The 123,572-nt window shown below is 38.1% G+C and overlaps 2 protein-coding genes and 1 long non-coding RNA gene across 4 annotated transcripts; 2 read left to right on the top strand and 1 right to left on the bottom strand.

The window, feature by feature from the left end:
- Positions 1-3,629: 3,629 nt before the first annotated feature.
- Positions 3,630-48,599, bottom strand: KIF5B (kinesin family member 5B). 2 transcript variants are annotated; one of them, XM_025464037.3, is made up of 26 exons: positions 47,986-48,599; positions 41,056-41,143; positions 32,531-32,604; positions 31,520-31,624; positions 30,985-31,033; positions 30,385-30,440; positions 30,202-30,289; positions 29,918-30,042; positions 28,710-28,814; positions 28,158-28,303; positions 27,147-27,295; positions 26,526-26,719; positions 25,424-25,492; positions 23,540-23,746; positions 20,844-20,987; positions 16,233-16,421; positions 15,542-15,659; positions 14,960-15,021; positions 14,755-14,864; positions 13,930-14,031; positions 12,421-12,481; positions 12,238-12,309; positions 11,956-12,060; positions 10,844-11,060; positions 10,165-10,315; positions 3,630-6,461 (listed from the first exon to the last, which is right to left on the bottom strand). In XM_025464037.3, the coding sequence occupies exons 1-25, from the start codon at positions 48,109-48,111 to the stop codon at positions 10,185-10,187; spliced, it is 2,892 nt and encodes a 963-aa protein (XP_025319822.1). In that variant the 5' UTR covers positions 48,112-48,599; the 3' UTR covers positions 3,630-6,461; positions 10,165-10,184. The 2 variants fall into 2 exon arrangements, with proteins under 2 accessions (XP_025319822.1, XP_048953069.1); XM_049097112.1 differs by lacking the exon at positions 3,630-6,461 and having other exon boundaries at positions 10,164-10,315; positions 47,986-48,587.
- LOC112670405 (phosphate carrier protein, mitochondrial-like) lies at positions 48,564-84,101 on the top strand. The gene is made up of 6 exons (XM_025464107.3): positions 48,564-48,734; positions 48,868-48,964; positions 59,584-59,708; positions 79,861-79,944; positions 82,838-82,848; positions 83,247-84,101. Exons 1-6 carry the CDS (start codon positions 48,564-48,566, stop codon positions 83,899-83,901), a joined length of 1,143 nt encoding a protein of 380 aa, XP_025319892.1. The 3' UTR covers positions 83,902-84,101.
- Positions 84,102-104,344: 20,243 nt separating this feature from the next.
- LOC118353898 (uncharacterized) lies at positions 104,345-109,001 on the top strand. Its single transcript, XR_004813448.1, has 3 exons — positions 104,345-104,671; positions 105,629-105,782; positions 108,763-109,001. It is a non-coding gene; the product is annotated as an uncharacterized LOC118353898 (long non-coding RNA).
- Positions 109,002-123,572: the final 14,571 nt, after the last annotated feature.

Here is a 123,572-nt window from a genome sequence, read left to right as displayed (position 1 = left end):
CAGAGAACTTATGGATAGGACTAATGGAACACAGTATGTCTAGGGGCAACATATCTGGGCAGCCAATAAAAATAGTATTCAGTTTTTTTTTTACCATCAGAATATTAATGATGGAAGACAACAAAGAAGCTGAGGCCAGTTGCCCTAATAACGTCACAATCCCTTCCCCAGTTAGCCAAGCCAGTTTTCCAACTCAAAACACACAATGAAGAGGTTGAGTATCCAGAAGGAAGAACCTGGCAACAACACATCATGCACAGACTAAAACAATTGCCTATCTGGCCCCCAAAGGAATTAAGGCCATCTACTTAGCACTGTATAATGTAGAAAGAGGGATACCCAAATGTTTTGAGGGAGGGCTGTTGGACAGAGGTTGGGCCTGACACTGACACCCAGAAATCTGAAGCATCACGATGGGAGGGAAGAGTGCAGGGGAGGAGAGCATATATAGGTACAGTAATACAGAAGTGCTGGCCAAGTTATAAATGTATATGTAAGTGCACATATTACAACTGCATATGCTCATGGATTGGAAGAATATTGTTAAAACATCTGCTACCCAAAGCAATGTACAAATGTATTGGAATCCCTATCAAAATACCAAAAGCATTATTCACAGAGCTAGAACAATCCTGAAATTTGTATGGAACCACAAAAGACCTTGAATAGCCAAAGCAATCTCGAAAAAGAAAAACAAAACTGGAGATATTACAATTCCAGACTTCAAATTATATTACAAAGCTATAGTAATCAAACAGTATGGTACTGGTACAAAAATAGACACACAGATCAATGGAACAGAAAACCCAGAAGGAGGAAAGAATATGCAATGGGAAAAAGTCTCTTCAACAAATAGTGTTGGGAAAACTGGACAGCTACATGCAAAAAATGAAAGTGGACACTTTCTTTCACCATACACAAAAAAGAAACTCATAATGGATTAAGGACCTAAATGTGAGACATGAAACCATAAAAACTGTGGAAGAGAGCAGCCAGTTTTTCTTTTGACATTGGCAGTAACATCTTTCTAATTAAGTGCTTTAAGGCAAGGGAAATAAAAGAAAAAAATAAACTTTTGGCAGTACATCAAAATAAAAAACTTCTGCACAGGAAACAGTTAACAAAACTAAAAGACAGCACAATGAATGGGAGACAAGTGACATCTAAAAGGGTTAGCATCCAAAATATAAAGAAAAAAAAAAAAAAGAACTGATATGGGGCACCTGGGTGCCTCAGTTGAGTGCTTGACTCTTATTTTAGCTCAGATGATGATCTCAGGATCGTTGAGAACACTGCATCAGACTCTGCACTCATTGGGGAATCTGCTTGAGATTCTTTCCCTCTGCCCCTCCCCTAACTTGCCCATTTTCTTTCTAAAAATAAGTCTTAAAAAAAAGAGACAACCCAACACTTAAAAAATAATCCAATTTAAAAATATGCAGAAGACAATTCTCCAAAGAAGACATACAGATGGCCAACAGACACATAAAAAGATGCTCAACATCACTCATTGTCAGGGAAATAAAAATCAAAACCACAATGAAGGATCACCTCACACCTATCAGAATGGCTAAATTCAACACAAGAAAACAGGTATTGGTCAGGATGTGGAGAAAAGGAACCCTCTTGAACTACAGGTAGGGATGCAAACTGGTGCAGTCACTATAGAAGAAAGTACGGAGGTTCCTCAAAAAATTAAAAATTGAACTATCCTATGACCTAGTAACTGTACTAACAAATGAGTATTTACCCACAAAATACAAACACATTAATTGAAAGGGACACATGCACCCCTGTTTACTGCAGCACTATTTACAATGGCCAAACTATGAAAACATCCCACGTCCAATGATAGATGAATGGGTAAAGATGTAGTGTGTGTGTACATATGCATATGTATATATATAATAGAATATTACTTATCCATAGAAAAGAATGAAATGTTGCCATATGCAACATGGATGGAGCTAGGGAGTGTAATGTTAAGCAAAGTCAGAAAAAGACAAATACCATAGGATTTCACTTATCTGTGTTACTTAAGAAAATGAACCAAGGAAATATGAGTGAGACCAACTAAGAAATACTCAACTATAGAGAACTGATGGTTACCAGAGGGGAGGTGGGTGAAAAGGGGTGATGGGGATTTAAGAGTACACTTATCATGATGAGCAATGTATAAAATAGTTTTTAAAAAATTGCATATGTTCTGCAGACTCACGAGTCATTTCCCTGTCCCTGCATGTGTAACTAGAATTGACATACTTAGTGGCAGGACTCCCTCCATGCTACTTTGGCCTGTGGGATACAGGCTATGCCAGTGGCCAAACAGAAGCCTCTGAAACTACTGTGCCCTCCCTTCGCACAACTTCCAGCCAAATCAATATATAATGTGTTCCTTTCAGATTCCAAGAGGACCAAGAACAGCGTACATTTACATGTAGCAGACAACATGCATGTACAACTTTGCTCCGGGGCCATGTAAACTCTCTTACCCTTGGTCCTAAGTCTGAAGAGCTCTGAATGTCTGCTCACTCCACAGAACATCACATCGACTGTTAAGCTTATTGAGTTAGATGAGACAGAAGTGGCTAGCACACTGGAGGCCTGGATAAGAGAGACTGCACCAGGGTCCAGTGTCTGTTTCCACTTAAATCTCTCCAAAAAGGGTGGTAGTGGGGGAAGCAGAAACGACTTGGAGGCTCATGGAGCACACTTAAGGATAATAACCAAATAACATACAAAAACAAGGAAAAAATGCACAACTGGTCACCATTGGAAGAGGACAATGAAATGAACATTTTGAAACTTGTAAGTAAAGGAAAAGAATCATTTATTCTGATTTTCCTACACAAACTATACCACTGGGTAACCAAATAGTAGATGAGGGCCAAGTTCTCTATCCCAACTAGCAAATGAAGGAATTATCAAATTAGAATATTGCTATTCTGTAACCCCTAATAAATTGATGGATAAAGGGACTGATCATCAATGGCAGCTAATAATCCAGTAAGAGACTCAACATTATGTGCCACCAGATGGAAGAATACCACCACCTATGAATTAATGCTGCCCCCTCCCAACAAAGCAAAAACTCTGAATCTGATGAAGTATTTGGATTCAGAACAAATTGACAGGAAATACAAGAGACAGAGGAGTTAATATCAAAGGAATGCAATCAGAAAAAATTGGGATTCTACAGGTTGAATAACTTGTTTTCCTCATTTGAAAAAAATGAGAAAGAAATGGAGGGGACACTACTGTAATACATGGATTTTAACTGGATCTTGATTCAGTTTATAAACGTTGAAATTTTTTTGGTGCGATAATGGTATGGTTTTTTTTTTATAATGGTATGTTTTAAGGAGCATGTATTTTAATATATATGCTGAAATACTTATGAATAAAATGCAAATGGTATCTAGGATTGCTTTAAAATAATGGGGAAGGGGACACATAAGTGGGGTTATAGATCAAATCAGCCACGAGCTGATTAATTGTTGAAATGGAGTGGTAGGTACTTGAATCTTCATTTATCACATACTTTTATATATGATTAAACATTTCTATAATTAAGAATTTAAGATTACCCTCCCGCCCTGCCCCAACAAAAAGCCAAATCACCACTAGAATTCATGAACAATCTTTCTTTAGTTTTCTCCAGCTAGGCCTGAATGACCATTCAGGACCACTGAGTAAGTATTGAAAAACAAACACTTCTTATAAAGGTGAATAACAATCAAGCTCAGGTGAACAGAATCGTGTAGCAGGGAGGCTACACTAAAATAATGTAGGTGAGACAGAGGATTCATTTCTGGCTCTTAATTTTCAGCCTACATATTTAATACCCACTGTCCAAAGAATAAGCAATACATCAGGAAACAAAATACACATGAATATAACAACTTATTAAATCACTATCTGCAAGACAAGAGGCCATTTAGTCATATAAAATCAACCTAATACTTCATCAAATAAGTTTTAAGAAAGTTATTACATTTCAAAAAATTTTTCCACTTTATTTAAACATGAAACACATTTACAGCATGCAGGTTAACTTAAAAATTATATGGCGTCTTCCCAAACCAATTAGCTTTGAGTGTATCTTCAAGCACTGGAAATAAACCAACATATTCCACAGGTATACTCAGATTCTTTTCTGTCACATCATGTCAAATGGAAAAGTTATGAACAGTAGCTTGCTTAAGTTAGGCAAATAATTTAATTGATCACCATGAATAAATATTACTTTTATTTCACTGAGTTTCTCTTCTGAACCATTTATCAATACCATTCAGAGGAACGTTAATAGTAAAAAAAAAAAAATGACTGCAAATTGAAATAAGCGTCAATGTTCTAGAGGATCAGAAATTTTCATTTCTAAGAGTAAATGCTGTGTTTAATGACCTACCATAGCAAAAAGAGCAGTTCACTGAAAAGTAATTTATGAAATTCTCTGTACACTTGTGAAAGTTTGAAATTATAAATAGAAAAGAACCATTTCGATATTTAAAAAACCCTAACAATGTGTATTCGGAACCACATGCTAATTACATTTGTTTGTTACACAGCACCAATACCCGTGATACATCTTACAATGAAACTACCATATTCAGATAAAAGAGAAAAAAAATTCTGCTTCATTTAAGAATACTGCCAAAGGAGCAAGCTTTCTTTTGAAAACAAAATATAAATGTCTATGTGAATGCAGCCCAGTATTTCTCCATTTAGAAAACTATCCCCATAAATAGGCTATAGCACTTTTTTTATTTTTTTAAGTTAACTGTATTACTTCAATCTTGCTGCATACCAAGGTTTCATCTCAATTTCTGGAGTGTTTCTTTTTGACCAATCCTAAAAGCAACACAATCATTTTAAAGGTCGCAGACTGCAACAGCAAGGATTTTTGACTGTTAAAAAAATAAATAAATAAATTTATCTTTTAAATCAAAACTATTATAAAAGTGGAAATTACAATAGTTAAATAGAAAAATAAGCCAATTATGATCTGAGTCTTCTGACTATGGCTCCAAATTTAATACAAATATCTGTGTATAAAACTTTTTCAAAAAGTTAATTCTGCCAGCCAGATCCTAACACAGAACTTTCCAACTTTCTCTACTGAATCACCTTAAATCATCATTCTCTGCAAATTTCTGCTCATATAGGTGCAGTCACCCCACACACAGATAAAGCAAATATTGAAATCTATCTCCCTATTACGTTTAGAGCTTTCGAAAATAAAGTTTTGACGTCATTTAATCAGCTGAGGAAGTAGTGGCAAAAACAGGTACACCTAGTACGAATTACAAAATTATGGGTATAGCCAACAAAATTTCTTTGAAGATAATTAATCAGTGACTTGCAATTTGCTATTTCTAGACTAAACAAGCATAAATTATAGTGTATGACTTAGTGTAGCAGGTTAAAAACACCTCAGGGATTTCAGACCAAAATTCACCTATAGATTCTTAAGTTCACTGTTAAGTTCTTCCACACTTTTCTCAATTTCCATAGGCTATCAATTTAAATCAACCAATACAGTACTAACAATATAAATGCTGTTTAATGCTGTAGTATCTTAATTCATTTCACCATATTAAGATGACAAATAAACATCTGTCCAACTCTTATATTAATTAACAGGATCACCAGGATGAAGCAGAGTATTTTCATTCCATCACACCATTTTGATTACAGAATTGGGAAGAGAAATGGAAGTCCTTCTCCAAACCCTTTCTTAGACAGATTTGCTTGTGACATTATAAAATATTTCTATTCAAGATAATTCGGCAACAGGCATTTCATGAAGAAAATTAAGTAGCCGTGCTCAGTCTCAAACGCCTCGTTATGCAGTTTTAAGGTTTCAGTGCTCAAACAGTAGTTTTCAGAAGCAAACTTTAGACACAATACAAATAATTTTAACTCTGAAATCATTTCAAGGGATTTTTAAAGTACAGTACTGACCTGATATATTTGTGGGCATGTAGTGTTGTAAGTGGTGAAATTTAAGAGATTTAATCTAAATGTTCCATTTTCCCTAAAGTAAGGAAGACATTTTACTAAGAAAAGAAAAACATGCAGTAGCAGCTAGGTAACTTAAACTGAGATTAAAAAATAAACACAGACAAAAAGTACAAAAAGCACAATCCTATATGGTACAGTTAGCTTGGCACAGTGAAGACTAAATTTAAGACACGAAAGACAAACTGTGTAATAAATAGGACCACAGTTGTAAACTGTCATTTTCCCCCCTCCTAAGACGCCAAAATTGCACTCTAGTTGTGTTTGGAAGCAGCAGAGTTTACAAGAAGAGTGGGTAGGAAACGGCTGTACAGGCCAGGTATAATTTATACATTTAAAAAAAGTTATAATTCTACAATTCTCAAGGGGGTAGAGGTTATAGTCACTGAATGACTCTGCTTGATATTACATCCTCTTCATACTTCAATTATTTTCAATGCCTGAAAATAGGTGAAACAGAGAAAATATTTTTATACAAAACTGGTTTGAAATAATGAGAATGAAACAAATATACCAATATATTTAGAGACACTTTAGCCAACAGCTTAAGCCACTTCTCTCAAATTAAAAAGATGCCAATATTAAATGATTTGATCCCTTTTCCTTATATTTAGCTTCTGAGTAGAGTTATGAACAGTATAATGCTTAAAACGTCAGTCCTTTGTTTTTATTCTCCCCAAGAGAGTTATGAGTGAGCCTATGTAGGAATTACATTTTTCTTTTTAAGATTTTATTCATTTATGAGACCCAGAGAGAGAGAGAGAGAGAGAGAGAGAGGCAGAGACACAGGCAGAGGGAGAAGCAGGCTCCCTGAAGGGAGCCCGACATGGGACTCGATCCCGAGTCTCCAGGATCACGGCCTGAGCCAAAGGCAGATGCTCAACTGCTCAGCCACCCAGGCATCCCTACATTTTGTTTAAAAAAAAAAAAAAAAAGGACGGTTAATAAAATGAAAGTCAACAGTCAGTGACATTCTTAAGCCAAAGACCATGATCTAGCAATGTTATATTCCTGATAGCTGTAAAAAACAAAAGTCGGGGTGGGGGAGGGGGAGAGGGATAGTATAAATAAGAGGTACACGTAGTAAGAAAAGTAACAGTGAAATAAGCAATTCCAGCTCTTGTTACCCAGGGGCAACCTTGTATTAAACTATTTACCTATGTGTTTAGGAAAACTCAACTTGTCAAGGTATTATGCAAGCCAGAAGACCAGCCATATAAAACTGGGTTCTAAAAGAATCAATATTATTCATACATTTTTATCTTCCCAGAAACAAACCCAGTGTTTTTGAAATGTTTTGCTTGATAATTAAAAAATAATTTAAAAGTTTCTCTACATATTATTTAATTTTCCAACAACTTATAACTAATGAGGCTTATATACTCCTCAATCATGGTTTAAGACTGACTGATGTAAGGCTTTAAAAACTAAAAACCACAATCCTTTGGATCAGCAATGAAACAAACCTGTAATTAATTATACTTTTATAGTTAATTACTTCAAGTCTTAAAAACCTAGTCTGGCTAGGTTAGCTATCTCCCTCATGTGCTGAACAGCTGTCACTACACTGGGATCAGTGAAATGCTACAACTTAGTTATATTTAACAAAAGGCCCTGGTCTATCCTCTCTGCAAATGAGATAGGAGTTCAAAGGTTACACATGAATCCCCACCTCCCTTTTTTTAGATTTTGAGAGAGAGAGAGAGAAAGAGCGAGCGCACACACAAGTAAAGTGGAGGGAGTAGGAGAGGGAGAGAAAGAATTTCAATCTGACTCTGTACTGAGCATGAAGCCTAATGTGGGGCTTGATCTCATGACCCTGAGATCATGACAATGAGCTGAAATCAAGAATTGGATGCTTAGCCAAATGAGCCATCCAGGTGCCCCCACACATGAATTCTAATGTGAGGTGAGGACAATACCCCAAAAGAATAAACTTTTATCTGTACCTATATTTACGCTTTAAAAATCCCTTTGCTCACTTACACTTCCAGAAAAGACAGCTTGCCTCTACTGAACACCTGCTCTGTCCTAGGTAACAACATTTTAGCTTGTATAATTCTCAAGAGTAACTTTTATTTCACAAAGGGGCTCAACAAGCCATTACTTCAAATGGGGAAAAACAGAGGCCATCTCTAATTGGCAGGAAAACTATCTACTATATGTAACACAAGATTAAACACCTATTACTTTGACAGTCTTGTTAAAAATGATATGCTCCATCTAATAAATGCTTTCCTTATATGGGAAACAGAGGAACAAGGCTACCACACAACATACATCCAGAGGAAGCACATGCTCAAGATAACTGGCCTAGTCTCTTCAGTAAGTCAATGTCATTAAAAAGGGGAATTTTTCTAAATTAAAAGAGAACTAGGAGATCTAACAGAATGTAAACAGTGGTTGCGGATTATACGCTGGTTTTAGGTAAACCAGCTGTTAAGGACTGGGAGGGAAAAATTAGAGAAATCTGAGTATGTATTAAGATAATACTAATTATCTAATTAGATAAAATATTATTATAATATCAGGTACAATACTGTTATTGTGGTTATGGAAAAAAAGTTGTTTTATAGAAATTATTAGTTTTAGACCATAAATACATAATTTGTTTTCATGCTTAATTTAAAAGGAGTCAAAACAAGAAAGAAATTAAATATTAAAAAAGTAACTTGCTGGAGGTAGAAAAGTTAGGATTCAAACTTAGATGGAACTCCAGTGTCTATATTCTTTTCACAATGTCACTCTCTTAAAATCCTATGCTGTGTGGACAAAAAATTTCATTAGATTGTTGGGAAATGTGATTCCTTCAGAATATTGCTTAATTCTCTACTCAAACTTAGAGCCAATCTTACTCAATATGTCAAAGTAAAAAAAGTCAGTTTATTTGCATCTTGCTTTAGTATTTGTCTGAAACAGTTAACCATCATAATTATTTTAGTATTTTTAGTATCCAAAGCACAGTATCTGGGACTTTTCTAAACCACAAAAACCAGAGTTTCTGCTCTATGATGAAATACTAGGCAGCTTATTAATTAACTAGTTGTGCTGCTTAAGAAAATGTTCAGAACACACAAGCAGGCTAGGGACGTCTGGGTGGCTCAGTGGTTGAGTGTCTGCCTTTTTGGTTTAAAGACTGATCCTGGAAAAAAAAAAAAAAAAAAAAGACTGATCCTGGGATCTGAGATCAAGTTCTGCATTGGGCTCCTTGTGAGGAGCCTGTTTCTCCCTCTGCCTATGTCTCTGCCTCTTTCTCTGTCTCTCATGAATAAATAAATCTTTAAGAAAATAAATAAAAATTAAAAAGCAGGCTACAAAGAAACATATGTACTAAAATAGTATATTATTAGAGTATTCAATAATTTAAGATTAATTTAAAAATCATAATATGCAAAGAAAGCACCTGAAAGATATACATAATATATTGGGTGGTATTTCTGGATGATATATATCTCATACTTTGTGGTAAGTTTTTTGAAAAAAAATTCAAGTTCTTATTAATAAATCAAAGAGATACTTATTTTGGACCATTAAAACAGAAGCTTAAGAACTATCAATCAATATTAATTGCTGGCAATGATACAATAAAAATGGACAGTATCCTTGTCTAAGAGGCAATCTGTCCTAATCTTGCTGAAGAGCAGTGTATTAACATGTATCAAGAGCCTTAGAAATGTTCTGCTTTCTTGTAATTTCACTTCTGGGAATCTAAAAATAACCTAAAAGGTGAGGGGACACAAAGATATTTCACACTTGAAATTTTCCAAACTGAAATTTCCATATATGAAATTTGAAATGTGAGACATTTTATATTAAGTAGAGAAAAAATTGACATAAATTAATCCTATGTCTAATAAAAGGGAATAATTATCCATGGTGTATATCTATTAGATTAACTATAAGAGCTCTGAAAAATAATCCAGTAGGTTAGTTTACAAATGTTAACACAAATTTGAAAATAGAGTATGATCTGAACTATGAAAAAAGACCAAAAGAAATCATGCCAAGTTATTTTTATAATCACATACATTAAAAAAGAACCCAGTTAATATGAGAATCCAAAAAAAAAGTAGTATTTAACAACCAATGGCTGAACATTTCCATGTAGAACTATGATTCAAAAGCCAGATATAAACTACGAACCTGTGGGTAACGTGTAAAGATTATACTTGTTTGCCTCCTCCACCTCGAACTGCTACTGGCTGGCTATTCTGGACAAATGCGCCTCCTCCACGAATTGCACTTGGATGAGTTGGAGAAGCTGCTGGATGTTGCCCGGGACGAATAGGTTTAGCTAACATGAAGAACAAAAAGTGACTTTAGGATAAATCTTAACACATGATTGTAGTGATGTTTTAGGAGACGTCTCTTCTCGATTCACAAGAATTCCCAAATGTGGTTTTCCTTTTGCCTTTCTGTTACTAAGTCTTCTCTTTTCTGTTGTATCTTTTTCTCCAGGACCTATATAATCCCTATTCTCTTAAAAACCTTATTCCTGTATGAATGATTTATTCTGAAGCATGTCATATTACTCCTGGCAACTTATTTTCTTGCAAGTCAGTCTTTAAGAATACTCATCTCTATAGTTTCACCTCTTCTGATCACTCTTGCATGCTTGTCTAGTTCTTACTTATCTTCTTGTCCTGTAAATGTGGCTATTCCTCATTTTGCTTGTTATTCGCAACAATGCCACTCTTTGGTAAGTTAGAAATAAAGACAAATACCAACTTGACAACACATAATCACCAATTAGATTGTTTTCAAGTAAGTAAAAACATTCAAACCAAGCAAAGTTTAAATGGTTTTAAGGTATTCTACTAACCAATTTGTGCAGAATGTCCTCTTCTGGCCATATTCTTTGACCTGACTGCTTCCTTTATACGATCTACTTCTTGCTGATAGCGTTTGCGATCACGAGATGCATTTTCTTTGGCTTCCTTCAGTGCTGACTCCAAAGCTTTCACTCTTTCAGCAGTAGCTCTAAGTCGCTTTTCCAACTTAGGAAGTTCACAGCGAAGATCTGCATTATCACGTACCAACTAAAGGTACATTAAGACAATAAGGATTTTAGCTTTAACAGGATGATTTGAAAAAATATCAACATTTCATAATTTCTCTTTAGTAAAAAAGTAAAACTACATTTAATATTAACATTTACCATTTAGCGAATTTAACTTAGGCAGCAACATGCAAAGAGTACATACATCCATATATGTTTCTCACAAAGATATAATTTCCCTCAATTTTTGGGGGGTCTAGGCGAAGATTATTTGGTCTCTCCATTAGGCAATGACAATAAGCTATAACACAGTGTTAGATCTCTTCAGTAAGGTACTAACTGGTAAGTATCATTTTAAGTGTTAAAATAAGTCTAGAAAGCAAAAAGGCCTAAAATTCCCTTTACTCTAGTGCAAACATCGTATTTACAATTACAAAAGATGTACAACTGAATATGCTGAGAAACATTAAAAATAATCAAATCATGTATCAAGCCACAAAAAAGCAAAACAACAAAAACAAAGATCCACACAGTAAGCACAATTTTTTAAAAAAACAAACTGCCTCGTTATTTTATACATTTCATACAAATACACATTCTGGGGCAATGAATGACAAAAGAAAAAAGATTGTACTTTAACTGCAAAGTCCTATCTACTGAAGATTTAAAAATCACCATGAATAAAAAAATGAGAAAAACTGACAAACCGGAAATCCTAGGAGAAATAAATAATAACACCCATTTTCATTGACTTCTTGATAAAAGGGTTGTTAAAATATTAACTGTCCTAAAAACTGCTAGTGATTTATTTATATAATTAATACAACGGCTCAGGTATGAAAAATCCTTAGGCCTCTGAAATCTTCAAACACTTGCTATTCCTCAATTTTTTGTCTTACAATGTTGCAGCTACCATAAAATAGACTCTTTATTACCTGTTTGTGCACTTTTGTGAGTTGTTCAAGGTTATTTTCAAGAAAAGAGATCTTCTGCTTTTGAGCAGCACTGCCTCCAGTGTCATCAGAATCAATCTCGGCACTCTAAGAAAAGAAAGTCAATAAATACTAAGAAAACATTTAAAGATTAAAAAAAAAAATCTAACCTTAACTACACAAAAATCATTGTGACAACGTAAAATTACTTCTACTACAGATATAAGCAATTAAACATAGTAAGCACCATTTATGTAACTAACCTCTTCAGTATTATTTTATTACCTTCTTAACTCTGGTGGCCAGGTCCTGAACAAAGAGCTTCCGCAGGTTGTGTAAAGTTTGAAGTTCTTTGGCCTTAAATAAGAACAGCAATGTTTTTGAAATGTAGTCTTTAAGTATTTAATGTAACCAAGGGGAAACCCATTCAACATCCCACTATCTTATTTATTTTTAAGTTTTTCTTACCACCGTCTCTTCCAAACCCTTCAAGTCTTGTCTTGCTTGTTCTCGTCTATCTTGCATGACCCTAAACAGAATATACATCTATTTTGAATTCTAATAATCTTATTCTAGATCTATAGTTTATTAGGGAAAAAAAACTCCTATTATAGCAGTGGATGAGATGGAATAAAATGTAGCAAAATTCAAACAAGAAGAAGTGGTTCTTAGAATATGCCATATAGCAGGACACATTACTGTTTATCCAAAATAATTCTGATTAACTGAGAATTATAAATTATTGAAGACTAAAACACTTTACGTATTTTAATTAAAATTATTCTAAATAGAACTTTGGTATTCAGCAGATTCAGCAGAGTTTGTATAAAATCAACTATAAGCTGATCCTGACATGTGACCATCCTAATAGTAACAGTTTAATTTATAAATCCTATCTCATGGGACGCCCTGGGTGGCTCAGTGTTTGAGCATCTGTCTTCTGGTCAGGGCATGATCCCATGGTCCTAGGACTGAGTCCCGCATCAGGTTCCCCATGGGGAGCCTGCTTCTCCCTCTGCCTGTGTCTCTCATGAATAAACTAAAAATCTTTAAAAAAAATTTTTTTAAATCATAACTCATAAATTCACGATGTGAAAACTTATAATCATGAGTTTTCTACCTGCTCAGATTCTAGAAAACTGAGTACTGACTAAACTGTCAGCACGTTAGGAAAAGTAAATGGTTGAAAGTTTCTGTTCAAAAGACAAGGCTGGAACAATAATGTTCTTTTATCCAAGATTAAAGGTGACAAAAAAGTCAGTCTGTATGGCAGATCCCAAAACCTTCTAAATAACTTAGTGTCATTTAAAGTATATTTTTATAGTGAATCTTGAAATATTATGGTGGCACAGAAATAGCAAGCAGGTTAATACACAGAAATCTGAATCTCAACCATCAGTAAAAAATACAGGATCCTGCTTTTGTTAAAGTACAATATATTGCAAATTTTAAGGTATATATTAAATCAACTCAGAAGGCTTAAGAAAAATACACTTCAGCCTATACAAACTTAAAAATACGTCTACTGAATACAACCAAGAGCAATGCCTGTAATCCTCTAGTTTTTATTTTAATTTATTTATTCATGAGAGAGAGAGAGAGAGAGGCAGAGACACAGGCAGAGGGAGAAGCAGGCTCCATGCGGGGAGCCAGACGTGGGATTCGATCCCAGGTCTCCAGGATCACACCCTGAGCCAAAGGCAGACGCTAAACCGCTGAGCCACCCAGGCGTCCCAGTTTTTACTTTTATTTTAGATTTTATTTGAGAGAGACAGTGCGCACACATGCACGCACAAGCAGCAGCATGAGACAGAGAGAGGGAGAAGCAGGCTCCCTGCTGAGTAAGAAGCCTAATGTGGGGCTCAATCCCAGGACCCTGGAATCATGACCTCAGCTGAAGGCAGATATTCAACTAACTGAAGCCACCCAGGCACCTTTAATTTTTATTTTTAAACTTGAATTAAAACATTTACTCACGTAAGTTCATGTAGTTTTCTGCTCTTTTCCTGATCTGTAGCTTTCAACTTCTCATGCTCTACTCTCAGACGTTCCTGCTCTAACATCATTTTCTGGTTTTGGCTGACAAAAGAAAAAAACATAATATCAATGTCATTTTCTGAATGGCACCATTAAAATTTTTTCAGATCCTTAAATTCTGTAATTTCACTACTGAAATACTGAGGATGACTTGTTATCCTATCCCCATAAGGGGATAAAAGAAAGGAAGAAGATCTGGCTACTTCTGGTTATATATAGTGTTTTTCATATTTTGGTTTGAAACCATGAATCTCATTCTGTATCATTAAGGTATTAAGACCCATATACCACAATTTGTCATCATTTTTTGTTACTCTCCTCTGGTTCCTACTCAAATCATGATTAGTTATAGACCTCCAATTTCTATAAATTCTAGGCTATGTATGCATATGGCTATGGAAATTGCGAAAGTCTTTCAGAAAAACTAAGACAAATATTAAAGAAATAAAAAATTATCGAATTAAAATAAAAGCTTTAAAAAAATCTCAACCTTTTAAACTCCATTAATTTCTAGTAATGTTTTTCTCTGTTAAGAAATTTCTAAAAAGGAAATTAACTTTAAAAATTTCATCTGGAACTTAGAGGTTTTGCTAATAAATGAAAAGATTCTTTACATTCAAGTCAAAATAGTAATTTCAATGAAAAAATGCATGTTTCTAGTAAGAATATATTACCTGTCAGTAATCTATTATTTCTTCTTATTAAATAGTCAATCTTTCTGAATTAGCTTCTAATAACTTAAGAGTGAAGAAAAAGTATACTTACTCTTGAAGATCAGTGATAAGTTTTTCTTTTGCCTCAACTTCATCTCTCAAACTACTTATTTGTTTTTGATGTGTTTCTCTGTGGCTTTGGATCTGCTGTTCAACCGCTTGCTAAAGTTATTGGGGGGAAAAGGATTTAAGTCAAGTAACCAAGATTAAGAATAATGGGCTTAAGTCATTAGTAGCCAATGTTACATGAAACTTGCCTTAACTTCATTTGCAGTCTGAACCTTATTTAAGTGCTCCTTTTCCATTTCATGCACTTTCTCTGTTTGGGTAGAGAGAAAAAAACAGAAGAAATAAGCCTTAACGTTCTTCCAATAAACCAAGGAGCAAATAGGTTTTATGAGGGATCTGTTTCTTAATAGTACTTGACTTTAAATTATCTAAATGCTACATAGTAAATCTTGCTCTCAGCTCATGTTGACTAATAATATAGCTATATCCTTTGTATTGCTATTATGGTTGCCTTTATTTTCTTTGCCTAATCCTGGAACAGATGGGTTAGGGCATGGTAGGGACTAAAATAGCTTTCTACATCCCCTATGTTAAGATTTATACACACATGCACACACCCCCTGATAACTTTGTGGGAAATTCCTAGATTGGCCACTTCAATATTCAAACACAATTTGAAAAGTGGGTTTCAAAGCCAACGTTAAAATGTATTATTTGTTTACATTCTAAGTTATCCATATTCTTATTCTCTATCAGTGTGAATGTAAGTTTACTACAATTATACTAAAAGAATTAATATAGGTAGAACTCAAAAATTCAAAAGCTAATACCTTGTGCTCGAAGCTGGACTAACTCTTCACTGAGGGAATCGACAGATTCCTCTAGCTGTCTTTTCTTTTGTTCCACATTTTGAAGGTATTCAGTCAATGATTTGATTTTGGCTTCATGCTTTTGGGAAAAACATATTAATATGAAGTACAAAAATAACTCATGCACAAATTTTATTGTTAAGGATAACTTGAAAGTAACCAAGTTTTCTCTATATATTTAAATATATAATAATACAATGATAAAGTATTTGATTAATGAAACAATCCACTGTATAGCTTGTAACACTTGCAAAACTAAGGTAATGAAGGCTGAAGTATGATGTATTCTTACTATTCTAATGTTTCTTTCTTTCTCTACTACAACTCCTACCTTGGTGAATGGCCTCATCCATTCAGTTGCCAAAGCCAGAAAACTGGTCCTGCACTTGTCTACCCTAGAATTCATCTAGATTTTTAATAGCCAAATCAGTCATCTTTCTAAGTAAATTTCTACATGTAACATTTTAAGTAAATATAACCCAGTTAAATTCATTCATCTCATTGCACAAAGTAGGAAAATTAACTTTTTTAGATCAACTAACCTTTTTATTGTTACCCAAAATAACATATAGAAAAGTCATTTCTCTTAAAATTTTTACAATTTACACATGGCTATTCAAACAACAAAGGAACTTTGTTCTGTAACACATACTTGAGAGATACGAAGCTGGCATGCTGCTAACTCCTTTTCATTTTCTTCCATTTTTTTGTTGCTCTCAGTTTGTGTGCTTTCTAACTGTTTGCAGCGTTTTACCATTGTTTTTACTTCTGACTTCATTTTGCTAATGTAGAGCCTTGCAACAGTGAACTCTTCGTCTATCATGCCAGTTCCCTCAGGTTGCTATAAGAAAAAAGTAAAATAAAAAGTTAAAAACAAAAATGCCCAGTTTTTGGTTACTGGCATCTTTTAAACAAATAAATATTACTTGATATTCATAAAAAGTATGGAAAAAAAAATAAAAAGTATGGAGTATTCTTTCATTAAACATTATTTTTAATAAAACTTAATTTTTGCTTTTCTTATTTTCTAAAACTTGAATACATGTTTACAAGGGAAACAAATGCAGCCTAAACAAAAGCAAAACTGATGGCATCTGCCTCTTTCAATTTCTGGATTTTCTCTTCATATGCAAGCTAATCATATGCAAGCTCAGTTTAAACTTAAATAATGTTTAGGGAGAGGGAAAGGACAACTTTCAAGCTTGACAAGGAAAAATATCATGGTGACTGTACATTCCGTAAGTTTCATGGATTTCATTACAAAATTCCAGTACAATATTCAGTGTCAAAATTAAGGGGAGCTTGAGAAGAAATAAGACTGTCTTTGTTTGCAGAAGATACGATTGTTTAAGCAAACAAACTCCTAGAATAAGCCATCAAAGTTAACACTGCAGAATTTAAGATTAACATAAAAAAGTAACTGTCCTATATCCCAGCAACAAACAAGGGAAAGTGAAATTTAAAACCCAATGGTACGGACATTAGAATGAAAAGAAAAAAGAAATACTTAGTCATAAATGTAATAAAATAGGTATAAAATCAATATGACAAACCAATGAAGAACTAAATAAACGGGAGATATTCTACATGCATGAATAGAAAGACTCCATATTAAGATCTCAGTTCTTCCCAACGTGATCTACAAATTTAAATATAATCTTAATTAAAATCCCTGCAAATTTATTTTATGGATATCAACAAAACTGACTCTAAAGTTTAAATGGAGAGGCAAAAGACTTTAAATAGCCAAACACTACTAAGCAACAACAAAGTCAGAGACTTCAAGACTTTCTCTAAAGCTACAGTAATCAAGATGGTGTGATACTGGCAAAAGAACAGACAGGTAACTGGAACAGAACAGAGAGCCCAGGTACAGACACATACACAGACAACTGACCTCTGACAAGAGGGCAAAGGCAATTCAATGGATAAAGATAGTTTTTTCAATAAGCTGTAATAGAAAAACTATCTATCCACAAGTAAAATAATGAAGCTTGACAGACCTTCTACCTTGCAGAAAAATGAACTTCAAATGAATCATAGATCTAAATGTAAATATAAAACCAACAACCTCCAAAATAAAGGAGAAAATCTAGGTGACCTTGTGTTTGATCATGAGTTTTTAGATACAATGCCAAAAACACAATGCTGAGAGAAAAAATCTGTAAGTTGAACTTCATTAAAATTTAAAGACCTCTGCTCTGTACAAGTACAATGTTGAGAATGATAAGATAGGCCACAAATTGGAATATTTGTAAAACATGTATCTGATAAAGGATGCTACCTAAAACAGACAAAGAATTCTTTAAAACTCTAGATAAGAAAAACCCACTGCAAATTAAAATGAGACAATGCTATACAACTCAAACCAAAAAAAAACAAAAAAAAACAAAAAAAACAAAAACAAAACTGATGACATCAAATACTTGTGAGGATGTGGAGTAACATTGTTAGATTGTTGGAATACAAAGTGCTATAGCCACCTTGGGGGGTTTCTTACAAAGCTAACTCTTAACATATGACCTAGCAATCATGCTCCTAAGTATTTTTCCACTAACTGAATTGAAAAGTTATGTCCACAAGAAAATTCGCCCATGAATGTTTACAGTGGCTTTATGTATAATTGCCAAAGATTGTAAGGAACCAAGATGGTCCTTGATAGATGAACAGATAAACAAACTGGTACATCTATACAGTAGAGTATTTGGTGGGGAAAAAAAAAAAAAAAAGAGCAATCAAGTCACAAAATGACTTAAATGTTGCTAAGAAAAAGAAGCCAGTTTGAAAAGGACATACACTATATGATTCCAACTATATGATATTTTGGAAAAGGCAAAACTATACAAATATTCAAAAGACCATGGCTGCTGTTCAGGGGAGAGGGATGAACAGAACAAAAAGCAAGAAGGATTTTTTAGGGATTCTGGGTGGCTCAGCAGTTTGGTGCCTTCCTTCAGCCCAGAGTGTGATCCTAGAGTCCCAGGATCAAGTCCTGCATCGGGCTCTCTTTGCCTGTGATTCTGCCTCTCTCTCTCTCTCTGTCTCTCATGAATAAATAAAATCTTATTTTATTTATTTAAACAGAGATGAAACTGTTTTAGATATGTAACTATACTGTAAGGGTGGATCTATATAAATGCAATTGTCAAAATGCATGAAATCATACAATACAGAGTGAACCATAATGTAAAAAAAAAAAAACAAAGTTAATAAAACTCAAGCAGTGCTTAATGATGATGTTAAGAGGAAAGAATTACATACAAATGAAAAAATATCGAGAATCCAGTTTTGGTGTTTTGTTTTGTTTTGTTTTTAAACCTATTTGTAAGGCCGATTTGTTCTCAAAATGCTCTAACGGTAAAGTGAAAAAAGCAGTAATAAGAGTCAAGGAACCTGCATTCTATCACTGGTTCTTGCCACTGAACATAAGCATAAGCCATTTCTACTCTTTTCTCTATCTTTACCACTTTTTCACTTAAATTAAGGCTAGTTGAACATAAAATGGAAAAGATTTTTCTAAAAAGAAAGTGCAAATCTACAGAGTAAATTTTGAACACCTCTTTAGTGTTTAATGCTATGAAGTAAATTTACTTTTCCATCCCCCAAAGAAAACCCCACACAGATCTATCATATTAGTTTACTCTCAACAGAATAGGGCAGAATGTACAGATGGAACATTCTGAAGAGAGAAGAGACTGAAGAGAGAACAGGTCGAGTCACCCAGTATTTAACATTTTTCCTTTGTCTCAATGGCATGAGCCAACATTAAGAAATGATGTATGAGGAAAATGAATCCTTGCTGCCATCAACACACAGCAGCTTTGAATAAGTGACAGAAGGAATGCATGCTCTGTATTGAAAACTTTGATTTCATATCTTGTTAAACTGGGCTTCTCATTCTTTGTAGACTGTCAACTATAAATCCTAGTATAGGGGCAACCTGGGTGGCTCAGTGGTTGAGCATTTGCCTTTGGCTCAGGTCGTAATCCCGGGGTCCTGGGATCGAGTCCCCCATCAGGGTTCCTGCAGGGAGCCTGCTTCTCCCTCTGCCTATGTCTCTGCCTCTGTGTATGTGTGTCTCTGATGAATAAATAAAATCTTAAAAAAAAAAAAAAAAAAAGCCAAGTATAAGTTTGTTCTCATTATTACCTAACTAAGCTTTAATAAAGAAGATAGATAGGGGGATCCCTGGGTGGCGCAGCGGTTTGGCGCCTGCCTTTGGCCTAAGGCGCGATCCTGGAGAACCAGGATCGATTCCCACGTCGGGCTCCCGGTGCATGGAGCCTGCTTCTCTCTGCCTGGGTCTCTGCCTCTCTTTCTCTCTCTGTGACTATCAAAAATAAATAAAAAAAATTAAAAAGAAGATAGATAGGGCAGCCCCGGTGGCTCAGCGGTTTAGGGTCGCCTTCAGTCCGGGTGTGATCTTGGAGACCTGGGATTGAGTCCCATGTCAGGCTCCTTGCTTAGAGCCTGCTTCTCCCTCTGCCTGTGTCTCTGCCTCTCTCTCTCTCTGTGTCATGAATAAATAAATAAAATCTTTAAAAAAAAAAAAATAAAGAAGATAAAGTCCACACAAATACCTACTCTGACATTCAATCTTTCATGTTACGTACATATGCTTGCAATTGAGAGTCTTAGTTTGCTTTTTTTGGTCTAAGTTTTCATTTAATTTACCAGGTCACTATCTTTCCTTTTTATCACATGCCCAATGTTAAAATAACCAATGCTAGTATTCTAAAAAAGACTGAGAAGAAAAACAGGCACAGTTAAAATAGGTATAGCAAAATATTGACTACTAACTCTTTCATGCTATTATTCTACTGTTTTATGTCTGAAATTTTTCATAATAAAACTTTAAAAACATTAACAAGCAGTGCTCATCTTTCATCTTTTCAAACATTTAAAGGCAACCAGACTCATTCATTCATGATTTTACTCCCTGAGCTAATCTCTGCTGTTGTCCCAGTTATACACTTTCATGTACAGTAATTTATTAACATAACCTCTAAATGTAAAATCTTTACATGATGGAGAAAAGAACCAAACATGGGATCCAGATAAATGATATTTATTGATTATGCCTTTTGAGTGCCTCTTTTCTTCTTTCCTCCCTGATTTAAAATGAAGTTAAATACCATTTATAACACATTGCTGTTGTGAATGAGATAATGGATGTGAAAAGAACTTTGTAAAAAGTAAGCAGTAAACAGAAGTATGAGTTGTCTACTGATACTTATACGTAGCATTTGGCTATTTTATTTACCTTTACATCATTATTTCCCACAGCAATTCCTATTTCTGCAAGGTCTTTTAGTAAAGATGCCATCATCTCAGCTGCTCGTTTTTTCTGGTGGTTGGTCATTTCCTTAAGTTTCTGAAGTTCAGCATCTATACTTGCTAAAGTTGCCTAACAGAATCCAAAACAAAAGATACAGTTAAACCTATTAAATGAAAGATTACTTTGAATATTGACAGGTATTTCAGTTTACCTAGGACTCAAAAAAATGCATTATTTTCTACTTTCAGTTTCTGAACTATCTCATCTACAGAGTTCCGGGATAGCTCCTAGCTCAAACTTAGAAAATATTTTAGATCTAAGAGAGTCTGTAAAGTAGCCATATTATGCTCTATGAAGAGCACGTCATTTGTACCATTTCCCTAATATTTGAGACTGGGTAATGTTTCCTGCCTAGAAGGGAGAAACTTCTAAGGTAATTAGCCTGAATTTTCTTTCATTACCATAGTATGGCTTATCTTTTGAAACGGAGTCCAAACAAAATAATGTTAGAATAGTAATGAACTTTCTAGATGGTTTGTATGTTTTATCTCCTTTCTATATACATAGTCATTGAAAATAGTCTACCTGATAATTACTACTACTTTGATACTATGATATAAAAGCAATTATTTAGGAGATAGTGATGAAGTAGTGTTATTGAGTGTTAACTACTCTAAGTTTATAATAATAGCTAATTGACCAGCAACAAAGTCACCACAATTTTGAGAAGTCCAACCCAATTTGGCCACATTAAAACTTACCATTAGGGCAGCCTGGGTGGCTCAGCAGTTTGGCACCTGCCTTCAGCCCAGGACGTGATCCTGCAGACCCAAGATCAAGTCCCATGTTGGGCTCCCTGCATGGAGCCTGCTTCTCCCTCTGCCGGAGTCTCTGCCTCTCTCTCTCTCTGTGTGTGTGTGTGTGTGTGTGTGTCTCATGAATAAATAAATAAAATCTTAAAAAAAAAAAAAAACTTAAAAAAATAAATAAAATAAATCTTACCATTATAACACAGTCAGATATTAAAAGTCAGGAAGTTGTATTAAGAATACAGTAGCTTTTTGTAAAGATATCATTTCAGTTTATTGTTTCTTCTGGTCATTTCCCTAAGTTTCTGAATATTAGTTGTATGCTTATCCAGTTTAATCTAAAATACCAGATATCTTTCAAGTCCCAGAAGATAGCATGCTTTAAGGTCTAAATCATTATGTATCTTCTCTAACAAGTGAGTAACAATATTGTACACATATAAAAAGATGCAGAGGGCAGCCCTGGTGGCGCAGCGGTTTAGCACTGCCTGCAGCCCAGGGCGTGATCCTGGAGACCCTGGATCGAGTCCCGCGTCGGGCTCTCTGCATGGGGCCTGCTTCTCCCTCTGCCTGTATCTCTGCCTCTCATTCTCTCTGTTTCTATGAATAAATAAATAAAATCTTTAAAAAAATATAAATAAAAATAAAAAAATAAAAAGATGCGGAATGCTGTAAGGTTTTCCCAACTTCTATTACCAACATAGCGTTGACAGACTCAGCTTCATAACTGGGACACACCCACAACTGTCTTAAAGACTAAAATCGGTGACTGAAGACCAACTTACAGCTTGTGGAGTTTTAAAAAACTCCTATTGTTCTCCAAATAGCAATTAGGTTTGCTAATACAACTCAATAATTCTTAATAGTAAGAATTATAAAGGCACTTTGATCTCCATGCTATTAAACTGTACCTTTGGAGATTAAAAGGGGAAAATGAATTTTGCATCAGGGGCATGAAACCTTTAAAAATAGTTCTTGACTGCTTTCCTTTAGATAGGTGAACATGGATAGGTAAATAGTAGTGAACACGGATCCTGAGTCCAACTCTAGATGCAATTTCTGGACAAGAAGTTGGTACTGACAATAATAAAACATTAATAATAAGACAGCTCATCTGTGGTGATGCTGCAAGTATAGCAATCACAATCCCACAGTTAGATACTACCTTTAGCATCATTCTAGGAAGGTGGCAAATCCTGCTTTATAGCAATAACAAATAAAGACCCTTATCTATGGCAGAATTACAAGAAGAGCCTTCTATATTGTGCTAGGTAGGCTTTACTCCAGGAGCTAGGAATGTAACAGAAAACAAAAACCAAATTATAGGGCAGCCCGGGTGGCTCAACGGTTTAACACCACCTTCAGCTCAGGCCATGATTCTGGAGACCCAGGATCAAGTCCCACATCGGGCTCCCTGCATGGAGCCTGCTTCTCCCTCTGCCTGTGTCTCTGCCTCTCTCTCTCTTTTTCTGTGTCTCTCATGAATAAGTAAAATATTTAAAAAAATTATATGAGCTTATATATCCTCTTATTTTTATGTGCACATTTCTTAATTTACAGTTTGAACAATCATCTAATAATTTTATTGAGTAACTAGGAGCTAACTTATTTTCTCTTTAACTTTAGAATATTAAGAATAGCCAACAAGTCTTCAAATGGCATTTTAATTACCTTTTAACAGACCGTCAGGACCTAAAAGGATAACCTTCTTCCTTCACCTCTAAGGATTTATATAAAGGAGAAACTGAATTTGAGGCTTGGAAATGCTTAAGAATGGATACTATCAGCACTGAGCTTAGATAAAAAGAAGTTACTTAATTTCAATGAAGAATATTTGTACTAAAGTATTAAGAAAACAGAATTATATCCTACCGATTTCTGATTTAGTTCATCACTAAGCAATTCATACTCCTTAGTTTTATCTTCCACTTCCTGAGACTTCTGATCATAATTGACAGCAAGTTCCTCTAAGGCTTGTAAAACTTCTTTTACTTCTTCTTTAGAGGCATCGTTTTCTGCTTGCAGGCGATTCAGTTCAGCTTGCATATTATCTTGATCCCTTCTGGTAGATGCCAAAAGCTACATACAAGAATAGAAGTATACAGAGGTTTTAAAAAGGTATAAAGGCTTAAAAAATCTATTTGCTTCACCATGTGCTAAACAAAAAGGGAATAAAATGTGGATGCTATTAACTGTGTGAACGTTTATTCATTCAATAGACTATCTACTATGTGCGGGCACTGTGGATGACAGCAAAAAAATAAAAAATAAAAAAATAAAGACTTTGCTTTGAGGACTCTAATAGAAGAAACAAAGACACATAAATAAATGTAATACAGGATGGAATGTTAACTAAGAGCCAAAAAGGAGGGACAGGACATGACAAAGTGCTTGGTAATATTTAAAACAAGAGAGTTATTCATGAAGAAGGCTAGAATTGGCAGATTTTTAGTTATGTGCAAATTCATGTATTAGAAAACAAAATGCATACTAGGTTCATGAACAGTGAGTACAGAACAAAAAAATTAGTAGCTGTCTAGAAGACATGCTTAAAAGTTCAGATCTTCTTTGGTCAACAAGGGTGGCACCTGACCTATGCCTCAGGAAAACTTAGTATCAACATATATAATTTGACTGCAGAGAAGCCAACAGACTAGTTAGGAGAAGAGGGTCAGTGGCTGTCAAGTAGGAGCATCTAGAAATTTGTAGGAGTATTTCTAATGGGGCAGAATGCTAAGGACACCTAGAAGCAGGGGCCATGGATGCTAAAGGTCCTGTATGTAACACACAGCACAGAATAATATAATGAAGAATTGTGTAAATGTTACTAGTGCCCTCTTTGAGAAAACATGCTATAATTGAAGTACAAAGGTGATGTGACCAGGATCATGTTGACTGATGGTGGCTATCTCTTCCTTATTGAAGCTGTGTAACCTTTGCCTCCATATCCAAACCAAATCTTAAATGAAGTATCATTTTTAAATTACCCCTCTGTTCTGCCAGGTAAGATAAATTGAGGGTCCTAAACCAGGTGACAAACTAGAGAACTTGAAAGAACTAAGATGAAAGTAAAGAAGGCAAAAATCAGCTGGTTCGATGAGGGCAGACATGGTAAAAGAGGAGTAAAAAAAGATTTCATTCACTGACATCCTTATTCCCACAGTAGGTCATACCTCAAATTATATAATTATTAAAGATAGGTCAAAGCAATTCAGTTATTTTTTCTTCAATCATCCCTTGAAACCTGTTTCTGAGTGTTTAAGTGAACAAGTAACAATAAAACACTGTTTTTTACATTTCTTCATTTCCATGTGGAAATACTCTTCATAAAGGAACTGACAGTTTAAAAGTATAGTTAAGTCCATCTCAAGGATTAGTAAGACAGGTTTTGGGGAGAATAAGGAGATAAAACAGCACTATATATAAAACAAGGAGAGTAGAAGACAGTTAAAAAGTACAGTAGAACTATATTAAAGAATAGTACTGAAAAGTTATCCTCTCCTCTCCAGTTAGATAGAACTCAAACTTAAAAAAAAACCTTAAGAGGAAGTCAATCTTTGCTTCACTCATGATGTATCATATCCACAGTGAAGCATGGGCATATTAAAGGTACTCCCATATTGCAAATGTACTCCAGGATATTCTGAGCTCTCTGTTGGTTCATCTTTTATGTTTATTTTTTCCATCTCTTATGTTTAAATAGTCATGACAAACTGTAAGCTTTTCTGACAGCAATATGTACAATATTCACCTTACCTCTTCTTGATCCAACATTTGTGTCTTCAGTTTCTCTACCAATTGGCTCTGTTGATTAATTTCTTCATCCTAGAATTTTAAAGTAACAAGTCATTGTAAGATTATTATTTCCCTGACCAAAATACTTCAAAACTGTTTCTCCAAATTAAACATAGCTTATTTCAATCTCCTAAAAAAATGCTGAAGGCTAGTCATTTGTTTAAATGCTAAGAAATAATAAACATGTTTAAATTTATTATTGAAATAATGGCAATGCAGTTACTTCAAACCTGCCATATTTGCTTAAAATACACATAAAACACCACCTAAAAATAAAAACAAAACAAGAACTATTTACTTCTAGTCTCTTTACTGCTCTCGTTTTTCCCTTTCTTGATTCATAATTTGTTATTTTTCACAATAAAGCTGAGATAATTAAAGCAGGAAAACATTATTTCCACTTTATTTTGTTCCCTAATCTCCTGCATCACCTTTATTATTGAGTCTAAGATCCCTGATTCTTAGAGAAATCATTTCATTAAGATTCTCCAATGACCCAAGGTCTAATTCTCTTTCGAAAATTCTTTTAAAGAAGAGAAGAAAACACAAGTATGTCTCATACACAGTTCCTGCACAGAAACAGAAACTGTGATTTTGTATTTTTTATCAATACCATGACCCTTAAAACAATGTGAGAGTTAGGGGTGCTAACCGCCCCCACCATGGAGTTGAAGATCCACATATATATAACCTCTGACTTCCCAAAAACTTAACTGTTGCTAGCTGTTGAATGAATGGAAGGCTTACCAATAAAGATAATTAACACATATTAGCACACATTTTTACGTTACTGGGTTACATAAGGCATTTTTACAAGTACAGTAAGCTAGAGAAAAAATGTTATTAAAATCCTAAGGAAAGTTTGTTTATATTATTGTACTATATTTGTTTTAAAAATTCACCCATGCAGTTCAAACCAATGTATCTGAGGGTCAACCTAACAATCATTTTCAAAAGAAACTAAGGTAGATATATATAGGTTCCCTGGATCCATAACATTAAAATTAAAAATAAAAATACCTATGTCATAACATTCCAAAACAAAACATGAACAACAAGCTACCTTGTCATCAAGCTGTTTGTACAATTTCGCAATTTCTTCTTCACACTTTCTTCTTTCAGCATCAGTAAAGTTTCCAGTAACTCCAATTGTGGCTGCTGGTTTATCATTGGTAATAGTAACATCCTTATCTACTGCAAAAGCTTCCAAGTTGGCTTTCTCTTTGTCAAACTGTTCATCAACAGGCACTGTCTCTCCTAAAATAAGGCAATAACATGGTTAATAAACATCTACCTGTCTAAAACAAATTATAATTTTATTCAATTTCAGGAGCTCTCGCCAACTTTATCTGCTCAGTCCAAGATTTGAGAAGCTACAATTACTTTTGACTCATCCCTATCTTCTAAATCCAGTCACCAAATCTTGTAAATTTTATTGCTTCTACCCCACTGTGGAACCTTTCCATCTTGACTTTTATAGCTTCTAAGATGGCCTCTGTGCCTCTATTTATTATGTCAGGTAAAATCAGAATTTAAAAGATTTTCATCATTTTTAATTGATGATCCTTAATGCTTAAAAAGTAAAAACGGATATAGTTTATATTCATAACAGAGTCTCAAGTTTGTAAAATAGCTTTATATTCATACTCAACAAACTCAAAATGACACATTCATAAATTATTACCATTACGCCACCGGTTGAGTTCATTTTCAAGCCACTGAATGGTGTTCCGCAGGGTCTTATTTTTTTCCTTTTCTCTTTCATATTTCTTTTTCCACTGTTCTGCAGTTAATTCTACATTTACACAAACTGTGTTCTTAATTGTTTTAGCCCTAAGAGAAGTAATTGCAGAAAAAAATTTTTGACTAAAATTAATTATTTTCAATTGATACCTACAGATCTCTGTTATATATACACACATATGGCATTTTTGGCTAAGTAATTTAACTTGACAATTCTTGTTAAATTATCTCTATGACTAAATACAAAGAACCATAATTACTATAGTGCTTATTCACAAGCTTAATAAATTTGGGTCAGTCACAAATTGGTGATTATCTTAAAATTTAAAAATCAACCTGATAAGGATAAAGAACAAGGGCCCATATTTCCCCAATTCATTTGGAAGGCTAAATTAATATAAAAACAATTACTGTTGAAGGTCAAAAATAAAATCATCTTTGACTCTCCTAGGTTAACCAATTCATAAATGGTTATCTCATTATATGAACCTGTCACATATGTCTACAGACTAATACAGAATTATATTTGTCAAGTTTTTATTATCTGATGCAAATACTTATTTTCTTTAATGCTAAATTAAAGCTTCTCAAATAAATTTGAGTAAAGTTAACATCTGACTTTCATAATTCAAATCTAAGCACCTTTAAAAATGGACCTTGTTTGTATTATCTCTCAATTAAAAAGTTGTGTCTGGCATACTAACAATATGCACTGATTTGAATATCTACCTACTTTTCCTAGACTTAATAAACAAAAGACCTATCTATCATTTAGACTGGTTTTTTTTTTTTTTTTTTTTTTTAAAGATTTTATTTGAGAAAGAGAGAAGCACAGAGAGAGAAGGAAACTCCCCGCTGAGCAGGAAGCCTGACTTGGGGCTCAATCTCAGGATCCAGAGATCATGACCTGAGCCACTCTGGTGCCCCTAGACTTTGTATTCTCTTAACAAACCTTTGACCAAACAGGAGTGTAGATTTTGTTTCAGATTCATTGTATGACGATGGAGAACAGCAAATTACAATAGTGGTTCTACAGTTTCCACCTAATGAGTCTTGAAGGATTCTCGTCATCTTACTATCTCGATATGGAACATATGTCTATGAAAAAAAAAAAAAAGACCAATGGGTTTCTATGCAATAAAATTTGTTATATATGGGTGACGGGCCCTGAGGGGGGCACTTGATGGGATGAGCACTGGGTGTTATTCTATATGTTGGCAAATTGAACACCAATAAAAAAATAAATTTATATATAAAAATTTGTTATATAAATATGTTGGACTTTAAGTTACAAAGGAATTTTGGTTATTTTAACTGATTAATATTAAAATGGGAACTAAAATCTACATACAAATACTATAAATTCCCAAAAGACAACTAATTCACATATACTGATTGAAACACACCAAATCTTTCACTCAAACATCCATGCATACACATATATTGATATTTGAATAATCCCCCATAAGATAACAATAGGGAAAGAGAAGACATGTATACTTACACTTCCCTCAGCCAAAGCAGAAATGACATTGCCAAGAGCAGAAAGTGACTTGTTGATGTTCTTAGCTTCATCTAGTACAGCACCTTCAGCTCCAGTTTTACTAACCTACATACACATTAAGATTCCAAAAGAATGAAACAGAATTTTAAGTTTAAATGATTTTCTAAAAAAGTTCAGAGGTCACCAATAACCAGCAAACAATAAAATGAAAAGCTTCATGATTTTATTCACCAATTATTTACTCTAAGCTATCACTATTTCTTAAGTATTAATCGTCTGAGAACTTGGTCAAGTAACTAGGTGCATGAGAAGAATGTGATTAAGGAGATACCAAATTTTATTTTTAGTTTATGTTCCTGAAAATAATAAGTTTACGGATACATTTACAATATACTATTTGTTAACCTCCTCTGCTTCATTAAGAGAGGAACCTTTTAAAATTTGCTAAAGCTTATTCTTGATATTTTAACTGTTACTGATTTTAAATACATAAGCAAATTCACTTCTTTTAAAAATGTGAAATATATGTATTAAAAATAGGATAAAAGTAATATTTTAGCATTGTTGACTGAAGAAACAGCCTCTCAGAATTCACAAAATTAAAGACAGGCTTTGAAGGATGTGTTTAAGACTTAAGTAAAAGGGAATTGATATGTTACTTCAATCAGAAGAAACAAAATTAGCAAAACAGCAAAAATAGTTACAGAGATCAACATTAAAACATTTGAACTTATTTTGATTTTCACATAAACTAGAATCAGATTAGTTTACTGTATAGTCTATGATAGTTAAATAATCACTGAAAGGAAAAGAAGTAGGTACATCCAAACCAGAAGACTAATGGATAGTTACCAGTTTTCACAGGGAGCCCCACTGTCAGTATGGTAAAATAGATATCAAAAATTGGAAGATGGTACCTAATAAAATTTATAACTACATATACTGAACAAAAGTCTCAATAAAAACACACTTGAAGTCAAAGGTAACACCTATTGGGGTTGAACTGGACTATGGCACAAATAACAGTAATTTGGAACCAGTTTTTCAGTTTAAGTAATCGTAAGCACTGGCATCAAAGCTTTTCTTTTTTTTTAATCTCTCAAATCTGATTTAATAGTTTTTAACATGTTAACAACAATGCTGAAGTCCAAATTCAAACTAAAGTTTATAAAAATGCTTAAGTATCTACTAGAATATAAAGATTTTACCTTTTCACTACCAGCTAAATCAACCAGATAAAGTTTTCCACTCAGCTTTTGTTCCGTTTGCGTGTTCTCTTGTTTTACATTAATAAGAAATATACTGTGACTCCTAGAGCTATGTTCATTCATATCTGCAATGAAATTACACAAACAACTATAAACAAACACGGCTTTCCCTACTAATAATTTCTAAAGCGTTATTTACATAAAAATCCAATATAATTAATCAAGTTGATAAAGGTATTTTAAGGCAGTTTTGTGCCTAACTAGTGTTAAGACATTTTACTTACTTGTAACTGCTACATGTCTGTTGGATTTTCCTTCGTCAATGGTATCCATAACTTCATCTGGACTACATACAAAACGTTCTGTGCACCCCTATAAAATAATTTTTTAAAGTATGTCAATAGCCATATTGACAATTGACAATTTATTACTTTTTAAACAAGCATTCTGTATTATTTTATAAATACCTTTACATAAGGAACTCGATTTTTATCTTCATGAACTGAAAGGTTGGTCTTTGAAACTGAAAAAAAAAAAAGTATCAGTAACATTCTCCTAAACTCTAAAACTAGTTATGAAAGAGCTAATTGTTGATTATTTCTCTTCCCAAGTGGCCTAATAACAATAGGTAAATTTTTAAAATGACACATCACTATTAAAGAAAAGACTCTGTAGAAACAGTAGGAGATTTAAACAGAAACTAATGCAGCAATATAAAATTTGAGGTCCAGGGTAACCTCTATTACCTACATTTTGAAAATAACATTATACCAGAGTAGTTTAATAGTTTCCCAGGGCAATGAATCTAACTGACAGCTGCTGAGAGAAGACGAGGACTCAGGACTTCTAATTATAATCTAATTTTCTACTTACTACTTAAACATAAGCAACCATAAATATGTGCTTTTTAAAGAAGTTATTCAGCGTGTCAAAGGCATTCAACTAACTTTAAAATACACCTGTTTCTTATAATTTAAGTCCAGTTCATTTGGTTACTTAAAAATGGCCTTATATCTGTTATTAAAAAAGTAATGTGCTTTTTAAAATGATAAAAGAATTTAACTTACCATCTAACAGGTCCCTTATCTTATCCAAATAAATTTCAAAATATGAAACCTGAAGGGCAAAGAAATAAAGGGAAAAAAAATCAATTAAAATTTTAAATTCATTCATTTGTTCATTAAATTTATTGGGGTCTGAGGGCTAAACACGATCTAGACAAGAAGGCAGAGTTATCAACAACTCAGTCACAGCTTATGTTCTAATGGCATAATCTGAATTATCTAAACTGCTCATGTAACTAAAAGCAATTTCCATTACATATCCTCATCTAAAATGAGTTAGACTCATGAGAAGAGTAAGAACCTTTGAGTTCAGTAATAAACTCCTTCATTTTATAGAGAAGGAGGCTAAGACAAAAGAGAGTTTGTGATCTTGTTTAAGGTCATCTAAAGGCAGAAGAACCCCAGTTTACTAATTCTAATGATTTTTCTACTATAATTTCCATAAAATAGTTTTTAAAAAGGAAGAGCATTTATTATTTCTTGGAATAAAATTATTCTAGCTATAAAACAAAATACAATCTTTCCCCAAGGATTCTACCTTAATATGAAATTCCAAATTTTCATCCATGGAGTAAATGTAATTAAAAATATCTTGCACTATTCTTGGAATAATCCCCATGCCTTCTGGATCATGAAGTTTACCCTAAACAGAAAACAAAATGAGACTTTAAGAAGTATGAATTAAAAGTAAAAACTTTCAACCTATAATTTGTAGTCAATAGAGAATAGTAATTGTAATTGTTGCCATTTTTTGGTGAAAACAACTCTACAAGGTATCTAAAAAAATCCAATTCAACTATTATGTATTAGTAAGTTACACATAAATACTGCAGGTCAACAAGGGTTATCAACTGATCTTAGCCTTTTATTTAATCACTAGATTTAGATTATCCATGCTTGTGCAACGAACATATTTTTGAAAGGTTTGTTTCTACTTATGTAAGTCTTTATTGTTCCTTCAGGTCAAATCCACGTAAATACAAGAAATGTTTTTGTTCTCTGTAACTTTATGGAAATGAGTAATATGAATTTATTACAATAAAATAAGCATTTATACAGAATGCTCAGATAAATGATAAAAGATGTAGCAACAGCATAAGATAACACACTGTTTTCTAGATGCAAAGTTTGGACAGGTTCACATCTTATTAATAGCAGCACTGATAACTGTGGAGACATTCATATTAAAGAAGAGTAGTAGGTATTTGAAGAGAATTAATTGCTCTGAACAGAAATGAAAACATTAAAACATTCAAAATTTCAAATTCCTCATTATTATAAGGTAGTAGAAAATTCCCTAATTCTAAAATGCTATATATTGTGGTTATGCTGATAAAACAAAGCTAAATATGATTTCAAGTATATAACTTCATTATTCAAACTCCAGAACTGATTAAATTCCAATAGTGATGTTACCTGTATATTATTTGTACTGGAGAAAGTAATAAAGAGTAAATAAAGATGTTTAAGCATGGTAAAATCATTTACCAAATAATAACTGAATATACTATTTTGCAAACCACATGCAAGTATAGTTATGAAATGTTACCTCCATTGTGTGTGTCTTCCCAGAGGATGTTTGTCCATATGCAAATATTGTTCCATTGTATCCCTCAAGTACATCTATGACAGAATAAGAAATTTTATACCTCAGGGGATTTTTTTTCCTTAAGCGAGATATTTAAGAAATTACTTAAGAATGTTAGAAAACATTCTGAAAAAATTAATATAGATATTAACCCTGTTCCTCAGCATAATCAAATCTGCAAAACAAAATATTTGTGGGAAGAATGGTGAGGAAGATGGACTTTTTTTACACTAACATGAAAGATTCCGTCAAAGTCGAAGTTCAATTCATGAAAGATTTATTATAAAGATACTGAAGAAAAAAATAAGAATACATCAGTAGTATTTTCTTAGTGATGATCCACCTGAGCAATTATTTTCTCTCCAGCCCAGATTACTTTCTGTGGTCAATAAAACACAAATTTTAAATTCCATTGTTTATAACCTTTTATGGAAGTGTAGATCTCAAATGCCTTTACACCTGTATTCCAAACCTTTATGTGACCTGAAAGAAAAAATTGTTCTGCAAATTTACATACAGATATGAATTCACTTTTATAAACAGGACTAGTGATTAGCGGTTAAGTGGTGGTTAAAGCTTACAAATCCAAAGAACAGTCTTCCCTATACAAGCATAACAAGCCCAGTTGTACCTCAAAAATAAATTCTCTGTGAAATTAAAAATAAATCTTTTTTCTAGCTTTGTGTATACTCCAAGATTTATCTTTTTTCTACAATTTATTCTAGAAGGAAGCCAAAGTAAAAAGAGAAGCCTCTATTGGAAATAGTAGAAGCTAAGTAAATGAGAAAGCAGGACAATCCTGGTTCTTTTTCTTAAATTGATTATTTAAAAAAGAATAAGAACAATCCCAACATTGGGTACTAGATATTAACAGATTTCCTACAGAAACATTTATTAATGGGAAAAAGAAGGTACTTAAATTTTAAGAGCTCTCAAATCACATTTAAAACAGATGACACTGGAGGCACCTGGGTGGCTCTGATGGTTAAGCATTCAACCTCTTGATTTAGGCTCAGGATCATGATTTTGGGTCGTGAGATCAAGCCCCACATTGGCTTTAGATTCTATCTTTCCTGCTGTCCCCTTCACCACCTTCAAAAATATAGATGGCATTGCAGTATTTCTGAACAAGAAATCATCTTGAGAAAAAAAGTACTGGATCTTTTCCAATTTACTTCTTTTACATATAATTGTTCTGAGTATACCTATATCATACCTTCTGCTTAAGATCTTTTAATCAGTCAAGTAAAACCTAAGGATAAAATCCAAGGTTTGCTATAGCTATAAATATTGGTAAGTGAATTAACACATGACTTTCTCAAGATCACATTAAGTAGCATATGTCCATAGGGAATTACAGAATATTTGTGGTTATGTGAAACTGTATTCTAACATGAGGGGACCCAGGATAATAAACATATGCAATACATTTGTTTTGGAGACTTCAAGCGTAACTTTAAAAATTTCATATGATTACAGATATTACGGAATATACAACATTCAAATATTTACTGAGCACCTGCTATGATCTATCCTCTGCACTTGGTGCAAGGGATATTAACAATGACTGATGAGGTGTTTTCTAGACATGCCACATTATCACTGAAGTAGTTTAATAAACGTTTTTATCAATTAGGAAAGTATTTTTGCCTACCTTCAAATCCAGCCCTGCCTCTGCTTTCTATAGTGACTTATCCCCAACAAATCTAAACATACAAATAAAGATAATATATTTTACAGTGAACACCCTATAACCATCACCAAGATTCTATCTTAACATTTTGTAATTTTAATGTTTAATCATGTATATAACCATACATCTGTTTTAATGCATTGCAAAGTAGACTGCAGACTTCAACACACTTTCACCTAAATACTTTACCATATATGTATCGTTAATTAGGATTCATTTTTTAGTTTTATTCCTGAGTTAAAATTTATATACAATGAAATGTCTTTATCTTAAGCATGGATATTTAAAAAAACAAAAGCAGGGCAGCCCGAGTGGCTCAGTGGTTTAGTGCAGCCTTTGGCCCGGGGCGTGATCCTGGAGAGCAGGGATTGAGTCCCACATTGGGCTCCATGCATGGAGCCTGCTTCTCCCTCTGCCTGTGTCTCTCCCTCTCTCTCTCTCTCTTTCTGTGTGCCTCTCATGAATAAATAAATAAAATCTTTAAAATAAAATAAAATAAAAAATAAAAAAACAAAAGCAACACTCATCTATTTGAAAATCCTAGAAAGCATACATCTGTAATGAGAAAAAATTAGGCATTTTTCGACCTGGCTCTTGTTTGCTTTTCTCAGCTCTACCTTCCACCACCCTTCCTCTCATACTGCTGTTCTGTGTCAGTCAAAATGATCAAATCTGACAATTTCAGATGGTTCAATTTCAGTCACACCATAATGTATGTTGTTCCCCACACATTGTGACACTCTTCTCATGTGGGTATGTCTTGGCACATGTACCATCTCTGCCTGAAAGGGATCCCTCCTCCTTCCTACTCTTTGTGCATCCTTTAAGACTAGCTTAGGCTTTACTTTTTTTCTCAAACCTAACTATACAACTACTCCCAAATAAATTTGGAGGAGTCTCATCCTATGTGTTCTTGTAACATCTACATTTAAACATTATACATATCACTGCATAGTGCAACTGCCAATAGATTTATATGCCGTCTTTAGCAACTTTTAAACTCCTTGAGGCCAGGACTGTGCTCAACTCCTTACAGTGCCTGGCACTTAGTAATAACTCAAATGCTTACTGAATGATTATTACCATTACTAACACACAGCATTTTTCTAAAGCCTCCCTCCTTCTATAAAACATACATTTGCGGGATCCCTGGGTGGCACAGCAGTTTAGCGCCTGCCTTTGGCCCAGGGCGCGATCCTGGAGACCGGGGATCGAATCCCACGTCGGGCTCCCGGTGCATGGAGCCTGCTTCTCCCTCTGCCTATGTCTCTGCCTCTCTCTCTCTCTCTGTGACTATCATAAATAAAAAAAAAAATTTAAAAAAAATTAAAAAAAACATACATTTGCTGTTCTTGTGAGAAACAGAGAAGAACAACTATGGACAAGTATCACTTCTCTCATACTTTGTAAAAAAGAAAAACATTATTTAGTAAGCAAGACAATAGCATAACACTGTCTAAAAGTCACTTATCTCTTTGAACTTCAGTTCCTCACTGGCAAAGGGGAAGGCTTAGAAGGCTACAAGAATTGAAAGTCCTCATATGGAATTATTATTGCTAACATTTGAGAGTATACATTGTGCCAGGCTATAATAATTTTTCATATACTAATATATAATCCTCACAAAAACCCTGTGAAAGGTACTATTTTTAGTCCCACTACACTGAAACTAAGAACAAAGAGATTAATTTGCCTCTACTTCCACAGTTGGCAAGATGGAGCTGGGATGCAAACCCAGACAGTCTTGGTTCTAAAGACATACTCTTAACCACTGCACTGTATTATATAAAACACAGAAACTAAAATAAATACATGGCAAGCCACATCTGCAAAAATTGTAAGTTAATATAGTGGCAGACAGTTCAGGTCAGGAAGCTATGGTAGGAAATCTATGAATGCCTGTTATGATGCATAGCATATAGCAAGTATTGAATAAATGCCAACTACTTCATACAGGGAAGTGAAAAGACATCACTCAGATTTGGAATTCACTAGAGAATACAAGTGGGTAAGCCTCGTTCAAAATAAAGAAAACCTAAAAAAAAATTAAAAAAAAAATAAAGAAAACCTATCTAATGAATCTACAGAAAGGGGAAATAGCTTTGTACAAAATCAAGTTTTATATATATATATATAAACTTGTATAGAAATTTATGAAACAGGGATGCCTGCCTAGGTGGCTCAGCAGTTGAGCATCTGCCTTTGGCTCAGGGCGTGGTCCCGGAGTCCCAGGATTGAGTCCTACCTTGGGCTCCCTGCAGGGAATCTGCTTCTCCCTCTGCCTATGTCTTTGCCTCTTTCTGTGTCTCTCATGAATCAATCAATCAATCAATCAAAATGAATGAATGAATGAATGAATGAATGAATGAATGAATGAATGAAAGAAAGAAAGAAACAGTACTTTAGCCAACTGTCAGGAGGAGCCCAGAGAATACTAGCTGCTTCAGGTCATCCTTGGCAGCCTGCTCTTCAAATCTGTTTCAGAAGAAATACCAACTCACCCATCATTTTGCTAATTGCTGCCTACCAGAAGTTTCTAACTATGGCCTTTCACTGGATGTGTTTGCCAGTGACTGTCCCAAGTATACCCTGTGATGTATTTAATTGGTTTTCTGTCCTATCTCACCAAGCACCCACGACCTATCCCCACCTCATCTCTTTCCTTAAATCTATGTATTTAATGGTAACTTCTCCACATTCATAATCTTCTCCAGGACGACTCTCATTACCTACTATATCTAGTCTCCTCAAAAGGGGTAGAGAGCATTTGGGTAAAGATAAAAGGAGTAAGTCATAGCCAGGTGATACTTTTCTTACATAAATTATAAATCTAGCAAAGAAGCTGGAAAGACACATTGATAGAACTTCCCATTGTAATAGTTGCTTGAAGCCTAATTTTGTAGTGAAAATACTATAGGCTATGAATTATCCCAAGCACAACATGGTTGATTAAATCAAGAGAAAAATTAATTTTCTTAGAAGAGAGGAAACAAACAGCAATTGATAACTGTTGTGTGCTTGCTTCTCTATACCAGGCCCTGGATGAAAGTTCTTTTTCATGCATCACCTTTTAAAATCTTCATAGCACCTTTATTTTGCAAAACAAGAAACAGATGTAGAAAGGTTAGGTAATTTGCTAAAAGTCACACAGCTAAAAGTAGCAGGGTCTAAGTTTCAATCTAGGTTTGTCTGACTCAAAGCCCACGTTCTTATCCACACTGAAGATAAAAGAACTGCTATTCAGAATTCAGTTCCAAACAGTAAAGCAGGAATTTGCTGTGAAATCTAAGGGACCTAAGTTTTGAGAAGAGAAGGGAAATTTCACTAAAAGAATGATGTCATCGGGATCCCTGGGTGGCGCAGCGGTTTGGCGCCTGCCTTTGGCCCAGGGCGTGATCCTGGAGACCCAGGATCGAATCTCACGTCGGGCTCCCAGTGCATGGAGCCTGCTTCTTCCTCTGCCTGTGTCTCTGCCTCTCTCTCTCTCTCTCTCTCTCTCTCTCTGTGACTATCATAAATAAATAAAAATAAAAAACTTAAAAAAAAAAAGAATGATGTCATCTTAAAACTGTAAACAGTAATGAAACAGAACAGAAGGTAATAGAAACATGTACCTTAACACTTCAGGACAATAGATTTCAAAGAGTTCTGAGAAAGACAGGTGTGAGACTATTATTAAGAGCCAATGGGGCACCTGGGAAGTTCAGTGAATTAAGCAACCAACTCCTGTTTTTGGCTCAGGATGATTTCATGGTTGTGGGATCAGGTCCCACATCAGGCTCTATACTCAGCACACACAGTCTGCTTCAGATTCCCTCCCTCCCTCCCTCCCTCCCTCCCACTTATGCATTCTCTCTCAAATAAATAAATAAATAAATAAATAAATAAATAAATAAATAAAATCTTAAAAAAAAAAAAAAAGAAAAAGAAAACCCACTATATGGCCAAGGATGTGTGAGATAAAAATCCCTAGAATAGTATGAGAAAAACGAAAGCCCAGATTAAGTAAGTCTAACCAAAACAAAACAAAAACTAAGCTCCTAAAAAGAGCTTTTAAAATATTCAGAAAAAGACTAATGTCTGACTAGACTTGCACTGCCCAGAGAATAAAATGTTAATAAACAATATAAGACAAAGCAATGATCATTTTATTACCACCTTCTACAATATTATCTTCAAAATGGAACATAATAACCACTGTAAAGACAGACTTTAAGACTGAGGTGGGTAAGAGCAAAAGAACGATTTTAAATGAGCTCAAGTTTGTAGTCACAAGAGAATCACATTCCATGGATAAAAATTTCAGCTACCACAGCTGATTTTTAAAAGCCATGGAGAACAAAAACAATAGAAAATGACTAACTTGGTAAATGTTATACTCATTTTCAAAAAGGAAAAATGGTAAGGTAATTTTTGGTCACCAAAATTTCACTAAAAAAAAAAGCTATGGTTGAACTAACCTCATTTCCTGCTTGGATAGGGTCACCCAACTAATACTTAGGGGAAACACCAGCCTGGTGTATCATGACTTCATAAAGAGATCCAAGTTTTCCATCATATCCTTGTTCATATGTTGACAAACTAAAAACTAGGTAACTGCATAAGAGAATGTGAAGTCAGCTGAATACCTCGTGTGACTTAATTAACAGCCAAAAACCTTATTCAGTTTTTAGAAGACCAGGCTAAGGACCATCCCATTAAGCATTTTATAAATGATGTGAAGTAATAGTTTTCAAATAACAACGTCTATAAATAAAGAGTTTAACATAATTTCAAAGTCCTTGACACCATATTAGGTGTATCAAATACACTGATAGCCAACATACATATCTAATAAGATAACTGTAAAAACAAAATTCAAAATATAATCAAGAGCTAAAATGAATAAGATGGAACCCAGCTTAAAAGCTTATATTCAAATTAAAAAACTCCAATATTTAAGTGTGGAATGGGGTTTAATGCTGGCTACAGCAGATGAGAAAAATACCTACCTGTACACTTAAATTGCCGATGAGTTCATGAATCAATACCTTAATATTATTTAAAAAACTAATGTAAAATCTTAGGTTGAACTGATGAAAAAAGTATGTCAAAATCAAAGAATATAATTACGTTCTAGAACAGATCTACCTGGAAAACTATTTGATGCCTACAAACAAAAGATGACACTCCCTGTTCCTCTTTGTTACAATCATTTATAGAATCAAGTTAATTTTCCATCACCTTCCATGACTATTTCAGTATCCAGTCCATGGTCTCTCACTAATACCACTCATGTTGTAATTCTTGGTGGTTGCAAAGTCCATGTAGTAGACAATCCTACTAAAATACCCTGGTCTCTCAGTTCCTGGATCCAGCTATCTCCATGATCTTGTCCTTTACTCTTTCAGATGCCAACTCCATAATCATACTCTAGACCTTTTCATTACTACTGACACTGCCTCCCTAATGTCAATTATGTACTACCTCCTATTATTCCTTCTAGTACCCAGAATCCAACAAACCTTTGACCCCACTCAGACTGTAACACACTAATCTTACTTCTTTTTACTGTCCCTCAAACCCATTCCCCCCACCTATATTCTCCTTCCCCTCATTCACCTTAGATTCTATAGTTCACTTGTACCATCATTCTCTTGACCCCATCCTCAATTGTCTTGCCCTTCTCTCCCTCTTTTGTAACTGCCTAGCAAAACCGCAACTAGGTCAATTTGACTCTTCTGGCAGCTAACCTCAAAATGGATCCTTGGCAATGCTGCCAGGCAATACTGCCACATTTCCCTAATTCACTCACTTCTACTGCCAGACAACTTCGTTCCTTTTCCTAGAACCCCCTATCCCATCCTCATGCTGGAGTAACTTTGCACCCTGTATCAGAGACAAAACAAAATTAGTATGAAGAGAACACCTACATTTTCTTCCATCACACTTAGAGATTTAGTGCATTCAAAATCTCTACCTTTTCTCCACTTACTGGATGAACTGTTTATGCTCCTACTTAACCCTAACCTGTCCACCTTTATACTGAATCCCATCCCCTCTACCCTAGTGAATGCTCTAAGAAGACAGGCTTTTGCCTCAATCTAAGAAGTACTTTTTAACAATTAGAGCTGACCAGAGATAGAGTAAATTATATCACAAAGTAAATGCTATTTAACTATAAGATCCTTTTGACAAAAGGGATTTCTGTAGTAACTCGAAGTCCAGAAAATCACTCATACCCTCTCAGCTCTAGGGTTCTACGGGTTTGGAAAATATAAACCCAGAAAAATGTTAATATAAATTAATAGTATTAACTGGAATGTACACACTTTTCTCACCCTTGGTAACCTCTAGTAAATTCCTCAAGTGTTTTACTGTTGAACACAAGAGGAGTCTTTGGAGAAGAACAATGGAAATGGAAGAATGATAGACTTCTATTATTTTCTACTACTTTTTAGAAACCCGCCTAACCGTTTTGTATTCATTCTCATGCTGGTGTATTGCCAGAACTGCTAACTTTAGAAACTCTCCTGGGAATATCTAATAAAACTGCATCTTCCAAGAACAAATATGTAACACTAACACTCTTATAATAGCCTTCACTAGGTACTGTATATAAATTAGATCATGGAATCTGAGCAATAATGTATTTACTAATTGGATTTGATCTTTGTATTACTTAAACTGTCTTCTACAATTAACTAAAAAGAGGGGGCATTAAAATGAAAAGAAAAAAAAAAAGTGCAAATGGCAAAGATCCCAAACAAAACTTCATTTATTGTTGAGACTACAACAGGTTAAGTATCCTTACCTTTAACAATCTTCTTTGCACAGTCATTATACACTTGCTCTTGAGAGGTGTTTGACTGGAATACTCGGTCAAATGCATAAGGCTTGGACTGAAAAACAGAAAGAAAGGGTTTCAACTACAGAAATTAAAGGTGAATGGACACTTCTTGAAAGTCCCTTTAAAGATGTCATCATATATTTAACTTTCTAAATAGGGTACCTTCTATGCATTACTTCATGTCATAGAATCTTGCGGAAAGGACCCTAGGGATCACCAAATATAAATCCACTAGAATAAACTCCACAAAATCAAAAATGTCTATTTTAGTCTTTGTTATATTTCCAGGGCCTAGGTCTATTACAACAGGCACTCAAATATTGCTGAATGAATTTTTATTTAATGAGTGTCTACTCTGGCAAGTACTTAGACTCTAATTTCAATAATATCATCTTGCAGGTAAGAAAACCAGAATCCTGAAAGGTAGAAAAGGTGTTAATGACAAAATTTAAATTTAAATTCAAATCTCCTGTCAGTTCAGAGCTCCTTCTACTATTCTCATTAAGCTTTCCATCTTACACCAAATTTTTCAATCATTTCATTCATTTAACAAATATTTATGGAATGTATGATATACTAGATATACATCTTGCTAGAATGATGACCAAGACAGACATACCCCCTGCTTTAGTGGAAGGTAATAGTGGGGCAAACATCAAATAATTAAACGACTAGAATTCTGACTCATGCAACAGAGTGCCATGGGAGCATATAAGAGAAGAACCTGCATCTGGGAGAGGGCAGAAGAATGCCAGGGAACTACTCTGGAGAAGGGATGTTTAAGAAGTGAAAAAGAGTAGCACCTAACTCACTGCCTGTCTCTTCAATACTAGTCATGGGAGGGTGAGTGCAGGAAGTAGCTTAGGTATTGGACACCTAAAGATCCTAAGACAGAAAGGAACCTGCAGGATGCAAGAAAGCAAAATAATTTGAAAGTAAAAGGAGCAAAGATTCAACGCAAATGACAACATAGTGAAAAGATAAATAATATCTTAGTGTTATTTTGAAAAGTTTTGACCTTGTGGGTCCCCTTTTCAGGGGGATCCTGAGGATTCATTTAGAAAAATAACATAGTCTGAAGAATGAACCAGAGGAATGGAATGAAAAAAAAAAAAATCAGTGTACAGTGTCCATGCAAGTCAAGGAAAAATTATCAAGAAGGGAGTGATTGTGTCACATTGAGCTGTGAGGTCAAGGCAAAACTGAAAGACAACCAATGACAAAGTAGAGCAGAAATGTGGCTGTGGGTCTAAAGAGTTTTTTTTTGTTGTTGTTTATTTATTTAAACCACTATTGTCTACCCTCTGCAGCTGAAAGCATTCCTAAAGAATATGCTATAACTTTACTTTAGTATCAATTAAAAGGAGGCATCTTTTTTTTTTTTTTAAGATTTTATTTATTTACTCATGAGAGAGACACACATACAGAGAGAGAGAGAGGGGGGGGGGGGGGCAGAGACACAGGCAGAGGGAGAAGCATGCTCCATGCAAGGAGCCAGACGTGGGACTCAATCCTGGGTCTCCAGGATTATACACTGGGCCGAAGGCAGCACTAAACCACTGGGCCACCGGGGCTGCCCGAAAGGAGGCATCTTAATGTCTGATTATTCTTTGACTATGGGATACATAAAAGTGTCCTTTTGCTAAGATTCTACAAAGACATTAACATTCAATTTTACAGGTACAACTAAAAAAGAGACAATCTTTTACTGATTGTACAAGATGTATTTGTGACAATTTTGAAAACACAAGTACAATCAAATAACAATCACCAGCCAAAGATAAACCACACTATTTTTTTTCTACATGCAAAGTAAATTTTCCTCTTCATGTATCCAGCAAACATGTATTATCTGTAAGGTATCAGATATTATAAATGAGTAAAAGAATTTTAAAAATGGAAAAAAAAAGAATTTTAAAAATGTTATTTAATTTATACAGACTGTAGGGTTCAAAGAACAGAGAATAAGGCTGGGTAGAATCTTGAAACAAAACTAAGAAACTGTATGCTAGGATCTAATATAAATGGTCAAGTAATATTCACTGAATTGAAATGGAGACAATCTCTAGCATTAAGGAACTCGTAAGTTGGTAAAGGAGTCAAGAACAGACTGAAAGTAGCTAAAATATACATTTAATAAAAAATGTAAAAAAATAAATAAATAAATAAAAATAAAAATAAAAAATGTATAAAAGTACTATGAAAACAAAAATTAAATAATGATTAATGCAAATTTTGCTTGCATGAAACAAAGTAACCAATAGAAGATAGGTAATATTATGAAGACCACTGCATCCCTCCAAAAGAATAAAATTTTGTTAAAAAAAAAAGAATAAAATTTTGTTAAAATAAACATTTAAAAATATAAAGAACAAACAATACTGAGCTTTATAGAAGTCACTGCCATTTTTAAGTCATCAATAAAAAGTTTGTTATAAACCATTTAGAAATAGATATACCAAAACCAGTGGATAATAGTAAAACCTGCCTAAAAAGTGCTTTATGCAGCTGTTTACTATAGCATTCCTTATGGCAAATATGCAAACTAAAAAATAAGCTGGATTCAGAGATTTTTTTTTAGATGTTACATCATTGCTAAATCAAAAATTAACTTAAGTGCTAAGCATTAAGTTGACAAAAATCTTACTTTAATTCCAAAACTAAACTTTAATTCTGTTAAGTAAGGTAAATGTTTTAATTAGAGATCTAACCATGAAGTTACTAACTGATCATGACTCCCTGGAATGAAAAACAAGACTCGTGAAACGTAACTACTACTTGTAATGGTCTACAATGAAGGGCCATCTCTTAACTTAAAAATCTTCCAAATAAAATAAGCCAAGGAAAATTCATGATCTGGATGTCCATATCTTAAAAACCTGGTTCTTGGCCTTGAAATGTACATTATGTAGTCTTATTTTTATGAGACTTCAAAGATACTCCAAGTCATAAGATGCATTCACATCTGACTCAGGCTTCAAGGAGACAAAACCAAATACAAATAAGCTTATATCTGAACTGCAACTATAACTTAAATTTTTCTTTAAGATTTAATTCATTCATTCATTTATTTATTTATTTATTTATTTATTTATTTATTTATTTATTTATTTTTTTATGATAGTCACAGAGAGAGAGAGAGAGAGAGAGAGAGAGAGGCAGAGACACAGGCAGAGGGAGAAGCAGGCTCCATGCACCGGGTCTCCATGATCATGCCCTGGGCCAAAGGCAGGCGCCAAACCGCTGCGCCATCCAGGGATCCCCTAAGATTTTATTTTTAATAATCTCTGTACCCAATGTAGGGCTGGAATTCACAACCCTAAGTTCACAAGTCCCAGGATCCATTCCATTGACTGAGCCAGCCAGGCAATTCATCCATTAGATTTCTTAAGTGAAATGGTTCCTGTTTATATCTGCAGAGACTGGACCAAACACCAAATCTGGTTATAAAGGACACTCTCTTAGCAGGAATATACCTTTCTCTGGAATACTGAATACAATGATCATCAGATCACATCAGATTTTCCTTAGTTTGACTACGATTGTTAGCTAACATTCCACAATTGTACAGATAGGAGAGCTGCTTCTTCTCTCTTTTTAAAATATTTATTTGAGAAAGAGAGAGAGAGAGAGCACCCACGTGCTTGTATGCAAGGTGCTCACCTGGGCGGGCAAGGGTCATAGGGAGAGAATCTTCAAGCAGACTTCCCACTGAGCCTGAGGCAGGGCTCACTCTCCGGACCCATGAGATCATGACCTGAGCCAAAAACAACCACCCAGGCACCCTCGCTTCTTCTTTTAATTTTCACTCTTAAGGTAATCAGGATCAAACACTGTATCATAATTCATTTGAAAAGAGAAATTGTATTGAGCTGTAGGCAAGGAACTGGACAAGATGATTTAATTAGATTTTACTTTCCTCCAATTTCAATTAACTACAACAGCCTGTTTTGGGTTCTGACAGCTTCTACAGTATACCATATAAGGAAGGATGATTAGTTAAGACACTTAGCAATACAAAAAGGCATGTTTCACTTTTACGATGCAAAAAAGTAATTTTTTTCCATTGATTTTTTTCTGGAGTTTTCAGCAGGCTTATTTCAACTACATAAGGTGTTTCTCTTGTCCTGCTGTGGATAAATTATCTTATTTAAAGCAAATTCTATCTTTATCAAGTCAAGGTTTTCCTTTAATAATCTATTTATTTCATTCAATATATGATATTTATACCTCTTCAACAAGCACTTTATTACCCAAAAAATCTTTATAAAAGGCTGTACACACAGAGAAACACTATAGGATTACAAGATTTGCCTGCCACGGGATCATATTTTATTAAAACCACTGACATAACAGGAAAAAAAGCTTGGAAAAAATACTGGAAACTGAACTTAGATGAAAATAAGAATCCTTAAAAATTATTTTCTATAGGAGCACAGATTATATCTCTCATTCAGTAACATTATAAGCTAAAATAGCTGTCCTTTAATTTAACCAGAAGATCGTGTACAAGTGTTTTAAAAACATGTTTAAAATAATTTAGTTTTAAATGCCGCATTGCAGCAATTCCTTCTTAAAACTGTTGATTTTGAATCAGGATTTAGTAAAATGAACAAAACAAACCAAGACATGACTTTACCTAAAGATTTTCAAATTTCACTCTCCCAGCTATCCCTTATAAATTTTCAAACAGCCTTAAAAAATTCATTAAAAAAATTGAGACCTCAGAGTAATCAATGACTTTGTATATCAAAAGACCAGTTCTTGAAAATATGAACTAAACATGGCCCCTTTAGGGCCATGTGACTTCGTTGTATTTCTGCTTAAACTTAAAAAAGAAAAAAGACTAAAAATGGTTACCAGTTTACCTAAAGGCCAAGTGTGTATTACTGATTCACAATTCAATCACCTATCCTTTATTTCTATTATCATTTAAATTTATTTACATTGTTAAGAAACTTAAATAAGGAACTTTTAAGAACTTTATCCAAAGGAAATAACCTAGTATACAAGTGTGCTTCCTGTGGTAATTAATTTTTTTCTTTTAACTCCTCATATGTCGTATTTGGGCAGAAAGTTGCTTTCTCAACATAGTTTGTGAATCCTAAATCTTATCATTCCTACAAATGAATCTTGATAATACTTATAGATTTGTTTGAACACCGACGCAAATCTGCAAAAAATAATACATTCTTAATACAAGTCTAAAAGGAAAATTGTTTTGTGTCAATTACTGCCATAGTTCAATAATCACAAAAATTCTATGAGAAACTAGTATCCAGTTTGCCAACTAACCCAGCCCTTGCAAGCTTCCTGATTCCACGTCAGAGAGCATTCTAAAGGAAAAGGTGACTACTTCTGTGCTTCTTAGTGTTAACACGTCATTTATAGTTTCTCCCAAGAACTTGTTAACAAAAAACCAGCCCCCCCAGTCTTCACACAGTAGCTGGCAGTTATTCGTATGCAATTTAATGACTTGTTGCCAAAAGCCTACCCAGCAACAAAGAGCTATAACATTCATTTTTCTAAAGCTGAACTTTGCAAACTGTCACACAAAAACTTTTAAAGAACTTCAGTCTTGTTTTATAGATCAATGCTTTTAATTATCAAAGTCCCTTCTCCTGTGACCTTCTTTGTCCTATTTCCAAACTAAACTGTGCAAACAATATGCTAAATATGGAATGCCATGGGAGAAAAAAAAATTAACATTTAGATTTTGTACCAGGATAGCCATGTAGAAAAAAGTTCTGCCACAATGGCATTACCAAGAAATATAAATTTAATTTTTAGTCACAATTCAGTATTCTGTAGGCAGTGTCCTACAACCCATTTTAATCTTGAATTACGAATGCAAAATATTTTCAGAGACCTTTCAATACCAGATATCAAACCTCAAAAAAAAAAAACCAATAAAAATAAAAAATAAACCTTACATCTAGGTTTCCCTGACAACAATCAGCCAACTCTGGCTATGTTTTATACTCCAAACGACACTATTTCTCCATCCTCGAGATTATCAAAATCAATTTCTCTTCAAGATAGAACTAGGGATCGAATACTAAACAAGAAATCCAGTTTACTGATTAAATTTTATTTTTTTAAAAGCCTGGTTTATGATACTTTGATACACACACAATAAGTTAACACTCTTCGCTATACTGTTACCCCATAAAACCCACTAAGAGATTATATAATTCTGGGCACTTACTTGACCCAATCTGAGTTGGCTAGATGTGCTAGAAACCTGAACAAAACTGCTCACTCCCATTTCACAAGAAAACTCAGGTCTTTTAACAGTCCTCGATTCGCCGCTTGTAGTACTTCATAGAACGTTCATTCATCACTCAAAGGGCAGGTGGGTGAACTCAGGAAATACATGCATATTTGTAGTTGTTTGATAATTTTCTTCCTCCCGAGAGGCAAATATAGTCCATAAGTAGCTAATCTTTCATTTCCATACAACTAAGTATCTTTACTATTTAAGGTACAGGAAAGCCGATCATTAAAGCTCAGCATTCCTAGCTGAACTTCCATCTTGCACGTGTTACAAATAGTAAACTTGGAGGTAGTCCAAAGCAACAGTAACCGCGCACACGCGCAAACACAGGCAGACGTGCACCCCACTCACTCCCCGGACGGTTCCTGCAGCGCCCCAGGTGGGGGAGTGTCCAGACCCGGACCGGGAGCCTCCCTTCTCCCGGCACTTGGGGCCGGGGTGGGGGCGATCCAGGAGCATCCCTCCCCACCGCCCTCTGAACCTGCAAATGCTGCCGGGGGGCGGGCTGCGGATACCCCTGTCCGCTCTCCATGTTACACCCCGCCACCCACTCTTTGAACCCCGCGTCCAGCCTGGCCCAGAGGAGCTGGACGGAGGGGCGGGCCGGGGGCACTCACCGCGATCATGACCGTGTCTTCTCCCTGAAACTTGGCGATGTACTTATCGCCGCGGTTGACCTCAGACTCGTTGAGCGGTCTGAAGCGACACATCACTTTGATGTTGCACTCGGCCGGGTCCGCCATCTTCCTCACTGCCGGGGCGGGAGGCCGGGAGCCACTCCCCGCCGCTCAGTCTGGAAGCGAGCGGGCCCGCGCTGACGGGAAGGGTCGCGGAGGCCGAGAGAGACCGGGGTCTCCGCGTCGTGCTTCGCCCGGCGGCAGCTGCCGGGGAGCCCGGACTGGGAGCGCCGGCGCCGGTAGCCGTCGCCCGGAGGCTCACTTCCGATCCATCATGGCAGCTATGGCGGCGGCGGCGGCGGCGCGGCGGGGAGAGGCGGCGGCTCCTCAGCTTCTCCCTCTCGGCTCGGGCCCGCTGCTGTGGCTCGAAGGGGGTCTAGAGCACGGGGAAATCGCTCCCTCCTTCCTCGGAGAAGGCAGGCCGGGCACGCCGTTCGCCCGCCCGGCAGTGCGCTCGCCGGCTCGCCGGCAGCTGCCCGACCACTCCTGAGGCCGTAGACCGGCGACCGGGCGGCGGGATGGGCGGCGCGCGAGGAGCAGGGCGCACGCGCGACGGTCCCGGCCGGTGCCGACCAATCCGCGCCCGCCTGCCGCGCAGCCGCCTTGCCGCCGCTCTCCGCCCGGAGCCGCCGAGCCGAGTTTTACCCGCGGCTCCTTACGGACCTAACTTGGGCTCCGCCGGCTGCGAGGTGTCTCGGAGCCAGGGCACACGCGCTTGGCTTTCCTTTCTACAGGGGTCACGGGGTTTGTGAAAACTACCTTATGTTGTAGTCAACTTAAATGCAGTGCTGTATTCCTAATAAGGAAGTGTTTGGTCTGCAGATAAAATTGGTTCCTAGTTCTCAGGGCGCTTTGCCAGAGAAGGGAAGATTTGAACCTAGGGCGAGGCCCGGCTCTGCGGTTGAAGCTGTCGTTCGAAGTGCGTGGGAAGGGGATCAAGAAAGATAAAGGAAGTTTCTGTTAAGGAATGAAGAAGATTGAGCGCCCGGGTGGCTCAGTGGTTGAGCGTCTGCCTTTGTTTTGTATATATGTATTTTTTATTGGAGTTCAATTTGCCAACATATAGTATAACACCCAGTGCTCATCCCGCCAAGTGCCCCCCTCAGTGCTGGTCACCCCCCCCCCCCCACCTCCCCTTCCACCACCCCTTGTTTGTTTGCCAGAGTTAGGAGTCTCATGTTTTGTCATCCTCTCGAATTTTTCCCAATCATTTTCTCTCGTTTCCCCTTTAATCCCTTTCACTATATTTTATATTCCCCATATTAGTGAAACCATATAATGATTCTCCTCCAATTGACTTACTTCACTCAGCATAATACCCTCCAGTTCCATCCACGTTGAAGCAAATGGTGGGTATTCATCGTTTCTAATGGCTGAGCAATATTCCATTGTGTATATATATATGATATATATATATATATATATATATATATATATCATATATATCACAGATTCTTTATCCATTCATTTTTCGGTGGACACCGAGGCTCCTTCCACAGCTTGGCTATTGTGGACGTTGCTGCTACAAACATCGGGGTGCAGGTGTCCTGCCATTTCACTGCATCTGTATCTTTGGGGTAAACCCCCAGCAGTGCAATTGCCGGGTAGTAGGGTAGCTCTATTTTTAACTCTTTGGGGAACCTCCACACAGTTTTCCAGAGTGGACTCACTCCCCGGACGGTTCCTGCAGCGCCCCAGTTCACATTCCCACCAACAGTGCAAAAGGGTTCCCCCTTTTTAAAGATTTTATTTATTTATTCATGAGAGTCATATATATAGAGAGACGCAGAGGGAGAAGCAGGCTTCATGCAGGGAGCCCCACGCGGACCGATCCAGGGTCTCCAGGATCACACACTGGGCTGAAGGCCGCACTAAACCTCTGAGCCGTCCGGACTGCTGCAGGGCTCCCCTTTTTGAACTTGGCGACAACAGCTTTTTGCAAGACATCTATGAAGGCAAGTGAAACAAAAGCAAAAATGAACTATTGGGACTTAAGATAAAAAGCTTCTGCACAGCAAAAGAAACAGTCAACAAAACTAAAAGACAACCTATAGAATGGGAGAAGATATTTGCAAATGACGTATCAGATAAAGGGCTAGTATCCAAGATCTATAAGGAGCTTATTAAACTCAACAGCAAAGAAACAAACAATCCAATCATGAAATGGGCAAAAGACATGAACAGAAATCTCAGGGAGGAAGACACACACATGGCCAACAAGCACATGAGAAAATGCTTTGCGTCATTTACCATCAGGGAAATACAAATCAAAACCACAATGAGATACCACCTCACACCCGTGAGAATGGTGAAAATTAACAAGACAGGAAAGAACAAATGTTGAAGGGGATGCGGAGAAAAGAGTGTCTGCCTTTGGCTCAGGTTGTGATCCCAGGGTCCCTGGATCGAGTCCCACTTCAGGCTCCCTGCTTCTCCCTCTGCCTGTGCCTTTGCCTGTGTGTGTCTCTCATGAATAAATAAATAAAATATTTAAAAAAAGGAATGAAGATTACTGAACAAATATGGAAAAATACGGTGAGCTGGGGTAAGACCCCCGTCAGTGGGAGGTCCCACTTGCCTGGTAATAAATGTGTGGGATTCATCCATCTCAACCCCAAAGGAACGACTGATCTGAGTTTAAGATGGTCTTAAAAGGCAGATCGATTTGTGGATGACATGTCTCAGGAAAACCACTCCACAGTTGAAGTGGTTTTTTAGGAAGGTGGATACCATAATGACTCTCAACTGGAGGTCACTCTGAAGTGCTGGGAAAGGAGAACTGCAGGGACAATCAGGAACCCTTTGTCTGGTTCTCAATTTTAGTTTGCAAAATGAATGTATTCTAAAAACAAACAGTGCTCTCTGTCTTCACCCAGTTATCCACATACCTCCAGAAATTAATCCATACTCCACCAGTTACAGATTTGTTGATCCATTGCAACCAACAGCTCACAACTGAGGAACTGTGGGGCATCTCACCAAACAAAGGAGAAGATGGAGTTACACAGCTCTGGGGGGGGGGGGGGGGCTGTGGAGTTGGGGTAAAGTTTTTTTTTTAATAATAAATATATTTTTCATTGGTGTTCAATTTGCCAACATACAGAATAACACCCACTGCTCATCCCGTCAAGTGCCCCCCTCAGTGCCCGCCACCCAGTCACCCCTACCCCCGCCCTCCTCCCCTTCCACCACCCCTAGAACATTTCCCAGAGTTAGGAGTCTTCCATGTTCTGTCTCCCTTTCTGATATTTCCTACCCATTTCTTCTCCCTTCTCCTCTATTTCCTTTTACTATTATTTATATTCCCCAAATGAATGAGACCATATAATGTTTGTCCTTCTCCGATTGACTTATTTCACTCAGCATAACACCCTCCACTTCCATCCACGTCGAAGCGAATGGTGGGTATTTGTCGTTTCTAATGGCTGAGTAATATTCCATTGGATACATAAACCACATCTTCTTTATCCATTCATCTTTCGATGGACACCGAGGCTCCTTCCACAGTTTGGCTATTGTGGACATTGCTGCTAGAAACATCGGGGTGCAGGTGTCCTGGCATTTCACTCCATCTGTATCTTTGGGGTAAATCCCCAGCAGTGCAATTGCTGGGTCGTAGGGCAGGTCTATTTTTAATTCTTTGAGGAACCACACAGTTTTCCAGAGTGGCTGCCCCAGTTCACATTCCCACCAACAGTGCAAGAGGGTTCCCTTTTCTCCGCATTCTCTCCAACATTTGTGGTTTCCTGCCTTGTTAATTTTCCCCATTCTCACTGGTGTGAGGTGGTATCTCATTGTGGTTTTGATTTGTATTTCCCTGATGGCAAGTGATGCAGAGCATTTTCTCCTGTGCGTGTTGGCCATGTCTATGTCTTCCTCTGTGAGATTTCTCTTCATGTCTTTCGCCCATTTCATGATTGGATTGTTTGTTTCTTTGGTGTTAAGTTTAAGAAGTTCTTTATAGATCTCAGAAACTAGCCCTTTATCTGATACGTCATTTGCAAATATCTTCTCCCATTCTGTAGGTTGTCTTTGAGTTTTGTTGACTGTATTCTTTGCTGTGCAAAAGCTTCTTTATCTTGATGAAGTCCCAATAATTCATTTTTGCTTTTGTTTCTTTTGCCTTCGTGGATGGATCTTGCAAGAAGTTACTGTGGCCGAGTTCATAAAAGGTGTTGCCTGTGTTCTCCTCTAGGATTTTGATGGACTCTTGTCTCACATTTAGATCTTTCATCCATCCATTTTATCTTTGTGTAAGGTGCAATAGAGTGGTCTAGTTTCATTCTTCTGCATGTGGATGTCCAATTTTCCCAGCACCATTTATTGAAGAGACTGTCTTTCTTCCAATGGATAGTCTTTCCTCCTTTATCGAATATTAGTTGACCATAAAGTTGAGGGTCCACTTCTGGATTCTCTATTCTGTTCCATTGATCTATGTGTCTGTTTTTGTGCCAGTACCACACTGTCTTGATGACCACAGCTTTGTAGTACAACCTGAAATCTGGCATTGTGATGCCCCCAGATATGGTTTTCTTTTTTAAAATTCCCCTGGCTATTTGGGGTCTTTTCTGATTCCACACAAATCTTAAAATAATTTGTTCTCTCTGAAGAAAGTCCATGGTATTTTGATAGGGATTGCATTAAACATGTAAATTGCCCTGGGTAACATTGACATTTTCACAATATTAATTCTTCCAATCCATGAGCATGGAATATTTTTCCATCTCTTTGTGTCTTCCTCAATTTCTTTCAGAAGTGTTCTGTAGTTTTTAGGGTATAGATCCTTTACCTCTTTGGTTAGGTTTATTCCTAGGTATCTTATACTTTTGGGTGCAATTGTAAATGGGATTGACTCCTTAATTTCTCTTTCTTCAGTCTCATTGTTAGTGTATAGAAATGCCACTGACTTCTGGGCATTGATTTTGTATCCTGCCACACTGCCGAATTGCTGTATGAGTTCTAGCAATCTTGGGGTGGAGGCTTTTGGGTTTTCTATGTAGAGTATCATGTCATCGGCGAAGAGGGAGAGTTTGACTTCTTTGCCAATTTGAATGCCTTTAATGTCTTTTTGTTGTCTGATTGCTGAGGCTAGGACTTCTAGTACTATGTTGAATAGCAGTGGTGAGAGTGGACATCCCTGTCTTGTTCCTGATCTTAGAGGAAAGGCTCCCAGTGCTTCCCCATTGAGAATGATATTTGCTGTGGGCTTTTCGTAGATGGCTTTTAAGATGTTGAGGAATGTTCCCTCTATCCCTACACTCTGAAGAGTTTTGATCAGGAATGGATGCTGTATTTTGTCCAATGCTTTCTCTGCATCTATTGAGAGGATCATATGATTCTTGGTTTTTCTCTTGCTGATATGATGAATCACACTGATTGTTTTACGAGTGTTGAACGCCTTGTGTCCCGGGAATAAATCCTACTTGGTCATGGTGAATAATTTTCTTAATGTACTCTTGGATCCTATTGGGTAGTATCTTGTTGAGAATTTTTGCATCTGCATACATCAGGGATATTGGTCTATAATTCTCCGTTTTGGTGGGGTCTTTGTCTGGTTTTGGAATTAAGGTGATGCTGGCCTCATAGAACGAATTTGGAAGTACTCCATCTCTTTCTATCTTTCCAAACAGCTGTAGTAGAATAGGTATGGTTTCTTCTTTAAACGTTTGATAGAATCCCCAGGGAAGCCATCTGGCCCTGGACTTTTGTGTCTTGGGATGTTTCTGATGACTGCTTCAATTTCCTCCCTGGTTATTGGCCTGTTCAGGTTTTCTATTTCTTCCTGTTCCAGTTTTGGTAGTTTGTGGCTTTCCAGAAATGCATCCATTTCTTCTAGATTGACTAATGTATTGGCGTATAGCTGTTCATAATATGTTTTTAAAATCATTTGTATTTCCTTGGTGTTGGTAGTGATCTCTCCTTTCTCATTCATGATTTTATTAATTTGAGTCTTCTCTCTGTTCTTTTGAATAAGGCTGGCTAATGGTTTATCTATCTTATTAATTCTTTTAAAGAACCAACTCCTGGTTTTGTTGATCTGTTCCGCAGTTCTTCTGGTCTCAATTTCGTTGAGTTATGCTCAAATCTTTATTAACTCTCTTCTTCTGCTGCTGTTTTTTCTCTAGCTCCTTTAGGTGTAAGGTTAGCTTTTGTATTTGAGTTCTTTTCAGTTTTTGGATGGCTGCTTGTATTGTGATGTATTTCGAGTTGGGGTAAAGTTTTAATGAAGTTGTGCTTCAATAGGCTCCAAACAAAGCAGATCTTTGACATCAGGTCTAGATTACAAGTGGACCCAAGGTCCTGTTTCCTTGGGAACTACAAAGTTAAGATAGATGTGGAATGGTGTCTTCAGAAACCCCCTGTCCCAAAACTCTGCACCTGTCTTGGAAGTCAATCAAGGCTGCTTCTCTATGTCTTAGATCTGCCAGGCAAGAGTAGGATGTTTTATTTCTACTTATATAGTTTCAAACAGTGATTCTTACAGTCTATAATTTTAGAGAACAAAGTTTTCAGTGAAAATAGAATAACTGTCACTCAAAGAAGGAGGTTGTGGCAGGTGGGCCACCCGGTCCGCAGCCCTCCAATCTTAGCCCTCTGCTGATTACCAGTATCAGCATTCTTCCATACTCCCAGATTTAAAAAGTCCCAATCACCTATAACTCCACCCTTTATCCTCTATATATGAAGAAGAAAAATATGGTAGTCTGTATCTGGCATTCCTCAACTTCCACTCCACCGTTCCCGTGTGTTTTTACCTCAGAAGATCTGGGGAATGATTGGTCTGGGCAGGGATTTTCAAATTCTTCTCCATGGAGTAGACATTCCAAAAAGGTGACTCAGGAGATTTCATGGGTATGGTGACGGAAAGGAGGTTGATGGAAGGGCCAAGGAATTAAGTTCTGGAAACATCTGCTATTCAAGGCACTTCAGTTGCAACTCTTGCCTCTTCCTTCCTTCTGCACAGCGGATTCTGGAAACTCAGACTTTATGAAAACAAAATCCAGAAAAGGAAGTGTCTGCAAGAACCTTCTGCTTTCAGATCTGACATATATACTTTTTTTTCTGGGCAAGGGAAGGTAAAGAGTCTGACCCTGTACAGGACCAGGAAGGAGAAAAATGCTATGTGAAAAACAAAGTATTTCTAAAAATTCTCCTGTCACATTAGGAATAGTGATATCAAGCAGGCTTTAAGAATTATTTTCAAAAAAAAAGAATTATTTTCATAGTGAAACAAAAGATTGATTACCAAAAAAAAAATGTTTAATCCCAGTTTTTCTTCCAAATATAGGAAAGATTGCCATTATTCAACATTAGCAATGAAGCAGGTTTCCTTGAGTGTATAGTTTGAGACTCATTAGTCCAACTTCTTTTTTATGAAAATGTCAGTGGTACTTGTACTGATACAGATTATTTATTGAGATTTAATTTTTTTTTGTTTACTAATGCTTAAGTTTTAAAAAAAGAAAAACCCCAATGTTGGCACAATGGAGACAGAGATATTCTTTTTTTAAAAATCATATTAAATGTACTCTTTAATCCTCATCCCCTAATTCCCTATTCCCCCACCCTCTATCCCCTCCTCTGATAGCCATCAGTTTGTTGGCTATAATTAAGAGTCTTTTTCTTGGTTTGTCTCTCTCATTTTTTTCTCCCTTTGCTCTTTTGTTTCTTAAATTCCACATATGAATGAGATCATATGGTACTTGTCTTTGTCTGAATTATTTCATTTAGCATAATAGTCTCTAACTCTGTCCATGTTGTTAAAAATAGCAAGATTTTATTCTTTTTTATGGCTGAATAATATTCCATACATATCTCACATCTTCCTTATCCAGTCGTCTATCTGTGGACACTGGGCTTCCATAGTTTGGCTATAGTAAATAATGCTGGAGTAAACATAGGGGATATCCCTTTGAATTAGTGTTTTTGGGGCACCTGGGCGGCATCCACCTCTTGGTTTCAGCTCAGATCATGATCTCAGGATCATGAGATCACCCTAGGTCAGGCTCCAAGCTCAGGGTGGAATCTGCTTAAGACTCTCTCTCTTCTCCTTCTGCCCTCCCATAATCCCCCACTACTGATGTGGACATGAGCATATGTGCCCTTACACTCTTTCTCTAAAATAAATGAATAAATCTTTTTTTAAAAAAGGATTAGTGTTTCCATATTTTGGAGGTAAATACTCAGTAGTACAATTACTGGGTCACAGGATACTTCTACTTTTAACTTTTTGACAAACCTCCTGTTTTCCACAGTGGCTACACCAGTTTGCATTCCCACCAACAGAGCATGAGGGTTCCTTTTTCTCCAGATCCTCCCCAACACTTGTTATTTTTTACATATTTGTTTTAGCCATTCTGACAGGTATGAGGTGACATCTCATTGTAGTTTTGATTGGCATTTCCCTGATGATGAGTGATGTTGAACATCTTTTCATGTGTCTGTTGGCCATCTATATGTCTTCTTTGAAGAAATGTCTGTTCTTGTTTTTTGCCCATTTTTAATTTAAAAACATTATTTATTTATTTATTCATGAGAGACACATAGAGAGAGGCAGAGACACAGGCAGAAGGGGGAGCAGGTTCCCTGCGGGGAACCCAAGGCAGGACTCGATCCCAGGACCCTGGGATCACAACCTGAGCCAAAGGCAGATGCTCAACCACTCAGCCACCTCAGCGTCCCTTGACCCATTTTTAAATTCGATTGTTTGCTTTTTGGGTGTTGAGTTGTATAAGTTCTTTAAATATTTTGGATACTGGGGGAGGTGGGTGGCTCAGTTGGTTAAGCATCTACATTCACCTCAGGTCATGATTTCAGGGTCCTGAGATGGAGCCCCACATTGGGCTCTCTGCTCATCAGGGAGTCTACTTCTCCCTCTCCCTGCTCATGCTTGCTCTCTCTCTTTCTCTCTCTCTCCATCAAATAAATAAATAAAATCTTTAAAAAACATATTTTGGGGCAGCCCAGGTGGCTCAGCGGTTTGGCGCCGCCTTCAGCCCAGGGTGTGACCCTGGAGACCGGGATCGAGTCCCATGTCAGGCTCCCTTCATGGAGCCTGCTTATCCCTCTGCCTGTGTCTCTGCCTCTCTCTCTCTCTCTCTCTCTCTCTCTCTCTCTCTCTCTCTCTATATATATATATATATATATATATATATATATATAATGAATAAATAAATAAAATCTAAAAAATATTTTGGATACTAACCCTATATCAGCTATGCCATTTACGAATATCTTCTTCAATTCAGTAAGTTCCCTTTTAGTTTTGTTTATTGATTCCTTCACTGTGCAGAAACTTTTTATTTTGATTTAATGCCAAAAAGATTTTTTTTGAAGATTTTATTTTCAAGTAATCTCTACACCCAGCATGGGGCTTTAACAACCCCAAGACCAAGAGTCACGTGCTCTTCCAACTGACCAGGCAGGTGCCCAGGAATGCAACAGATTTCTTCTGTACACTTGGTTTTGTATCCTGTGACTTTACTGAATTCATGTATCAGTTCTTGTAGTTTTTTGGTAGAGTCTTTCAGGTTTTTTATATAGTATTATGTCATCTGCCAATATTGAGAGCTTGATTCTTCTTTACCAATTTTAGATGCCTTTTATTTCTTTTTGGTGTGTGATTGTTGTGGCTAGGACTTCCAGTACTATGTTGAATAAAAGTAGTGAGAGGAGTGCCTTAGTGGCTCGGCTGGCTGAGCTTCCAACTCTTGATTTCAGCTTAGGACATCACCTCAGGGTCATGAGACCAAGCCTGATGTTGGGCTCCATGCTCATCAGGGAATCTGCTTGAGATTCTCTCCCACTTCCTTTCCTTCTGTCACATGTTCTCTGTCTCTCTCTCTCTCTCTCTCTCTCTCTCTCTAAAGTGAACAAATATATTTTTTAAAAAAGTGGTTAGAGTGGGTATCCTTTCTTGTTCCTGGCTTTAGGGGAAATTCTCAGTTTGATGTTTGAGTTTGGTGTTTGCTATGGATTTTTCATTTAAGGCCTTTATTATGCTGAAGTACGTTCCCTCTAGACCTACTTTGCAGAGGGTTTTTATCAAGATGGATGTTGAACTTTGTTAAATGATTTTTCTGCATCCATTGAAGTGATCATATGGTTTTTATCCTTTCTTGTATTGATGTGATGTATCACATTGATTGTTTTGGGAATATTGAACCATCTTGCATCCCGGGAATAAATCCCACTTGATCGTGGTGTATGATTTTTTAATGTATTGTTGGATTCAATCTGCTAGTATTTTATTGAGGATTTTTCCATCTATATTCATGAGAGATATTGGCCTGTAGTTCTTTTTTTGTGGTGTCTTTACTGGTTTTGGCATCAGGGTGATACTGGGTTCATAGAATGAATTTGGAAGTTTTCCTTCCTCTTGTGTTTTTTGGAATAGTTAGAGAAGACTAGGAATTAAGTAAGCACAGATTTAGAAGACTGAATCTCCATTGTGGAAGATAGCCACAAAACAGGTCCTCCAGTACACCATGCATAACTGGATTTAGGCCTCTCTTCTTGATAGCTGGCCCTTTGATTTACTTATAACCATATAATGTGACAGAACTGTAGACACACTGCATGCTATCTGAGACTAGGTGAGAAGAAGTAGTGTAACTTCCACTTATATCTCTTTCAGAGAGGTCTGAACCACCACATAAAAAAAGACCAACTATCCTGAGAACACCATGTTAGACGGGCCATATTTATGTAGGCACTCTAACCAATAGTCCTAGCTGATCCCACTCTTCCAACTATCCCTAACAGGCACCAGACTTGTAAGGGAGGCCACCTTGAACTGTTCTGACCAGCACATCCAGCAGATGAATATCAGTGAGTAATCTCAATTGACATCCTTGGAACATAAGAATCACCCAGCCTGCCCAAATTCCTCCCATAAAATCATGAGATGTCATAAAAATAATTACTCAATTTTGAAAATTTTGTTACATGGAAAATAGACAACTGGCATAAAAATTCACAACTTGGAACTTAAAATTTATCTTCTGAAAAAAATTCTATAAAATATTACTTTTGCATAATATATATATACTTAGATTAGACTATATTTTAGATTAATTATAGTTGGAGGGGGCCTAAGAATATAACCATTGTTTATAGCACTATTACTATAGGAAAACTTGTTTTTTATTTAATGTGAAATGACTTTTTAAATGGACATTTAGAATGGGAAATTACAGTATTTCTTTGTATTTCTTTTTTTTTAATGTGCACAACAGGGGGTGGGGTGGGGGTGGGGGGCACCTGGGTGGTTCAGTCAGTTAAGTGTCTGACTCTTGATTTCCACTCAGGTCATGATTTCAGGGTGGTGACATCGAGCCCCCCCCATCAGCCTATGCTGGGTGAGAAGCCTGCTTGAGATTCTCTCTCTCTCTCTCTCTCCCTCTGCCCCTGCCTCTCTCTCTAGCTCGTGTATGCATGCTCACACACGCATGCACACTCTATCTCTGAAAAAAGGGGGGAAATGTGCACAAGAGACACTTGTTCCTTTCCATTTCTATTATGTTTTTTTACTCTCAGGCTTTACTCCTGCATGCCTGGATGACTGTGACAGTGCCCAGCTCTTTCCCATTGGATCATTCAGTAACTATGGATTGAACTTGTACTTTGAGGTAGACACTGAGATACATGCCGAGGATACAATGGTAAAAGAGACTAGACAATTTCTTCTTATGTCCACTATTTCACATACAATAATTTTCACATTAAATTTCCTAAAACCTTGCTTTTATTACATCATTTCATTATTTAAGAACCTATAGCAACTCTCTTTTCTCTTACTTAATCAAGTTCAAATTCTTCTGCTTAGAAGTGTCCAAAGCCTTCTACCATCTGACTTCACTTATTTAAATAGGATTTTCACACTGTTCAATATCTTACTTTTTTGACTCCTGGCAACTGGCCTTTTCACTGCCTCTTATATTTTGCTAATTTCAAAGTCCTGCGATTTCACTCTGAATTTCTCTACCTTATGCTTACCCAAATCCTATTCATCCTTCTCCAAGTGCCACCTTCTGCAATTAGCAATAATCGCACCTCAGATAAACCTCATTGGCTACAATACTGCCACTGTGCAAAGCTAAGTGCCACCTTCTACAATTGTTTTTTCAGAATAGATTTTTTTCAAAAATCAGACAGAAAAACCCTGCATTCTATTTGATGCCATATCTTAATTCTTTAGAACATATTTTAAAAATGTTTTGATCAAAACAACACATGCCCATAGTTTATTTTATGATTTTTAAGATTTTATTTATTTATTCATGAAAGACAGAGAGAGAGAGAGAGAGAGGCAGAGACACAAGCAGAGGGAGAAGCAGGCTGCATGCAGGGAGCCTGATGTGGGACTCGATCCCTGGTCTCCAGGATCACACCCTGGGCCAGAGGCAGCACTAAACCGCTGAGCCACCTGGGCTGCCCCACATGCCCATAGTTTAAAAGTAAAATTACAACAATAAAAAACAGAAGTTTCTTGCTCCACCCACTCCAATCCTCATTTCTGTTCTTCAGAGTGATCACTTTAACTCTCATAGCAGTTTTTCTGGTATTTACCTCCATGTCCTAAATAGCATTCTTTTATTACTGCTTTTTGATTTATTATTCTTATTAAATGAAATTTTAACTCTTTACTGCCCCTTATCTGAATCAATACACATAATTTCTTCCCTTACCTTCCCAATATATTTCCATCACCAGTTTTAGTTAATTAGCATACAGTTACATTCTTTTACTTTTTAGAAGATTTAATTTATTTATTTTGAGAGAGAGAGAGAGAGAGAGAGAGAGAGAGAAGGGGCAGAGGGAGAGAATATAAAGCAGACTCCACACTAAGCATGGAGCGCAACTCGGGTCTCCATCCCATGACCCCAAGATCATGAACTGAGCTGAAATCAAGAGTCAGTCACTTAACTGACTACCAGATACCCCCACTGTTTACATTCTAAGTAATTTTTATTCATAGCTTAGCTAAATTGTGCTTTATAATTACATTGTTTATCTAGTACAGCTTTTTTTTTAAACTGTCTTCTTACTTTTGTTGTTGTTGAGAAGTCTGATTCCTTCTGGTCCTGATCTTCTGTATGTGATCTGCATTTTTCTTCCAAGCAGCTTTTAGTTTCCTTTTATCTATTCTTCTCTTGTCTTTCTTATTTGCCATCTCTGGTTTTTGTTCTTTTTGGAAGATTCTCTCACATTTATTTTTAAATCTTTTTTTTAACTCTTAGGTTTTGTATGTGTGTGTGTGTGTGTATGTGTACACATATATGTGATTAAATTTCTTTGATATCCTAATGTTTTTGGTATGTTGATCCCAAACTGAAATGTGTATATGTATATATACATATATATACATATATACACATACATATACACACATATACATATACATATATATACATATACATTTTCTAAATTTGTATTTTCTAAACAAATGTTTTTATTTAAATTTGTCCTTGCTTCGTAGAGCAATATATTCTTATCATTCTGAGGAACTATTTTGTTATTTTGTTTTTGCTTTAGTCTTTTTCCATTTTCTAAATTTTCTGTTTTTTTTTCTCTCTCTCACTCATGTTAGAGCATTTTCTCAAATGTGTGTGACCCTTGGTGTTCTAACATCTTTGAGTAGAAATCTAAAACACTTACTGGAAGCTCTGTGCATGCAGATTGTGTTTGTAGATCAATGGGTCTCACCACCCTGTGATTGGGCAGGATCTAGCAACTTCATCAGGGAAATGATGAATGCCATTTTACATAGACAACCCCTTTGAACTGGTTAGTTTCTCCACAGAGGAATTCTCCAATTTCTTGCAAGGTGAACATAAGTCTGGTGGCCAGTTTTCTTTGAAATGGATAGAATTGGGTGATTGCAGCCTTCAGTTTGTACACTTTCATCTCCCTGTTTTCAGCAAGACAGTTCACTTACCACATGAGCTGTGTCTGGTGTCTCTGAGTCCATGGCCTCTCTGGCTCAATTTCTTCTGAAAGTGAGTTTTCTTCCTTCTGTTGTGCTGGGCATTTTAACAGTAGTTGCATTTTAACACTCCCTATATAATCTTTCAACTAATTCTTCCTATTTTTCAGCTCTATGCTGCATCCCTGCCTCCTGGCGTCTACAATTCCTGAGGCTTTCTGTATTCTGTGTGCAGAATTGACTTACTTTTTGGCTTTCTGCCCTGCAAGCTTAGGTTTTAGCATTCTCCAGCTTATTTAGGAAGTTATACTTCTTCTTCTTCTTCTTCTTCTTCTTCTTCTTCTTCTTCTTCTTCTTCTTCTTCTTTTAGATTTTATTTATTTATTTGAGTGAGAGAAAGAGAACATGAGCAGGGGTTGGGGAGGTATGGGGGCACAGGGAGAGGAAGATGCAAACTTCCAGCTGAGTAGGGAGCCCGAAGACATGGGACTCAATCTGAGGATCCTGGGATCATGACCTGAGACGAAGGCAGAAGCTTAACGGACTGAGCCACCCAGGCTATTACAGATTTTCAACATTTTGTTGAAATCCTGTTTACTGATGATTTTCTTTCAAGTTTTCTTATTCACTTGTGGTGTTGAGACTTTTATATTTCTTTACTGTTATTTTAGTGGAGCATCAGGGGAATCAAAGATAAAAGTGAATATTCAACTTGCCATACTTAAAAAAAAATTTAAAAATTAAAAAAAAAAAATTAAAAAAAAAAAAAAAAAAAAAATTTAAAAATTAAAAAAAAAAAAAATTAAAAAAAAAAACTTGCCATACTTAATTGGCCAGTCTAGATGTTTAAGTATATTTAACCTCAAGAATATAATAAATTCCTTGAGAGCAGTAAGTGTGACTCATTTTCTCTAACAATGTTTTTAGCTCAGTGCTCAGAATCTCATAAGTGCTAATAAATCCTATACTGATTAAAATTGGAATTCAGTGAATGACTATTAATTATGGTCCTCTGCTCAAGAGGTGGTGGGATACAAATGTGAATAATTTCTCACTGAGGAAGTCCTAGTCTAGTGGAGGAGTTAAAATTAAATACAAATCATAGGTATAGATTCTGTAAAAGCAGTGCCATGAGAACACAAAGAACAGATGTTTTGGAGAAATTTCCCAACATTTTGAAAATGAAATCAGATGACAGTGAAGATCTTGTCCAAAATCTGCCTCTCATCTACACAACGTTAGGGTGGATGTACTGTGGGGTTTTAAAAATGTTTATTTATTCATGAGAGACAAAGAGAAGCAGGGACACAGGCAGGGGAGAAGCAGGCTCCATGCAGGGAGCCTGATGCTGAACTTGATCCCAGGACTCCAGGATCATGCCCTGGGCCAAAAGCAGACGCTAAAACGCTGAGCCACCCAGGGATCCCGGATGTATTGTGGTTTGACCAGGTATATCCTGGTCATGTCTTCAATGCCCTAGGTTTCATTCTTATTCAGCTAATATTAACAATTATATGTGATAATATATATTTAACATGTGAAGTATTGAATATATATTAACATATATTAAATATATAAAATTAATATGTTAGTATTAAATATCTATTATAACATGTAATTATAACAACTGTAAGGAGAATTCACATAATTGAAGAGTCTCATATTCATGTATTTACAGTGATTTGACAAGCTTGTTAATTCTTTTTTTTAAAAGTCTTGTATATATTCTGCAATTTTTAAAAAAGATTTTATTTATTTATTCATGATAGAGAGAGAGAGAGAGAGAGAGAGAGAGGCAGAGAGACACAGACAGAGGGAAAAGCAGGCTCCATGTCGGGAGCCCGACGCGGGACTCATCTCGGGACTCCAGGATCGTGCCCTAGGCCAAAGGCAGGCGCTAAACCGCTGAGCCACCCAGGGATCCCATATTCTGTAATTTTTTAATTTTTTCAGATTCCTTCTTAAATAAACATATATGCAACCAGGTCTCCATCCCTAGGAATAAGCAGCCTGGGCCACAGGAAAACCAACAAGAATTTTACTGCAGCCAGTCCATCTGCTGAAACCAAATTAATAGAGCAATAATCTACAATGGTATAAAAATAGTTCTTTTTAAATCTGCCAAAAATTTTTGCCGTATGTCTTAGGTCGGGTTTGATGGGGAAAAGTCTTTAAGGCAGAAATTTGCTTTCAGGAGGTTAATTGGAGTGTACTCTCGGGAAAGCCACCTGCAAGAAAAGGAGCAAAGTGCATTAAGCAGAGAATTTGAATCATGATGCAGTTGCAACGAAAACCTCAAATGGGAAAAGCTGTGGAGGAGGGATGGCCCATCAGAGTTCTTCTAATTGAGACAAAAGTCTAGTCATTGAATGTTGGTTACCCTTGATGAAGAGTCATGATCCTAGGTGAGGCAGCTCTCTTTTGTGGAGGGCAGTTCCCAGGGAGGCTGGGAATCACCACCAGACTTCATCATAAATCGGGAATTTGAGGCTTTGGGTGGCACATCGCAAGATCCACTACACCAATGTTGCAGGGCATTTAAGAAGTCTTTTTATTGTGTGTCTCTGCAAAGACTTGATTTTTTTTTAAAGATTTATTTGACAGAGAGGGAGAGCGAGAACAAACAGGGGAAGCAGCAGGCAGTGGGAGAGGGAGAAGCAGGCTCCCCACTGAGCAGGAAGGCCAATGTGGGGCTCTGTCCCAGGACCTCCAGGTCATGACCTGAGCCAAAAGGAAGATGCTTAACTAATTGAACCACCCAGACCCCTCAAAGACTTGATTTTTAATATAGTAGGAACTGCTGTTTTCTTTACCAAAAACAAAATGAAAATCAAATGTCTAAATAGCTGAATTGAAAAGCAGACAACTTAAAATTCATTTTCAGTGACTACTTTCCCAGGGTTCAGGTATTTCCAGCTTTTCTAACTGATAGGCATAAAAGATTCCTTCTAAATGTGATTCTCAATATTAAAGAAACATTGAAAGCTTGAACCTTGATGTGTGTCATTACTGCCCACCTGCCTTTCAGCTCTTTTCATTACTACCACTCCATGAGATCTGAAGTCAGGGCAAATCTTATTTAGAAATGTCATGAAAGGGACTCCTGGGTGGCTCAGCAGTTGAGTGTTTGCCTTTGGCTCAGGTCCTGGGATTGAGTCCTGCGTCAGACTCCCCCACAGGGAGCCTGCTTCTCCCTCTGCCTGTGTCTCTGCCTCTCTCTGTGCCTCTCATGAATAAACAAATAAAATCTTTTTTTAAGAAGTGTCATGAAAAATTCTCTCTTACTTTGGAGTACCTGGAATATTGTTGATAATATAATTGTTAGTGATATAATCTGATATTTTATCATACACATCTCAGTTAAGGACAGGATTAAAGTGGAAGACTCTTTCAGTCAAGGTGAGTTTCTGTCATCCTAATCCCAATCATGTCATAACACGTCTCTTCCAGGGAAGCCTGCAGGAGCATGCTACTTTAATCAAGACAATGGCATCATCACCTTTAGGTTTCAGCTGTACAAATACACAACATAATTGAGTATGGCAAAGCTGTGTAAATGCAATCCTTATAAGAATTGTGGCCTTTTTTTTTCAAGACCCTGGAACTGTAAATATATCATTTATGGGTAGTAATTAAATAGTGCTGGCAGTAAAATAGTGTTACAATAACTTTTCTGCTAGATGAACCTATTAGGCACCAAACCGCATTCACAACACTAGAATGGATATGTTTGTTTGATGTTTCTAAAAGTGATTTGTACTCTGCACATTTGCCTTTGGTAGTTCTAAGGCTTATGAAAATAAAGAGCTTTCTATTGATAGGTGAGGAAATCACTAGAAAGAAAATGTGTTGTTATGTTGGGGAAAAACTGAAGTTCTTTAGAGTACTTTTATTTGGGTTATTTCTCTGCTTTTTAAGATTTAGTAGACTTATAAAAATGTCAGACTGTATTGAAATGTAAATACTAATGTTTTGATAAAATGGAATAAAATACACTTTGATTGATTTAGCAAGTCAAGTGGAAACTCTAAGTATTTATCTATAATTCACATGCAGCTTTTCCATTTTATCACTGGTGTGCTGACAGTGAGCACATGATTTACTAGCATCAGAGTACAATGCGTATCCTGACTACAAAAATCTTCAAATCAATATAGGAAAGTAGTTTAAAGTATCTTTTGCCAAATATGACTCACTGTAAAATAACTTGCTCTCCTTTTTTGGGACTCTAAAGAAAATATAAGATCTGGCTAAGTTCATAATAGAATTCTTTTTTTTTTTTAAGAATACTATCTCTTTACATACACACATACACGCTTACACACACAATGCAGCATATGTCTGTACATCTGTAATACATATATCTGTAATACATATTTTATGTATATGTAATCTATAATTTTCATATTACATCATTTATGTCTAAATTATTATTATTTCATCCTCACTCCCCTCAACCCAAATCCTACTACCCTATCTCACTTATCTATAGCCTTAAGGAGGAGTAAATAGTGACAAATTATTTTCTTCCAAGTCTTTTATATATATATATATATATATAAAATATATATAAATACATATATAAAAATATATATATTTTTTATTGGAATTCGATTTGCCAACATATAGTATAACATCCAGTGCTCATCCCACCAAGTGCCCCCCTCAGTACCTGTCACCCAGTCACCCCACCCTCCACCCATCCCTTCCACTACCCCTGGTTCGTTTTCCAGAGTTAGGAGTCTCTCATGTTCTGTCACCCTCACTGATATTTGTCACTCATTTTCTCTCCTTTTCCCTTTAATCCCTTTCAATATTTTTTATATTCCCCATATTAGTGAAACCATATAATGATTGTCCTTCTCCAATTGAATTACTTCACTGAGCATAATACCCTCCAGTTCCATCCATATTGGAGCAAATGGTGGGTATTCGTAGTTTCTTCTTTTTTTTTTTTTTTTTTGTATTCGTAGTTTCTAATGGCTGAGTAATATTCCATTGTATATATAGACCACAGCTTCTTTATCCATTCATTTTTGGATGGACACCGAGGCTCTTTCCACAGATTGGCTATTATGGACATCACTGCTTAAACATTGAAGTGCAGGTGTCCTGCCATTTCACTGCAACTGTATCTTTGGGGTAAATCCCCAGCAGTGCAATTGCTGGATCGTAGGGCAGTTCTATTTTTAACTTCTTGAGGAACCTCCACACAGTTTTCCAGAGTGGCTGCACCAGTTCGCATTCCCACCAACAGTGCAAAGTGTTCCCCTTTCTCCACATCCTCTCTAAAATTTGTTTCCCGTCTTGTTAATTATCACTATTCTCACTGAAGTGAGGTGGTGTCTCACTGTGGTTTTGATTTGTATTTCCCTGATGGCAAGTGATGCAGAACATTTTCTCATGTGCTTGTTGGCAATATCTATGTCTTCCTCTGTGAAATTTCTGTTCATGTCTTTTGCCCATTTCATGATTGGATTGTTTATTTCTTGGGTGTTGAGTTTGGTAGGTATTTTATAGATATTGGATACTAGCCATTTATCTGATATATCATTTGCAAATAATTTCTCCCATTCTGTAGATTTTTTTTAGTTTTGTTGACTTTTTCTTTTGCTGTGCTGAAGCTTTTTATCTTGATTAAGTCCTTATAGTTCATTTTTGCTTTTCATTTCCTTGCCTTCACAGATGTATCTTGCAAGAAGTTGCTGTGGCCAAGTTCAAAAAGGGTGTTGCCTGTGTTCTCCTCTAGGATTTTGATGGATTCTTGTCTCATATTTAGTCTCACATGTAGTCTCACATTAGTCTCACATTAGTCTCTCCTCTAGGATTTTGATGGATTCTTGTCTCACATTTTGTCTGTTTCATCCATTTTGAGTGTATCCATGTAAATGGTGTAAGAGAATGGTCTAGTCTCTTTCTTCTGCACATCCAATTTTCCCAGCAGCATTTTATGAAGAGACTGTCCTTTTTTGCAGTGGATATTCTTTCCTGCTTTGTCAAATATTAGTTGACCATAGAGTTGAGGGCTCATTTCTGGGTTCTGTATTCTGTTCCATTGATCTATGTGTCTGTTTTTGTACTAGTACCACACTGTCTTGATGATCACAGATTTATAGTACAACCTGAAATCCAGCTTTGTAATGCCCCCAGCTATGGTTTTCTTTTTCAATATTCTCCTGGGATTCAGGGTCTTTTCTGATTCCACACAAATCTTAACATGATTTATTCCAACTTTCTTTGAAGAAAGTCCATGGTGTTTTAATAAGGATTGCATTGGACATGTAATATGCCCTGGGTAGCATTGACATTTTACAATATAAATTCTTCCAATCCATGAGCATGGAATATTTTTCCATCTCTTTGTGTCTTCCTCAATTTCTTTCAGAAGTATTCTGTAGTTTTTAGGGGACAGATCCTTTACCTCTTCAGTTAGGTTTATTCCCAAGTATCTTATGCTTTTGGGTGCAATTATAAATGGTATTGATACCTTAATTCCTCTTTCTTCAGTCTCATTGTTAGTGTATAGAAATGCCACTGATTTCTGGGCATTTATTTTGTATCCTGCCACATTCCCAAATTGCTGTGTGAGTTCTACCAATCTTGGGGTGGAGGCTTTTGGGTTTTCTATGTAGAGTATCATGTCATCTGCTAAGACGGAGAGAGTGACTTCTTCTTTGCCATTGTGAATGCCTTTAATGTCTTTTTGTTGTCTGATTGCTGAGGCTAGGACTTCTAGTGCTATGTTGAATAGCAGTGGTGAGAGTGGACATCCCTGTCTTGTTCCTGATCTTAGGGGAAAGCTCTGAGTGTTTCCCCATTGAGAATTATATATGCTGTGGGCTTTTCATAGATGGCTTTTAAGATGCTGAGGCATGTTCCCTCTATCCCTACACTCTGAAGAGTTTTGATCAGGAATGGATGCTGATTTTGTCCAATGCTTTCTCTGCATCTATTTAGAGGATCATATGGTTCTTGTTTCTTTCTCTTGTTCATATGATCTATCACGTTGATTGTTTTATGAGTGTCGAACCAGCCTTGCATCCCAGGGATAAATCCCACCTGGTCATGGTGAATAATCTACTTAATGTACTGTTGGATCCTATTGGCCAGTATCTTGTTGAGAATTTTTGCATCTGCATACATCAGGGATATTGGTCTATAATTCTCCTTTTTGGTGGGGTCTTTATCTGGTTTTGGAATTAAGGTGATGCTGGCCTCATAGAACGAGTTTGGAGGTATTCCATCCCTTTCTATCTTTTGGAACAGCTTTAGTTGAATAGTGTTGTTTCTTCTTTAAATGTTTGATAGAATTCCCCTGGGAAGTCATCTGACCCTGGACATTTGTGTCTTGGGAGGTTTTTGATGACTGCTTCAATTTCCTCGCTGGTTGTTGACCTGTTAAGGTTTTCTATTTCTTCCTGTTCCAGTTTTGGTGATTTGTGGTTTTCCAGAAATGCATCCATTTCTTCTAGCTTGCCAAATATTGGCGTATAGCTATTCATAATATGTTTTTAATATCATGTGTGTTACCTTTGTATTGGTTGTGATCCTCCTCTTTCATTCATGATTTTATTAATTTGAGTCTTTTGTCTTTTTAATAAAGCTGGCTAATGGTTTATCTTTCGTATTAATTCTTTCAAAGAACCAACTCCTGGTTTTGTTGATCTGTTCTACAGTTCTTCTGGTTTCTATTTTATTGAGTTCTGCTCAAATCTTTATTAGCTCTCTTCTTCTGCTTGGTGCAGGTTTTATTTGCTGTTCTGTCTCCATTTCCTTTAGGTGCGAGGTTAGCTTGTGTATTTGAGGTTTTTCCAATTTTTTGAGGGATGCTTGTATTGCGATATATTTCCCTCTCAGGACTGCTTTTGCTGTATCCCAAAGATTTCTTTTTTTATCCCAAAGATTTTAAATGGTTGTATCTTCGTTTTCACTAGTTTCCATGAATCTTTTTAATTCACCTGTAATTTCCTGGTTGACCCATTCATCTTTTAGTAGGATGTTCTTTACCCTCCACGTGTTTGAGTTTCTTCCAAATTTCTTCTTGTGATTAACTTCTAGTTTCAAAGCATTGTGGTTTAAAAATATGCAGGGGACAACCCTAATCTTTTGGTATCATCTGAGATCGGATTTGTCCATGTGCACTTGAGAAGAATGTGGATTCAGTTGCGTTCAGATGCAAAGTTCTGTATATATCTGTGAAATCCATCTGGTCCAGTGCATAATTTAAAGCCCTTGTTTCTTTGGTAATGTTGTGTTAGGATATCTGTCATTTGCAGAAAGGGCCATGTTGAAGTCTACTACTATTAGTGTATTATTATCTAAGTATGTCTTTACTTTGGTTATAATTGATATACTTGACAGCTCCCACATTAAGGACATAAATATTCATGATTGTTAGGTCCTCTTGTTGGATAGACCCTTTAAGTATGATATAGTGTCCCTCTTCATCTCTTACTACAGTCTTTGGGATAAACTTTAACTTATCTGATATGAGGATTGCCACCCCAACTTTCTTTTGAGGACCATTTGAAGGGTAAATGGTTCTCTGCCCTTTCATTTTCAGGCTGGAGGTGTCTTTAGGTCTAAAATGACTCTCTTGTAGACAGAAAATAGATGAGTCTTGCTTTTTTATCCAGTCTGATACCCTGTGTCTTTTGATGGGATCATTTAGCCCATTCACATTCATAGTAAATATTGAAAGATATGAATTTAGTGTCATTGTAATACCTATTCAGTCCTTGTTTTTGTGGATTGTTTTGTTGGGCTTCCTCTTTCTTTTATAGGGTCTCCCTTAATATTTCTTGCAGAGTTGCTTTGTTGGCCACGTATTTTTCCAGTTTCTGGCCATCTTGGAAGCTCTTTATCTCTCCTTCTATTCTGAATGAGAGCCTTGCTGGATAAAGTATTCTTGGGTGCATGTTCTTCTCATTGAGGACCCTGACTATATCCTGCCAGCCCTTTCTGGCCTGCAGGTCTCTGTGGAGAGGTGTGCTGTTAATCTAATATTTCTCCCCGTATAAGTTAAGGATCTCTTGTCTCTCGCTGCTTTAAGGATTTTCTTTTTATCTTTGAAATTTGTAAGTTTCAGTATTAAATGTCGAGGTGTTGAATGGTTTTTATTGGTTTGAGGGGGGGACCTCTCTATCTCCTGGATCTGAATGCCTGTTTCTCCCCCCAAATTAGGAAAATTCTCAGCTATGATTTGTTCAAATATACTTTCTGACCCTCTCTCCCTCTTGGCATATTCTGGAACCCCAATTATACATAAATTTTTCCTTCTGAGGCTACCATTCATTTCCCGTAACCTTTTCTCGTGGTCTCTTCATTGTTTTTGTCTTTTTTCCTCAGCTTCCTTCCTTGCCATCAACTTGTCTTCTATGTTGCTCAGTCTTTCTTACACCTCCTTAACCCTAGTCGTTAGGACCTCCAGTTTGGATTGCATCTCATTTAATTGATTTTTAATTTCAGCCTGATTATACCCAAATTCTACAGTAAGAAGCCTCTATAATCCTTTATGCTTTTTTTTTCAGAGCCACCAGTAGCTTTATAATTGTGGTTCTGAATTGGCTTTGTGTCATAAAATTGTAATCCATATTGTGTAGCTCTGTGGCAGAGAGTACTGTTTCTGCTTCTTTCTTTTGTGGTGAATTCTTCCTTCTTGTCATTTTTCTCAGGGCAGAGTGGCTGCATGAACAGGCTGAGTCAAGGATATCAACAACAACCTAAGTAAATTTCACCCTAGAAGATTCTTGCTAGAAGTGAAAACCCTTCTCTCTGTAGCTTTCCTGGCTGTTTTCTCTTTAAATATCAGGTTGAATTTGTAGGTGTTCAGGATGTTTTGAAAGTTATCTTGGGAAGTTGGTGGGACCAGGTGAGTTGAGATGCCCTACTACTCCGCCATCTTCTAGTACCCTGTTCTTGCAAGTCTTGCAGGGAGCTCTATCAGCCACTGAAGAAGTCTAGGACAACCTCAGAACTCATCCTTGAACTTGCTTTTTTGCAATCAGGAGTCAGTATGATAGTGTTTTAGCCCAGCTTATGACAAATAGGCCTCAAGACTCAGCTCCCTGGTTCCTGCTACCAACCCCAGGCTCAGCACAGCTTACAGGAATCCCACAACCTGCAGTATATCTTCTAGGTCTGAGGTCTTCATTCCTATATTATGCATGCAACAAATATTTGTTGACCACCCTGTAAGAACCAGGCCCTGGGGTTACAATAGAGAGAAAAAGCAGAATTAGATTAGTTCACTATAAAGGACTGGACTATAGAATTTACTGAGGTAGAAATCAAATTTTTTTTTATGGACAACTTCTTTTCCCAGCACTATGTATAAATGATCAATTATTCCCCCCTGCTGTATATTACTACTGTCATTCCTATACATTCACAGGTATGTTTCTGGGCTTTCTATGGTTAAGGATTCTATTGACCTATTTGTGTATTCCTTCACCTTTAGTTTTTAAATTTACAGAGAGTTTTAAAAAATACAAATAAAATTTTAAACTTAGAGCAAAGTCAAAATTTTGTAGCAAACACCTGTGTAACTATCATCTAGATTTTACATTCACTAACATTTCACTATACTTTTTTTGTCATGTATCCACCATATCCATTACTCTATCTCTCCATTGTTCCATCTTCTTTTTGGTATGTTTCCAATTAAATTGCAGATATCAGTACAAACCTAAGTACAACACTATGCTTTATTTTATTTTTTTAAAGATTTTATTTATTTATTCTTGAGACACACACACAGAGAGAGAGAGAGAGAGAGAGGCAGAGACACAGGCAGAGGGAGAAGCAGGCTCCATGCAGGGAGCCTGACATGGGACTCAATCCCAGGTCTCCAGGATCAGGCCCTGGTCTGAAGCCACCCGGGCTGCCCTACAACACTATGCTTTAAAAATAGTTTCACTGTTATCGCAACTGAATTTCTCAATTGTATATCTCAAGAATTTTGATATTTAAAGTAATTTCCTATTAAAACTATGAAAAATGAAAAAGATAGAACCTCAAAGACTTGCTTAGCCAGGTGTAAATGGAGCTTATGCCCCTCTCAAACCTAGGGTCTTAATTCTAGACCAATCCAAGGAGGGGAGCTCAGATAACTTCACCCTAATTATCTGGGCCCTGGGTCTTTAAAACTGTGGAATACTTATAATTTCAAAGATTTAGCTTCATGTTGTCAGAGGAGAAAATTTAAACATCTCTGAGAGTAGACAATTCCCTTGTTCTCCTACTTTTAGAAAAATAGGTTGATGGACATTTTATTAAAGATGCTATTTTGTAATAAAAAGATCAAAGAAAATGAGGAGCAATCCTGTTCTCACTAATATTTCCAACACTTGTCTTCATTGTGGGAGTTATGACCCTGAAAATTATTATTTCATCAGAATAATGTCTCTTTCCTAAATATGGATTTGCTTCTTCTGTCCTTGAAAATTATTGATTATTTATGCAGATATATATAAACAAGATGTGTTCTTGTTTGAAATCAAAGTACCTGGCATACAATATTGTACTCAATAAAAGTTAATTATTATTAATAAAAATACTGGCCTTCCATACAGAATGGAAGCTCAGACTCTTCATATTTTGATATAAAAAGAAGTGAGCTCTTGCAAGCCTGAAACATTAGACCTCTTAGTTACAGATTACTACAGGGCATTATTGCCCTGGGTAATGTTTATGGTTATTTAATTTTCCAAAATAGTGAACGCTAACTAGCAGGATATCATTGGTTAGGGATTCCTACTTGAGGTTAAGCAAATGGACAAAGGAAAGCTTTGAGGGGTGGATAGAGGATTATGGGAAAAATATGGAAAACCCCTGATTTCCCACTCTTCCAGCTCCCAATATCTCCTCTGCTTTCCTTACTTAGATGCTCTAGCTTTCCATCTCAAAATCTCTCCTTAGGAGAGCTTTTAAACTTAGTCACAATGAGGTACAAACTACTTTAGACAGTTGGAAGTATTAGCCTCTGCCAGGGATACTAGCATTTTCACTGGGCTTCAGTTTTAATTTAACCTCTCTAGGGATGTTTGCAAGGGACTAGGTTGGTAACATAAATGAACAAAACAGCCAGATCTTGGACCATAGGGTCTGGTGGAGACTGTGTAAAAATTCAATTTTTAAAAAATTATTTGCTAAATCAAACATGTCGGAGGATCAGATTCAGTTGGTAGCCTGCTGGTTTATAACTCATTAGTTAAAAGAAATTCTGTAAAATTATAATTATTATCTGGTGGGAGGCTGAAAATAGTATGTATGTGGGGCTTTCTTTCTTTCTTTCTTTCTTTCTTCTTTCTTTCTTTCTTTCTTTCTTTCTTTTTAGTGTGTGTGTGTGTGTGTGTGTGTGTGTGGAGGGGGCAGTGACGAAAGGGAAAGGGTAGCAAAAGCAAAGGGCTTAATGGTTTTTCCAGGTACACACGTGGTTCTTTGTGGTTCCCTACTCTTAATCACTGGGAAAAGCCCACGTTTGCAAGACCATGTACCTCTGGTTTCAAATTCCTATGGGGTGTAGCCACTTCCTTGCTGCAGAATCTTGAGCAAGTAAGTCACTGAAGCTCTGCAATTTACTCATCTGTCTAATGAGACTGATTCTTACCCTTTGGGCTATTGAGAGGGTTTAATGAGATAACATGTAAAATGTCTGCCACATTAGGTAGTACCCAGCACGTTTAATCAATGGTTGTTTGTTGATTCCTAAACTTGTCAGTAACCATAGTAAATAGCACATACATGTCACCTTTTAATGTGGGATGCAGGCTTTAAAACAAATGCTTAGATAAGGAAGCATCCCATATAATATGTGGTCACCTCAATCATGTGTGTGCACAGACACATTTTATTTGTCAACACATGTGAATGAAAATAAACTCCACTTCCCTTGAGATGTTTCATTCTTACAGTGGCATCTATTAAAAAAAAATAACTTCAGGGTGCCTGGGAGGCTTTGTCGGTGGGGCTTCCACCTCTTGGTTTCTGTTCAGGTCATCATCTCACGGGTCATGCATGAGATTGAGCCCCGTGCTGGGTTCTGTGCTCAGCAGGGGGTTTGCTTGAAGATTCTCTCCCTCTACTCCTATGTTCTCTCTCTCTCTTTCTCTCTCTCTCTCATGAATAAATAAATCTTTAAAAACAAAATAACTTCTATGGTTATTATGAAAACCAATTGGAATGAATTCTAACAGGAAGAGAAGGGTACCCACCAGTAGCTCATTTGTGACATCTCTCCAGGCTCCTATGGTTTCTTTCTTTCTTTCTTTCTTTGATTGTACTTATTTAAGAGAGAGTGAGAGAGTGCATGAGGCAGGGGGCAGGGTTAAAGGGGAGGGAGGGTAGAGGTAGAGGGAGAAGCAGGCTTCCCACTAAGCAAGAACTTGATGTGGGATTCAATCCCAGGACCCTGAGATCATAACCTGAGCCGAAGGCAGATGCTTAACCAACAGAACCACCCAGGCACCCCTCTTAGAGTTTTCTTAACTTGTCCAACTCAATTCTTCTCTGTAAGCAAGGATAATATCCTCTCCTTCTCAGAGACTGGAGGAATTAAAAGAGATGATGGGTGTGAGCACTAGCTATTTAAATTGTCATTGTCTTTCTCCAGTGTAGTTTGAAATCACCCCTGTCAACCCACTAGCTCTTTGTTCAAACTCTGGCCTGTTCTTGCCTGGACTTCTGCAATTGTCTCTGTGCTGATCTCATCTCCAAACCATTCTCTACCCTGCTGCTAAAATGATTTTCCAAAACTACTTACACAACAACTTAAGAGACTTTCAACATCTTCCCATTACCTCTTTTATGAAGGTATTATTTACATACAATGACATTCACACTTTTAAAATGTTTGATGAAAAAAAAAATGTTTGATGAATTTTGGTCATTGTGGGCAATCCTGTAACCTCCACCACAAGGGTTTCTTCCCCCCCCCCCCCCCCCCCCCCGCCAACTGCTCCTTTGCAGGTGATTTGCTCTCTCCATCCCCACCTCTAGGTAACCATGGAGATTTCTGTCATTATAGTATCTTAGAATTTTATATATTTCTTCCCATTCTTTTTCAAAAATTAAACTTCAAAATTTTAGGTTTACAGAAAAATTGTGAAGCTAATACAAAGTATTTTTGTGTATCCTGCTCCCATCCCCCATTTTCCCCTATTACTAATGTCTATCATTTCTATAGTGTATTGGTTATAATTAACAAACCAATATTGATACATTATTACTAACTAAATTCCACACTTTATTCAGATCTTCTTAGTTTCTTTCTTTTTCTTTCTTTCTTTCTTTCTTTCTTTCTTTCTTTCTTTCTTTCTTCCTTCCTTCCTTCCTTCCTTCCTTCCTTCCTTCCTTCCTTTCTTTCTTCTTCTTTCTTTCTTCTCTTTCTTTCTTTCTTTCTTTCTTTCTTTCTTTCTTTCTTTCTTCTTTCTTTTTAGATCTTCTTAGTTTCTACCTAATATCTTTTTTTCTTTCTAGGATCTCGTCTAAATACTACCTTACAGCTAATTATTATATTCCTTAGGCTTCCATTGGCTGTGACAATTCCTCTCAGACTTTCCTTTTTGGAAGGGGACCTTGACAGCTCTTCCCTTAAAAAAAAAATTGTCAGGTACATCTTAATTTTAATTAGGGTCTACCAAGCCTCTAATAGCGCCATCCTACCTGTATTAGCTTGCTAGGGCTATTGTAACAACATACCATAGACTGGGTGGGTTAAACAACAGAAATTTATTTTATCATGATCTGGAGATTAGAAGCTCTAGATTAATGAACTGGTTTCTTCTAAGGCCTCTCTCCTTGGCTTGCAGATGGCCACTTTCTCCATGTATCTTCACATGGTCTTCGCTCTGGTTGTGCACAGGCCTGGTGTCTCTCTCTGGGTCCAAGTGTTCTCTTCTTATAAGGATACCAGTCAAATTGTATTAAGAGACCACTCTAATGGCCTCGCTTGAACTTAATCACCTCTTTAGAGACCCTATCTCCAATGCAGTCACATTCCAAGGTAGGAGGGTTGAGGCTTCCTGTGTGAATTTGAAGGAGCACATTTTAGCCTCTGGTGGTCTTATCTTTCACTCCTCTTCAAGCCACAGCCCACATTCCTCACTCCCCTTCCCAGCAGTCTCTCCAAATGTCCCATGTTTCAGCAGCTCTTCAATCATCTTAGAAACCAATAAAGATGACTGATGGGGAAAACATGTCACTTATGCCCTGTCCCAGCCACTAGTCAGGGGTGCGTTGTCACTTAGGACTGCTTAAGAAATGGCTTTATTTATCTCTTTGTAAGAAGAGGAACTTCCGTATATAGAATTACCATTCTTCTAGTTTGCCAAGCCATGGAAATGTAACCAACTATTCCCTTGAAAGTGTTAACTTCTCAGTCTCCCTCCAGAACAGAGAAGAGTATGAAGCTGTGTGGGAAGTAGGAGGAAGGGAAGATTTGGGGCACTTTCTAGGAGTGGGTGATGTCCATGGTGGGAGATCAGGGCAGTGACATAGACATGGTTACACATTTTCATGGCCACACACACCCTGGCAACCCTGGGTAACATACCTTGCTGAATATCATTCAAAATTCCATGCTTTAGAGGAGGGACTGGGAAAGACAAATTCTCAGTTTTCCCTTTGACTCATTCCTGGCACCCCTTTCTGGTTTTACCCCAGGGCCACTGTCCCAGATGCCTCATGGGAATTCCATCCTGGCCAAGGATTGGCTGCTTTGACAGCACAAGGGTCATGCCCAGCGGGAAGCTTTTCTCTTTATTTTTTTTCAAGTTTTATTGAGAAATAATTGGTATATCACTTTATAGGTTTAAGGCATACAGCATTATGGTTCAGTTTACATATACTGTGAAGTGATTACCATAATAGGTTCAGCTAGCATCCATCTTCTATAGATATAATAAAATTTCTTTTTAGAAAGATAAAGAGAATAAAGGGGGAAAAATTTCTCCTTGTGATGGAATTCTTCGGATCACCTCTCTTAAGAACTTTCCTACATGTCACACAGCAGTATTAGCTACACTATCATGGCGTACACTCCGTCCCCAGTGCTTGTTTGTCTCATAACTTTCACCTTTTCTTACCTTTTGATCACCTTCCTCCAACCTTCAGCCTCAAGATTTACTCTTTAATTCACCCATCCTGAAGTCCAGAAGCACAATCCTTAATCAACTTCTCATAGTTTGGGACGCCTGGGTGGCTCAGCAGTTGAGCATCTGCCTTTGGCTCAGGTCGTGATGCTGGAGTCCTGGGATCAAGTCCCGCATCGGGCTCCCTCCATGGAGCCTGTTTCTCCCTCTGCCTATTTCTCTGCCTCTCTCTGTGTGTCTAATGAATAAATAAATAAAATCTTAAAAAAAAATAAGGTGGATATTCTCTATCATAAAAAAAACTTCTCATAGCTTCATTCATTCATTCATTTGTTTATCTGTATGCACATGTAAAAGATATGTACCTCTCACTAGTACAGTGGTGTCCTCAGTACAGCTGGTATAGTAATGTTGGTCCGGTGAGTACCCATGGCTAGAAATGGAATTTGGGAAGTTGGGTTCCAGAGGAGGTACAGCAGAAGACAGAAAATATATGGAGCAAAGAGCAGAAATTTGAAGGTTGCTACTTCCAAACTAGTTGATTAAGAAACTATCCTCCTGGTTGCCTGGGTGGCTCAGTAGTTTAGATGACTGACCCCTGGTTTCCACTGGAATCATGATCTCAGGGTCATGAGATTGAGCCCCACATGGGGCTCTGTACTGTGGGGAGTCAGCCTGAGATGCTCTCTCCCTCTCCCTCTGTCCCTCCCTCCTAGTCCCTCCCTACCCCCGCACCCCCGCCACACACACATGCATGTGCTCTCTCGCTCTCTAAAAAAGAAAAAAAAAATATCTTCCTGGTTGCATCAGATTTGCGGCATTCAACATAAATGTTAAACTTTACTAGGGAAAAAGCAGTTGGAAATTTGGTATAATGCAGTAACTCTTACAATGGTGTGTGTGGTAAACATATTCAAGTGCGACTTTTCTGAGGGTCTATAAACAGTTGTGGTTTTCTGTCAAACATGGTTTGCGATGTATTTTGCTCTCAAGAAACATTTTTAAACAGTTGCTTCTTTGAATAAAAACTTAATAAATAACAGTTTGCAATTGATAGAATGAAGTAGTGTGTTTTAGTACTAGAGAAAACCGTTAATGGAATACAAGATTCTGTGATTTTTGTTACTTGATATTTTGACACTTTAAATGTATATCGGGTGGGGGTGCCTGGGTGGCTCAGTTGATTAAGCTCTGCCTTTGGCTCAAGTCATGATCCCAGAGTCCTCTGATAGAGCATCACACATAGGGCTCCCTGCTCAGTGGGGAGTTGGCCTCTCTGTCTCCCTCTGCCTTTCCCTTTGCTGGTGCTCTCTCTCTGTCAAATAAATAAATAAAATCTTCAAAAAAATGTGTATAGCAAACAAACAAACAAAAAAACAGTAAAACTGGGGCACTGGCTGGCTCAGTGGGTAGAACCTGCAACTCTCTATCTCAGGGTTGTGAGGCCAAGCCCCACACTGGGCACAGAGCCTGCTTAAAAAATAAATAAATATACACAAATTTAAGAATAGTAAAACTAACATTTAGCACATGAGAAATATTAAAGATTAAAGTGTTTTATTTCTTTATGAAAATTTATCAAGAATAATTTAGATAGTGTTTGCCTTCTTGTCATGAACTTGCAAGCCTGGGTGAACTGCCACATCCCTAAGCTAGAATCAATATGCAACATTTTATGCTTTGTGCTTTTAATGTGGTGTAGCGCCTCTATGAATTCCTTTACTGTGAATTTTTTGCTAGCCTCACTTCCTCTGGGACCTCTTTATCTTTTTCATCGCGACCTCTTTCCCCATTTAGTTGTCTTCACTGAAGTCCTCTGGCTGTATCTCTGGAGGCATCCGTGAGAACACAGTCACCATTCCTGCTGCTAGCTCTTCTTCTGTAACTCATGTGCTCAATCCAAGTTTCACTTTTAGCTTTATCACTTATTGCTTCTTTGTTACACTTTCGTCTTTGTTGGCCAATTCCTTCTAGTACTCATTTTTTTTTAAAGGATTTATTTATTTGAGACACAGAGATAAAGAATGTGCAGTGTGCTGGGAGGGAGAGGGCAGAGGGAGAGGGAGAGAATCTCAAGCAGACTCTCCGCTGAGGGTGGAGCCCCACACAGGCCTCAGTCTCATGACCCTGAGATCACCACCCTGAGGTGAAATTAAGAGTCGATGGTCTTACTGACTGAGCCACCCGGGCACCCCTCTGTTGCCCATTTTTGTAAAATGACATATGAGTTTGATTGCTGGGAGACGAAAGGATTACACAACTCCATACTTTGCTGTTTGTGCAAGAACTGAACAACAGATGTGCAAGGACTGATAACTGATAGACTCGGAGCAAAGTGGTGTCATGACCACCAGTTGTATCACACATCTGCTACGTGCATAGAGATCTGTGGACTGAACACCTGGTAGTAGTCACTGCATGCAATTGCTCCACACTATAAAGTATGGTAACTGCAATTTGAATTATGTTGCTGGAGAACTGGTGTTACTTACCTAAACCATGGTAACCGAAATTCATGCACGTTGGAACCACAAAGTGGGGGCTGCTTGTAGAGACTACTATGGGGAAGCCTTCCTCTTAGACACAAGTTATATTTAGCCACTTTATAGAGTGCTTTGGAAACGTCACACTGAAACATTAAGCACCATGTCAGTGAGGATAAATAGAGGACATATAAGGAAAAGAAGCTATAAAATGGCAGTGTTTAGGCAGATCCTAGTATGTTGCTGGGTGCTCATGGAACAATTGAAACAAGACAGATCTACTCCGTGGAACTGCTACCAGTAATTATTGTTATTGATGCTACCTGTCTTTTTTCAATTTATCTGAGAACCAAAGACCGTGACATATCCAGGAATATCTAGATATTAGATAGCCAGAAGAGTGGAAAGCGCTTAACATCACAACACTGTGTATTTAAGGAGCCATTTCTAGAATCTTGTTTGCTCTGTTAATGTAATGAATGAATGGTATAGCATCTCTAATGGAATGATGATTATTCTCCCTTCTCCAGGGGTGAGGTTTTAATTATTAATTAAAAAAATACTGCAAGATCTCAGTGTTAGTTGGAAATTTTCTTTAGGAAATATAATTAACTTCAAAGCCACTAATTTCTCAAGGTCTTTGTCTAGGAAGATTTTGTGTATCACACAGGCAGGAAGAATCTATAAATAAAATCTAAATCCTTTTAAAAAAAACTTAGGTCTATTTTGCCTTGAGGACTCCTTGACAGCTCTGTAGAAGCTTCCTTGCACTATATAGTGGTGTAAGATGCCTCTTTGAAACTTTCTCTCTCTCTTCTTTGCTTAGGGTCAGATTTGTGTGTCTGGTGAGTGAGTGATCCTAAGATTTCCTAAGCCCCCTCCCCACTTTCCCGTACAACATCATTTTCCTTAATAAAAACCTTACACATTTCATCCCATCTTGGCATCTGCTGCTCAGTGCATCTAGACTGACACATCTTCCTAATGGCATTTCTATTTCCATTTTCATTTCTATTCTCTTAATTTTCCATGAGCCTATGTCAGCCCATTATAAAACTGGAAAGAATGTGAAGATTTTGGAGTTTCAACCATCTGGAAGGATTTTACTCTAATCATAAAGGGTTTGAAGCAAGCACTCCCATTAGAAAATACTACAAATATAAAAAGACAAATATTTTTATTAAGACAAATATAAAAAGACAGCTGCGTGCTTAGAGATTTGGGAAACATGGAGATGAGTGGGGTTTTTTTTGTTTTTGTTTTTTTTTTAGCAGTTCCCATACTATGTTGGTATCAAAACAACGTGCGTGTGTTTAATGCAGATAACGGTTCCTCTCCTCCACTCCACAAGATCTATGGAAACAATCTCCAGAGATGGGGCCCAGGAACACTCACTTTTTACAGAACTTATTTTTTTTAATAATAAATTTATTTTTTATTGGTGTTCAATTTGCCAACATACAGAACAACACCCAGTGCTCATCCCGTCAAGTGACCCCTCAGTGCCCGCCACCCAGTCACCCCAATCCCCCGCCCTCCTCCCCTTTCACCACCCCCAGTTCGCTTCCCAGAGTTAGGAATCTTCATCAGAACTTCTTTTTTTTTTTTAAGATTTTATTTTTAAACAATCTTTATACCAATATGGGGCCCGAACCCACAACGTTGAGACCAAGAGTCGCACCCTCTACTGACTGAGCCCGCCAAGTGCCCCTCACAGAACTTCTTCATGATTCTAACTTACAGCGGTGTTTGAGAATCATTGAACACTGCTTCTCTGTTGCTCCAGAAGTTCTTTTCCTGGGAGTAATAATAATTCAAAAGCTTCTGACCAGTTTTCCCTCTTCCTTTTACTGTTGTGTCTCCTTATCCTTGTGTCACCTGATCCTTTGTAACCTGAGATTTTTAAGACAGCTGAAGTAAAGAAAAACCAAGTTTTTCATTCTCATTTGTTCTCGAAAAGCTGTATATTTATCTAATTGTCTTAAATGCAAAGGTAAACAAGGATGAAGAATCACATCTTTATTTAACTATGTCTTCAGATTTCTACAAACAGATTTCTACATCAGATTTTCCTAAGGTGAAGCCCACATGCATGTATTTTCAAATAGTTTGTGCACACCACTGGTGCTTTACTTTGAACACATCACGCTCTACAGAAACGGTGACTCTGGGTTCTAGGAATGGATTCACCTTCATGTCTCTTCACAGAGATTGCCACATTTAGGATCTTGGTAGAAGTGGAAAAGGAGAGGCAAATTCTAGCCAGTTTCTGTGTTGACTGTTGGATTTAGGTGGATGACTGGTAAGGCCTCTAGACCCCAGACTGTTCCTGGGTAGGAGGAATGGAAAGTCACCAGCTCGGTAGACAAGAGGCAACAGTTTTCCATCAACCTTTCCTTCTAACTCAAGAAAACTCATATGTTGCCCAAGAAATATTCCTAAATTTAAAAGCTTTTAGTATAGTATATAGTTCCTTTTTTAAAAAAAGTGTGAGCTCTCACATTAACTTAGTCTTTCGATGAGAGGAACAGTTTTCAGTGTATTTGTAAGATTTTTTTTGAAGTAATTTGCAATGGCTTGACCCCTTTTAGATAGTAAACATCCATGATAGTACTACCACCAGAGCAACCTGTCTTAGGGAAATCTTTGGTTATCACACTCCCTTGCTCAAAAACCTTCTGTGGTTTCTTGTTGCCTTAGGTCAAGCACAGATTCCTCACATGGAGAGGAGAATGCCTATCTCTGGCGCACATCACTGTATTTGGCTGCCTCTGCCAGTGCTGAATTCTTTGCTGACATTGCCCTGGCTCCTATGGAAGCTGCTAAGGTTAGAATTCAAACCCAACCAGGTTATGCCAACATCTTGAGGGATGCAGCTCCCAAAATGTATAAGGAAGAAGGCTTAAAAGCATTCTACAAGGGGGTTGCTCCTCTCTGGATGAGACAGATACCATACACCATGATGAAATTTGCCTGCTTTGAACGTACTGTTGAAGCATTATATAAGTTTGTGGTTCCCAAGCCCAGAAGTGAATGTTCAAAGGCAGAGCAACTGGTTGTAACATTTGTAGCAGGTTATATAGCTGGAGTCTTCTGTGCAGTTGTTTCTCATCCTGCTGATTCTGTGGTATTGGTGTTGAATAAAGAGAAAGGTAGCAGTGCTTCTCAAGTCCTTCAGAGACTCGGATTTAAAGGTGTATGGAAGGGACTCTTTGCCCATATCATCATGATTGGCACTCTGACTGCACTACAGTGGTTCATCTATGACTCTGTGAAGGTCTACTTCAGGCTCCCTCGCCCACCTCCACCTGAAATGCCAGAGTCTCTGAAGAAGAAGCTTGGGTTAACTCAGTAGATTGATCAAAGCAAATGTGGACTGCATCTGCTTGTTGATCAGTGTTGAGAAAAGTGCAAGAGGAACTTTTATATATTTGACAGTGTAGGAAATTGTCTATTTCTGGTATAATTACTGTAGTATTCTTGCCTAAGGCAAGAGTTTCAAACCCACTGGTGAAATAAACCCAACTATTAATGAAAAAAAAAAAAAAAAAAAAAGCCCAGGCTGCTGTAGCTCTGTGGGAGGGAGGGGGCCTCTCCTGGGGGAGGAGAAGGGGTGGCTTGTACCATCCTGAACCAACTAGTCCTCATCCCGCTCAAGCAGAAACCCTGGAGAGGGGGTCTATTTAGCCATGGCCCATCGCCTGCCTCCCTTGACCTGTGTAAATGCTACAGCACTCAATAAAGTGGACTCTGAAAAAAAAAAAAAAAAAACCCTCAGACCCCAGACCCTCTGCAATATATTCCCAACCACTTTTGTAGGTTTTGCTCCTTCCACTCTTATATGTACCCCCATTGGGCCTGCTTTCTGCTTCCAAATGTTCGGTGGCTTCCCGCCTGCATGTCTGTGCCCTCCGTGTGGTGTGCTCTTCCCCAGCATCTCACTCCGCTGATTCTACAAGTACGGGTTATGTGACTCCCATAGTTTCTGGATGGCACCCTGTGGTACTTTGCTGCAGTATGCTTTATAGTAGCATAAAGTGAGTATTTGTCATACTTGGTTATATTTGATTGAAAACTCTTTGAGATCTGCAATAATTTTTTATCCAACCTTTAGCTTGCAGGGACCAGCACACTGCATTACCCAGTTTGTTCAGTTAAGTTGAATACCTTCAAACAAAGCCTTCAACCCATTGTGATAGCATCAACAAAGGCCTTGAGATTCTTTACTTCAGTGTCAGTTCTTGAAAGTATCTGGTAATTGAGAATGATAACTCTAAACTTATTATTAGGGTAGTTGAGCACAAAAACAAAAAAAGAAAAAGGAAGACCAATACTTTGAGTAACTACTGTATACCATACATTATTATGTCTTTTATATCATTCTTTTACTCAAACAGATATTTACTGAGTACCCAGCACTCTGCTAGTAGATGGGAAACAAAGATAGAAAGTCATGATTTCTGTTCATAAGGACCTAACAGTCTAATTACAGCAAGTACATCAATGAATTCAGCATAACATGATGAAAGACATGGTAAATGGACATATGAAGTACTTTGGAAATGCAGAAACTAGGTAAATAAATTCAATGACGTTGGCAGCCAATTCTTTCCAGAGGAAATACTCTCTCTTTTTTTAAGATTTTATTTATTTATTTGAGTGAGAGAGAGTGAGCAAGAGAAAGAGAGCACAAGCAGGGGGAACAGCAGAGGCAGAGGGAGAGGGAGAAGCAGGCTTCCCACTGAGCAGGGAGCCCCATGCAGGGCTCAATCCCAGGACCTCAGGATCATGGCCTGAGCCACAGGCAGACACTTACCTGACTAAGCCACCCAGGCACAGAGGAAATATTCTTCAGGTGAGTTTCAAAACATAGGGAGTCAGCTGGATAAAGAGTTGGTAAGGGCATTCCAGAGACAAGGAGCAGTATGTACAAACAGTATGCCAGGTGACATGCAGCAGCACGATGCAATGGGGAGTGTTTGTAGTCTAGGGCAGGAAATGAGCTGCAGAACAAGGCAGGGGCCAGTCTATGAAGGTCTGCAAATGAGCTCAGGATGTTCTGAAAGCTGGAGGAAATCTTTGAAGGCTTAATTTAAAAAAAATTATTTATTTATTCATGAGAGACAGAGAGAGGTAGAGACACAGGAAGAGGGAGAAGCAGGGTATCCGAAAGGAGCCTGATGTGGGACTTGATCCCGGTCCCCAGGATCACATCCTGAGCCAAAGGCAGATGCCCAACTGCCGAGCTACCCAGGCGTCCCTCTTTGAAGCAGGAGAGTGATGTGAACACATTTGCCTTCTAGAAAGATATTACTGGCAGTGATTCGGAGGAAGACAGGTAGGCTAGTTAGGATAGACTAGTTAAGATGCTTTTGCAGTCATCTTGGAGGGAAGAGAGGAGACATAAAACAGGACTGTGGGAATGCAGAACAGAAGAGCAATGAGAGAGAGGGAGAGTAGAATCTATGAAGTTTGAAAATTGTTTAGATGTGAGAGGTGGTTCAGAATGAGGGATCTAGGAATATTCCCAGGATCCCCCTTTGGATAATGATGCAAATTGTAGAAAGAGCAAATGCAACCAGTGCTGAGTCCGGAGTGAGAAAGTGAGGCACTTGTCTCAGGCATAAATGGAGGGGGATTCACAAAAACTCAGTAATCAAATAAATAATAATACATTTTAGTGCACTATTTTAAAAATCCAAATTAATGCAAAGAAATCCATGCTAAACCAAATAGCAACAATTTAAATAAATATTTATTTATTTTAAAGAGAGAGAAATAGAGAGAGCACAAGCCTGGGAGCAGGGTGGGGAGAGGCAGACTGAGAGGGAGAGAAAGAATCTTCAGGCACACTACCTCCTGAGCGCAGATGCGAGGCTCCATCCCATGACCCTGAGATCATGACCTAAGCCAAAATCAAGAGTTGTCCATTTAACCAAATGAGTCACCTAGGTGCCCTCTAAATATCAACTCTATAAAGTCTTATTTTTTTTAAGTAAAGAAAGACTCCGACTCTGTGCTTTCAGACATGAGCCCCACCAATGCCTTCTAGACAGAGCTTCTCTCTGAAGGCTGCTATAGAAGAACCCATTTTAAGTGGCTCTTAGTAACAAAACTCCTGGTGCTGACAATAGTCCACTCAGTGACCCAGGTGGACCACAATTTTGAGCCCATGAAATGATAGCTTTGGCCCATTGCAAAGGTATGGAATGTCACTAGATCTACATTTTTCATATTTTTCTTCTCTTGTAAAGTTAATCTATTATATTGCACTAATAGGTTATTGCTGTGAAGTAGCTGTATTTTTGTTTTCCATGATGGCTATTGCATCCCAAAATTAATATAAAAACAACTTATATCATCAGGGAAATGCAAGTCAAAACCACAATGAGATAGCACCTCACACCTGTCAGAATGGCCCGAATAAAAAACACAAGAAACAAGAAGTGTCAGCGAGGATGTGGACTGTGCACTATTGGTAGGAATGGAAGTGAGTGCATTCATTGTGGAAAACAGTATGGAGGATCCTCAGAAAATTAAAAATAGAGTTACCATAGGATCCAGCAATTCCACTACTGGGTATTTACCCAAAGAAAGCAGAAGCACTAATTTGAAAAGATATAAGCAACCCTGTGTTTATTGCAGCATTGTCAACAATAGCTAAGGTATGAAGGCAATCCAGGTGTCCAACAATAGGTGTATAGAGTATTACTCAGCCATAAAAAAAGAATGAAATCTTCCCATTTACAACAACACGGATGGGTCTAGACAGTATAATGCTAAGTGAAATTAAGTCAGTCAGAGAAAGACAAATACTATAGTGGTATTTACAAAACAAAACAAATGCGTAAAGAAAAAGGGAGACAAACAAAAAACCAGACTCTTCACTATAGAGCACAAACTGCTGGTTGCCACAGGGGAGCGGGAGGGACAGGTGAAATAGACAACGGAAATTAAGAGTACATTTAGCATGATGTGAGCACTGGGTAATATGTAGAATTGTTGAATCACTATATTGTACACCTGCAACGAATAGAACACTGGACATTAACAATACTGGAATTTTAAAAGTTAAAAATGACTTATTGGTAACTTGCTTGTTTAATCCAGCAAATGAAACATTGTTAGCACAGCAAATGTTTTCCCACAGATACATATAGTTTTTGAAGCACAGAGAGTCTGCAGAGGACTGTGACTTAATTTCTGGAAATTATATTAAACAAACTCATGAAAATCTAAAATGTGTAATAGGTTAATGTATATGTAATGGTTAATGCCTTTAGAACCAAATGATATAGCTAATTGCAATGGAGTTATCCAACTTGGCCAGTTGTTAAAATGGCTTTTTTTTTTTGGCATCTGGTTGACACAGTTTCATTAGTTTCAGGTGTTCAACATAGTGACTTGACAAGTTTATACATTATGCTGGGTTCACCACAGGTAGAGCTACCATCTGTCACCGTACATAGCTATTACAATATCTTAAAATAGCTTTGAACTTGTAAAATTCTGCCTTTGGAGTTAGGATTACAAGGTGTGAACATTTTTCAGTGTAATTTGAATCAGTCTAGTCATTCTTTTTGGATTAAGACCATCTTTCTTATCAGGGAGAGTTTCTCTTCCTTCAAGTACAATTGCAAATTTGTTTTTTTATGAAATATTTCAGCACAGAAGAATGTATGGAGTATAATGTTGTAAACACCTCTTCACCCATGAGCCCAGTTGAAGTAATAAATGTGGCACAAGGAAGACCTCCTGTCCTCTTCCTCATCCCATTGCCCACTGAGCATTGTCATCAGTCTAAGTGACTCCTGCCACATGTCCCTCTCATTATGTTTATATTCTTTAATGCCCAGGAGCTTTGGGACATGGAAGGAATACTCATAACTATTTAAACTTTGTTTAACGCTCAGATTGTTAAAACTTATATATCTAATTAAGTATCACTGAAAACTAAATTTTTTGAGCATTTAAAAATGGGGTGCCTGGGTGGCACAGTCAGGTAAATGTCCAGCTCTTGGTTTCGGCTCAGGTCAGGATCTCAGGGTTATGAGATGGAGCCCCGCATCAGGCTCCTTGCTCAGCATGGAGTGTGCTTGAGATTCTCTTTTCCTCTACCTTGGGCCTTCCCCTTGTTCATTCTCTCTCTCTCTCTCTCTCTCTCTCTCTCTCCCTCTTTCTAAAATAAATAAATAAATCTGTTTAAAAAATCAATTTAATTAATTCTCTTAAACATTTTAAACTATAATTATGGGTGTATGTATTACTAATGCTGATTTTAAAAAACATTTGAATCCTTCAAACAGTTGATGAAACATACACACAATTATAAAATGTATTATCACACTGAAATTATTTCTGAGACATCAACAAATGGCCCTATCTTATTTCTTCATTTTTTTTCCCTTTACTTGGTTTCATACTGTTGTCAGGTCATAGCTATTTTTTATTTCAATATCCTTCTAGGGTTTTTTATTTCATTATTTGGACACTTTCCCAGGATTTTGCAGTGATCTTCGCAGACCCAAAAGAATATTCCCCAGGCCAGACCATTTATAAGATGGGGCTTGTCAATTAATTCTTGGTCTGAGCGTGAGACCTGATGTGAGTCACACCTGAGCCCCCGGGCAACAGGACAGAGGTTCTTGCTGACAGTCTAGATCCATTTATCAGCTCCACTTGCTAGTAAAACTTTCCAAGATCATTTTTAGCATGTGTTTTAGTTTTTTTGTTTTGTTTTATTTTACAACTCGGTATCTTCCTTCAAAATGGTTTACTTTTAAAGTCCTGCTTGGCTAGTATTAAGTAACATGTTTTTCTGTGATGATAGATCCACTCGTCTGGTACTATTATTAAAACCATATTTATTCCTTTTTATTATTTCATTATAACTAGTTGGGACCATCAAGAGGCTTAGATACCTAGAGGCATAGTTACCTTTCCTTTAGGACATATGGCTCATTTATCACTAAAAAAAAGTTGAACTTTTTTTTCCGTCTTATGTATGACTACCTGTAATGATTTGATGTTAAACCGCTTTCTTCCCCGTTTTTACTGTGACTGCTATAAATGAGTAATCTTTCCTGTCCTTTGTACAGGCTCCACAATTTCTGAGACTTTTCACAGTTGCTTGTATTCACTGGGGTTTTTTGTTGTTGTTGTTGTTTTTCTGTTTGTTTTTCATTTTTTGAATGTTTTATTTATTTATTCATGAGAGACACAGAGAGGCAGAGACACAGGCAGAGGGACAAGCAGTCTCCCTGCGGGAAGTCAAATGTGGAACTTGATCCCAGGACTCCAGGATGATGACCTAAGCCAAAGGCAGACACTCAACCTCTGAGCCACCCAGACGTCCCTGTTTTCACTCACATAGAAGCAACTATATATCCATACTTTATAAATATTCATAAATTTAATGAAATGAAACACACGCTTTCATTTATTAAAATCGATACAAATAAACCATATCCTCTTCTACCTGTTTATGTACTACGATTATCTTTTGTATGATTTATGTCAATATTTCTTTTGGGGTATTGTAAATTCATGACCTTTCATAGATCCAACTTGTCCTAATTATATTCCCAATAACATTTCTTGTTCACTGAAGCTCTATTTTACAGCAGGAGACCATCAAGCACATTGCCGTGCCCTTTCCCCTCTGCTTCTGGAATCCTTAGAAGCATTCTTGCTTTTTGGCAAGATGTGATGTTCTAAAATCATCCCAATTTTTCTTGTCTCAAGATGTGGAAGTAGGCACCCTGCATGAGTCCTTTCTCCTTTGGGTAGAGAATAGTAAGTAATAAGGGACCAAAAGTTGTGATGAGTAAATGTGCTGCTGCTGCTGTTGCAGTGGAAGCAGAGTTAATAGTGTCAGTACTAGAAAATGTGTCTTTTTTTAAACCCTAAAGTCATACTGATTCTTCTATTTTAGCATAACATGTTACTATACTCTCCTTTTCTGATAGTAGGAACTTGCATCATCGTCTGGCTGAGAAAAGCCACTTCAGAAGGAAAATCTCATTCTAATTACTAAAAACTCTATTCACTGAATACACCCCTAGGAAACAGCAGCCCCTCCAAAGTGACACATTTTGACTTAATATTCTATTTAATTAAACCAGTGCATAACTGAAGCGTTCTGAGCTCTCTGAAGCTGAAGATCATCTCCAAAATCATGAGTGCTGCCAAAGTTGCAACAACTGTGCTTTAATTATTTTCACTCTGTTTTCTTGGGGCCCTGGGAGCACAAGCAACGAACATTTTAACTTGCTCAGAGGATTCTGCTTCATTTAAAGGCTAGTGTTTCTTAACAATTTGGGGTTTCTTAATCATCCTAAAACTGAAGGCTCTGAGTCATTCAATTGTTTCTTTCATAACATTAAAAATTTAACACTTCCATTTTTAGAGCAAGCAATTTACTTTTATTGAAATTTCTTGAGTAGCCTTCAAATACCCAGGCAAAGCAACCTATCTGAGCGATCACACATTATGCACTTGTGCTCTCCATTTGTGAGCTGACCAGAGTGGGAGTTCTACTCCGTTTGACAATGCCCATTAATTGAGTTTTCACCATACACCCCACCCAAAGACATATAAAAAATAGAAGTTTGGAATGAAATTCATTTGTTTCTTTCCTTTAAGCCACTTCCAAAAACTAGTCTAATGTTTCAGAGCCAAGGACTTAGTTCCATGCTATCTTTGTAAGAGTTTCCAATTCGACTCCTGTGTTCCATGGGAACGGGGACAGTCCTGGAGATGACTCATGGTTTGAATCTGGCCTAAGAGACATCAGCAGTGGCCATGATTGTGTGTTTGTTATATGCTAGGGGAAGAAGAGTGCAGAGATGGAGAGTAAAGAAGAAAATCAGGAAGTAATAGTATCACAGACTTCCAGATCTGGCTCTACGATGACTCCTTTGACAACTCTGAAACAGACTCAGAACCCCAAGGCAGGAGCTTTGTTCCCCTCCAGGGAAGGCTGGTGTGCATAGGCTGTTTTGCGGCTCATCTCACTTCATTCTAGTCCAGACCAGCCCAGGCAGCTGCTCGCAGTAGGACTTGTCTTTCCTGGGATCAAGTACTATATCCATCTAGGACACATTTCCATGTGTTGAAAGTCTTTAGTTGGCAACTAGGAAAACAATTATTTCTGTTGTCAAAGAAATCACGTTTGGCGATCATAAACAAGTTTCAGCATTTAATCCTTTGACATTTCCAGATCATGAGCTTCTCTTCCCTTCATTCATTCCTGATTTAGTAACTAATTCATTCATTTAGCAAAATATTTTTTCAAGATCTTCCTCTATACATAACAGTAATTAAGAAGCTGAGAGATTTTTAAGCACAAAATGTACTCTGGGCATAGGCCGCTGCAGGTATTATATAGTCTGACGGACTGACAATTTAGGACAAGTTTTGAAAATGACACTTTCTGAATTTGAAGTTAATTGGAACAAAACATAAAGTGCAGAAAATTAGCCATTCACAGAAGATACTCAACCTGGATGATATGAGTGTATCAGTGTCTCCTAGCAGATCAGCTCTCACTGTAACTGTATTTTATGTCTTGGGAATACATGATATAAAGTTATGTTGTAATGCTGTCATAAAAGAAGCATTAGTATCTGGGAAAAAAAGATTGGAAAATAAAGTATTTGCCAATGTGTCTTGAGTACTATCCAGGGAATAGGAAATAACAACTAATATTCCTTATCTAGAAGAGAAGGCATTATTCAGAGAGAAGGCAAATAACATTTGCATAGCACTTTGGTTTACAAAGTGCCTCTCTGGATATTATCTCTTTCTCTCTCTCTCTCTCTCTCTCTTTCTTTTCTTTCTTTTTTTTTCTTTTCTTTCTTTTCTTTTCTTTTCTTTTCTTTTCTTTTCTTTTCTTTTCTTTTCTTTTCTTTTCTTTTCTTTTCTTTTTTCTTTTTCCCTGTTATCTCTTTCAACATTCACAATTGCCCCTTAAACTCAGTGTCATTGTCATGGAGAAGGAAATAGTCTAGAAGGCTAAGTGACTTTCCAAGGTCACACTGCCAGTGAGGGGCAAGAGCGAATGATCTGACTTGAAGGTGAGCGTACTTCCCTTAGCTGTCACACACACACCAGATCAGTAGGAAACCTGCTGTGCTGAGTTCCTGAGACACAAAGACCTTCTCAGCAACAGCTGCTTTCCTTCATCTGACTCGAGGTTCATCAAGTCATTTTTTTTAAATTATGAAATGTAATTGACATAGATTATATTAGTTTCAGGTGTACAGCATGTTGATTTGACAATTCTATGGATTACTCAGTGCTCACCATGATAAGTGTAGTTCCCATCCATCACCATACAATATTATTACTATATTATTGACTGTTTTCCCTCTGTTGTACTTTTCAACTCTGTGACTTATTTATTTTATTAACTGGAGGTATGTACCTCTTAATTTCCTGCACCTATTTTGCCCATCCCTCTGACCTCCTCCCCTTTGGCAATGAACAGTTCTCTGTATTTATGAGTTGTTTGTGTTTTTGTTGTTGTTTTCACTTGCTTTGTTTTTTAGATTCTACATATAAGTGAAAGCATATAACATTTGCCTTTCTCTCTGTCTCAAAAAGGAATGAGATCTTGCCATTTGTGACAACATGGATGGACCTAGAGGGTATCATCAAGTCATCTTTTGATCAGTAATTTGGCCTCTTGGAAGAGATACATCTCCAGAACATAATCATTGCACTCAGGACTGGCTTCATGGATGTGTAATCTGTGTAGTTCAACAGGGCCCTCAGTGCAAGGGTTCTCTTTTGGTTTAAAATTTTACTGTCACCGTCTTGAAATTTTAAATAAATTTTGAACAAATGGCCCAGTATTTTCATTTTTCACTAAGCCCTGCAGATTTCATAGCTGGTCCTGACTGCACAGATGATGGCTACCAGCTCAGCATGGGTCACTGGGTAATCAAACGATGCCTTGGGAGTTTGAAGGGCATACGGGATTTGGAAATGAGGACAGAAGAGGATATGGAAGACATTCTTTCTGGAGGAGAAACTTTGGGAAATGAAGAGTGGTGGAGGCTACAAGGCATGCTCTCAGAAGTAACACTATCTTTCAAGCCTGCTTCCTTTGGTTCATACCAAAACCACTGATGAAAGAGTTATTACAGCAGGTCTATATGCTTATTCATTCCATGTCTCCAAAGGAGACGTAATTGATCCTTGGCCAACACCTAGAAATGTGGTCCCTGGAATCTTTTTTTTTTTTCCTGGAATCTTTTTTATGTTAATGATTGATAATTTTGTAATATACATTTGGAGCTATGGACCATGCTGTACTGGTTTATCAGGTTGTTTCTCCCAAATCTCAAGAGTGATGATGTGCATCTGTGTTTGTTGTCAGAGTTTTGAGTTTGGTTGCCATGGCTGGTTGTGTAGTAGATTTTACCTATGGGACTGGCCCCTGTAGAGGCCTTGGATTCTGACACTCAAATGGACTTCCCTAGACAGAGATATTCCACCTATAAATCTGCCAGAGAAAGTGCTCCTGTATGCTCTTAGATGGTTAAGGACATCAGAAGCCTGTATTGAACCTCTCAGGACTCCACTGATGCACATCCATTTCTTTCTGCTTTTGCTCAGTATACTTTGCTGTCATAAATTTTAGCCCTAAGTATAACCTGCCATTGAGTTTTGTGAATTATTTTAGCAAATCAGCAAACAAAACATAGTCTTGCACAAACTTCAAAAATAGCCCAAAGTGTGCTATTTTCTGCTTTTTAGTAACAGAATTATGTGCCTTTATGGGATATCCTCATTTAACAATACTAAAAACAAATAATGATAATATTTTAATGATAAACTCTGGTCCCGGTAGAGCCTTTTCCTTAAAGCCCTTCCTAAATTTTGAAAATAATTCCTTTTACTAAATATTTTGGAGAATCTTGTTGGACTTGAAATGATTTTAAAAGACAAAAGAAAAAAAAGAAAGAGAAAGAAAGAAAAATAAAGAAAAACAAACAACAACAACAACAACAACAAAAACCACTTATATGATCCAGATGCCAATTGACCATTTGGAGAGTATCTTTCATTTTGGAAACATGTGCACTTGCTAAAATAGACTTGGAACAGCTCATAGAGCACATGCCTTTGTGTCCTCTTAGATTGATTACTGCCATTCTTTCTCCTCCAACATTCCAGGGGTACTGACTCATAGATTACAAGTGTTTCAAAACTCTATCACATGCATCTCTGCCAACATAGCTCAGTTTTTATATCTTTGCAAAAACGTGGCCTATAATGAGGTCTTAGGTTTATTTTATAATGCATTTAGCTAAAAATAACTAGAGTTAAATTTCCTTTATATAGCATTTGTCTGTATATGAATTTAGCTCTTACAAAAATGTTTAAGACTTATACAATGAAAAAATTTAAATGCATATCTAGAAAATTTTATTTTCTATATCTTTAAATTTAATTTCTTTCATTCTATGTCTCTTGGCCATCAAGGATGATCTTGTTTATATTATTCATATGGTTATTTTATCATTTAAAAACTTTTAATTAAAATCTTTGATTGAGTATTAAAATATAGTTATATACTTAGTTACAGTCTTGCTTTGCAGAATATCTGTTTTCTAATCATTGACTATAATGACAAATTTCTACAAACTAAATATAATCTTTATACATTTATCATCACAAGCTAGGTTTGTATAAAACATTCATTATTTTACTCGATCTTTCAACCAATCTAGGAAGCAGTTATTATGAGAGATAAAGGAAATTGTCACTGTCATGTAGTCATTCACTGGAAATACTGAAGTCCATCCTGTCACCTCAAAGCTCAAAAATCTTTAAAGGTTATCGATTTTTAATTGAATCAAGTTTAAACTTTGCTATGCTTTTTTTTTTTTTAATGCTTTTCAATATATTTTGTAGTTTGGCCCCATCTAACTACTTGACCTCATTACTTGTTGTTCCCTGACATGGGCATTTAGCTTCTCAATGGTAAATACATAATAAGTGTTTAATAAATTGCTTATTGATGGATTTTTAAAGATTAAAAACAGTATGTTCCCACAAACTTTCATCAATAAGATGAAACCTTGGGGCTGTTATAAAAAACATTTATAAGAATAATTGGAAAAAACTGGACTTTGACAGAATATTTTATTTTAAGAGATTATTATTGTTACTATTTTACACATTAGGTGTGTAATGATATTGTATTGTATGTATGTATGTATGTATTTATTTTAAATATTTTATTTATTTGAGAGAGAGAGAGAGTAGGAGCAGGGGGAGGAGCAGAGGGAGAGGGAGAAGCAGTCTCCCCACTGAGCAGGGAGACCAACTTGGGGCTCAATCTCAGACCCCTGGGATCATAACCTGAGCCGAAGGCAGATGCTTAACTGACTGAGCCACCTAGGCACTCCAATGGTAGTATTTATGTTATTTTAAAAAAGATTTTATTTATTTATTCATGAGAGACACACAGAGAGAGGCAGAGATGTAGGCAGAGGGAGAAGCAGGCTCCCCGTGGGAAGCCCAATGTGAGACTGGATCCCAGGACCCTGGGATCATGATCTGAGCCAAAGGCAGACGCTCAATCCCTGAGCCACCCAGGCATCCCATACGCTATTTTTTTTAAGATTTTTTTTTTTTTTTGAAAGAGAGAGCACGAACAGGAGGGGTGGGGGGAGAGGGAGAGAATCTCAAGCTGACTCAGATCAGAGCCAAGAGCCCATCACAAGGCTCTATCTCATGACCATGAAATCATGACTGGAGTTAAAACCAAGAGTTGGAGGCTCAACGGACTGTGCCAGTCAGGTGCCCCAGGAATTTTATTTGTGTTAAAAAAAATCTCTGTGTTTGGATTGAATTATGCCCCCCGCCACCACCAAATCCAAATGTTGAACTCCTAATTTCCGTGGGACTGTATCTGGAGATGGAGCATTTAAAGAGGTAATTAAGGTGAAATGAGACACAGGGTGGGGTCCTAACCCAATAGGACTGGTGTCTATATAAGAAGAGGAAGAGACATAGCAGCATACCAGAGAAAAAGTCATGCGAGTACACAGTGAGGAGCAAGCTATTGGCCAGTCAGGAAGAAATGTCTCACTGGAAAACCAGCCTGCCAGCATCTTAATCTTGGGCTTTCAGCCTCCAGAATGAGGAGAAAATAATTTCTGTTGTTTAAATGACCCACTCCATGGCATCCTGTATGGCAGCCTGAGAAGACTAACTACCTCGTTTTTAAGATCTATTATTTATCTATCAATCAATCAATCTATCTATCTATTTATTTATCATCCATCTGCCATCTATCTAATGATGTGATGTCTGGAATTTGTTTCAAAGTAATTTTTAGAGCAGATGGTGGTCTAGATGAAATACTGACAATTCTTGGACCTGAGTACTTGGCAGTTAATTACACTGTTCTTTCTACTTCTGTTTATCTTTGGAAGTTTTCATTTGAAATGTTTTTAAAAATGAAAAACTAAACACAAAGCCTTTTGGCTGAGGAGAGGCTGCCACTGCTGCCAGGCCAGTGACATATGGTGGAGGGTGGGGGGTTGGGCTGGAAAGACTTTGGGGCTTTTTGTCTTTGGGAATGTTTAGAACTCACCTGACTCTAGGAGTTCCTTTTCTTGGTAATTCTCCAGCATATCTGTTTATGGGCCTTTCTTCTCATTCTATCCAGCCAGTTACAAGACAGAATGGAATTGGCCCTGGCATATCAGTAAAATAGTTCGATAACTTCAGAAGTAGGTCAGAAAAGTCATTTTACAAAAATATATATATATTCTTTGCTTTGCTCTGTCGTTCATGCTTGAAGTCCTCTGAACTACAGCAATGGACACCAATTAATGTGCTGCCCTCAGTAAAAATCACACACACTTATACAAGCACCCTCACACATACCATAATTGTTTCTCCCTTTTGGGGCACAAATATGATCTTGTCACATTTGTATAGTTGATTGCTTTAACCCCAACATGCTCCACTTCTGGGCAGACTAGTAACGGTTTCTTGAGGGTTCTTTCTATCTCCAAGTGTTCAGATTTCCCAACTTACTAGGAACCAAGCATCCCCCCTACACATACACTCACACACATGCACACATGCACAGCTGTTTCCACACCCACCAGAGGAGATGGAACAGTCCCTCTCACCACCCTGTCCTCTTCCACACTGCTTCTTCCAGCCTTGCCATGTCGCAGCAGAAGGCTTGCCTACCACATCATCCCATCTAAAGGATGGATTTACAAGTGATTTTTATTTTGCTTGTCTGTACTTTCTAATATTTTCTTTAATAAGCATATATTTATCATGAAATAAAAAGTCAGTATAAAACAAATTTGAGGGATGCCTGAGTGGCTCAGTGGTTGAGCACCTGCCTTTGGCTCAGGTCGTGGTCCCGGGATCCTGGGATTGAGTCCTACATCAGACTCCAAGCTGGGAGCCCGCTTCTCCCTCTGCCTATGTCTCTGCTTCTCTCTTTCTGTCTGTCATGAATAAATAAATAAAATCTTTAAAAAAAAAAACAAATTTGAAGCACATAAATAAACATAAAAGTCACAGTCTCTGATCACCTTGAGCAGGTCCAAGGAAGTACCAAGGTTGGGGGGTTTCTTGGCAGAATTGGACAACCAGAGAAAAATGTTTATAAAATATGTTAGGAAGATAACAAAGGCAAATATTATCTATGTTGATATTCTTGGACCAGGAATAGACAAATGACTTCACTACTATTTATAGACGGTAAAATGTTAATAAACCTAACCCCATGTCAATAAAGACAACTCGTGACTTTTTATGTCTTTTAAACTACAATTCCCTTAGAAATAGTTAAGATGATTTTGATGTGAAATGATCACTTCAATAGAAAGTTCTTTTTCTTGTTTTGTGTCCTTGGTGGTCTTTTTCACAACTAAGCTTAGAGTCTTTCCCATCCATGGATGTAGATTTCTTAGGCAGTTCTTAAAAAGAAAACAAGAGGTTTCCAGAAATACAGGGTGAAGTACTCTCGAGCTATGCTTGGTAAGCAAAGGTCTCTATAAAATTTCTCTTTATAAATAAGTTATAACTACATAGAAAACAAAATTGCTTGTTGATGAAAGAGAACACAAAGTCCAAATAATGATGGTGTCAAAGTTCACATTCCGGACTGCTTCTTCGCAAAGCTTTTTGAAACAAAGGACAAAAATTTGATAAACTTCCTCAGGCAACTTTACACATGGAATCTCTTTCAAATCAAGTTTTCACATTTCAGTTTTTTAAAAATAGAATCTTACTTTGCCTTTTTTCAATGCATTCTTTTCTTTTTAAATTTAGTGTTTTGGCTTTTAAATTCAGTCCCATGGACCATGAAAGAGAGTGGAGGCCCAGAATTTGTTATCAAGTGGATCAGGAAACTGTTCCTTTTTGTTCTTTTCTAAATAGCTGAGGACTGTGATTCAACCAATCTGGAAAAAAAAACAACACTCCACCAAATTAAAACATAAAGGTTCCTTCACATCAGGTTTGTTTATATTCTGCTTGTGTACTACCTTCAGAGCGCCCTCAGATTGAAAGTACTGTCTTAAGGGATAAAATGCAATCTAACTTGAGTTGTTAGACATAAAACAACACAGAATGCTGAAGGCATTTGTTGTCAGGAGCAAAGAGGTAAATTTTGTTCCCACCACGGAGGCTTCACCTTCACAGAGGCAAGGCATTCAGTGCCATGGACTCCCGCAGTACCCAAGCACAGGCCTCCTTGCATACCAAGTGGGGGGAAGGGAGCCCTTGCTGTACAATGGCGTTGGGTGGGGAACGACTGGTCTCTGCTTGCAGTACAGTCTTCAGTACAGGGAACAATAGTGATTGCAGCTCGAAGCAGAACGTAGCACGCCCAGAGAGCCCTTGAGCAGGACTCAGAAGGAGAGAGACTATAGGACTGTCTTTGTTCATTAATCTTTTAAGTTTATGGGGGCCAGGTCTGATCCTGTTGGGAAGCTGTTCTCTGGGTAGGAGCATGTGGAAAGTTGCAGAGAGAGAGAGACGAGGACAGAACACAGAAGTTTGTAGCAACTCAAAAGCACAGATAATAAGGGGATTTTGAAGGCAAAGGCTGGAGGTCCATTGTCTCACTTTATCGTTTCTTACTAAAAACCCACTGACAGAAAAAAAAAAAAAAAAAGACTCTTGAAGTCTGACAAAGAGGGAGGTGGCTCTTGATCAAGCTGGGATCAAACTGTGGAGTCATCAAGCTGGGGACCAGTATGGAACTGTGAAGGGCACAACTTGATGCTTAGATATATAACATGGAGAACCTTGAGAAGAAGGCAAAACACTACTGCGTCTACTCAATGTCATTTTATTTCTTTTTCCATCTAGAAATATGGATTTTCATGTCATTATGATGAGGGGTAGAAAAATGTTCACCTTCAGCCCAGCAGGCTGACTTAGAGCCTGCATAGTTTTCATAAGGATCAAATAGGAGCTGGTTGCTACATTCTTAGAGGGTCTCATGAATGTCTGTATACCTCACTGATTATTGAACTGAAAGATACACACCAGAGAAATCTTGCAAAAGTAGTTTTATGAGTAGAAATGTGAAGAAGACATTTATGATCTAATGCTTCCTGCATGTCTCCTCCCCCATGAGCACTAGGCATGTAACCACCAGTTTCAAGCAGCAAAGGGGCAGCCCTTTCTGCCCACAGGTCCTGTCCCTGTGCTACTTAAATAAACTTACTAAGGTGCATCACAACACATCTCAAAAATTCCCTTCCTTCCTTTCCTTCCTTTTATTTATTTATTTTTTTTAGTAATACCTATACCCAATGTGGCGCTTGAATTTAGAATCACGAGATCAAGAGTCATGTGTTGCCACTAAGCCACTAAGCCAGCCAGGCACCTGTCAAGGATTCTTTCTTGACCATCACACTCAACGATCTGGAAACAGTCATAGCTCCTTCTTTGTTTGATTTAAAATAAAATAATGATGTGGTCGAAAACTCTTTGTGGCAACCCCTAAATTTGTCAATGTCATGGTAATTTGTGTGGGAGGTTTGGCAGTCCACTTTGTGAGGAATTGAACTTCTGGGTCAGATGTTCTAGTTTGACTTAACCTGGTACATATTTTTTAAGCCCCTAGTAGGTGCCAAGGCTGGCAGTGGAGAGAAATCTGAAAGATTCAGGTTGTGATTAAGGTGGGATTCAGGGACTGGGTAAGGGAAGGAAGGACCCAGATATGCACTGGGGCAAGATGGTGCTTGCTGCCTTTCATAGGCTGGATCTCTCCTTCCTGAGTCCCAGCATCATTTCTCTTTTTGAACTCAGTAAGATACCCTAGTGTCCTTGAATAACCTTTTTGCTTTAGCTAATGTAAGTTGGGGACCTATCACTCCAACCAAAAGAATCCCGACTAAACCAGTACCATTGTTTACTCTCATTAATAATCTCATTGGGGCATCTGGGTGGCTCAGTCAGTTAAGTGTCTGCCTTGGGCTCAGGTCATGATCTCAGGGTCCTGGGATGGAGCCCAAGTTCAGCTCCCTGCTCTGCGGGGAGTCTGCTTCCCCCTCTCCTTCTGCCCCTCCCCCCACTTGTGTTTTCTCTCTTGCTCCGCTCTCTCAAATAAATAGGTAAAAAAATCTTAATTAAAAAAAAAAAGAATTATTCTATCTTCTAAACTACTTTACTCTCCTTCCCCCTTCTACTCCTCTCCATTCCCCAGGGATTCTCAACAAAGGCTGTGACTCAAAGACACTTGAGACAAAGATTTATTCATCAATTTAGTGGAAAAGGCAGCAAGGTATTTGCACAAGTAAAGAAAATAATTGTGTGATTTTTTTAACATTTCAAATCTGTGTTGCTAGTAGACACAATCTCAGTGATGTCCCTTAGTTCTCAAACTTGAAGAATTTAAGAATGTGCTTTTATATCCTCACCTCTCAGCTATTTTATATTTCAACATCTGTCACATTCAAGTTGATCCCATTAATTTATAGCAGTGAATTAAAAAATTTTAAGTGATCATAGTTTTATCTCTTTCTTTATTCTTTATGGTTTTATTATGTATCAAGGCCACATGCTGGCTTCTTATTCCTCACCTCCTATATTTCCCAAGGCCTTGACTATTTACTTTTATTTGCTGCTGGAGAGGAGAATATGCTACCCCATGATACACCATTTGGGCATATCGATTATTTTGAGTTAAAGCTGCTTAAGAAGCAACTGGTACAAGAAGGACACTCTGACCCCCATTTGTTCCCCCCCAAAAGCAGGAAAGGCCCCATCCCTGTTCTAGGAGGATAGAAGGCATCCTTGTCATCAGAGATAGGGAATTCAGGGCCAAGAAGGCTGTGTAAACAAATCTTGTTAGTTTTTCACTAATTCACTTCCCCAAGCACAAACGTCGTTGTCTGGTTGATTCCTCACAAATGTGTCACTTCTTTGTTTAAGTGTGTAAAAGCTGCCTGCTTTGGTTACGTCTGAGTCTTGAAATTTTGTGGGTTTCCCATACATATGACATTAAATTTGTTTTTCTCCTATTAATCTGTCTTATGTCGATTTAATTATTACATGCTTTTGTAAATATACTTTATTAAGAATGCAACTCACATTGTGAAGATTCGACTTCAAGGGTGCTATCCATAGGGTCAGCCCCACCTTACCAGGCTGATGGTCAAAGTAGGATCATAACTTAAACATGACCAAAACATTACCCAGCCCTTTCCGTGAAAGGCAATTAATAAAATAAAAGGAACATGCAGCTTCAAACCACCCAGAAGTGTTTGGCTGAGATCCTGATGCCCAGCTCTGCCTGTTTCCAATCCAATCACCAGCTCCTGGACCCCTGCCTTAGTTGTGATCCATATCGGTACATCTCTATCTCTTCTAAGCAGATGTTCTGCTGTGAGTCCAGGTATCACTGGAGAGCCAGTGCTAACCTGTCCATACCCGGTAGGTGCACAGTATAAGCTTCATTGAGGGTTTTGTTTCAGATTTCTCTCACCTTGTGTGCCCAGACTGCTTTTGCCTAAATGAGCTCTCCTTGCAAACTGGATTCTCAGCTTCTCTGATTCTCCTATGACATTCAATATATTGGCCTGGTTTTCTGCAGTTGCTTTGTAGTCGTCAGCCTGACATCATGAATCCCCATTGAAATTTCTTTTTTCCTTCACCTTCTTGTGGTCAACCACCCTAGCTTTTCTACATGATTGGTGAGTGGTTTTCGATCATTTATGTTCTTTATAGGCTCATTTATTCACATAGGAAGGTTGTCTCCCCAGATAACATTCTAAATTGCCGGCAGAAAGGAGGGGTCTATGTGTTCTTTGTATCTTTCTCTGACATCTTGCATGGGGCTGAGTACATTTGAGGACCAACTAAGAGGACACATCAACTGGAAGAAGTTATGGGATAGACAAAGGAATACAGAGTAACTTTCTAATTGTTAAAAAACAAAGATAGAGAGGGAAAATAGAGGAGGGGGGAAACGATGGCAGTAAGAGAAAAGAGAAAAATACTCCTCTGTACCTTGACCCACTGGAATTCTTTCTCATCTGAGAGTTAATCTTGAATCTATTAAGTGCTGTGTCATACTAAACCAGATGTCTAAGGTTTGTATGTTTTCTAGTCCATTGTTGAAGGCATTTAATGAAACCCACTTTAATTTCTATGTGAGTGTTGATTGAAAAGGGCCCCCTTACACTATTCACTATGGCAAGAAGCTCCATTTGTTCCTTGAACAAGAACTGAATCATTCTATTCAGCAAATGTTCTTCTCCATACACACATTTTGGTAGCAGGGTATGGGGGCATATATTAGTCTCTCAATATATCTCACCCCTGTAATACTTTTTTAAAATGCAGTGTGGCTATTTACAAAGTACTTTCTACTCTTATGAAATAAAAGGTAAGCATTACATCCTTAATTGTCATTAAATTCAATTTGATATCTATCACAATAAGAGTTTCTCATAAGTATAGCTATATATATTATGTAACTACAATATACTCAATATACACCTAGAGCTAATATAATCACTCTTTACCTTGTACCCATGTGTTGCCTATGGTTTCAAATATTGACATGCTAAAAATGCCAAGTGTCAGAAAAAATGCCAGGTGTCATTTCTCAAATCAGTACTGCAATTTGGAGACGATTGAAATTGATCTCTTACATCTATTTATTTTTTTTTAATTTTTATTTATTTATGATAGTCACACAGAGAGAGAGAGAGAGAGGCAGAGACACAGGCAGAGGGAGAAGCAGGCTCCATGCACCGGGAGCCCGATGTGGGATTCGATCCCGGGTCTCCAGGATCGCGCCCTGGGCCAAAGGCAGGCGCCAAACCGCTGCGCCACCCAGGGATCCCGATCTCTTACATCTAATATCAAAAGCAGGTAAGGGTGCCTGAGGGCCTCAGTCAGCTGAGCATCTGACTCTCGGTTTTGGCTCCGGTCAAGATCTCAGGGTCATGAGGTTGAGCCCCATGTGGGGTTCCCCACTCAGCAGAGAATCTGCATAAGACTCTCCCTCTCCCTCTACCTCCCCCTGCCCTGCTTTTGTACTCACAGTGTCTTTTTCTCTCTCTCGAATAAATAAATCTTTTTTTAAAAAAGCAGGTAAGAACATTAACATACTTCTTACAAAGATGTAGTGAAAAATGGGCTGGCTTCCTCTTCATATCAATGAGAAAGCACAGGGCCCTGGCATCTATTCAGAATCCAGCTCAGTGCTCTGGATCAGAGTCAGTTATTTGTCACTGATATGGGTTTAAGGCTCATCACTATTTACCCAGGATGTTTGACACGTCCATCTCATCCAAGGAAACATTTGCAGAAATCAAAGACTTAACTTCCTTATCAAACATTCTAAGTTCTTGTCTTAATATTTTTCAATATAGTCAGATGAAGATCTTTTTACCTATTTAAGTTCATTCAACTTTCCATTTTTTATGTTTAGATAATGTTTATTTCAACGATGTATACAGATATCAAGGGCTCACACTGAAAACATGCAAGGAAAACATTGAAGAGGTGAAAATGATCAAGCTGAGGACATCATTGAATTCATCGTTAATGAAATACCTTCTTTTCCAACAGATGGGTAATAAACAGATCTGGCTCAAGGTCCGGAGGTAAGAGAAGGAAGTTGGTCAGACAGCTCTATCAGGAAGTTCATCTGCAAATAAAAAAGGTTATTTTACTAACATTCACATGTACCGGAGTATATGCTTTGGCTGTATTTGCTGAGTGTGTAGATAGATTGGGTGGAACTCTACACCTCTTATACTCAATCCCCATTGTCATCTAAAGTATAATATGTAGTCCTTAACAGAGTTTTGTGTATGACTCTAACAAGGATCCAACTCACGACTTTGAGCTTCTGGGCAGAAGGGTCTGGAGCTGTGCTGTCCCATACTGTAATCATGAACCACCTGCGGTTGTTTACACCTCAATTAAATAAAAACTTCAGTTTCCAACAGCCACATTTCACCTGTTCCATAGTCATATGTGGCTAGTGGCTAGTGACTACTGTTTTGGACAGTGCACACACTGAAGATTTCCATCATCACAGGAGGTTTTTTGGGACTGGATCCTCGATACTCAGAATTTGTGAACCAGCTGCTGTGGCCTCAGCCAAGGACCTGTTAGAAATGTGGACTGTCAGTTACCTCCAAATCCATTGAGTCATAATCTGCATTTGACTAAGACCCCCAGGTCATTTATGTACCAGGTCATTATGTCACGTTTGAAGAGCACTGGTCTAGACCAGAAGGAAACATGCCCCCAGGTTTAGAAAGAGAGAACTGCATCCATCAAAAGGTGCAGAGTGACCTCCTACCAGCGTATGTCTTTGCTATGGCTCATTAAAACTAAACAACTAAGGTTGCTTCCAGACATAATGTAACAGTCGTTGTCTGCACCAGTTCCATGCATGCTGTCCTCTTGGCACCCTCATTAAAATAGCCAAATATTTATTAAGCTTGAACTCTGAACCATGCATTGTTCTAGATGCTTCATGTTTTTCTTCATGAAACTTCACAAACAACCTTCTAGGTGACTTCTATTACTTATCTTATTTTACAAATGAGGATTCTGAGATGCAAAGAATGGAAGTAGCTACTGCCTCCACAGCTGAGCTGAAATTCAACCCAGCAGTGTCCAAGCAAGGGGATCTCTTCCCGCAGTTCCTGGAAAGCTACAACTTTGGGGGGTGCTCCCCCAGTGCCCGGAGCTCCAAAGGCAGTAAGTAGTGTAGGAAGGATCCTTTGTTGTGTGCTCCTCCTCCTCCTCCTCACCTCCCCAGGAGGCACCACAGCTCAGGTTGCTGGGACCCACGTTGAGGGGAGGGCCTGGAAGAACACCATGTTTCCTTCTTATTTGTTTAGTTCATCCTATGGCTCAATATTTTCCCCAAATCCCCAGGAAGAATCGAAGAAAGATAAAGAGCTACAGTGAAACTCCTGCCAAAATCCTAATGCAACCTGTCCACCCAGGGAATGCAGGCCTCCTCTAGAACAGCAACAACAGAATCAGCCGTTTCCTGCCCAACCTAAGTGGCTCTGAGTGAGTCATCACTTTCCCTGCCCTAGCCAGGGTATGACTCCCCTAGTCCCTTACAAAGTGCTCAGGCCCGCCTGTTAAGGCTGGAGAGCCAACTATTTCAGGGTCTCCTTTGAATCTCATGAATAAAAAATGCCTGCACTTAAAATTCCAGAGTGCCCACAAACAGACCTGAAATTCACTCTGTTGGCCTCCAGCAGACACCAAACTACCCTCGTGCATTAAGCCCAACAAGAGGATTTGGTACTTGCCAGGGGCTAGCCTGTCAGCTGGCTAAAGGGGCATATGAGTGAAGCCAGGCTGCGTCAGCACCAGCCTTGCTTGGTTATTCAAAATGTCTATTTTTGTGACACAGTGCTCAGAACCAAACGACACACCACCAAGGACACCTTTTTGTTCCTCCTCTCTAGTACTCTACTTTGCTCCTTTCAAGTAGTAAATGCTAAATTCTGGAAGGACAGAGATTGTGTATCTGTACCACCATGAGTGTCCAGCAAAGAACTCTGTATGCAGTAGATTCTCAATAGATGTTTATTAAGGGAAGAAACGCACATGGATAAGGATTCCAACAATCACTATTACTAAGCAACAGCCGATAAGAACAGCATGATACTTTGTCATTCTCTAGGACCTTTTTCCAATGAACTTATTTTGTAAAATTTCAGATAATAAATGCATACTAGTGGGACGCCTGGGTGGCTCAGTGGTTGAGCGTCTGCCTTTGGCTCAGGTCGTGATCCTGTGGTCCTTGGTTTGACTCTTGCATCAGGCTCCCTGCAGGAAGCCTGCTTCTTTTTTTTTTTTTCTTTTTTTTTTTTTAATTTTTATTTATTTATGATAGTCACAGAGAGAGAGAGAGAGAGAGGCAGAGACACAGGCAGAGGGAGAAGCAGGCTCCATGCACCGGGAACCCGACGTGGGATTCGATCCCGGGTCTCCGGGATCGCGCCCTGGGCCAAAGGCAGGCGCCAAACCGCTGCGCCACCCAGGGATCCCATTCCTCTGCTTATGTCTCTGCCTCTCTGTGTCTCTCATGAATAAATAAATAAAGTCTTTAAAAGATGAATAAATCCATACTAGTCTTATTTGATAACTGGAACTGTTCGTGTTGAGTAAGGATGTAATTTGGCTACCACCAAACTGGGCAGAATAAAATCCAATCTTTCTTGTTCTCACCTTGAAGCTCTATTGACTGGGAAGACCTAGGATCTAAGAGGAAAAAAAGTATCATAACTAGTCAATGGGGCCAATGATTTCCGTCCATCTGAGGGAGATCTGAGAGAAGAAAACTGGATTCTCCATGTGTCTGCAGAATTTCTTAGGGGGCAGATGCAAGGTCACAGAGGGGGGCCTCTGGCATCTGTGTGGATGGCTGTGCTTTCCTTACGGACCCTAGAAAGGAAGAAGGGCTGGGAAATGGCCTTGGAATAAACAAATGAAAAGCAGAAGCGCCCTTGGAGGGGCACATGCCAGGGCTAGGCTCCATAGCATTCATCTCTGTGTGGTTACAGCTCTTGGGCACCAGTGAGTGGGTCTAGACAAAAGCACTTATCTTAAATATTTGCGAACAACTTCATACTCACAGGGAACCGGGAGGAAATATTTTAGGGAGGAGACCATTGCATCATGCTGACTTTTGCCGCCCTTCTAGCTCTGAGTGCTGAGCCCTTTACTGTTGCCCAGCATTCTGCAAACACCCACGGTTGGCTTTTTCCTTCAGGCCAGTGATGCGGAATCAATGGATTCCTTTATGTCCAGATAGGACTCTGATCCTCCAACAGCCTCATTAAAGAATCAGTGTTTTTTTTTTTAAAAAAAAAAAGAATCAGTGTTTTTGAGAGTCATTGTGTTTAGTGGGTTATTATGTAAAGACAGACTTTCCTAAAACCCTGTGGAGAAAGCCATTTGCACCATTGTCTGGAGCATGGGTGTCATCTGCACAGAGCTGGAGGAGCTGACCTCGAATCAGGTCTGTGACAGAGATAGCAGAGGACTTTCTGCCTCCAAAGGAAGGCAGGGCTTTGCATGATGACTTATAGATGACTTGGAACTTTTATTTTGTCTATGTATTAAAAGGAGTAAGGATGTAAATGGTGGATGATAACAGCAGGAGCCATCATACATAGCACTCGACTTTTTCCAAGTCCTGAGGATTATAGCATTCACTTCCATCTTTAACCCAGGAAGAATCAGTCTCCTTCTCTGAGTCCCTATAGAACTTATCTCTACCTAAGATGAAGGAGAAAACACTGAATTTAAATCAAAAGTCCTGAGTTTGAATCCTGATCTATCACTTACTAGCTCTGGGGCCTTGAGCAAAATATTTATTCTCTGAGCCTTATTTTACTTATCTATAAAATAAAGCTAATCATAAATCTTTCTCAAAGAATCATTATATGAGATCTCAAGCAAGAAGTTAGGCTTTCAACAAATACTTGATGAGAGAATTAATATCACTGTGTCATAATTCATTGGTCATGATTCCTCAACTGGAATGTAACCTTCCTGCCATAATGGAATGGGTCTTACTCATCTCTGTATCCCTGACACCTAGCAAATGCCCAGCCCATAATAGGTGCTGAATAAATGAATGAATGAATGAATGAACCATGTAAGCCATGCCACTACTGAGGCATTGTCCTATATTGTCTCATGTTGTCAGGTGCTCTGCTGAGCTGGAGAAAGCTGGACTACCAGGTGTTGGAGAAACCAATTAAGACAACAAGTCAACAAGCAAGTAATAGTCAAGCCTTTAATCACTACCTAGTATGAACAAGAAGCTACACTGGAGAATGTGCTGATTCCTCCTGTTGATTTTCCCCATGGAACAGAACCAAGTGAGGGTCTGATGTATCAGCGCAGATGTGGACATTATCTCACTCCTGAGGGAGCCCTGAGCAAAAGGTTCCTGGAGTTTTATTGATCCTGGGCTGGGCTGGGGGTTAGGGAACAGAGGGAGGAAGACTGCCATGGAAAAGTAGTAGTGAATACTAAGTCAGCATAGAGAAAAAGTGTTTTCAAGTGTCCTCCTCTCTTCCTCTATACGGAGGTCTTGGCTGTGTCTCCCGAGGGTGGCTCTGTCATTGTATCTCCCTGGTAAAGAGACCTCCAGATGGAGGTGCCTGGGCTGGCAATGCAGACGTGTGTAAGAGCAAGGCTGGCGGGGGTGGGGGTGGGGTGGGGGGGGGCCTGGGTCCTTGACTGTAACTCCTGTCAGTGTGTGGGGAGGTCAGCTTCCCCCTTGAGGACTGGCAGGTGAAGCCTCTCTGATCACCGGTGCTTAGGCCTGAAAAATCACACATAGGTGTTTGGCCGAGAGCTAGACTCTTCATCCATATATTAAGAACCGACAGGCAAAGTAGCCACAGACACAAAAGCTTTAAATGACTTGTCTAAGCTCACTTGCTATGGTAGATGCAGAGCTGGGATCAGAACAGAGTTCTTCCGATTCTCTCCTGATTATTTCACAGCACCAGAAATGGGTAAGTGCTCTTCTGCTTCCAGAAGTTGGCAGCCTTTGTCAGAATGTGTTAATGTGTTGTCAATGTCCAAGGCCTGCAGTACGAGGCAGAATTTTGACCCTGTGACCCTTGTCCCTTGGTGTTATGCCTATGAATATACATTATATAACAAATTGGACTTTGTGGGTATAATTAAGGTTATTAATCAGCTGACCTTACCATAAGGAGATAATCCTGGGTTATCTAGTGGGTCAAATGTAATCCCGGAAGCTTTTAGTACAAGAGGAAAACAGAGAGTCAGAGAAATGCAGCAGAAGAGGAAGTCAGAGAGATTGGGAGCATGAGAAAGATTTGATGCACTGGCGCTGGCTTTGAAGATGGAGAGTTGGGGGCCAATGAAAGAAGCAATGTCTGGAATCTGGGAATCACCCCCACTCCAGCAGACAGCCAGAAAAGACAGGGATGTCAGTCCCACAACCGCATGAGGAGGAACTAAATTCTGCCAACAGCATGGATGAGCCTGGAAGCAAATTCTTCCTGGGAGCCTCCAGAAGAGCCCAGACAGGCTAACCCCTCATTGCAGCCTTGTGAGACCCTAAGCAGAGTATCTGGTTAAGCCCACCGGACATGTGGCCTACAGAAACTGTGAGACAATAAATGGGTGTTGTTTGAAGCCAGTAGGTTTGTCATCTGTGCCAGCAGTACCAGAACACTAACAAGAATATACAGGTTTGAAAGCACAGAGGACCTATCCTTCCACCTCTTTCTCATCATCCCATTGCTGCTACTCCAGACCTGGTCACCACTCCCCTCAGTCAGTAGGTCCTTTGGTACTCTGCAGAAAATGCTGTTGCTAGGCCCAGATCAGACATTCCTGAGTGCAGCTCCAAGTTCATTTTAAGCTTGTGGGTTAGGAAGGCATTGGGACTATTTCTCTGATGCTCGGTGATGGTATCTTTATCTCTTCTGACTGTGACATACTCAGTGAAAGGCTTTCAAGTCAGGAGACTAGGGTTGCCAGCTAAAACACAGTTAATACCCTGTTAAATTGGAATTTCAGATTAAAAAACCCATATAACTTTTTAGTCCATCGCAAATATGACACTGGACATATTTATACTAAAACATTACAAAGCATACATCTAGGTAGATATATACTTTAAAGTGTGGCAGCCCTACCAGGAGCAGACATTAAAAATTAGAGTTTTTGAAAGTAAGCAGAACTGACCAGGAAAACAGTAAGTTGTGACCTAAATTGGATCTGGGTTCTCTTTTCTGGGACCAGTGCCCTTTTGTTCCTGCCACAACCAAATCTGTTATCAAGAAAGGATTTAAAAAAAAAAAAAAAAGAAAGGATTTTGTGTCGGATGCTTACACATCAGGGGAATTTTTGTCAGCAGGAGGTGTCTGCATCTCCAAACCTATATCCTGATGTGGAATGAAAGATCTTGTCTCCTGCGAAAATTAAGGTTGGGTTTCACTGAAAAGATGGGGTGATAAACCTCAGTCTAGGTTCCTTCCTGAGACAAGAGGAAGGAGGCAAGACAGATCTGTCCTTAGATTCTGGCTTTGCTGTTCTCTGCTTTGTGATTTGGAGTAAATGAATATTTCTCAGCATTTTTGTCCTCAGCTATAGTACATTTAACTTTAGGATGATTATGAAGGTCAACATAGCCTATACATATAAAGTATTTAGCACATAATGGATGCTCAGTATGTATTATTTATCTTCCCTTCCTGAGCTCTGACCCAGTAACCATGTTTATTCTATATAAAGGCAAAGATGACCATGTCTATCTAAAGCCACCTATAGGCATCTAAATACTAGCATGTAGGGCTGAAGAAATGTAGACTAATAATACATCCATACAGAGCATTTATTGGACACTTAGTTGAATATACCCATAGAGGACATATTATGTGTTGATGATGGTTTTGGATGATTTATACAAATCACTGAACACCCACAACAGCCTTATGAGGAGACATTATTTTTATCATTTTCACCCCATTTCGGGTGAGGAAATGGAGGCACTCACTGAAAGGTCAAATAATTTGTTCCAGTTCACCTGACTAGTAAGTGGTAGTAACAGATTTTTGACTCAGGTAATTGGGTCCAGAGTCCTTGCTGTTAAATACCTCACTCTACTCCTCTCTGTGTGCCTGGTCGCTAATCTACATTCCTATCTCTTTTAATCCTCATAACAAACCCATAGAGTAGGGATTTCTTTGTTTTTGTTTTGTTTTTAAAGATTTTATTTAAATTCAAGTTAGTTAACATAGATTATTAGTTTCAGGGGTAGAATTTAGTGATTCTTGCCTATAACACTCAACGCACATTACATCAAGTGCTCTCCTTAATGCCCATCACCCAGTTACCCCATTTCCTCATCAACCTCCCCTCCAGCAACCCTCAGTTTGTTTCCTAGAGTTAAGAATCTCTTAAAGTTTGCCTTCAAGTAGTGATTTCTATAATCTTTCCCATTTTTCAGTTTGACCAGCACCTAGCAAGTGGGGGAGCCCATCTCTGAGAACCAACGGTAAGACAGTACTTAAGTATTCAAAACATTTGAATCTTAATATTAGTATACTTGAGATAATTAAATTGTGGATGTTTCATCCCAGAGAGGGAGAATCTCACAAGACTGACACAATTTGGCACTCTTATGCGTCAGGACAAGAATAGTTCCCGGCTCAAGAATGGTCCCCTGGGCTCCACCAAGCCCCTCGGGAGGAACTGCCTTCCTGGTCTTTCTCTGAAGCCCTCTTCTCAGCATGCAGAGTTATCACCCCTGAAATAGAATCCCAGTGGAGAGGCTTTGTCTTCCTCCTCTGATGTAGCACTTTCTGTGGTTTTTTTTGGTGACAAGTGAATCAAGTTTCCATTTCAAACACTGATGCCAAAAGGGAGGGGAAAAAAAGCTCTAGCATCACTTTGGAGGATGATTCTTTGTCTTCATTCTGGAGCCCAGAATGGAAAGTTGGCAGCTCAGCCTGAAAGATGAGAATGCATCAGGCAGCTGCATTGCTAGGAGATAAAAACCACAAAACGGGGAGCAACTCGTTTCATCTGAACTGTGGATGGGTGGGTGGTTGGGTGGGGGACGGCAAGAGGCAAGCACCATGCTCCAATGCAGGTCTCGGCCTTTCAGGGTGGGAATCAGATTGCCTAAACATGACGTCATGCAAGCCGTTCCCACACCATTGGCCTACTTTTGAAATCACTTAGCAATGGCTGCTGAAGCCAAATTTGAAATAAATTACTCTATGACTCAGCCTGTTAATCTCTGTTTTGATAACCCACATCAAGTCATTGGAACTTTATATTTTGTATGAAAATATCATAATGTATTGTGAAGGGCTCTTTAATTCACCCCCTGCCTCAAGAATATGCCAGTTGTGCCCAGGTGAAAAAAGCAGATTCACTTGTTTTGAGGGAAGATGGTGAGAATTCCTCTTTATCAGAAGGCTTTGGAAAAGTTAAGAAAGTAGCCTCTAGAGTCAGACTCATGGGTGAATACTGGCTGTACACCCTAGTGTCCTCCTCTGTAGGTGGCTAATACTCACTAACTTCATGAGGTTGTTACAGTGATCCACTGAGGTAAAAAGTTCTAGCATGGTGCTCTGTAGGTGCACAACGTATGTAGGCAATTGTTGTTTATGTTTGTATTTGTAAACACATAGCTCAGAGCAAAAAAATGAAAATGAAGAAAAAGTCACTGATCCTGCTGGTTGTTATTTCCTCTAGATGTGGTGCTTTATAGCTCACTGTTCTTAATGAGGCCCTGCACACCTGGGAGGTTTGAGGAAGTCTGTAGAACTCTTCTATCAAGACATGTAACTGGAATGATGCTGGTTTAAAAAAAACACACTCAATCTCCTCGCGGAGGACTATGGGATCTACAGTCCAGGAGCATTTTCTTTTCAGGGCACAAGTACCCATGTGATGCAAGTATTAAACTTGAGCTAACATCAGAGAGTCTTAAAGTGTTTCTTTCAACAGCAAAAGGCTTGCACTCCACCACATCATCCCATTCAGTGTCTTCCTTTCACTGTTATTTTTCAGCCTATATTCCCCCAATTCCTGAGCTGACTTTCTCAATCAGCTTTGTGTTATCTGGAAATTGGTCCATGAAATGAAAACAGTTTCCTATGATTTTCACCTTGTTTTTCCTCTAACTAGAAATTATTAGAAATCATTCATGTTTATCATCTGTCTTCAGCTTGTTAGAGGATTCTGAATGCCAAAGGTACTTTGAATTTTCACAGAAGTTTTTCAAAGCTTCAAGAAGCTCTTCTGGCTCTTAGCTCAACACACCTCTGAAAACTGTATCAGTTCATGTGCTGGGCCTGGAGTAGCTTTGGCCAAGAGCTGTGATTTGTCAGCCCTGATATTTATCATCCTAACTCTTCTAGGTAATGTTTTATGTCTGTTTGGGGTCTTCCTCTCCTTTAAAATCCTATCATTCTCTCACTTCAAGAATTCCTGCAGCACAGTTGGATGCTCTGAAGTGGACATGGATACAACTAGGTGACTATCAAATCATCATAAATACCCCAGAAATTGACCTGAAGACTGCCAGAATAAACTCCACAACTAAAGATAGAGAAGAGGCCATATCAAAGAAGGTAGGAAATGAGAAGATGTGGATTGGGAGAAAGTGGCCCATGGCAGCTGTGGTGGGGAGGGAGCCACAGTCATGGAGAAGGGCAAGAGACAGTCTAGCACAAGGGGAACCCACACCCGAAAGAGGAATGCCCATAGCTATTGGCTTGAAAGCAAGAGGGTCTGAATCCTGGAAGCTCTTGCAACCAACAGGGCTTAAAGCCTGAAGTTTTAAAGGTCAGAGTGCTTGACTCTGGGAGAACTTGGAGAACATAGGGGCTGCTCTAGGAGAGAAGGCAGGCAAACTGTTTGTGGATATACAGTGTGGAAACAGCAATCTAAAGAGCACCTGAGGCACACAGTGGGGAGGTTATTTATTCATGTCAGGACATCCCAGAGAAAGAGCATTCATGGAGAGACCCTCTGGGAACAAAGGAACTGGCCAGTGCCATTTCCCTCTGCCACCCCTCAGCATAAGCACAGGGCCACCTGTGGAAACCAGCACAGCACTGATGCTCAGCGCCTAACTTGCTTACCACTAAGCCCCGTCCCCCGCCTCAAGGCCCATGGAACCACCCCTCCCAGTCACACCTGTCTCAGTCCCAGCATGGCGGATCCCCTACTCCAAAAGACTGACCCTAACCCCTGCCAACACCACATCTTCTGACCCAGGAATTTTGCAAGGTCTCAGTTCTGGTGGCAGCAGTAAGGGTCTCATTTCACAAGCACAACAGAGCACACCTAGTTAAAATGTACAGAATTCAGGCCAGAGATCAGCCACTGCCCACAATAAGCAAGGAGAGTCTCTGCAGATGACTGACCTGAAGCACACAGTGACCAGGACACAATAGTAGAGTGCATGCAACACACAATGGGAACGCTCCTAGAGGCACCAGACCCTGGAAGAACAGGGGATACTATTATAGCAGGGCACTACAGAAAGTCTTCTTTCTTTATTATTCTAGTGATAATGAGGGAGAGAGAGAGAGAGAGAGAGAGAGCACATGTGTGAGTGGAGGGCAGGGGAGAAGAAGAGGAACCAGCAGATTCCCTGCTGAGCATGGAGCCCAACATGGGGCTGGATCCCATGATCCCAAGACCACAACCTGAGCTGAAACTAAGAGTCAAATGTTTAACCAACTGTGCCAGGATCTCTTCTTCATAAAGTCACTACCCTCAAGAACAGGAGACATAACTGACTTTTCTAACACAGAGAAACAGGTACAGAGACTTAGCCAAGATGAAAAGACAAAGGAATTTGTTCCAAATTAGAGAACAGGACAAAGCCATGTCTGGAGAACTAAGCAAAATGGATATAAGTGACATGCCTGATGGAGAATTGAAAGCAATGATCATAAGGATACTCACTGGATTTGAGAAAAGAAAGGAATATGGAGTAAACCCCTTACCACAGAGATAAGGGGCTCTAAATGAAATGAGAAATACACTTGATGCAATGAACAGCAAGATGCAAGAAGCTGAGGAATGAATGAATGACTTACAAGACACAGTAGTGGAAAGAAATCAAGCTGAACAAAAGAGAGAAAAAATAATTATGCAAAACAAGAATAGACTTAGGGAACTCAATGACTCCATCAGATGTAGTAACACTGTTTTTCTTTTATAGGTAAAGTGTTATCTCTTTCCTTGCTTTCAATTTTTCCCCTTTGTCTTGGATTACAGAAATTTGTGATGTGTCTTGGTGTGGATTTCTTTGTTTTTGTTTGTCTGTTTGGGATCCCTCAGATTATTGAGTCTGTCAGTTTATGTCTTTGGCCAAATATCAGTCATTATTTCTTCATACTTTTCCAGCCTCATTCTTTTTCTCTTTTCTGGGACATTGATGACACAAATCTTTTGGTATCTTCCCCCAGATCTCTGAGGCTCTGTTCACTTTTGTTTTTTGGTATATTTTTTTATTGGAGTTCAATTTGCTAACATATAGTATAACACCCAGTCCTCATCCCGTCAAGCGCCCCCCTCAGTGCTCGTCACCCAGTCACCCAGTCCCTCTGCCCACCTCCCCTTCCACTACCCCTTGCTCATTTCCCAGAGTTAGGAGTCTCTCATGTTCTGTCACCCTCTCTAATTTTTCTCACTCATTTTCTCTCCTTTCCCCTTTAAACCCTTTCACTATTTTTTATATTCCCCAAATGAATGAAACCATGTAATGTTTGTCCTTAACCGATTGACTTACTTCACTCAGCATAATGCCCTCCAATTCTATCCATTTTGAAGCAAATGGTGGGTATTCGTAGTTTCTAATGGCTGAGTAATATTCCATTGTATATATAGACCACATTTTCTTTATCCATTCATCTTTTTTCTTTTTAATTTTTTTTTTATTCATGATAGGCAGACAGTGAGAGAGAGAGACAGAGACACAGGCAGAGGGAGAAGCAGGCTCCATGCACCGGGAGCCCGACGTGGGATTCGATCCCGGGTCTCCAGGATCACGCCCTGGGCCAAAGGCAGGCGCCAAACCGCTGCGCCACCCAGGGATCCCTATCCATTCATCTTTTGATGAACACCGAGGCTCCTTCCAGAGTTTGGCTATTGTGGACATTGCTGCTATAAATATTGGGGTGCAGGTGTCCTGGCGTTTCATTGCATCTGTATCTTTGGGGTAAATCCCCAGCAGTGCAATTGCTGGGTCTTAGGGCAGATCTATTTTTAACTCTTTGAGGAACCTCCACACAGTTTTCTAGAGGGGTTGTACCAGTTCACATTCCCACCAACAGTGCAAGAGGGTTCCCCTTTCTCCACATCTTCTCCAACATTTGTTGTTTCCCGTCTTGTTAATTATCACTATTCTCACTGATGTGAGGTGGTGTCTCACTGTGGTTTTATTTCTATTTCCCTGATGGCAAGTGATGCAGAACATTTTCTCATGTGCATGTTGGCCATGTCTATGTCTTCCTCTGTGAGATTTCTCTTCATGTCTTTTGGCCATTTCATGATTGGATTGTTTATTTCTTGGGTGTTGAGTTTGATAAGTTCTTTATAGATCTTGGGTACTAGCCCTTTATCTGATATGTCATCTGATAATACCTTCTCCCATTCTGTAGGTTGTCTTTTAGTTTTGTTGACTGTTTCTTTTGCTGTGCAGAAGCTTTTAATCTTTATTAAATCCCTATAGTTCATTTTTGCTTTTCATTCCCTTGCCTTCACAGATGTATCTTGCAAGAAGTTGCTGTGGCCAAGTTCAAAAAAGGTGATGCCTGTGTTCTCCTCTAGGATTTTGATGGATTCTTGTCTCACATTTAGATCTTTCATCCATTTTGAGTTTATCTATGTGTATGGTGTAAAAGAATGGTCTAGTCTCATTCTTCTGTCCAATTTTCCCAGCACCATACACTGAAGAGACTTTTCTTTTTTCCCATGGATAGTCTTTCCTGCTTTGTCAAATATTAGTTGACCATAGAGTTCAGGGCCCATTTCTGTGTTCTCTATTGTGTTCCATTGATCTATGTGTCTGTTTTTGTGCCAGTACCACCCTGTCTTGATGATCACAGCTCTGTAGTACAACTTGAAATCCGGCATTGTGATGCCCCCGGCTCTGGTTTTCTTTTTCAATATTCCCCTGGCTATTCGGGGTCTTTTCTGATTCCACACAAATCTTAAGATGATTCGTTCCAACACTGAAGAAAGTCCATGGTATTTTGATAGGGATTGCATTAAACGTATAAATTGCCCTGAGTAGCATAGACATTTTCACAATATTAATTCTGCTAATCCATGAGCATGGAATTTCCATCTCTTTGTGTCTTCACTTCCTCCATTTCTTTCAGAAGTGTTCTATAGTTTTTAGGGTATAGATCCTTTACCTCTTTGGTTAGGTTTATTCCCAAGTATCTTATGCTTTTGGGTGCAATTGTAAATGGGATTGACTCCTTAATTTCTCTTTCTTCAGTCTCATTGTTAGTGTATAGAAATGCCACTGATTTCCGGGCATTGATTTTGTATCCTGCCATATTCCCAAATTGCCGTGTGAGTTCTACCAATCTTGGGGTGGAGCCTTTGGGTTTTCTATGTACAGTATCATGTCATCTGTGAAGAGGGAGTGTGTGACTTCTTCTTTGTCAGTTTGAATGCCTTTTATTTCTTTTTGTTGTCTGCTGAGGCTAGGACTTCTAGTACTATGTTGAATAGCAGTGGTGAGAGTGGACATCCCTGTCATGTTCCTTATCTTAGAGGAAAGGCTCCCGGTGTTTCCCCATTGAGAATGATATTTGCTGTGGGTTTTTTGTAGACGGCTTTTAAGATGCTGAGGCATGTTCCCTCTATCCCTACACTCTGAAGAGTTTTGATCAGGAATGGATGCTGTATTTTGTCCAATGCTTTCTCTGCATCTATTGAGAGGATCATATGGTTCTTGGTTTTTCTGTTGTTGATGTGATCTATCATGTTTATTGTTTTACGAGTGTTGAACCAGCCTTACATCCCGGGGATAAATCCCACTTGGTCATGGTGAATAATCTTCTTAATGTATTGTTGGATCCTATTTGCTAGTATCTTGTTGAGAATTTTTGCATCTGTGTACATCAGGGATATTGGTCTATAATTCTCCTTTTGGAGGGGAGTCTTTGTCTGGTTTTGGAATTAAGGTGATGCTGGCCTCATAAAACAAGTTTGGAAGTACTCCATCCCTTTCTATCTTTCAGAACAGCTTTAGTAGAATGGTGTTGTTTCTTCTTTAAATGTTTGATAGAATTCCCCAGGGAAGCCATCTGGCCCTGGACCTTTGTGTCTTGGGAGGTTTTTGATGACTGCCTCAATTTCCTTCCGGGTTATTGGCCTGTTCAGGTTTTCTATTTCTTCCTGTTCTAGTTTTGGTGATTTGTGGTTTTCCAGAAATGTGTCCATTTCTTTTAGAGTGTCTAATTTATCGGCATATAGCTGCTCATAATACGTTTTTAAAATCATTGGTATTACCTTGGTATTGGTTGTGATCTCTCCTTTTTCATTCATGATTTTATTAATTGGCTCTTTTCTCTTGTTTTTTTTTTTTAATAAGGCTGGCTAATGGTTTATCTTTCTTATTAATTTTTTCAAAGAACCAACTCCTGGTTTTGTTGATCTGTTCTACAGTTCTTCTGGTTTCTATTTTATTGAGCTCTGCTCAAATCTTTATTAACTCTCTTCTTCTGCTTGGTGTAGGTTTTATTTGCTGTTCTGTCTCCAGTTCCTTTATGTGTGAGGTTAGCTTGTGTATTTGAGTTTTTTCCAATTTTTTGAGGGATGCTTGTATTGTGATGTATTCCCCTTTTAGGACTGCTTTTGCTGTATCCTAAAGATTTTGAATGGTTGTATCTTCGTTTTCACTAGTTTCCATGAATCTTTTTAGTTCTCCTGTAATTTCCTGGTTGACCCATTCATCTCTTTAAGCTCCAGATGTTTGAGTTTCTTCCAAATTTCATCTTGTGATTAAGTTCTAGTTTCAAAGCATTGTGTTCAGAAAATTCAGAAAATTCAAAATTCAGGCGACAACCTGAATCTTTTGGTTTGTCTGAGACCTGATTTGTGAAACAGTATGTGGTCTATTCTGGAGAAAGTTCCATGTGCACTTTAGAAGAATGTGGATTCAGTTGCCTTCAGATGCAAAGTTCTGTATATGTCTGTGAAATCTAGTCCAGTGTATCATTTAAAGCCTTGTTTCTTTGGTGATGTTGTGTTAGAAAATCTGTCACTGGTAGAAAGTGTCGTGTTGATGTCTTCCAGTATTAGTGTATTATTATCTGAGTATGTCTTTACTTTGGTTATTAATTGATTGATAGACTTGGCAGCTCCCACATTAGGTGCATAAATATTCATGATTGTTAGGTCCTCTTGTTGGATAGACCCTTTAGGTATGATATAGTGTCCCTCTTCATCTCTTATTACAGTCTTTGGGATAAACTTTAATTTATTTGATATGAGGATTGCTACCCCAGCTTTCTTTTGAGGACCATTTGAATGGTAAATGGTTCTCCATCCTTTCATTTTCAGGCTGGAGGTGTCTTTAGGTCTAAAATGACTCTCTTGTAGACAGCAAAATAGTCTTGCTTTTTTATCCAGCCTGATACCCTGAGTCTTTTGATAGGATCATTAAACCCATTCACGTTCAGAGTTACTATTGAAAGATATGAATTTAGTGTCATCATAACCTATTCAGTCCTTGTTTTTGTGGATTATTTCTTTGGGCTTCCTCTTTCTTTTACAGGGCCCCTCTTAATATTTCTTGCAGAGCTGGTTTGGTGGTCACATATTTTTCCACTTTCTGGCTATCTTGGAAGCTCTTTATCTCTCCTTCTATTCTGAATGAGAGCCTTGCCGGATAAAGTATTCTTGACTGCATGTTCGTCTCATTTAGGACCCTGACTATATCCTGCCAGCCCTTTCTGGTCTGCCATGTCTCTGTGGAGAGGTGTGCTGTTAATCTAATATTTCTCCCCATATAAGTTAGGGATCTCTTGTCTCTCGCTGCTTTAAGGATTTTCTCCTTATCTTTGGAATTTGCAAGTTTCAGTACTAAATGTCGAAGTGTTGAACTGTTTTTATTGATTTGAGGTGGGGGAACCTCTCTATCTCCTGGATCTGAATGCCTGTTTCTCTCTCCCCAAATTAGGGAAGTTCTCAGCTAAGATTTGTTCAAATATGCTTATATGCTTTCTGGCCCTCTGTCCCTCTCAGCATTCTCTGGATCCCCAATTATACATAGATTTTTCCTTCTGAGGCTGTCATTTATTTCCCTTAACCTTTCCTCATGGTCTTTTCATTGTTTTTGTCTTTTTTTTCCTCAGCTTCCTTCCTTGCCATCAACTTGTCTTCTATGTTGCTCCCTCTTTCTTCTACCTCATTAACCCTCATCGTTAGGAGCTCCAGTTTGGATTACATCTCATTTAATTGATTTTTAATTTCAGCCTGATATAATCTAATTTCTATAGTCATGAAGCCTCTTGAATCCCTTATGCTTTTTTCCAGAGCCACCAGTAGCTTTATAATTGTGCTTCTGAATTGGCTTTCTGACACGAATTGCAATCCAAATCTGTAATTCTGTGGCAGAGAGTACTGCTTCTGCTTCTTTCTTTTGTGGTGAATTCTTCCTTCTACTCATTTTGCTCAGTGGAGAGTGGCAGTATCAGCCAGCTGAGTCAAGAATATCAACCATGATCTAAGTAAGTTTCAGCCTAGATGATTCTGATGAGGTCAGAGATGAGAAATTTAAAACAAAGATCAGAACAAAATAAAACAAAAGGACCACTAAAGTGAAAAAACAAATTTTAAAACAAAGTAGTAAAAAAATAAGAGGCCAAGAATCCCAAAGAAGAAGAAAAAAAAAAGAAAGAAAAGGGAAATAAGGAAGAGGAAAAAAAAAGCAAAAGTAAAGAGGAAATAGCAGAAAAAAGAAAAAAGAGAAGAATAAAAAGGGTGAGGAATGGGCGATGGTGGTGGTGATGTAGTTGTAGTGGAGGGAGAATGTAGTCTACCTGCGGGTCCTAGAAGGTTATCCTCTTGGTTCTGAGTGTATTAAGTTCTGTTTGTTAGAAGATGCTCAGTCCCAAATTTGTATAAACCAGAAATACTTGTAGAGGGCCCCAACATTGATCACCAAAACATAAATGAGATAAAAGAGGGGGGCAGAATGGGAATGAAGAGAGAATATAATCTCACAGAATGAACCAGCACGGTATACCACTTGTTCTGGGTGCATGCTGGTCATGTTTTAGAAGGTATTAACTCGTGCCATTGTAGAACCAAATGAGGTAGAGAAAAGGAAAAAACACAAAAGAAAAAAGGCATATCTCATTTATCTCCCAAAATTAAGTTGAGTATGTTGAAGGGAAACTAGAAGTGGAAAATATACCTAAGACGTGTAATTGTAAAAATATGAAAGTCAAAAAGGAAGAAACTTAAAAATGAAGAGGTGGTAAAATATTTTAGTTAAGGTGGGAAAAGAGAAAATTGGAAACTTACAGTCTGATATAAAAACTAGTTGTACTGGAAAAAAAGGGGGGAGAAAGAGGGGTGCCCTCTAGTTCTATATACTGTAGATCCCTCGACTTCCCCTGGAGCTTTCCAGCGCTGCTGGGTGGGGAACTTGCTCTTCCCCTGTCCTTCCAGCTGGTCTTCTGGGGGAGGGGCGGGCTGTGCCGATTCTCAGGTGTGTGCCCCTTGGGGAGCTGTCCCGCCCCCTGCTGGGTGCAGGGTCACGGGGAGCCGACCTGACCTCCCGTGAGGCCCGTGTCCCCTGGCGGCCACGCCTCTCCCAGGCACCGGGTGACACCAGGAGGGACAACCCCACCGGCGGCGGCCAGGTCTCCCTGGCCCTGGAGGGCGCCCCTCGTCCCGGCAGTGACTCCCGCCGTCTCCCAGTCCGCAGGGGCCTGGATGCTCCCGGGGCAGGAGCGTCCTCGCTGTCCTGGGCCCTCCCCGCCTCGGCCTGTCCCGGGGGGAGCAGGATCCCGGCTGTGTCCCCGGCGCCCTGGGGTCCGGGACCTGCGCTGCTGGAGTCGCGCTCCCGGGGAGCCCCCTCCGCCCGGAGCCCCGCCCGACCCCCCGGCTGCTCCCCGAGGCCGCGGGGCGCGCTCCAGCCCTTTACGGAGATGGGCCGGTGTGGGGGGCGCTCTCCCCCGGCGCCCCTCCTGGGTCAGTGACCCCGGGACCTGGAGGTCCCCCCCCCCCCCCCCCGGGATCCCGCCCGGGGTCCCTGCTGAGCGCCTTTCCTGGGGAGGAATCCGGGGCGGATTGTAAAGCTCCCGCTGGTCCGGGGCTGGGCTTTCCCGCCGGGAGGCTCCCCGCAGGCCTTAGCCCGGCTCCTCCGGTGCCCCTCCCCACTGACTCTTTTTTTTTTTTTTTTTTCTTTTCCGCCTTCCTACCTTGTTAGAAGCGGAAACCCTTCTCCCTGTAGCGTACAGGCTGTTCTCTCTTTAAATCTCAGGTCGATTTCGTAGGTGTTCAGGTGACTTGAAAGTTATCAGGTAAGTTGGTGGGCAGGTGGCTTGGGGACCCTGCTCCTCCGCAGTCTTGCCGCCCCCCCCCCCCTTCACTTTTTTTCCAGTCCATTTTGTCTCTGTTATTCAGATTGGGCAACTCCCATTGTTCTACCTTCCATTTCACAGATTCTTTCCTCTGTCACTCTAACCTACTGATGAAGTATCCAATGAGTTTTTCATTTTGGTTACTGTATTTTAAGTTCTAATATGTTCATTTTGTTCTTCTGTATACAGAATGTTCTTCTGCTTCTATTTCTTTGCTCAGACTTTCTGTTATTTCATTTGTTTAGAGTGAGTGTGTAACTGCTCATTGAAGCATTTTTATGATGCCTGTTTTAAAATCCTTGCCAGATAATTCTAATGCCTGTGTCATTTTGGTGTTGGCATATGTTAGTTGTCTTTTCTCACTTAAGTTGAGATTTTCCTGGTT

The sequence above is a fragment of the Canis lupus genome, chromosome 2 (genome assembly GCF_003254725.2).
Source record: "Canis lupus dingo isolate Sandy chromosome 2, ASM325472v2, whole genome shotgun sequence".
Lineage (NCBI taxonomy): Eukaryota > Metazoa > Chordata > Mammalia > Carnivora > Canidae > Canis > Canis lupus.
This window is presented reverse-complemented; position numbering and strand designations above follow the sequence as displayed.

Excerpts from the sequence above, each read along its gene's own strand:
- LOC112670405 (XM_025464107.3), top strand. The coding sequence starts at position 48,564 with ATGGGCGGCGCGCGAGGAGCAGGGCGCACGCGCGACGGTCCCGGCCGG. Across the intron at positions 48,965-59,583 it reads GGTTGAAGCTGTCGTTCGAA|GCTTTACTCCTGCATGCCTG; the intron begins GTGCGTGGGAAG and ends TTTTACTCTCAG. Across the intron at positions 59,709-79,860 it reads TACATGCCGAGGATACAATG|TTGTCTTCACTGAAGTCCTC; the intron begins GTAAAAGAGACT and ends TTCCCCATTTAG.
- KIF5B (XM_025464037.3), bottom strand. The coding sequence starts at position 48,111 with ATGGCGGACCCGGCCGAGTGCAACATCAAAGTGATGTGTCGCTTCAGA. Across the intron at positions 20,988-23,539 it reads ATGAACTAAATCAGAAATCG|GCAACTTTAGCAAGTATAGA; the intron begins GTAGGATATAAT and ends GGATTCTGTTAG. Across the intron at positions 14,032-14,754 it reads CTTATCACTGATCTTCAAGA|CCAAAACCAGAAAATGATGT; the intron begins GTAAGTATACTT and ends TTCTTTTGTCAG.